The sequence below is a fragment of the Mauremys reevesii genome, unplaced genomic scaffold (assembly GCF_016161935.1).
Source record: "Mauremys reevesii isolate NIE-2019 unplaced genomic scaffold, ASM1616193v1 Contig32, whole genome shotgun sequence".
Lineage (NCBI taxonomy): Eukaryota > Metazoa > Chordata > Testudines > Geoemydidae > Mauremys > Mauremys reevesii.
The window spans coordinates 331,690-475,075 of record NW_024100843.1 but is presented as its reverse complement, the minus strand read 5'-3'; the positions used below and the strand labels follow the sequence as shown (position 1 = coordinate 475,075).

The 143,386-nt window shown below is 48.6% G+C and overlaps 2 protein-coding genes and 1 pseudogene across 5 annotated transcripts; 2 read left to right on the top strand and 1 right to left on the bottom strand.

The window, feature by feature from the left end:
- Positions 1 to 1,805: 1,805 nt before the first annotated feature.
- On the top strand, positions 1,806 to 3,988 carry LOC120393806 (olfactory receptor 1052-like). Its single transcript, XM_039518294.1, has 2 exons — positions 1,806 to 2,259; positions 3,762 to 3,988. Exons 1-2 carry the CDS (start codon positions 1,806 to 1,808, stop codon positions 3,986 to 3,988), a joined length of 681 nt encoding a protein of 226 aa, XP_039374228.1.
- Positions 3,989 to 52,835: 48,847 nt separating this feature from the next.
- On the bottom strand, positions 52,836 to 109,486 carry LOC120393814 (butyrophilin subfamily 1 member A1-like). 4 transcript variants are annotated; one of them, XM_039518307.1, is made up of 12 exons: positions 109,434 to 109,486; positions 108,907 to 109,073; positions 108,455 to 108,534; positions 88,050 to 88,288; positions 84,857 to 85,014; positions 81,731 to 82,078; positions 80,776 to 81,057; positions 79,042 to 79,158; positions 77,869 to 77,901; positions 54,774 to 54,794; positions 54,650 to 54,676; positions 52,836 to 53,666 (listed from the first exon to the last, which is right to left on the bottom strand). In XM_039518307.1, exons 5-12 carry the CDS (start codon positions 84,954 to 84,956, stop codon positions 53,164 to 53,166), a joined length of 1,431 nt encoding a protein of 476 aa, XP_039374241.1. In that variant the 5' UTR covers positions 84,957 to 85,014; positions 88,050 to 88,288; positions 108,455 to 108,534; positions 108,907 to 109,073; positions 109,434 to 109,486; the 3' UTR covers positions 52,836 to 53,163. The 4 variants fall into 4 exon arrangements, with proteins under 4 accessions (XP_039374241.1, XP_039374242.1, XP_039374243.1 ...); XM_039518308.1 differs by lacking the exon at positions 108,455 to 108,534; XM_039518309.1 differs by lacking the exons at positions 108,455 to 108,534; positions 108,907 to 109,073; positions 109,434 to 109,486 and adding an exon at positions 89,113 to 89,126.
- Positions 109,487 to 121,152: 11,666 nt separating this feature from the next.
- Positions 121,153 to 123,542, top strand: LOC120393805 (annotated as a pseudogene).
- Positions 123,543 to 143,386: the final 19,844 nt, after the last annotated feature.

Here is a 143,386-nt window from a genome sequence, read left to right as displayed (position 1 = left end):
AAGGCCGTGGTAGCATGGATGGAACAGCCGTGAGGACAATCCCTCCAGGAACTGCAGTGTCCCTAGGACAGAAGAGCTGATACCCTGAGGCTCCTCCTGTATCTCAAGATCTCTCTAAAAAGGAGCCAGTGACTTTTCTCAGAGGCCCATATCCTGCATCTCACAGGGGTTTCAGTCTCTCAGTCCCCAGCCAGGCCCAGGGAAGGTCACTTCCTTTCTCTTTACTGCTGTATCATGGGGATGGAGAAAATTCTCTCAGTCTTAGCAGGAGAGAGATTTGAGCACATCAGGTGTGTTAGAGCCCTTGTGCTCTAAAGGACAATGGGTGATTGTTGTTTGGGGCAAGAATCCTGATGGATTTGCTACTTGTCCCCCATCCAAAGCCAATAACACATCTATGTACGGCTCCAAGGATCAAATTTGTCCCACAGCGTCCCACTGGGAGGTCATGACCAGCTGAGTATCCCCCATCACCTCAAGTCTTTTTCAGGGTCGCTGCTTCCCAGGTTAGAGTCCCCCATCTTGCACAAATAGCCTGTATTTTTTCTTACCTTCTACACAGATGACAATTTCTTTCTACAAAACCCACAGAGAAATGAAAACACTCCCAAAGAATCGCCTCCACACTAATTCTCTTTTGGTCCTCACAGAGAGACAGCAAAGATGGAGGCTTGCTGCAGCAAGTCTACAGGGGTCTCTGAGGTTCCCCCTGCCCCGCATCCCTGTCCTGTCCGGCTGTTGGCAAGGGAGCTCTGTGAGGTCACAGACGCCTCATCATCTTTGCCCAATAGGCTGAGTTCCTGCCAAAGGCCTTTGTGAAGTCACTGCAACACTCACCTTTCCCTTGCAGGCCTGATGTCTGCCCCTGGCCAGCCCAGCTGGATGTTTGAGCTGCGCCCCGGATCACCCTACTTGCTCATTATTGATTCTGGCCACCCAGTAAAACAGCAGAGTCTGTTCCTCACCCCACACTGAGTTTTTCATAGAGGCATCATTTGTGAAACAATTCCATCTCCTAATCCGGTCTCTATTTCACGGGCCATGAAATTTCACACATTTAACTCCATATTAAGCCCAATTGCTTGTAATTCACTAAAAGGCACCTTCTAGATGACAGCCAGTCGTGATATGAGGACACCAAGAAACAGAGAATAAAACAATGGTTACAATACCATGAAATTTCAGATGGAAACATCTGAAATGGTGACATTGGTCAGTTTCAAGGCCAGAGAGTTTTTAAATTAGTCAAAGTGAGCCCTGAATTTGGTAGGGACCTGGCTGTTACGGAGGTCCTAGCAGGTTTGCACTCCCAGTTCTCCTGAAGGGCCATTGAGAATTCATGCTGCCTGAGAAACTTCCCAGAATAAGCTACCAGGATTGGGGGGAAATGAAGGAAACCAAACAAAGCCTGAGCTAGGATGGAGAGCACTGATCCAAGTGGTGTCTGTACCCCTCCGCCCCCACCTGCCTGCCTGCAGTGCAATGGGCAGAGGGGCACTGATTTCTATTGGCGAACTCACTAAAGACAGTGGGCTTCAGCACAAGCCGTACAGCGCATACTCTGAACTCTTGGATAAACAGCAGAGCTGGATTTTCAGAAACATTTCCCCTCAGTGCTCTGCATCCACTTTGGATTGTGCCCAGCAGAGGCTTTGGAATCTGACAACATTACACTTCCTTTTAGTCATCTCTTAAGAGAGAACACGAGTCTGCACAGGACATCAGATTTATTTTTGTGGTACCCACTGCTTCTATGCCCTACCCTCCACTGCCTCTTCTCTGGCACAGAGCACATGACAGGGGAAATGGCTCCAGGGAACTGCACCACAGTGACTGGCTTCATTTTCTGGGGAATAACTGACAGAATAACAAAGCTGCAAAACATCCTCTTTGTGGTGTTCTTTGCCATTCATTTCTGTGCCCTGGTGGGGACTGTTGGGATGATCGTGCTGATTAGGGTTGACTCCCAACTCCACAGCTCCATGTACTTTTTCCTCAGCAACTTGTCATTCTTAGATGTTGTCTACTTCTCGGTGATTGCCCCCAAGGTGATGGTCTTTTCCCTAGCGAAGAGTAAAGACATTTCGTTCCCTGGGTATGTGGTTCAGTTTTTCCTCTTCTCCTTCTGTGCCAACAATGAGCTTTGCCTCGTGGATGTGATGGCATATGATCGCTTCGTGGCCATCTGCAACCCATTGCTTTATAATGTCATCATGTCCAAGAGAGTCTGCTTCCAGCCAGTGGCTGGCTCTTACTGTGGTTAATTTAGGCAAGAGTGTTGTCAAGCTTAAGATGAACAACAGTATTGCCAGTGTCAGGCCTAAAACTTCCGGACGCTTTAAAAAGCAAGCTTTGCAAAATTAAGCTGCAACTTAATGGTCAAAAGATGCCTACAACCAGACAACATTTTATGTTGACTCCTATACGGTATAATACAGGGGTCGGCAACCTTTCAGAAGTGCTGTGCCGAGTCTTCATTTATTCACTCTAATTTAAGACTTTGCATGCCGGTAATACATTTTAACGTTTTTAGACGGTCTCTTTCTATAAGTCTATAATAGATAACTAAACTATTGTTGTATGTAAAGTAAATAAGGTTTTTAAAATGTTTAAGAAGTTTCATTTAAAATTAAATTAAAAGGCAGAGGTCCCCAGACCAGTGGCCAGGACCCGGGCAGTGTGAGTGCCACTGAAAATCAGCTTGCGTGCCGCCTTCCTGGTATAATAGGTCATGCCTCCGGGTTATTGAAACCACCTTTGGAACTTGTGGTTAAGAGACGTTGCAGCCAAAAAACTGATTCCTATGTGGGTTTGATAGGCTAGGCCTTTAGGCATAGGTCATCAAGATAACCTCACCCACAATCAAGCCAATAACCCATTTAGAGGTAAGTTACCTAGAAAACTAAGGAAAACCACAGTTGAGACAATGGACTACATAGAAATAAGCTATCTCCTTGAGCATAACTTATGAACTAAAACAATAATTGGCTACAAGAAAATAAGTAAGTATAAATTATACAGCCAAAGCGATAACACTAAATTTGGCCTAACCTGATTGGTTGACCTACTTCAAAGTGCGACGGGCAGATGAGATTAAATGTGCAGAACTTCAGGTGGGTGTGTGGGTGTGTCTTGGTCTAAGAAGTTATTCTCTTTGATCGGTCTGACCCTCACCCCCTGAACCGAGGAAACCTGAACTGCACCAACTATCTGACCAATTCAAAGAGCGGTCAACTAGAAGGTGATATATTCCCGGTAGGGTAAGGTTTTAAAGTAAAAAAGTCTGGTTGCATGCAAAATAAGGTAACGGAGTAAAGTCTGGGTTGCTCGAGCTGTTTTGATCTCAAGTTGTACTAACACTATAGTATTAAGAATGGTAGTGCTGGAATAATTTAATCTCAGATTATATTAGTACTGCAGTATTAAAAATAGTAGTAAAAAAGTTTACTTATACTTGCTTGTCTTCTGTGTTGCATTTATAGCTGTAAGTCATTAAAAGCCTTTCTTGAGGAATAATCAGTAGTTTTCATTTCTTTATACGGACACCACTTAGCCTCATTACATCTGTGTTAGATGGTGGAAAATAGTGATCACTCAGAGCCCCATTTGGACCCTGATGTGTGTCTCCTTCTTCCTATATCTCCGCACTTACCTATGCGCCTGTGTCAATGCCACTGTGCATACATGTACCGTATTCAGTCTCTCCTTCAGCCACTCCAATGTCCTCGATCATTCCTTCTGCGATATTCGCCCACTCCAAGAAATCTCCTACTCTTACTTTCGCATCGATAAGCTAGTGCATTTCATCTTTGCAGCCATAGAACCAATAGGGACCATTTTCACCATCCTCATCTCCTACATTTACATCATCTTTGCCATCCTGAGGATCCACTCCATGACAGGAAGGCACAAAGCCTTCTCCACTTGCGCCTCCCACCTGACTGTCATTTCCATCTTATATGGGACCCTGATCTTTACATATTTATGACCCTCGTCTGACAGCTCAGTGGCCTGGGACAAAACGGTTGCCGTGTTCGATACCCTTGTGATCCCCATACTGAACCCGCTGATCTACAGCCTGAGGAACAAGGAGGTGAAGGACACTCTGAGGAGGACAATACACCAGAAAATTATTCCTCCCTGTATGAGGACTGGTTTTTCTGATCAGTACTGGAGTCCAAATAGGAGCTAGTTCTCACTCATTAAGTCAATGTTTAGAAATTTCGATCATGTGATTTACAGGAGAAAACAATATGGAAATGGAACGTGAGCCAGATAATGAAGGAAGGCGCCATGTCCCTTCAGAAACAGTGTCCAGTAACGGTGTTACAGCTTCTCCTTTATCCACTGATATGTTATTTCTGCAATATAGGCATCTCCCCCTGCGTGTTCCACTACCTTTTGAACTATATTGGTTAATTTAGCAGATGATATAAAGAGGAGATACTCAGATTGTAAATTACTTCCATTTGCCACTGCTATTATCTCAGTTCCCAAAGCCCTCACCTAAAATCACTGTACAATTAAATAAAGGGAGGTGTACATGGAGAAGTGTTTTTATAGCTAGATAGTCAGACAGATGGTTCTGTTCAGGGACAGATAGGTAGACACTAGACAGACGGGTGTTTTTCTGTGGGGATAGATAGACAGAGACATGGTTATGTCTGGGGTTAGATAGACAGAAACATGTCACTATACATACGCATGAGAAAGGAAGGATGGTCCAGAGGTTATCGCACTAGCCTAAGACTTGAGGGGTCTGAGTTTAAATTCCTCCTCCACTGCAGACTTCCTTTGTGACCTTGAGCAAATCACTTAGGGCCTAATCCTCATTGAAATCAAAGGGATTTTTGTGGCCTAAATACCTTTAAAAACACCTGGGTTTAGTCTCCCTTTGCCTCTGTTTGTCACTTGTAATATGGGGGTAAGAGAAGGAGTGTTGTAAGCAAGACACAGAATTAATTCTTCTGCTCTACTCCGCGCTGACTAGGCCTCAACTGGAGTATTGTGTCCTGTTCTGGGCACCACTTTTCAGGAAAGATGTGGACCAATTGCAGAGAGTCCAGATAAGACCAACAAAAACGCGAGTGCCATGTCTCCATGTGGCTCCCAGAAGCAACAGCACATCCCCAATCCAGCTTCTATGCATAGGGAAAGCCAGGACACTCCGCACGCTGCCCATGCCCCAAGCACCGCCCCTGCAGCTCCCATTGGCTGGGAACCACAGCCAGTGGGAGCTGCAGGAGCGGTGGCTGCAGATGGGGCAGTTTGCCCACCCCTGGGCTAAGGGCACACAGTGTTCGCAGTTACATGGCCCGTGATGCTAACCACCATCACTCCCTTGTTAAATCTTCAAACAAGCCCCTTTGTGCTTTCTGCCCTTCTGCCCCCCACACTCGGGAGGAGCTCCCTGTAAACATCAGCAAAACAACCTCCTCACCCCAGGGACTGTTTGACTCTTTCATTATTCCCTGTCCAGCAGGCTTGTCATCTCCTTATGAACTTGCTGCTGCAATGGACCAGTTCTGTGGGATGCTTTGCTGGGTGCAGGTTGTGATCCCACACTGTTCATCTTAGGCAACTTTTGTGAGTCAGGCCCGGCATGCTTGATAATACCTGCCAGTGACTTTGCAGCACAGCCGTGACCACTGTCTTTTCAGTTATGGTGACCTCTTCACACACCTCAATGCTCTCGAGTGGGATATCCCTACGGCATTCAGGCCTCAGATCAGGAACAGGGGCTGTCTTACAGTCCTCTGCACAGAATAGCATCTTGACAATGGCTTCACTGTTGTGATGCACTTTTAACCTGTTTCTATGCACAGTCTGAGGTGCGTCCCTGCTGCGGGGCCTGTGTACATTGCAGGTAACAGCGTGACCCCTCCCTACCACCTCAGAAGGCCCCTCCCATCAGTTTTGCAATTTGTACTTTTCGACAAGGAATAACACCAGCAGAAGATCCCCTGCATCAAACGATCGCTCACAAGGAGAGCGGAACCCTCTTTATCCCATCGAATTGGGACCAGGGCCAGATTGGTTAACCAAAACGTCGGATCATCGCATGAATGGGAAAGTGCCAGGCTGCATCGCCATCTAGTAACCATAGGAGAGATTGCCCACTTCTGGACCTGTGCGCGCTGGTTGTTGGGTTAATACGGACAACCGGATAATAGAGGGTTAGATAAACAGGCTTCTTCTGTATTGGGATCATCCCATTCTTTCTGAGCTGCTTGGCTTCTAGTGAGGCTTTGCGTCGCTATTCCAATCATGGATTTAGGGAAACCTAATTTAGGCTCCTCCCTGTGAAAGGGGAAGGAAAAGTGAAGTGCTTCAGTAAGATCAACATTACCAGAATGAAATGGTTCCAGTTTTTGGGTTCAAAAGGACATTTGGCTTCATAAGTTCGTTTCATTTTGGATGAGATTGTGCCTTTCATGTTTTGTGGCACACAAGCAGACAAGTTAGAGAAAATATAAAATACTCTTACTGGAAGTTCGCAAAGTCTCGCTAATTTGTTTCTTAGGAGCCAGAACAACCACACGTAAGAACCCAAAAATCAGAGGGAGAGAACGTAGGCTACTGCTTACAACAGAGAGGCCCAACTCACTGGGTACCTGCTGACTGGCTGCTGCTACGCCCCGATTGTGTGCTGCCCTACTGAGCTCCCTAGCATGCAAGCACGCCCAGGAACCCTGCCCAACGTTTAAAGTCACAGTATTCAATTTTAACACAACCACAAATGCACCAGAGCATCAACATTTTCTGTTTTACAAGGTCTCTCCTTTTTTGGAACCCTTGTTTCTAAACATGCCATGCAGGATTTGAATCAAATTTCAGCGACTAATCATCATGTGGGTGGAATCACCATTAATGTGTATTCTGTGTAGTTATGTTGTTGGCTTCTTTAGGAAATTTGGGGAAACGGGAGCACTGGAAAAGCCTGCCCCCCACCCCCAAACACACATACACACCACACATTTGCTGCCCACTGGTGCTGCCTGAGCAGTAGCCTTGTGACATCAGAGATAACCCACCACTCAGCACTCCCTCCCTCCAGTTCATTTTCATACTTGGGGAGAATGACTAGCACCCTGGCTGCCATGGCAACAGCTACCTTTGACAGCTGATTGCCCCCTTGTTACCAGAACATCATCACTGAAAGGAAGTTTGTAATGAAACAGGGCCAGAGCTGGATAACCAGGACAGCCCCTGCTGTGCTCAGTGGGGTTTGTGCTGCGGTACGGTGCTGTGTTCTTTCGCAAAGGACAGGTGTTTGCTACTTTCCTCAGTAAGGCCTAGGTGACAACAAGATGAAAAATTCCAGCTCTTTTTCTTGGATATTGTTTCTCTTCTTCTTGCACATTCAGGGTTATAGCTGAGAACTTTCACTGACGCTGAAGCTGCATAAAATGAGTTTTGTCTTAATACAGTTTAATTTCATTACTTTCAATTCTCTGATCAGCACAGCCCTGAGTGGTAAAAGTGGGGTTTTCACAAAGATAACCATGGCAATAAAATAGAGACTGAACCAACGCATGAGGAAAAGCTTCACTATTTCACAGCTTGTAGAGGTGCGGACTCACCCCCATGGCACCTCCTGCTGGTGGCTTCTGGGAATCAGCTCATTCCAGCTCCTGAGCGCCCTTTGCAGGCCGGTGACCCGCCTGGCCCCTGACCCCGGGGCCCTCCCTGGACCTGGTGCCCCTTTAACAGAGGTGCTGCCCCCTGGCAGTAACCCCTTTCTCTCAGGGTCTACCCTGCCCAGGGAACCCCCCACCCACTATCCCCACCTCACCTCAGTATACAGCTACTGCCAGTCATCGTCTCACCCCCATACCCTGGGGCAGACAGCAGTATCAGCCATTCAGCACTGGCAAGGAGGGTTTGGACCTGCTGCCTTGGCCTACCCCTGGGCTGCCCTCTGCAACTCCCAGGACCTCTTGGCCTTCTGCTAGGCCCTGCTCCAGTCAGGTACCCTGTCTCTAGCTCCCTGCAGCCAGGCCCATCTCCCGCTACAAACAGAGAGAGACTGATCCTTCTGGCTTCCCTGGCCTTCTTATAAGCCCTGTTGCTCAGTTTGGGGCGTGGCCCCAGCTGCAGCCACTTCCTCCAATCTGCCAGGGTTTTACCTTGCACAGCCCCAGCCCTCTGCAGGGCTTTTCCAACCCCTTCCAGGCTGGAGCGGGGAGTCACCCCGTTACACAGCACAGAGATAAAAGATTTTCTTTCTATTCCAAAAAAGCCCAAAGGAAATTAACAAACAAAAACCCTTCATTTAACCTTACTTACGTTTGCTTTCATCAATAAAATCATTAGGAAATACAAAGGCAAGGTTTCTAAACAGGATGGAAAGGTTACAAAGTGAAGCATTCTCAGGTTAGCAAATGTCCAAAGAAGTGTTGCCCTGGCACCCTCAATTCAGTCCTCTTGTGCATTTGCAGGATGATGCAGACTTTGATGACATGATCCCATAGTCTTTTTTTCCCACGGGACCCCTTCCTCATTCAGTGCACAGGGTTTTCTGCTCTGGGGCTGTGTATTGAAGGAGTCTGTTGCCTGTAGGGTCCCTGCCTCATTTCTTGCAGAGTTAACGTTGCACAGGCAATGCTCATTCTGGTATTTCCTAACTTGAGAGTGCTTCACTTTGCAGCCTTTTAGTCCTCTGTGCATTTCCTAATGTTTATAGCTTGCTTTACTGAGGAGAACAGTCTTTATGACAAAGCGTTGGGGGTATTTTTTGGTAATGTCTCCATTATTTTTCTGGTCAGTGTCAATAGTGTGCGCTTTACAAGACAGAGAAAGTAAGGACACGCCCTGATACAAAGCCCCTCTGATCTAAGGAAGACTGACACATACAAAGAAAGCAGGAGATGGAAGAACTAGGACGTTCTTTCTTTCTTTTGATGAATAGTCATTTGTTTATTATGAATTATTATGATGATTAAAGAAAGGGTTGTGGATTGGGGAACTTGTGCGGTGAGGATGGTCTATGCAGAAGTTTCCATTGTTTGGCACATGCAGCTGATCTGAAGTGCCACGCAGTGCTAGGTTTTGGGTAGCAAACCCTCTCACAATGGCAAAGAGCCTTTTCATAACTCTGATGCAATCTTCTCTTCATGCTGATCATCTATGGTGGCCTTTAAACTTAGGCTCCTCTCAAGTTCTTTCCACCTATGGAATGCTCTCTGGTGATTTGCTGCCCTCTCATGGCATGCCACATTTCTAGCCAGATTTTTCCAGTCCTTTGTTCCTGTAGAACACAATGTGGCTGGTACATTAGAGTGGAGGAGTTTGCAACAAAACCAGTATGCAGCATTCTGGGGGTTTGAATACCTAAGCCATGGCCTCTCCACTTTGTCACCATTGGGGACTTCACACCAGGAATGTGTTGAATGGAAACTTCTATTTTCATTGTCTTTTGGGAACGTGAAGTTTTTCACTTGCTGTGGCCCATGCAGTACAAGTAAGTCCTTCAGGCTATTGCTCAAGTTGGTCCACAGTCCTGGATCATCTAGATTTAAGGAACTAAACTCAGCAGCGGCTGTTTCTTGTGCCTCCACCACACTCTTCTCTGAGCTACACTTTTCTTCAGGAATGTGCCTGGTTACATCCACTTGAGATGGAGATATGGATGCTGCAGTAGCTGCCAGGTCGCCTGCACTCTGACTAACTGGAAGATCAGGCATCTCCTCACCACTCACATCCTCATTGGGGCCGGAAGGCTCAGCGTGAACATTTGTGTCTCTGTATCTCAGGAGAGCTCCTTCCTGCTTAGATAGAAAAGCTTCCTTTGCTTTCTTTCTTTTTCTGTTGAATGTTGCCCCAGGGGGGCGTTTTCTTCTTTCACTCATGACTGCTGTTCTGTGCCAGCTATAGTGGCTCTCAACACTCACTTGAAGGGAACAAATAAGCAGGCTGGTAGCAGGGCCTGAGTGAGGGAAGATCTCAGCCTCTTAAGGGCCTAACCGGCTCCTACTACTTCAGTTGACTGTCTGTTCTCCTCAAGCGGGTTCAGGGAATCAGCGGGAAATAGGAAGCTCCCTGATAAGCTGGTGTCAATCAGTCCAGGCACCAGCGCCTGCTCGGGAGGTACAGAAGAGGCTCCTCCTCTCTCTCTTGGACCATTGAGTAGCCTCATGAAAACATCCCAGCTGTGGACATAGGCACCAGCAACCAATTCCCCAAGCTAAAGTCCCCTTTGCAATCCAGGGAAACAGCCTGGGTTGTTTGGAGCACAGGGTTTGGCCCATGGGGACTGCAGACCCTGCCCCTGCTGCACAGCGATTCCTGGGACCCCTCTAGCCCATCAGCACTCGGCTCTCCCGCATTCTGCTGCTCGGCTGAGATCTGGGGTAACAGAAACCCTTTGTTAGAGATGGAAAATCTCCTCCCAGGAACACTCTGTCAATGGCTGCCAGACGCCGTCCCTGTGAAACCCCAAATGTGCAGCCCCTCGCATTCCCACAGGGGAGATCTCAGCTCATTCACTTGTCACCCGTGGCCGCAGTCTCTGACAGGGGGAATGTAGAGGGGTTTTTTGCCAATGGTCCCTTCTACAGTGCCCAGAATGGGAGGAGGTTTGGCCTTGTGATGTGAGGCCTGGGTCTGAGAATCAGGGCTCCTGGGATCTCGGGCTCTGCAATGGGGTGTGGTCTAGTGAGTGGAGCTGGATTTGTTGACAGTGAGTGAGAGGGGCTTGTGCTGAAGGACCCTGGGTCAATCCCCACCAATTCCTGTGATGTCTACATGTGGCCACGATTTTACTTACATCTCAGTGTAGGTTATTTAGCCCATTCCTGGACACACGTGTTACATCTGCTGCTGGCCATCCCTGAGATGTAGGTCCTTCATCCACACAAGGACATGGCACATCAAGGTCAATCCAGCAACTCTCATCCGGTCTTCACCTCCGCAATGGACGGTGAGCTCTACCCTGACCAGAGAAAGACAGGGTGGTATTCTTCAGGGGAATCTGCTGGTGCTCCTGCATCCCCTGCTCCACCTCACACCCCGACTCGCTAAGGGTTTTCCAAAGATACCACTAATCTCGGATAAAGAAAGCAGCTGAGATGAGGTCAGTGTGGATGGATTTACTGAACAGACTGGTTCTAATGGAAGAACAGATTTCTCCCCTGCTCTAGGGAGATTCCCATAGGAAAAGTCTCTGATGGTTGGGGTGGGGGCAATGCAAACCCTCAGCCCTTTGAATGGCAGGAAATCAGGACTCGGGGAGTTAAGGGGTGTCTTTGTCCTGCTGGAGGGAGCAGACCTGGAGAGCAGGAAGGGCACTAGTGGCATTGTAGGAAAGCCAGTGACTTCTACCTGTGAAGGTGGCTGAAGCTTCTGACAGACATTAGAGCCCCAGATCCATACACCTCCTTTGGGGATCCTTTTCCTAGGAATAAAATAAGGACACCACACAGAAAATGACATTTGAATCCCAGGGAAAAGGGATGATCTCAGCCAGGCTACATACCAGGAACCCAATATTTGTCCCAAGAGCCACAATTACCCAGATGAGATTTTCTTCCCCATTTGCTTTCAGGTTATTTACTCAGAGGATTCATTTGTTTGCTTTGCCAGGTCTCCACTCTCTGCAGCTCTTCATTGGTTTTAGTAACAGTCTTTCAGTTTTTGATTCTGTTGCCTCTTCTTACAGTGTAGCATCTGCTTAGAAGTTTTTTTTTTTTAAAAATCAATTCAAACCAAAATCCTGATCCTACATTGAAGATCTAGCCCCGTCCTGTCCCGGCCCCAGCTGAGGGTCCCCAGCTTTGGCCATACGGCTCCAGCCTGGCCCCTGCAACGCTAGTGCTAGTCCCGGCCCCGGCCCCGCACCCCTGGCCCAGCCCCCGCGGTGCCGGTGCTGGTCCCGGCCTGGCCCCACGGCTCCGGATCCACCACGCCTGTGCTAGCCTGGGGCCACAGTTGTGGCTCCGCGGCACCGGCGCCATTCCCGGCCTGGGTCCGCGGTTGTAGCTGCGGCTCTGGCGCCGGTGCCGGCCAAGTCCCGCGGTTGCAGCTCCGGCGCCGGTCCTGCGGTTGCGGCTCCATCGCCGCGGCACCAGTGCCAGCCCAGGCCCGGCCCCGCGGTTGCGGCTCCTTCCCTGCGGTTGCAGCTCCGTCCCTTCGGCGTCAGTGCCAGTCCTAGTTCCGGGCCCGGTCCCGGCCCCGACCCCAGGGTTGTATCATTTCATTTCACTAACCACACATCAAATTGCCTTTGTTTAAGAAATCAGTTCGTTTGAAATGCAAAACATTTTGATACAACTTGTTTCTTATGCTTCTCTTTCTAGCTCTGGCATGACCTTGCTGTGTGACCAAAGAGAGGTCACTTCTTTTCTCTTTCCCTCGGTATCCTGGGGGATGGAGAAAATTCTCTCAGTCCTAGCAGGAGAGAGATTTGAGCAAGTCAGGCGTGTTAGGGCCCTCGTGCTCTAAAGGACAATGGGCGATTGTCGTTTGGGGTAAGAATCCCAAAAGATTTGTTATTTGTCCCCCAACCAAAAGCCAATAACACCTCTCTGTATTTTCAGTCATGAGTTAGACAGTCTCAGCACCCCTCTGTCTCCCGCAGCCTCAGGTGTTCCTTGGATTAGGGAGGCCTGGATCCTAAGAGAACTGGAATTAGTTTACTGGCTTCCTGGGTGTTACTAGCCCATGAGGGTCTCAATCTGGTCCCCGAGGCCCACACTCCCAGACATGAAAGATCAGGACAGATTGATTTCACTCCAGTTTTTTTGTATTTGTATTTTTGAATTATTTTCCTAATGAAAGATTGATTGTCATGAAATCTTAGAGCTGTAGATGACAGAACAAGGAGCAATGATCTCAAGTTGCAGTGTGGAAGGCTTTGATATTAGCAAAAACTTTTTCCCTAGGAGGGTGGTGATGCCTTTGAATCTGCTAGGATAGAGTCCCCTATCTTGTACTTAGAGCCTATATTTTTTCTTACCTTCTACACAGATGACAATATCTTTGAAACAAATCCACATCAAAATGAAAATCACATGCACAGAATCTCCTCTACAGCAACTGTCTCTTGGTGCTCAGCGAGAGACCGCGAGATGGAGGCTTGCTGCAGCAAGGCTACAGGGCTCTCCGAGGCTGCCCCTGCCCCGCATCCCTGTCCTGCCCCGCTGTTGGCAAGGGAGCTCTGTGAGGTCACAGACGCCTCATCATCTTTGCCCAATAGGCTGAGTTCCTGCCAAAGGCCTTTGTGAAGTCACTGCCACACCCACCTTTCCCTGGCAGGCCTGATGTCTGCCCCTGGCCAGCCCAGCTGGATGGTTAAGCTGCAGCCCGGATCACCCCACTTGCTCATTATTGATTCTGGGGAGCAAGCAGGCCACCCAGTAAAACAGCAGAGTCTGTTCCGCACCCCACGCTGAGCTTTTCATAGAGGTTAGGAAACAATTCCATCTCCTAATCTGGCCTCTATTTCACACGCTATGAAATTTCACAAACTTTGCACCATTTGAAGCCCAATTGCTTGTAAGTCACAAAAAGGCACCTTCCAGAATGACAGGCAGTTGTGACGTGAGGACACCAGGAAACAGAGACTCCACCTCTCCCCTGGGTAATTTGTTCCAGTGGCTCGTTTCCCTCACTGTAAAAATGTGTGCCTACGTCTCATTTGAATTTCTCTGGCTTCAGCTGGCAGCTCCTGGTTCTTGTTGTGCCTTTTTTGGCTAGATCGAATTAGCCCTGCCCCATGAAATCCGATCTCCCCGTCCTGCTGGACCCCCCAGCCAGGAGAACCCAGTAGGGGCCTCCTAGCTGTTTCTCTGCCCGGCTGGGGACAGGACTTCCTCATCGTGGGGATATCAGACGCACCTGCAGAGGCAATGCAGAAGTGAGTGTGCTGCATCAGCCCGGTGTTGGGCTCAGGGCTTTGGCCTTGGCGGCTTCTGCTCCAGTCTCGTCTCTGGGTGCCCGGACTCAGAGCTTCTGGCCCCCTGTGGCTGCAGCCAGTGCTGGGGCACTGGGCTCAGGACTTTCATGCCCTTCCCAACCCCTGCCGTCACTCTGGGTACCTGGGCTCAGGGCTTCTGCCTGGCATCTGAAGTGAGAGCTCTGGGCTTCCCTTGCAGTTCCTTCTGGGGCTCAGGGGTCCATTTCTCTGGATGCCCCGACAATGGTAGGAGCCGAGGTGTTCCCAAGTAATAGGTAGGAGCTGAGGTGCTCCCAACATCAGGGACCCACCTGCACATCTGGGAACCTCCTCTAGCTTCAGAAAGGTTGCTGGCTGCTGCCCTTGGAGCCCAGGTCTGAAGGCAGCACACAAGTGAGGGTGACAATGCTGTGACCCCCCACAACAACCTCTGAACTCCCCCATTCTCCCAGTTTGGTTGGGGCCCCCATGGTTACAATACAAGGAAATATCAGGTGGAAACATCTGAAATGGTGACCTTGGTCAATTTCAAGGCCAGAAGGTTTGTAAATTAGTCAAAGTGAGCCCTGAATTTGGTAGGGACCTGGCTATTATGGAGGCCCGAGCAGGTTTGCACTCCCAGTTCTCCTGAAAGACCATGGAGAATTCCTGCTGCCTGAGAAACTTCCCAGAAGAAGCTACCAGGACTGGGGGAGAAATGAAGGAAACCAACCAAAGCCTGAGCTAGGATGGAGAGCATTGATCCAAGCGGTGTTTGAACCCCTCCACCCCCACCTGCCTGCCTGCGGTGAAACGGACAGAGGGGCACTGATTTCTAGTTTTGAACTTGATAAAGACCATGGGCTTCAGCACAAGCCCTACAGCCCATACTCTGAACTCTTGGATAAACAGCAAAACTGGCTTTTCCCAAACCTTTCCCCTCCCTGGACTCGGTGCCCCTTTAGCTGAGGTGCTCCCCCCTGGCAGTAACCCCTTTCTCTCAGGGTCTACCCTGCCCAGGGAACTCCCCACCCACTATCCCCACCTCACCTCAGTATACGGCTACTGCCAGTCATCGTCTCACCCCCGTGCCCTGGGGCAGACTGCAGTAGCAGCCACTCAGCACTGGCAAGGAGGGTTTGGACCTGCTGCCTTGGCCTACCCCTGGGCTGCCCTCTGCAACTCCCAGGACCTCTTGGCCTTCTGCTAGGCCCTGCTCCAATCAGGTACCCTGTCTCTAGCTCCCTCACCCTAAACCCTAACCCTAACCCCTAACACCCTAACCCTCTAACCCTAACCCCTAGCCCCTAACCCCTAACCTTAGCCCTAGCCCTAACCCTAACCCCCACCCCCACCCTCACCATAACCCCTAACCCTACCCTACCCGTACCCTACCCCTACCCCCACCCTCACCCTACCCCTAACCCTAACCTACCCTACCCCCACCCCCACCCCCACCCTAACCCTGAACCCAACCCCAACCCCAACCCCTAAACCCAACCCCTAAACCCTGACCCTAACCCCTAAACCCTAAACCCTGACCATAACCCCTAACCCGACCCCTCACCATCACCCTAAACCCTCACCCTAAACCCTAACCCTAACCCTCAACCTCACCCTAAGGCCAACGCCAACCCTAACCCCTAACCCCCTAACCCTCACCCTAACTCTAACCCTAACGCCCTAACCCTCACACCCACCCCAACCCCAACCCCACCCCTAACACCCAACCCCTAACCCTAACCCAACCCTAACCCCTATCCCTAAACCCTAACCCTAACTCTAACCCTAACCCCCTGACCCTGACCCTAACCCTAACCCTTCCTCACCCTCACCCCCACCTTAACCCAACCCCAACCCTACCCCTAACCCTTAACCCCTAACCCCTGCCTCCCTGTCCCCTTCCCTAACCCTTATCCCCTATCCCTAACCCTAACCCCTAACCGTAACCCATTCCCACCCTCCCCCTTCCCCTCCCCCTCACCTAACCCGACCCTGACCCTCACCCTCACCCTTACCCAAGCCCTAGCCCTAGCCCTCGCCCTTGCCTTCACCCTAACCCTAACCCCTAAACCCTAAACCCAACCCCAACTCCAATCTTAAACCCTAAACCCTAAATGCTAACCCTAAGCCTAACCCTAACCTTAAAACCCCAACCCCAACCCCTAAACCATAATCCCTAACCCTCCCCCTCCCCCTAACCCCTAACTCCTATCCACTAAACCCTAAACCCTAATCTGACCCCCGACTCTAAAACCCTAAAACCCTAACCCCCTAACCCCTTCACCCCTTAACCCTTAACCCTAACCCCAACCCTAAACCCTAACCCTAATCCAACCCCAACTGCAACCCTAAATGCTAAACCCTAAACCCTAAACTTAACCCTAAACCCTGACCCTAACCCCTAACCCTAACCCAATACCTGTCTCTTCAGCTTAATTGTAAATTACTTACGGGCCTGATAATCTGGGTTTATCAGGCCCGAAGGGGGGACTGTGAAAGTTATTTGGTGCCCCCCCCCTTTTTAATAGTTTTACAAACGGCCAGTAGGTGGAGGCAAAAGCCTCCAAAAGCCTCACGGATACAGTACCCTAAACTTTTAAACTAGCCTTTCTCTTCTGCCTCAAAGCAGAGAAATCTTGCTCCAAGCCAGTTTTCACTAATGAAATAATGGTTTCACGCGGTCTGGCAACTACCAATCAAGTGTTAACACGGCATGTCTTTGTCTAAATGTGTATAAAAAATCTGTAAAACTTGTGTCAGGAAAAGCCTTCTGTATCTATTACAAAACTCTCCTTTCTTCTGCAAAATAAAGCATTTTTCCTTATCCCTGTCAGGCTGTTATTGGCTCTCAGCTAGGCAGACCCAATATTTCGGTAACACTAACCCCTAACCCCAACCCTAAACCCTAACCCTACCCCAACCCTAAACCCTAAACGCTGACCCTAACCCCTAACCCCTAACCCTAACCCTCACCCTAACCCCTCACCCCAACCCCTAACCTTTGGCCCCCTTACCGTGCTGCTCAGACCAGCGTGTCTGGCTCTGAGCAGAGCCAGACACGCTTCCGCGCTCCCCTGTGGAGCACGTAGCCCCGCCCCTCCAGAGCGCTGCTGATGCGGCACGCTGAGGCTGCAGGGGAGGGGGGAGCAGGGGTGGTGCTCTGGCTGCTGGTGGCTCCAATTTGAGCAGCTCAATCAAGCTGGACCGCCCTGTCAGCTGCACTGCGCTCTGCACTGGGAGGGAAATCCCAGACTTTGAGAGTTTTACAAATTCCTCCCGGACATCTCTTTAAAACCCCAAAAGCTGGACATATCTGGGATAATCCGGACATAGGGTAACCCTATTCCTGCTCCCTTCCCAGGATGCTGAGGATCACACACCACATACCCTAGCTGGTGAGGGGAGCACAGACCATGCCAGGGGGGAAGCACAGCAGCCTCTCCACTGTACTGCCTGCAATGGGAACCCCACCGAGAAAAGGCTGTGATGGCGGCAGGGAGCTAATGCCTCAGGCCTAGAGTCATGGAGCCACTCCAGTAAGTACCTGTGTGTGTGCTGACCATCAAAACACCTATCAGAGACCACTCTCAACACTTACGAATGGTTCCCCCTTACTCTACTGACTCATGCCAACCAATGGAATTACAGCATGCAAATAAGCTGCAGAAGGAAGATGATGATTGATTCAAATACCTCTGATGTCAAGCAGCACCTTATAGACTAACACCTGTGGCACCTAATAGACTAACAGGTGTTTTGCAGCATAAGCTTTCGTGGGTGAATGCCCACTTCGTCAGATGCAAGAGTGGAAATTTCCAGGGGCAGGTATATATAAGCAAGCAAGAAGCAAGCTAGAGATAACGAGGTTAGATCAATCAGGAGGATAAGGCCCTCTTCTAGCAGTTGAGGTGTGAAAACCAAGGGAGGAGAAACTGGTTCTGTAGTTGGCAAGCCATTCACAGTCTTTGTTTAATCCTAAACTGATGGTGTCAAATTTGCAAATGAACTGAAGCTCAGCAGTTTCTCTTAGAAGTCTGGTCCTAAAGTTTTTTTGCTGGAGGATGGCCACCTTAAGATCTGCTATTGTGTGGCCAGGGAGGTTGAAGTGTTCTCCTACCGGTTTTTGTATATTGCGAGTCCTAATATCTGATTTGTGTCCATTTATCCTTTTCCTTAGAGACTGTCCAGTTTGGCCGATGTACATAGCAGAAGGGCATTGCTGGCATATGATGGCATATATTACATTGGTGGATGTGCAGGTGAATGAACCGGTGATGGTGTGGCTGATCTGGTTAGGTTCTGTGATGGTGTTGCTGGTGTAGATATGTGGGCAGAGTTGGCATCGAGGTTTGTTGCATGGATTGGTTCCTGAGCTAGAGTTACTATGGTGCGGTGTGCAGTTACTGGTGAGAATATGCTTCAGGTTGGCAGGTTGTCTGTGGGCGAGGACTGGCCTGTCACCCAAGCCCTGTGAAAGTGTGGGATCATTGTCCAGGATGGGTTGTAGATCCCTGATGATGCGTTGGAGGGGCTTTAGCTGGGGACTGTATGTGATGGCCAGTGGAGTCCTGTTGGTTTCTTTCTTGGGTTTGTCTTGCAGTAGGAGGCTGCTACTTGTCTTGCCTTAAGTCAACTTAAGGCAGTTGAGTGTTAGAGGTTTAAGAGTGGAGGCAGCAAACATTCTGCAATGCCCAAGGCAGCACTGGGCAACTTTAACTCTGTTAACAAAACTTTTGGCAAGGAATTTCCCTTTTTTTTGAAGCAGTGGTGACAGTGAGATGGGCATAATTGCGGGGAGAGACACAGGACGTTCCTGAGCATACTTCTTCACCATGCAGCTACAAGCTCCCACTACCCCCTTACCACTCTGTGACTCTAGTAAGCTGGGAGGGGCCTTGGAGAGGTGGGGAGTTGATGGGCCTGTGAGCAATGCCCGTACCAGCTGGACAGAGGAAAGGATGGGAGAATGGAGATCAAGTGCCTACCCCAAATCTAAGCCTAGTGTATGAGGAAGGCGCTGTGCACATCCATCTGATTTAGTTGGGGATTGGTCCTGCTTTGAGCCAAGCCCTGATTCCTCCTGGCTGGTGCTCTTGCACTGGCCTCTCTGGTGTCATTTTCTGTGTGACAGCTGGTGCCTCCCATAGCATTCCAGCCCCACACCACCATCTGGGCTTCCTATCCCCGACACAGCACTGCTGACCAACCAGGGAGGGGCTTGAGGAGATGGTGGAAGGGGTGGTGGTACTGGTGGTGCATTTACGGGGCACTGAAATTCCTCAAAAGTGAAATAATTCACCAGGAGCCTGCAGGTTTCTGAAGGGGATTAAGTATGTAATGGCTGAAGCTGAGTGTAACACCAACAGTTTGTGGTTGTTGATGGGCAGGATTGAACCTGGGATCTCGGGAGCTTAGTGCATGAGCCTCTATCACATGAACTAAAAGCCAACTGGCTATTAGCTAAGGCTATAGAGCAAACTCATTAATCTCTCTCTCTCTTGCTCTCTCTCTCTCATCTCAGTGCCACTAGATGGGACAGAACACCACACCAGAAAGTGTTACATGAGCAGCTAACAAAACTATGTAATCTGTCATTAAGCACAGCCACTGTTCCAAAGGGTTGGAGGGAAATATTACACCTTACATCTGTGCCCAGCAAATTGGTTGAAATAACAATTAAAAGCAGAAAAAGAAAACATCCAGAAGACCATGATGTGATAGGGACTAATCAGCACAGATTCTGCAAAGAAAAATTGTGTCTCTCTGATCTCTCAGAATTGTTTCAATGTGTCAATAAGGTGCATGATAAAGATGAATGAGTTAACATAATTTATTGAGCCTTCCAAAAGACCTTTGACAAAAACATCCCACACAAGGGATAGCTCAGTGATTTGAGCATTGGCTTGCTAAACCCAGGGTTGTGGGCTCAATCATTGAGGGGGCCATTTAGGGCTCTGGGGCAAAAATCCATCAGTGATGGTACTTGGTCCTGCTAGTGAAGGTAGGGGGCTGGATGTGTTGACCTTTCAAGGTCCCTTACAGCTCAATGAGACAGGTTTATCTCCATTTTAAAGAGAAAAAAGAAGTTAAGTGGTCATGGGGTGAGAGACAGACTATTGTCATGAATCAAAAACTGTGTGTGACAGAAAACAAAGAGTAGATGAAATGGTTAGTTTTCATCATGGCCAAAGGTTAACAGCATAAACTCAAGGTTCCATATAAGGTCCCAAATTATTTAATATAAATAATGTAAAATGGGGTGAGCTGTGAGGGAGCAAAATGTGCAGAAGTCACATAGTTCTTTAGGCTATTCAGGAGCAGAAAGGACTATGGGGAACTTCAGAGTGATCTAAACAGACCTGGGCAATGGGCAACATGATGGTAAATAAAATCCATTCTCCACACATTGGAGAGAAATATTTAAGCTACTGTTCTATCTTAAAAAGGAGATAAATAAGAGGAAACATGATGAAATATATAAAATAATGAATAGCCTCGAGAAGGAAGATTGGAAGCTTCTGTTCCCACAGTCTCACAGCACAAGAACAAGGTCATATTCAGTGCAATTCAAACTGACAAAAGTTGGCTGCCCATTGGGTACCAGGCTGGCTGAAATCCCGAGAGATAAATGCTGGCTTTACCCAATGAATCAAGCACCCCAGCCAGGCACTAACAGTTGGCTCTTGGAGTAGAAATAATGATATTTCCAGTAGTGGAAACATTTACGCTAAATTGTTATTTTGTACCTTGTGCTCATCATCTTCTCTTGTGTTGCTGATAGTGTGAGCTCCTGGATCTAGGGATGCATGGTCCAGTCCATATTTGGGATCTGGAGCCTCTTCACAGATATGAATGACATGACTTGCCGTCTCCTGTTGTTTCACAGACACTTGCTCTCTGATGTTCTCTCTCTCTGCAGGTGAGGTAATTGTGGGTTATTTACACCATGTTCCCTGTTGTGAAGCATCCCAGCCCCTGTTGCCCATCCCCCTTCCCAGCTGAAAAGTAGCAGGAGTTTCTCTGACTAGATTCCATCACCTGCACCTCAGCTACAAACCTCCCCACCCCACAGAACCACTCACTCTCAGAGCCACTTTTATCTTGACTTCTTCATGTCTCCTGCAGAGCTGTTTTATTGGCAACTGAAAGTGAGTGAAATCTGCTCAAGACTTACTTTAAAGGACCTTCCAAAATTATTATTTTTGGGTAATGACACCCAACCCCCCTCTCCCCCATTTTGATGAGGTGCTCAGCAGGAGTGAAGGGACTCCCTTCAGGACCCAGTCACAGGGACAAAAGTAACATTTTCCTGGACAAATGGTGACCACCATGGGCCAGTATGAAGATGGCCTGAGCTGAATGGTCTGTGGTCTCAGGTTCCATTACACAGAGACTGATATGTTGCTCCCAGGTGCTGATCAATTCTGGTAACTCCATAAACCCCCAAATCCTTATGCACAGACACCAGACCCATTGTGATACCTTTGTGTCCCTGTAACTCTGGGTCCATGGCAATTTTCCTTCCAGAGGAGAAGCCTTTCCATTCAGATTCAGGTGGCTGTGTCTGAGAAGTGACATCTCCAAACCTAAACACAATAATTATTCTAATCATTAACCCCACTCTTTATCCATTAACTCAATTTACTGAAGGTAGGGGTAGGGGTGGAAGGAAGAAAGGGAAGAAAGACGTTTAAAATAGCCTACAAATGATTAATATAGCAACATAAGATTTAGCAGATATGGACTGGCCAAATCACTGAAAAATTCTAAAATCTCTTTAGAGAGACAAGGTGGCTGAGATAATATCTTTTATTAGACCAGCTTTTATTAGTGAGATGGACAAGCTTTCAAGTTTACACAGAGCTTTTCTTCAGGTCGGGAAAAGGTAATAATCGGAGTGTCACAGCTAAATACAAGGTGGAACAGATCGTTTAGCATGAGTAGTTAGGACAGATTGCAAGGGGGAAGTGGCCAGTTAAGATCTCTCCAGTCACATGGAGGAAAAGGAGAAGGGGGAAAAATTTCTTTTGTTATTTTCTTTCCTTTCTATAACTTAGGCTAAGTACATACTATGACAAAGTTCTTCCTCTACCTTGGTGGGTCCTGTGCTTACTGGCAGATTTGTTCACCTCAGTGATCTTCCCCACAGTCTGGGTCAACTTCTCCTGTGTCTGATCAGGAGTTGGGAGGTTTGGGGGGAACCCGGGCCCGCACTCTACTCCGGGGTCCACAAAACACCTGATGGATGGGGCTGCCAAACAGCTGGTCCATGGCCAGCCTGGGGGCTGCGGAACCAGTGGGTGTTGAGCACCCCTTATTTTTTTCCGTGGGTGCTTCAGCCCCAGAGTACCCACGGAGTCAGTGCCTATGGAACTGAGTGTTTAAGGTGGAGTCTCCCAAGAAAGGGCCTGTTCTGTCCCTTCATTGTTTCTTAAGTGCCTCTGTGTTCAGCCCATATAATGGCATCCTTTTCTGCAGCCATGTCATACTGCAAACTCGCATCTAATTTGCTCCAACCCTCCCCCTACATCTCTCTGAGCCTTTCTGGGTTCCAAGCCCTCTCCTTCCCATTGCACCTGGGGTTTTGAATTATTTTTCTTCAGTTACATTAGCTGCATTTTCTGAGGTTGACTCTCATGTTGTACTTTTTTGTCCATGTCTGTAATCTCTCTTGGCCTCTTTATTAATTTATTTATTTTCTGTTCTCACTAGTGTTTGCTGCTCCTCACAGGTGATACCAAGTTATCCCAGCTTTACAGATGGGAAAACTGAAGCACAAAGAGGGGAACTGAGTTGTCCAACGTAAGTTGAAGATACGGGACAAGAACAAAACTTTTCTGAGTTCCCGTCCAGTGTTCAGTCTGCTAGGCCATGCAACTTTCAATTTCCCTGTGCCCACTTTTCTCTCTCTTTCTCTCTTTTAACTTTATCTCACTTTTTCCAATTGGGAACTTTTAGAAATAGTCCCTGGAGGACACCTTTAGTGTGCCAACCCCCTTAGGGTTACACTCACTCTCTGAGGTAAGCCCCTTGGCTTCACTACCTCCTGGGACTGAACTCTGGGGCCTTCAGCTCCCCTGCTTCCGTCCTCCCTGCAGTGAGTCCACCTGAATTGGATACCTGGGGAAGACTTGCACGCCCAAAGGGAGCAATGCCCCCCCACCTCGACTTCCTTAATCTGCAATGACTGTCAGCCAGGGCTGTACAAACAGAAGGGTTTGTTAGATGTCTGGAACACAGTGTAGAAAGTCCTTGGTTAGTACAGAGAATGGAAAAGTTACAGCAAAGTTCATCTGGGCTCATCCAGAGCCCAGAACTCTCTCCCAGCCTCCAGTCTAGAAGTGTCTCTTCTTCCAGCAGCCCAGACTATACAATCCCATTTGCCCCTCCCCGGTCCTTTGTTCTTCTTCCCAGGCAAACCTCTCATCTTCTTGGCTGTTTGAATTCTGACAGGGCTACAGATAGCAAACTGAAGCCAGAAATCTCCTACATACTGGGTCTGCCCTGAAAGACACTTTGAATTGGTAACTCATTTGTGTGTATATGGTTGCTTGCTTTAACTTTTAAATAACTCTCATTTCTTTTTTCTAGTTAATAAACCTTTAGATAGTTTATTACAGGACTGGCTACAGGCAGTATCTTTGGTGTAAGATCTACTCTACTACCTGATTGGAGTAAATGACTGATTTCTTGGTACTGGAAACAACCTGAGTATTGTGTGTTTTTGGTGTAAGCGACCATTTATCACTAAGTCCAGTTTGTCTGGATGGCAAGATGTTCTGGAGAGTCTAAGGCAGAGGTATTCAAACAGCGGGGCGCACACAGCTCAGCAGGGTAAGCCATTGGTGGGCGGTGGGAGTCTGGTGACATTGAGCATCAGCAGGCATGGCTGCCCACAGCTCCCACTGGCCATGGTTCACCATTCTTTGCCAATGGGAGCTGCAGGAAGCGGTGGTTAGGCTGTGGAAAGTGAGTATTTTCTTATTACATATGTTGGTAGAGGGGTTACAAGCCCCTAGTGGTATTCCCTTTCCTCCATAAAGCTATATCTAACCCTGCCTTTTGGGGCTATGAGGAACAGCTACAGCCCTGGCTATCAGAGCATGCTCTTAGGGCTCCCATACAGTTTTATTACTATCCAAAGTACAATGTCTAACAATAAAACCATATTGAGTGCCTACTCATTCAAAACTCTGAACTGGGCAAATGATCCTACCTCCAGCAAAAACTGAAACTGGTCTGACCTCAAAGATCAAACCCCACAGGCTTCCTGGTAAACAGTGATCTGACACAGCACTAGAACACCTGTAGCCTAACTGACAGGCTGTGAAGTTTAACTATTTCTCGGGCACACGTTGTATTCATGTATCTGGATTTATATGAGTGTAACAGAACCGCTATTCTCGCCATCCATTAGATGATGCAATGGTGAAATCCTCACAAAACAACACAGCAGCATATTTTCTACTCCACACATATTAAAAATCAAAATTTCCCTATCCTTCCAATCTTCCCCCAGAACAGAGCCATAACCAGGCATTTTGGCACCTGGGGCGAGCAAGCATATCTTCACCCCTACCAGAGGCAACACATGGAGGGGGAGCGCACAGGGTCATATGCCCCCCAGATTTTTTGGTTGTGCCCCCCGCAACCCAGACAGACTGGAGAGGCCTGTTAGGTGAGTCAGGGGGGTGCTCCTTCCCTAAGGCCCATCACATGGGGCTAGCCCCATAGGTGGGGGCATAGGGTTTAATAAAAGTGTGTGGACCGAGAATACAAAAGTTAGACACACAAGTGTGTTTATTTTGTGAAATAGCTGCACATTCACCCAGGCACAGAACAGAATAGAGACAATGCGGTATGATATATGACCATTCATTATTAAATAACACATCCTGATTTTTGAATATTGGGCCATCCAGAATGCAAACATTATGACAAGATATCTGTTGAATAAATTTGAGGAAATTATGTCTATATATCACAAACCTACAAAAAATGTGACTCCACTTGCTGAATAAGGTGGCTTCATTTACTCTATTTACTCAACTCTATTTAAAATTAGAAGTTAGATGTGGAATAGACATGTCGAGTTATCATGTTTATCTTTTCATTGCCTTTTGAACACTATTTCTCCATTTACCCCATTTTTTTCTTTGCTCAGTTTCACCCCGTATCTCTTAGTTGTAGTCCACTAGCACTACCCTTAACTAGCTAATCTGAAATTTGATCCACTGACCTTTTCCTGGTGGCCCTCAGAATGATGCAGTTGAAGTCGCAAATACTGGGGGCAGGCCTGCTGACAGCAATTCTGGGCCCTGGGGCAGAATAGACAATGGGCCCCCTATGAAGCGGGTCCACCTGACATTTGGGCCGTGCTGTGACTGCATGGCTGGTATATTCCCTCATACTTTTTTCATCCATGTGAGCAATACATTGTGTTCTGTGCACCGAGGCATGTGCAGACAGGCACCCCAGTATAAACAAAACTCCCAATATCAGATCTATGTTTAACAAGTTACCATAGGGGCAATTATTCCAGCCAGGATAGGTTGGATGTTTTAGAACTCACTACTTGAAGTACATTTAAGTATAAGAGAAATAAAATTATGAAATGCATAGACCAGTCAAAACACACTTTGAAAGAATAAAATTGCAGAGAATAGATGTGCATTGCAGGAAGTACCAAGTAGTAACAACAAAAATAATACCAGTATGTGTTGGGAGGTGAATGTGACACAGAGGCAGGACAGTGTGTGTGTGTGAGAGACACAGAGACAGGACCATGAGTGTGAGTGACAGTGTGACACAGACAGCCAGGACAGTGTGTGTGTGAGAAAGAGAGTGTATGTGACAGAAACAGGATTGTGTGTATGTGTGTGTGTGTGTGTGTGTGAGAGAGAGAGAGAGAGAGAGAGAGAGAGAGGACAGTGTGTGTGCTGGCTTCTGGGGAAATTTGAGAGATGCCTGAGCTGTCTCTTTAAGACACTTACTGAAAGCTCTCCTCCTCTGTTCCTGAGCCCTGTCTCCCCTCCCCTGCTCTGCGGAGATGGGTACAGGGGCAGGGGGTCATCCTGACATCAGCACCTCTCACCACCCTGTGCTCTGCACACCTAGCAGGAGAGTCCCAGCCTGGAGCAGCAGGATGGGGCAATATTGAGGGGAGGGGCACCTCCCGCCTCTGCAGCTAGGAGGCATGTGCATCACTCCTGTGCGGCAGGGCCCCACGGGGCCCTTTGAAATTGCCCAGGCCCCTGACATCTGGTGGTGAAGTATGGGGAGTGTGGAAAGGAATTTCAGGTATTTGCATTGGCACACCCACCCCACCTAGTAAAGCCCACGGCAGCCTGGGATGGTTATTTTGACAGCTCTGGGATCCCCAATTTCTTTGTTATTGGGGCAGGAGGAATAAAGTGTTGTCACCCTGATTATGTGAATGAGGAACTATGAGACTGCTGTATGACAGAGATGTCTCACTATCCATTAAGTAGCACTTGCTAGGCAAGGGACATGGGTGCCAAAACCCAGTGAATGGAGAGAGGTTGGGGAATGGTGTGTGTACCTGATGGTATGGGCCCCTTTTGAGGGCCTGGGACACCAACTGCACATTCTTTTCTCTCCACTGTTGAAGAGCAGAGCTAATTTTGAATCCTTTAGGAGCCCATCTAGAGGCTGCTGACCAATGGTGCACCAGCACTAGGGCTTCCCCTACTACAAGCTGCAATCACTAAGAGCTGAAGTCACTAAAAGAGCTAAGCTTACTGAGCTGAGATCACTGGGTGCTGTTAACTAGTGGGGGAGCCTGAAGATCTATTGCTAAGCGGCTGACAGAGCGGCGCAGTTTGCAGCATGTTGGAGCAGCCCATGGAACAGTGAGCGGAGTGGAACAGTTTGTGGGGATGGCTGAAGCGGTTCACGGGTCGGCTGGAGGAGCGGCACAGCTGGTGGAGTGGAGCCAGTCATGGTGAAGGCTGCAGCAGAACTCCATGGACAGGCGGAGCATGTTGGACCCGGCCCATGTAAGGTGTCCCTTAACACCCTGTGTGTGCCCCTCCATTTCCACCCAGGATGGGGGGGGGGGTAAAACTCTGCAGATAAACTTTTGAACTCTGGGGTGGCACTGACCAGAGACAGAGACTTTTGGGTTGTTGGACTTTGAGGTAATTGGACCTAAGACCCTAAGGGGGAAAGACATTGCCAGAGGTACTTGGAGGTGGATTGGTTTTTTGCTTATGGTTTGTGTTATAATCTGGTTTGTGGTGTCTCTCCAACGTGATGCCGCATTGGTTCCCTCCTTTATTAAAAGGATTTTGCTACACTCGGACTCTGTGTTTGCGAGTGGGGAAGTATTGCCTCCTAGAGGCGCCTGGGGGTTGATATGTAATTGTCCCAGGTTACTGGATGGGGGCTCGAGCCGGTTTTGCATTGTGTTATTGAAACAGAACCCCTGGATACTGAACCCGGCCCTTGTTGCTGCCAACTCAGAGGGGCAGAAGGGCTACGATAATATACAAGGGCTTGACCAAAGGTGTCCAACCTTTACACAGACCCTTTGCACAACATTCAGCATGGGGAGAGATATAAGAATCAGAATTACACACACACACACACACACACACACACACACCCCTCCAGAGTTTGTCCAGCTGTACTTGAGATAGGTTGGAGTGGCTGCACTGGTGCCCAGGGGAGGCTGCACCAGGCCTGGTGGTAACAGCTGCTTGGGGCCAGGCGGTGGTAGAGCACATGGCCATGATAAAGGGGCAGATCTGAGGGGAACCTGTCATGGTTATGGGGTTACCTGCACCTCTGGCCCCTCTCTGGGCTCTCTGAATGAACCCTTCCAGTGTCAGGGCTTGAAATGGCATGGTTAACTGTATTACACTGTCCAGCCACTAGGTGGTGCTGTGTGTAACAGACCTTATATAAGCTAACCTCCCTCATGCTGGGCAGAGCCTTAAAGGATCTTGTGGCAGCCACATCTGTGGTGTCTCTCTGAGCTGGAGGCTCTGTAGCCAGACCAGCTCTAGTACTGGAACCTGACCTGCTGGTACCAGCCCTGGAACCTGCCATCTCCAAGGGGTACATGAAAGGCCTTGTGCGGGTTACCATGTGTCAGACTCCCCGGAAGAAGACACTGCTGGAGGAGGGGGTACAGTTTGGAGTTGTAGAAGGGGTGTGTGAGTACTTGGAGGTGCTGGAGTGTCTGTGTGTGTGTACTGGAGGGGGAATTTAGGGGTGCTGAAGGGGATACCTAGGGCCTAATTCCTGAGGAGGGGGCAGTGTCACTCCTTGTCACAGTGGCATGGCAGCTGGCACAGACCCAGACACAGCATCAGCTGTCAGTGCCTCCCGGCGGGCCTCCCCCCTCCCCAGGGCTGAGAGCTGTAGCCTGGGTGGGGGTGGGGATCCAGCAGCTCTGAGGAACCAATCAGATGCGAATGCAGGGTGGGGGGGGAGGGGAAGAGGACCAATTGGGGATCTTTCTGAGCTGCACTGTCTGGGACAGAGGGTGGAGGAGCAAAAAGAGGCAACGTCTGGAAAACCTGGACGTAGGGTAACCCTCCCTTTACCTGGACAGACTCCTGCAAGTGTCCCAGTCTCCACCCAGGCCTTGGATTACAGCAGCCTGTGTATGCACTGTGCTTACTGCACATCTGACTGGGTTTAGCACCTGCCGTTCTTCCATTTTGCAGCTGTGACCAGCAATGAATACAGAGCAACAACACAGACTCTTCTGAAAAGTATTGTTAAACAGTAGGAACAAAGACGAACAAGAGAGACAAGGTTTTATATAAACACTGTGAAGGGAAAAAGGCTCTAAGTTAAGGAGAGGGCCAAGTGGCGCTCAGGTAACTCAGCTAGTTTGCTGGATTCCTCCTGATTCTGGATCCATGTTGCAATTTGAAAGAACAAACCAGTTCTGTGCAAGTTTTATGGGTTTTATTAAAAGGAATTATCAAGCAGTTCTTAGGCATACATTTTTAGTTCTTAGTTTAAAATTACTTTAACTTCATTAAACTAATTAAGACAAAAGCAATACAAATAAGGCATACATGCTTAACAGTGAAGGTAATTAACTATTGGGAACCATATACCCAGGGTCATGGTGGATTTTCCATCACTGACAATTTTTAAATCAAGAGTAGATGATTTAAAAAAAATCTGCTCTAGTTCAAACAGGAATTATTGTGGGGCAGGTCTCTGGCCTGTGTTACACAGGAGATCAGAGTAGATCAGTGGTTCCCAAACTTAACCTGTGAACCCCTTTCACTAAAATGTCAAGTCTCGCGAACCCCCTCCTAAAAATGAATATATCCAGGGATTTTCTCCTTCACTGGAGTATAAATAATAAAAGTAGTGATCTTGGAAATATAAAATTTGTTTTTATGACATGCTTATTACACACTATTTATTAGTATTATTTATCATTACAGTATTTGTATTACATTATGAAATGGCAACACACTTCCGAGACCTCACTTTTGTAGCTTGTATCACTTTGAATAAGCCTATTATAAGACAAGGCTCCTATGTTTCATCAAGAAATATCAGATGTGAACCAGCAGGAAGATGTTTAAGAAGCCAACTCAGTTCCTCCTACACAAGCATTCAGGTCTTGAGCAGTCCAGGCAAACACCGCACTTTACAACAAAGTTTAAACTTTTCTTGATAATTTAAAAAACAGTACTAGCTGCCTATTTAATTTTAAAAACAGCAAAAAATATGCACCTCCCTTTCCATTTCATATAAGGAGTCTTGAAGTTTAAATCTCCTCAGTGTGATAGAGATGCTTGCTTTGATCTGCTTAGCTCTTGGAAGTCCAGGGGCTCCAGCCTGCTGGCCCAGTGCTGCCTGGGATCCCTAGGGACAGCTCCATCCGCCATTATGGAATTTTCTCCTGAGAACCCCCTGTAACATTTCGCAAACCCCCAGGGGTTCATGAACCCCAGTTTGGGAACCACTGGACTAGATAATCACAGTGGGCCCTTCTGGCCTTGGAATCTGTGAATCTGTGAAAACAATGATCAAATCCGTGTCACACCTGAGACTGATTCTGTAGGTCAGTGGATTAACAAACGATGTTGGTTTTGGTCATCGACTCATTAAATCATCCAATTAAAACAGGAGATCATAGACTCATAGGATTGTAAGGGACCTCGAGAGGTCATCTAATTCAGTCCCCTGCACTCATGGCAGGACCAAACACCATCTAGACCATCCCTGACAGGTGTTTGTCTAACCAAAAATTCCACAACCTCCCTAGGCAATTTATTTCAGTGCCTAACCACCCTCACAGTTAGGAAGTTTTTCCTAATGTTGAACATAGACCTTGCTCTCTGCAATTTAAGCCCATTACTTCATGTGCTAGCTTCAGAGGTTAAGATAATTTTTAATCCCTCCTCTTTGTAACAATCTTTTATGTACTTGAAAATTATCATGTTCCCTCCTTCCCAAGTCCTCTCTTTTCCAAATTAAATAAACCCAGTTCTTTTCATCTTCTCTCATAGGTCATATTTTCTAGGCCTTTAATCATTGTTGTCGCTCTTCTCTGGACTCTCTCCAATTTGTCCACATCTTTCTTGAAATGTGGTGCCCAGAACTGGACACAATACCCCAGTTGAGGTCTAATCAGCGCAGTGTAGAGGAAGAATTACTTCTTGTGTCTTGTTTGCAACACTTCTGCTAATATATCTCAGAATGATTGTTGCTTTTTTTGGCAACATCATTACACTGTTGATTCATATTTAGCTTGTGGTCCACTATGGCTCCCAGATCCTTTTCTGCAGTTCTCCTTCCTAGACAGTCATTTCTTATTTTGTATGCATGATACAACTGATTGTTCCTTCCTAAGTGGAGTACTTTGAATTTGTCCTTATTGAATATCATCCTATTTACTTAAGACCATTTCTCCAGTTTGTTCAAATCATTTTAAATTTTCATCCTATCCTCCAAAGCACTTGCAACCCCTCCTAGCTTAGTATCAGCCGCAAACTTGATAAGTGCACTCTCTATGCCATGATCCAAATCACTGATGAAGATATTGAACAGAACCAGACCCAAAAATGATTCCTGCAGGACCCCACTTGTTATGTCCTTCCAGCCTCAGTGTGACCCACTGATAATTATTCTCTGGGAACGGTTTTCCTACTAGTTTTGCACCTACTTTATAGTTGCTCCATCTAGGTTGCATTTTCCTAGCTTGTTTATGAGAAGGTCATGCGAGACTGCATCAAAACCACATCTACTGCTTCACTCCTATCCACCAGGCTTCTTACCCTGTCAAAGAAAGCTATCTGGTTGGTTTGGCACAATTTGTTCTTGACAAATCCATGCTGGTGGTTACTTATCACCTTATTATCTTCTAGATGTTTGCAAATTGATTGTCTCATTATTTGCTCCATTATATTTCTGGGTACAGAAGTTAAGCTGACTGGTTTGTAATTCCCTGGGATGTCCTTATTTCCCTTTTTCCAGTCTTCTGGAATCTCCTCTGTCTTCCATGACTTTTCAAAGATAATCGCTAATGGCTCAGAAATCTCCTCAGTCAGCTCCTTGAGTATTCTAGGATGCATTTCATAAGCCCTGGTGACTTGAAGACATCTAATTTGTTTAAATAATTTTTAACTCTCCCCTCTCATTTTAGCCTCTTCTGATCCTACCTCATTTTCACTGGTATTTACCTTCTTGGTGAAAACTGAAACAAAGAAGTCATTAAGCACCTCTGCCTTTTCAACATTTTTGGTTATTATTTCTCCCACCCCACCCACTGAGTAACAGACCTACCCTGTCCTTGGTCTTCCTCTTGCTTCTAATATATTTGTAGAATGTTTTCTTGTTACCCTTCATGTCTCTACTTAGTTTGATCTCATTTTGTGCCTTTGCCTTTCTAATTTTGCCCCTACATACTTGTGTTGTTTGTTTATATTCATCCTTTGTCATTTGACCTAGTTTCCACTTTTTGTAGGACTCTTTTTAGATAATTGAAGATCTCCTGGTTAAGCCAGAGTGGTCTGTTGCCAGACTTCCTATACTTCCTATGCAGTGGGATAGTTTGTTCTTGTGCCCTTAATAATGTCTTTTTGAAAAGCATCTAACTGTCTTCAGTTGTTCCCCCCTTAGACTTGCTTCCCATGAGATCTTACCTACCAACTCCCTGAGTTTGCTAGAGTCTGTCTTCTTGAAATCCATTGTCTTTATTTTACTATTTCCCTCCTACCATTCCTTAGAATCATGAACTCTCTCATTTCATGATCACTTTCACCCAAGCTGCCTTCCACTTTCAAATTCTCAACCAGTTTCTCCCTATTTGTCAAAATCAGATCTAGAACAGCCTCCCTGCAGTAGCTTTCTCCACCTTCTGAAATAAAAAATTGTCTCCAATACATTCTAGATCCTGTGGCTAACACAGGAAAGAATTGCTTTCCATTAATCCAGCAGCAGGAAATGGGAGAACATGGCTGTTGTGATTTAAAGAGATCATTTTTAGACGCCAGACCACAGAAGTGTTTCGTGATGGCAGAGGCTAGCACCCCCTCAGGGGAAGCATGATGAGTCTGATCTAGTTTTTTCCCCCTATGCTTTGTTCCACTCAGGCTGAGTGGGTCTCCGTGGCTGTGGCATGTAAGAGTCTAGTCTCCTGTGGGCTGCAATAGTTTGGTCTAATTTTAGGTGTTGGCCTTGGTGTGCAGGTGCTGGATGTGTTGGTGGCCTGTGATACAGAGGAGGTCTGACTGGATGATCTCATGGTCACTTCTGGCCTAAAACTCTAAATTTAGCTGGTGTAGGACATGCCTGTCATTTTGAGTTTAGGATAAGCCTTCCTGGATGCTGTGAACCCCATGATCATAGAATCATAGAATTATAGAATATCAGGGTTGGAAGGGAGGTCATCTAGTCCAACCCCCTGCTCAAAGCCGGACCAATCCCCAACTAAATCATCCCAGCCAGGGCTTTCTCAAGCCTGACCTTAAAAACCTCCAAGGAAGGTCATTCCACCAACTCCCTAGGGAACCCATTCCAGTGCTTCACCACCCTCCTAGTGAAATAGTTTTTCCAAATATCCAACCTAAACCTTACCTACTGGGTTCCGGGAAGTGGGCAGGCAGAAGGACCCCTGCAGAGACCCGGTGTAGTCCTGGCCAAAAGAACTCCAGAATCACTGTCGGCCAGGAAGCCCAGGGCCGGGACCAGGGTGTTAAGCCAGTACTAGAGCATGGACAGGACTGGTTGATTTAGTACCAGTGCCCTCCCTCGAAGGGAGAGGCACTCGAGTAGTCCTGTCCATTTCCAGAGCCGCTCTGTCACCCTGCCCTGTAAACTATGCCAGTTCTCCATCGGAAACAGATGTGTGGCAGAAAGGTAAATGCCGAGATAGAGCAGCGGACCCATGCTCCAACAGATGGCCTCGCACGCCACCCATCCCTGACCACCAGGCCAGAACTCTTGACCCAGTTGACCCGGGCGGAGGAGGCTGCCAAGTACACGGTCTGGCAAGCCTCCACCCGCGCCATGTCACCTGGGCCCTGGACCACAAGGAGCACATCGTCAGTGTACGCCGACAGGACCAGCCGCAGCTCTGGCTCCCGGAGCACCAACCCCGTCAACCTCCTGTGGAGGAGACAGAGGAAGGGCTCAATCGCCAGAGCGTACAGCTGACCCGAGAGGGGACACCCCTGCTGCACTCCCTGCCCGAAGCTGACTGGCTCGGTCAGGGTCCAGTTGAGCCTGACCAGACACTCCGCGGAAGCGTACAGCACCTGGAGAAAACCCACAAACTGGGATCCGAAGCCTAACGCTCGCAGAGTGCCCAGGAGATACCCGTGGTCCACCCTGTCGAATGCCTTCTCCTGATCCAGGGACAGGAGGGTGAATGACCATCCCTACACCCCAGCTCCAAGAGATCCCGGACCAGTTACAGGTTATCGAAGCTGCTACGGCCCGGGACGGTGTAGGTGTGGTCTGGGTGGATCACGTCCTCCAGCATGGCCCCCAGCCGCAGCGAGATGGCCTTTGCTACTACCTTGTAGTCCACGCTGAGGAGTGAGACGGGACGCCACTTCGGTCCCCCTTCTTCGGCAGTAAGGCGAGCACAACTCACCTGCACAAGAGAGGGAGGACCCCGCTCTGCAAGGACTTGGCCCAGACAGTGATGAGGTCCGGGCCGAGGACATCCCAGAACACGTGGTAGAACTCCACCGTGAGCCCGTCCCTGCCTGGAGATTTATTAGTGGGCATGCAGCAGAGGGCTTCCAAGAACTCGGCCAGAGAGAGAGGCAGCTCCAGCCGGTCCTGGGCACCCGCGCTGACCGTCGGGAGCCCGTCCCAGAGCACTCTGCAAGTGGCAGGATCAGTTGGATCCGGGGAGAAAAGGCGTGCGTAGAAGGTCCGGGCCCTCTCGCACATCTCCGCTGGATCCGAGAGGGGGGTGCCGTCTGTAATAAGAGGAGGCCCTAAGATATAAACCTTGGTATCAGAGGCCTGGTATGAGGCCTGAGGCCTAAACTAAAGTAATGGTCAAGACTTTGCTAACATAAAGCAAAGTTAAGCTGTAAGCCAGAGGCAGGCCCTGCTCACAGAAGCTGGCAAGGAAAGGGCTGATGCTGCAAGAAGATACATACCTAAAAGGTACTGAACACTAGATATCAGAACATTCACATACGTGTACATTCCACACAGATAACAAAGAACAGGCTGGCCCATCCCAATGACAGGGGCAAAAGGGTAAAATGATGAATAGAGTTGTTTTGATCGAACCAACATGTACAAGGTAAAAGACGGCACCTAAATACGTAGAAAGGTTGAACCTTGCTACGTAGAGGGGTGGCCCCTCAATACGTCAGGTGTGATGTGTAACTTGTTTGTATCTGTGTATAAGAATGCATCCCTGGGGCGGTGTCTTTGTCCAGCCGAGGGGGCAGTGGAAAGTCCCGCCACTGACTGAGCCGGGTCCATTGCCAAGAGGCACTCTCTCGCAGTACGCCCGGTAGACTAAGTAATCTACGGGGACCCTACACGGGTGTCCGAGCTCGCAATAAACCTAGCTGTCATGAATAGTTAGTAAAGGGTTAAAGCATAGTACCTGGTGGGCACCTGACCTGAGGACCAATCAGGGAAGAGAATTTGAAACTCCTAGGAGGGAACTTTTCCCTCTGTTTGGGGGGGTCTTGGTCTTTGGCCGTTTGGAGTTACAAGAGTCCAGATGTTTTAATCAAGTCTACCAGCTTCCACCTTTCTGAACTAATTTCTTCTAGTCAAGATAGTGAGTATTAGGAAGATACTTTGTGTCCTTATCTAATAATCCTATGTTTGCAATTCTGTGTGTTTGTTATTGATTATTCTTAATTCTGCTTGTACTGGTTGTACTGAGAAGGAGAGGGGATTCTCTCCAGAACGTAGCAAGGTTATACCCTATGAGTGTCCAGCTTGGACTCATAGAGATTCTGTATTTTCTTGTTTTTCTTTTAATAAATTCTTTCTATAAAGATTTGATTAAATCCCTTCTACTGTGGATCAGGGAAGGGGCCGAGACACTCTCTCTCAGTGATTCACAGAGTTGAATCAGTGTATATCTCTCCAGAGTGGCTGGGAGAGAGAGGGAGGGGTGGGGAAGTGGGCTGCTTCCCTGTGTGTGTGAGATTCAAGGACTTTGAATCAAGGTATCTCTGTCTCCGGAGCAGGCTGGAGAGAGGGAAGAGGGGGGAGGGGGAAGGTTCCTCCTCTGTGAATTGATCTGTGTTCCCAGGGAGTGTCTTTGAAGGGAGACAGGGGGGAAACAGGGGTGTCCCGGCCCACGAAATTGACCGGGCGGTGGCAGCAAAAGGGGAGACCTACCCTAGGATTTTGGGGTGGGGGAAGACATGCTGGTCCTCACTTTGAAACCGCCCAGTTTCAAGTGAGGGTGCAGACCAGGACATGGTGGCAGCGGAGTTTCGAACCCATTGTTACAAGGAGTTTTTTTCAGCTGGGCTACGCTGAAGGGAGCTATTCTCTTTTTCTTTCTTGTTGCTTGGACAGGCAGCTTGAGAAAAAGGCAGTTTTGAAGCAGTTTTCAGGGTTAGAAGATTTTCAGTTTCTTCCAGGGCTTTCTGTTACAAAGCCCTCCTGCGGAGCGGGGCTATCGTCCATTGTGAGACGAGATACCACTCAGGATTCCTAAGGTGGGGGGAAGTGCTCGCCAAAGTACATTCCCATCCAGCAGGAAAAACAGGTTTGGGGGGGGGGGAGATAACCCTCCAGCCAGGTTTTTTTTTTCTCCTGGGTCTTTTGAAATGCTCAAAAGGCAGGAGAACACAGATCCCTGAGGGAAATAGACCAGGCTTTTCTCACAGGTATTGAGTCATCAACTCAGGGCAGAGGGAGACAGAGACATTTCTTTTCTTTCTTTCCCTCTTTCTCAGTACAAAACAGTAACATTACACAAACCACAATTTGCTATAGAAAGGATTGTTTCTCTTTCTTTACTCAAGTTATCATAGCCAGGGTTAGGGACTGTCAAACACCACAGACAGTTCACTGACTGCATAGGGGTGTGGCCAGCACCAGAAGGCACACAATCATGAGTACTGGTGAAACAATTAGCAAACTTGACCTGGCCAGGCTGCAGGCTGAAGAAAAACAAAAAGAACATCAAAGACAGATGGAACTAATTATTGCAGAAAGGGCCAGGGAAGAAGCTAACCACAAGAGGGAGCTGGAGAAACAAGAGGCTGAGCACAAGAGACAAATGGAAATCCTGAGGGAGACCCACCAGCAGGCTCTGGAATTAGCAAAGACTAAGCAGCAGGAGCCAACCAATCCAACCCCTTTTCAACCTACTGATCAACCTTCTCGGAGAAAATTTCCCGCCTACAGGGCAGGGGATGATGTTGAGGCCTTTTTAGAAAACTTTGAGAGGGCCTGTATTGGATACCATCTTCCTAAAGAACAATACATGCTGGAGCTGAGGTCACAGCTCAGCGGACAATTATCCCTGGTGGCAGCTGAAATGCTTAGAGACCTGATGGACGACTTTCCACTGTTCCTAACCAAGGCCAGACTCAGAATGGGCATCACCCCTGATCACGCCCGTCAGCGTTTCAGAGCCCAGAAATGGAAACCAGAGATGTCATTTCCAGAGCACGCTGCTTACCTGGAAAAACACTATTTCTCCTGGATATCAGGATCCAAGGTTAAGGAGCTAGATGACCTACACCTCCTGATATTGATGGAACAGTTCCTAGATGGTGTTCCTGAGAACATTAGACGCTACATCCAAGATGGTAAACCAAAAACTCTCACTGAGGCAGGAGAGATTGGAGCCAGATGGATGGCATCGGTAGACAACACGAAAGCTACTGCCAAGGGGAGCGAATCCAACAGGGTACACACCGACACTAAACCCTACCGTCGCGGACCAATCAAACCCACACCTACAACCCACGGACAGTCACACTCTACCTCTTCTTCTACCTCACCAGTCTCCAGTAGACCAACACAAACCGGTGACCCATCAACTGGGCGATGTTTTCAATGCAATGAATTGGGGCATATCAAAGCCAAATGCCCAAAGAACCTAAACCGAGTGCAACTCCTTGCACCTTCACACCAAGGAAAGCCGGACATAGATGTATCTCAAATACCCTTAGAACATAGGGAAACTTTGAGAGTGGACGAAAAGGAGATCATCGCATGGAGAGACACTGCAGCACATGTGTCAGCTATCCACCGAACCTTCGTGGACCCCAAATTAATCAACCAGAAAGCCAAAGTGACAATTCGACCCTTCATGTCAAAATCGGTAACATTACCTACAGTGCATTTACCTGTCCAGTACAAGGACTGGTCAGGGAAGTGGACTTTTGCTGTCTATGACAACCATGCGATTCCCATGCTACTGGGGAACGACTTGGCCCGACACATTGAACAGCAAAAAAACAGAGGGAGTGGTTACACGCAGCCAAGCCAGACGAGCTGCCGGACCCATCCCTGTTCCTGAGCCATCCACGGGACCCGTCTGTGTTACCAAAGACCCAGACAGAGGTGGTGGAACCGGATCCCAGGCCAACACCTACAGCAGCCATAGTACATCCAGTCCCAGAACCGGAACTGGAAGAGCAACCAGCGCCAGCACCGGCGCCAGCTATTACAACTCCACCGCCAGAGGGCGACAACGGGCCTGAACTGGAAAAACCAGCAGACAACCCTACCCAAGAGGCTCAGCCGGAGCCTGAAATGACACTTTGTGCACCAGCGGGGAGCGGTCCACAGTCAACGGAAACAACCTCATCACCTACATCGCTTCCAGAGGAACTGGTGTCTCCCGCCTCAAGGGAACAGTTCCAGAGAGAGCAGGAAGCTGATGACAGCCTCAAGAAAGCATGGGCGGCACGCAGCAACCCACCGCCTCTCAGCTCTACTACCCGATCCCGGTTCGTTGTGGAGAAAGGACTGTTATACAAGGAATTTCTTTCTGGTGGACACCAGGAGGGCTGGCATCCTCAAAAACGGTTGCTCGTTCCGACCAAGTACCGGGAAAAGCTCTTAAGCTTAGCCCATGATCACCCTAGTGGCCATTCTGGGGTGAAACGAAGCAAAGACAGGTTGGGAAGGTCCTTTGACTGGGAGGGGATGGGCAAGGCGGTAGCCACTTACGTCCGGTCTTGTAAGGTATGCCAAACGGTAGGAAAACCCCAAGACCAGGTCAAGGCCCCTCTCCAACCACTTCCCATAATGGAGGTCCCATTTCAGCGAGTAGCTGTGGATATTATGGGTCCTTTCCCAAAGAAGACCCCCAGAGGAAAGCAGTACATACTGACTTTTGTGGACTTTGCTACCAGATGGCCGGAAGCAGTAGCTCTAGGCAACACCAGGGCTAACACTGTGTGCCAGGCCTTAACTGACATTTTTACCAGGGTGGGTTGGCCCTCTGAAATTCTTACAGATTCAGGAACAAATTTCCTATCAGGGACCATGAAAGACCTGTGGGAAACTCATGGGGTGCATCACTTGGTTGCCACCCCGTACCATCACCAAACTAATGGCCTAGTGGAAAGGTTCAATGGAACTTTGGGGGCCATGATCCGCAAATTCGTCAATGAACACTCCAATAATTGGGATCTAGTGTTACAGCAGTTGCTGTTTGCCTACAGGGCTGTTCCACATCCCAGTTTAGGATTCTCACCATTCGAGCTGGTGTATGGCCATGAGGTTAAGGGGCCATTACAGCTGGTAAAGCAGCAATGGGAGGGGTTTACACCTCCTCCAGGGACTAACATTCTGGACTTTGTAAACAACCTTCAAAACACCCTCCGAGACTCTTGGGCCCTTGCTCGAGAGAGCTTAAAGGATGCTCAAGTGGAGCAAAAGGTCTGGTATGATAGACACACCAGAGAGCGTTCCTTCAAGGTTGGAGACCAGGTCATGGTCTTGAAGGCACAACAGGCCCATAAGATGGAAGCGTCCTGGGAAGGACCATACGTGGTCCAGGAGCGCCTGGGAGCTGTTAACTACCTCATAGCATTCCCTGATTCCTCTTTAAAGCCTAAAGTGTTTCATGTTAACTCTCTAAAGCCCTTTTATCCCAGAGAATTACAGGTCTGTCAGTTTACAGTCCAGGAAGGAGATGACGCCGAGTGGCCTGAAGGTGTCTACTACGAAGGTAAAAGAAATGGTGGTGTGGAAGAGGTGACCCTCTCCACAACCCTGCAACGTCTGCAGCGGCAACAGATCAAGGAGCTGTGCACTCACTTCGCCCTTGTTCTCAGCCAACCCAGGATGGACTGAGCAAACCTGCCACTACATTGACACAGGTAATGCTCACCCGATTAGAACACCACCCTACCGGGTGTCACCTCATGCCAAAGTTGCTATTAAACAGGAGATTGACAACATGTTGGAGATGGGTATCATCCGCCCTTCTACCAGTGCATGGGCATCTCCAGTGGTTCTGGTTCCCAAACCAGATGGGGAAATACGCTTTTGCGTGGACTACCGTAAGCTAAATGCTGTAACTCGTCCAGACAACTATCCAATGCCACGCACTGATGAGCTATTGGAAAAGTTGGGACGTGCCCAGTTCATCTCTACCATTGACTTAACCAAGGGTACTGGCAAGTACCACTGGATGAACCCGCCAGGAAAAATCTGCCTTCATCACCCATGCAGGGTGTATGAATTTAATGTGCTTCCATTCGGACTGCGGAATGCACCTGCCACCTTCCAAAGGCTGGTGGATGGTCTACTAGCGGGATTGGGAGACTGTGCAGTTGCATACCTCGATGATGTGGCCATTTTTTCTGATTCATGGCCCGAACACCTAGAACATTTGAAAATGGTTTTTGAGTGCATCAGGCAGGCAGGACTAACTGTTAAGGCCAAAAAGTGTCAAATAGGCCAAAACAGAGTGACTTACCTAGGACACCAGGTGGGTCAAGGAACCATCAACCCCCTACAGGCCAAGGTGCAGGCTATCCAACAGTGGCCTGTTCCAAGGTCGAAGAAGCAGGTCCAATCCTTCTTAGGTTTGGCCGGATATTACAGGCGATTTGTACCACACTACAGCCAAATCGCTGCCCCACTAACTGATCTGACCAGGAAAACCCAGCCAAATGCAGTTAAGTGGACTGATGAGTGTCAGAAAGCCTTTACCCAGTTTAAGGCGATGCTCATGTCGGACCCTGTATTACGGGCCCCAGACTTTGACAAACCCTTCCTAGTTACCACCGATGCATCTGAACGTGGGGTAGGAGCGGTACTAATGCAGGAAGGACCGGATCACAACTTCCATCCTGTCGTATTTCTCAGCAAGAAACTGTCTGAGAGGGAAAGCCACTGGTCCATCAGTGAAAAAGAATGTTACGCCATTGTATATGCCCTGGAAAAGCTACGCCCATACGTTTGGGGCCGGCAGTTCCAGCTACAAACTGACCATGCTGCGCTAAAGTGGCTTCACACCAACAAGGGAAACAACAAGAAACTTCTCCGCTGGAGCTTAGCTCTCCAAGACTTTGACTTTGACATTCAACACATTTCAGGAGCTTCCAACAAAGTTGCTGATGCACGCTCTCGTGAAAGTTTCCCAGAATCAAGTGGCTAAAAACTGTTCTTAATATGTTTTCATGCTTAGTAGTCGATGTAATAGTGCATGTGTTGTATTATTCTGGTTGTTTTACAGTTCTAGGAGGAAATCGCCGCCAGTGGATCCCACTGTGACGATTTGGAGGGCGTGTCATGAATAGTTAGTAAAGGGTTAAAGCATAGTACCTGGTGGGCACCTGACCTGAGGACCAATCAGGGAAGAGAATTTGAAACTCCTAGGAGGGAACTTTTCCCTCTGTTTGGGGGGGTCTTGATCTTTGGCCGTTTGGAGTTACAAGAGTCCAGATGTTTTAATCAAGTCTACCAGCTTCCACCTTTCTGAACTAATTTCTTCTAGTCAAGATAGCGAGTATTAGGAAGATACTTTGTGTCCTTATCTAATAATCCTATGTTTGCAATTCTGTGTGTTTGTTAATGATTATTCTTAATTCTGCTTGTACTGGTTGTACTGAGAAAGAGAGAGGATTCTCTCCAGAACGTAGCAAGGTTATACCCTATGAGTGTCCAGCTTGGACTCATAGAGATTCTGTATTTTCTTGTTTTTCTTTTAATAAATTCTTTCTATAAAGATTTGATTAAATCCCTTCTACTGTGGACCAGGGAAGGGGCCGAGACACTCTCTCTCAGTGATTCACAGAGTTGAATCAGTGTATATCTCTCCAGAGTGGCTGGGAGAGGGGGGGTGGGGAAGTGGGCTGCTTCCCTGTGTGTGTGAGATTCAAGGAGTTTGAATCAAGGTATCTCTGTCTCCGGAGCAGGCTGGAGAGAGGGAAGAGGGGGGAGGGGGAAGGTTCCTCCTCTGTGAATTGATCTGTGTTCCCAGGGAGTGTCTTTGAAGGGAGACAGGGGGGAAACAGGGGTGTCCCGGCCCATGAAATTGACCGGGTGGTGGCAGCAAAAGGGGAGACCTACCCTAGGATTTTGGGGTGGGGGAAGACATGCTGGTCCTCACTTTGAAACCGCCCAGTTTCAAGTGAGGGTGCAGACCAGGACACTAGCCGACGTGGCTTTTCATCTTACTGGACTCTGTGGTTATTGGGGGTTCTCTTCGGGTCTGCTGTGTCAGCTATCTTCGAAGAGCTGGGGCAGCACACAGAGGGAACTCATGCACGCAGCCGAGCAATATCAACATTGGAGAAAGCAGAGCACCACACCGGTACTACTTTGACAACACTGGTGACCCCGACCGCTGATCTGGTGAGTAAGCGAACCTGCCGTGGTAAGAATCGCAATCCAACATGGCAGCAAACCTCGTGCTAGGGAACCCCTTGATCCCCTCCCTTATGATCCCCACAGAGATTGATAACTCTTGGACCCACTGGATTGCCAGTAAGGGGGGTCCATATGAATTTAAAAAAGATAGTGGGGAAACATGGACTGGCATATGTAGAGCAATGGTAGAAGCACTAACTAATATTTGAAAGATTGGCTTTTCTTATTTCCATATAGCAGAGTTTTAAAATAATGTTAAATGTAAAGTAATGCAAAATTACTTGTTACCAAATTAATACAATACATTTGGCAAATATAAATATATTTTTTATCAAATTTACAATTAAAAACAAATGGCACCAAAATTCTATTCATAACTATACAAAATAACACAACCAAAAATAAAAAGTAAAAAGGGTTAAACATTTGAATAAACAAGTTATTACCTTATTTAAAACTTGTAGCATAAATTTGATAAAAAGGCACATCACCAGAAGGCAGGTGATGTGCTTCTTGGCCCCCCTCTTTTTCTCCACGACGTAGAAGAAGCGGGAGCCGCGATCCATCTCCCGAAGGAGGCGGGTGCGAGATCGAGCAAAAGCACTCTAGGCCCGATGATCTTGGAGGGCCTGGAGCTCCTCTCACTTCTCCTGGCATACTCCGCAAAGGGATGGATCCTCAGGGCTGGTGGCCAGATGCCTCTCCAGTTCTAAGACCTCCCATTTCAACTGCTCTATTGCTGCATCCCTCCGTCGGCTGGCACCCCGGGTGTAGTCACGGCAGAAGAGCCGGGCGCACACCTTTCCCACATCCTTCCACCGCCATGCCGCTGCCCTCGCCAAGCCAGCCAGAACTCCTGGAAGGATGCCACGAAGCCCACATCCTCCAGTAATCTGTTGTTAAAATGCCAATAGGCCGGCCCCGGCCTCTCCACACAGACAGAGGCCGTCACAGTGACGAGATGGTGATCTGAAAAAGGGGCCGGCCCGACGCTGGAGGACTGGGCCCATGACAAATAGATGTGGTCCAACCGGGAGTGGCATGACCGATGGGATTCCACCTGGACATAGGTAAATGTGGAGATATCGTCCGGGTGGTGGTTGCGCCAGACGTCCACCAGGGACTGATGGTCGACAATCTCCCGAAGGACATCCGCGGCAGCCGGGCTCTGCTCGGTCCCCGAGTGGTCCCACTCGTCAAAGGTGATGTTAAAGTCCCCGCCCAGGACCAGGCATTCACGAGGATCCGAAGAGCCAAGGAAGGCAGCCACCTGCTGATAGAATCGGAGCTGCTCCGGTCCTGATGTTGGGGCATAGACGTTCACGAGGTTGACCACAAGCCCCTCCATGTGGACCCGGAGGTGCAGCAGGCAGCCAGGCACAGCCTTGGCGACCCCCAGCACCTCGGGCCGTAGGTCGGGGGAGAACAGGGTCGCCACTCCAGCCGTACAAGCTGTGAGATGGCTAAAGTAGACCCTGCCCCCCACTTCAGCCACCAGCTGTCTTCGGCAGCCAGATCCGTATGGGTCTCCTGCAGGAAAACCACAGAGTACCCCCCCTTCCGAAGGAAGGAGAGCACCTGGCTGCTGTGGAGACCCACCCTACAGCCCCAGGTGTTCAACGTTGCAAAGGTGATGAGTGACATGAGGAGGGCTGGGGATGCTCATTGCCCTCATTGGGCCGCGCAGCAAACCGTGACCCACTCCGAAGGTGAGCAAGGAGTCACAGAAGCTGCAGACCTGCTAGTAAGCTGTCGTGCCCTGCTTCTCGGTCCTTTTTCCCTCCCCCATGAAAGCCCTCGTGGCCTGGAGGATTTGATGAAAATCCCTCCATCGCTGGAGAGCGAGCGATACCTTATTTTGTAAACCACAGATGTCTTCTAAAACTCCCGCAGCTCTTCTCGCAGTGTATGGGGGGGGGTCATTGGGCTCCAGTAATCCACTGGTGGGGCCTCTGGCACATCCCTGTGTCCCACTGAGACGGGCAGGCAAGGGGTGGACCCTCTACTTGGCGCCCAATGGGCCAGCGCCACATGGCCTACCTCAGACCCTGGCTCAATAGAGGGTAGCAGAGGGAAGATAGCAGCCCCTAGTAGTTCAGGACAGGGAAACACAAAGGCCACTCCCTGGGGGTCATCCTCTGGGAAAGGGAAAGAGATGGCCCCAGGGGCGGCAATGGAATCGTGGGAGATGGAGGGGATAGGGACAGGATCACAAGGAAGGGCAAGGCCGGGGTCAGGAGTAGGGTCGGGGGGAGGGACAGAGATGAGATCCTGGGCCCCAGGAGCTGGACTGCCGGGAGATGGCTCCTCTTGGTCAGGCTCAGGGGTCTGAGGGATAGGGAGGGGGTCTCCAGTGATGCTGGGCTCAGGCTTAATGTCAGGTGTGACAGCCATGGCATCAGGAGATGGATAACCTTCAGCAGGAAGGAACTCAGTTGCCCCATGCCACCGAGGGATACCTCTGTTAACTCTGGTCCCAGCCGCGAGGCACGGCCGTCGCCTCAACAGGCTCGGCGGCCATCAACGGGGTGTCACCCGTGGCTGGGCAGGTCAAAGAGTCCAGGAGACCCTCGGAGGCAGGAGCAGAAGCAGTGGTTATGAGGAGGAAGAACGGGGAAGGGGGAGCTGGGGTGAGGTCGGCCAGGTCGAGGCCCGCTGGCAGAGGGTCATCCTCCCCCTGGGTGACTGGGGTCAGACCCAGGGCCTCGATCTCCTCATAGATGGAAGGGAGCTCACCTCCCACCACCCCGGGGTCCTCCCCACTAGCACCCGAGGCGACGCTTGCCTCGGACAATGCAGGGAATGTAGGTGGCAAGGGGGTGGGAGGGGCTTCATCGGGGGCCTCCGTGAGGAGGGACTGCGGAGGAGGGATGTTAGTACCCTCTGTTGCTTCCACGTCTTCCCCAGCCAGCACTGGCTGATGGAACACACCCATGAGCAAGGCGGAAGGCTCAGTGTCCGTGGCCCCCTTCCTGGTCTTCCAGGGGGCTTCCACATCGGATGGTAGGAGCGGAGCTCAAGCCTTCCCCCGCTTTCCCTGTACTAGGGTCCAGCCCTCCATGGCATCATGCGGGCCAGTTTACAGGGGTTGGCTCGGGGGCAGGGATGACACCTCGAGGACTTGAGGAGGTAAAGGTGGGACATGCCGCACCCTCCACGGTGGTTGGGGGAGATGACATAGTGGCAGGCGGGGGGGCTGCCGCCACCTTGGTGTACGCCCTGAGGGCCGGGGGAGGGGCACCCACAGAGCTGATGGAGGGAACAGCGGGGAGGGGCACTACGGCCAGTGGAGGAGCCACGGCAGTGGTGGCAGTCCCTGCCATAGAGGGCCTACAGGGATCTTTCCTTTCTTTTTGCCCTGGCCCTTTCTGCTGGCTGGGGGGGCTCCCACAGAATCAGAGGGGGCGAGGGACGTGACAGAAGCGGAGGTCACCCCATCACTCGCCGCTGCCGGCGCTTCAGCGGGAGCAGTGGCAGGTGGTTCGGCAGCGGTGGTTGAGGTAGAGACTAGGCGGGTTGTCGTGGGGGGCAGGTGGGGGGACGGGGTCTGCCCCTGGGATCCCACCCGCCGTGTCTCCTGCCATGATGAGCAGGGAGGGAGGGGAAACACCAGAGAAAGGGATGGGGAAAGGGAAGCAGGTCAACCACTGCTCCCCGCTAGGCTGTAGGCAGGGGAGGAGGGTGCCGAAATGGGGCGGGGGGCAGATAAGGGGGCTGTCAAGAACTTGGGGGGGTCAATCACTGACACAGGATTGGAATCCGGCTCCTCTAGCTGCACTGGGGAGGGGACGGGCACAATAGCAATGGGGGGTGCAGTGTAACAGGGGCAAACTCAAACAGGGGAGGGGCACAAGCGCACAGAAAGGGGCATGGGCGCACGAGTGGAGGGGCCAATCAGGACAAGCGGGGCCACAAAGGAAGGGGAGCAACCAGGCTGGGAGTGGGGCAGAGAAACCAAGGGACCAACCGTAGGGCTGGGGTGGGACAAACAAACAAAGCAGCACAGGGAGCTGGGCGGGGCAGGCAAACAGATGGAATCTGGGCAGGGGCTAAAGGAAGCAAGGGGCAAATGGGGCAGGCAGCAAGGGGCAAAGCTGAGGGGCCTGTTGCAAGGGGTCAGTACAGGGCGGGTGCGTGCGCCCATGAGCACTTGTACAAAGTCAATATGTGGCTGGCTGCAGCTGCAGGCCCAAGTGGTGGAAATAGGGTGTGGCAGACCAGGCAAGCAGCTGAGTCTCATAGACTCATAGACTTTAAGGTCAGAAGGGACCATTATGATCATCTAGTCTGACCTCCTGCACAATGCAGGCCACAGAATCTCACCCATCCACTTCTATAACAAACCCCTAACCTATGTCTGAGTTACTGAAGTCCTCAAATTGTGGTTTGAAGACCTCAAGCTGCAGAGAATCCTCCAGCAAGTGACCCGTGCCCCATGCTGCAGAGGAAGGCGAAAAACCTCCAGGGCCTCTGCCAATCTGCCCTGGAGGAAAATTCCTTCCGACCCCAAATATGGCAATCAGCTAAACCCTGAGCATGTGGGTAAGACTCATCAGCCAGCTCCCAGGAAAGAATTCTCTGTAGTAACTCAGATCCCAACCCATTTAACATCCCATTACAGACCACTGGGCATACTTACCTGCTGATAATCAAAGATCAGTTGCAAAATTAAATGCCAAAATTAGGCTATCCCATCATACCATCCCCTCCATAAACTTATCAAGCTTAGTCTTAATGCCAGATATGTCTTTTGCCCCCACTACTCCCCTTGGAAGGCTGTTCCAGAACTTCACTCCTCTAATGGTTAGAAACCTTCATCTAATTTTAAGTCTAAACTTCCTAGTGTCCAGTTTATATCCATTTGTTCTTTTGTCCACATTGGTATTAAGTTTAAATAATTCCTCTCCCTCCCTAATATTAATCCCTCTGATATATTTATAAAGAGCAATCATATCCCCCCTCAACCTTCTTTTGGATAGGCTAAATAAGCCGAGCTCTTTGAGTCTCCTTTCATAAGACAGGTTTTCCAGTCCTCGGATCATCCTAGTAGCCCGTCTCTGAACCTGTTCCAGTTTGAATTCATCCTTCTTAAACATGGGAGACAAGAACTGCACACAGTATTCCAGATGAGGTCTCACCAGTGCCTTATATAACGGTACTAACACCTCCTTATCTTTGCTGGAAATACCTCACCTGATGCATCCTAAAACTGTATTGACTTTTTTAACGGCCATATCACATTGGCGGCTCATAGTCATCCTGTGATCAACCAATACTCCGAGGTCCTTCTCCTCCTCTGTTACTTCCAACTGATGTGTCCCCAGTTTATAACTAAAATTCTTGTTATTAACCCCTAAATGCAGGACCTTGCACTTTTCACTATTAAATTTCATCCTATTCCTATTACTCCAGTTTACAAGGTCATCCAGATCTTCCTGTATGATATCCCGGTCCTTCTCTGTGTTAGCAATACCTCCCAGCTTTGTGTCATCCGCAAACTTTATTAGCATATTCCCGCTTTTTGTGCCAAGGTCAGTAATAAAAAGGTTAAATAAGATTGGTCCCAAAACTGATTCCTGAGGAACTCCACTAGTAACCTCCTTCCACCCTGACAGTTCACCTTTCAGTATGACCCGTTGTAGTCTCCCCTTTAACCAGTTCCTTATCCACCTTTCAATTTTCATATTGATCCCCATCTTTTCCAATTTAACTAATAATTCCCCATGTGGAACTGTGTGAAATGCCTTACTGAAATCGAGGTAAATTAGATCCACTGCATTTCCTTTGTCTACAAAATCTGTTACCTTCTCAAAGAAGGAGATCAGGTTGGTTTGGCACGATCTACCTTTTGTAAAACCATGTTGTATTTTGTCCCAATTACCATTGACCTCAATGTCCTTAACTACTTTCTCCTTCAAATTTTTTTCCAAGACCTTACATACTACAGATGTCAAACTAACAGGCCTATAGTTACTCGGATCACTTTTTTTCCCTTTCTTAAAAATAGGAACTACGTTAGCAATTCTCCAGTCGTACGGTACAACCCCTGAGTTGACTGATTCATTAAAAATTCTTGCTAATGGGCTTGCAATTTCATGTGCCAGTTCCTTTAATATTCTTCGATGAAGATTATCTGGGCCCTCCGATTTTGTTCCATTAAGCTGTTCGAGTTTGGCTTCTACCTTGGATGTGGTAATATCTACCTTCATATCCTCATTCCCATTTGTCATCCTTCCATTATCCGTAAACTCCTCATTAGCCTCATTAAAGACTGAGGCAAAGTATTTATTTAGATATTGGACCATGCCTAGATGATCTTTAACCTCCATTCCATCCTCAGTGTTTAGCGGTCCCACTTCTTCTCTCTTTGTTTTCTTCTTATTTATATGGCTATAGAACCTTTTACTATTGATTTTTATTCCCTTTGCAAGGTCCAACTCTACATGGCTTTTAGCCTTTCTCACTTCATCCCTACATGTTCTGACCTCAATAAGGTACCTTTCATTGCTAATCCCACCCATATTCCACTCCTTGTAGGCTTTCTGCTTTTTCTTAATCACCTCTCTGAGATGCTTGCTCATCCAGCTTGGTCTACAACTCCTGCCTATGATTTTTTCCCCTTTCTTGGGATGCAGGCTTCTGATAGTTTCTGCAACTTTGACTTGAAGTAATTCCAGACCTCCTCTGCCTTTAGATCCACAAGTTCTTCAGTCCAATCCACTTCCCTAACTAATTTCCTTAATTCTTTAAAGTTAGCCCTTTTGAAATAAAAAGGCAAAGATCTATTTTTGTTTATCCTTCCATCTAGTTTGAACTGAATTAGCTCATGATCACTTGAACCAAGGTTGTCCCCTTCAACCATTTCTTCTATGAGGTCCTCACTGTTCACCAAACCCAAATCTAAAATGGCATCCCCTCTTGTTGGTTCTTCAACTACTTGGTGAAGGAATCCATCAGCTATCACATCCAGAAAAATCTGAGCCCTATTATTGTTACTAGCACTTGTCCTCCAGTCTATATCTGGGAAGTTAAAGTTTCCCATGATCACACAATTCCCATTAGTGTTCACTTCATTAAAAACATTAAAGAGGTCTCTATCCATATCCAAATCAGATTCCAGCGGTCTGTAGCACACCCCAAGCACTATCTCAGGGGGAGGCTCTAGTAGCTTTCTTTCCCAATGTGATTTTTGCCCAGACAGACTCTGTCTTATCCATTCCATCCCTTCTTATTTCTTTACAGTCTACCTCATCATTGATATACAATGCTGCTCCACCACCTTTGCCTTTATTTCTGTCTTTCCTAAACAGCACATAGCCTTCAATACCTGTACTCCAGTCATGACTACTATTCCACCATGTTTCTGTTATCCCTATAATATCCGGTTTCACTTCCTGCACCAGTAGCTCTAGTTCCTCCATTTTGTTTCCTAGGCTCCTCGCATTAGTGTACAGACATCTTAATTTTTGCCGTTTGGCTTCACTGACATTCTTTACCCGGTTAGGCACAGTCAGACATTCTACCACCAGTATCACCTATTAGACTGGTATCTACACTACCCTTCCTCCTTATGTCCATTCTCCTGCCCACGGCTGTATCTTCTCTTACTTTGTTTTCTTCCCTCTCAATGTTAAATTCCGGTGTGGAGATTACCTGGACATCTCCCAACCATCTCCCCCAAATTCCTAGTTTAAAGCTCTCTTAATCAGTTGGGTGAGCCTCCATCCTAGAAGCCTATTTCCCTCCTTACTCAGGTGAAATCCATCCCGAGAGAACAGTCCTCTGTCCATGAATGCTTCCCAGTGGCCGTACATCCCAAAGCCCTCCTTATAGCACCACTGCCTGAGCCATCTGTTGATCACCATAATCTTGTCACATCTTTGTTGCCCTTCTCTAGGAACAGGGAGAATCCCACTGAAGATCACTTGAGCTTCAATTTCCTTAAGCGTCTTCCCCAGTCTGGCATAGTCTCCCTTGATACGTTCCAGCGAGAATCTAGCCGTATCATTCGTTCCCACATAAAGGACAATCAGCGGATTCTTTCCCGCTCCTGTTAGGATCCTTTTCAACCTCAGGTCCACATCCCGTATCTTAGCGCCCGGCAGACAGCCCACCCTTCTGTTCTCCGGATCTGCTCTAGTTACAGGCCTGTCTATTCTTCTCAGTAAGGAGTCTCCAATCACGTAGACCTGCCTTTTCCTGGTGACAGTGTGATTCTCCGGTCTATCCCCTGCTCCCACTGGCTGCAAGTCCTCTCGATTGCTATTGTCCCTTGCAATCCTCCACAACCCTTCCCGTATCCTCCTGGGGCTCATGTTTGGTGTTGTCTCCATTGACTCTTCTCCGCTTCCTGTAGGACTAGCTGCTCTTCTCTTTTTCCTTGCCCTCTCACCTTCAGCAACCACCTGCTGTGCCCCTTCTTCATTTTCCAACTCTGCAGACCTGTTCCTGAGCTCTATTTCTCCTTCACTGGCCTGTCTTTTCCTCTGCCTGGTTCTCTTAGTCACATGCTTCCACCGTCCACTTTCCTCACCCAGCAGTCTCCCCTCAGAATTCTTTGGTCCTGCTTCCATCTGCAAGTCTGAAATTATCCCTTCAGCCTCCTCATGTCTTTGCTCCATCATCCACTCCAACTCCCTTCTAAACTTGACCAGAGTTTCCACCAGCAACTCCAGTCCTCGGATCTTTTCTTCCATCAGCTCTATCAGGCGACACTTCATGCAGACGAAACTCTTTTCAGGTACTCCCTCTAAGATCATGTACATGCCGCAGATTCCACATCCAGTCATCCTCATCGTGTCTTTCACTGCTGCCTCTGTATCAGTCATAGCCTTCCCACCTAACACCTGTTAGTCCAGGAAAAACAAACCAAAACAAACCCCCAACAGGCACCAGAACACTGGCAGAACACCACCCACTCCCTTCACTAGCCTGTCAGTTCCTCTGCCTAGGTCTCTAAGTCTCCCCTGAAAACTCCCCCTGTCAACTCCCACTGAAACTCCCCTGTTTACAGCTCTGTTTGCTGGCTGCTGTGCCGCTGCAGCTGTCTATGCCGCTGCCTGACTGGCTGGCTACCTTTATAGGACCCCTAAGCAGAGAAGCCCCGCCCCCTAAGCAGGGCTCAGCTTCTCTCCCAGCACAGAGGTAGGAGCTGAGGCTGATGGTAAGCAGCCTGCGGGGGTAGTGGAGGGGGCAGTGGTGGTGGTGGGGGTTGGGGTAGCCAGAGGCAGCAGGTCCAACCCCCCATTTCCTGTAATGAGTGGCTCACACTGCAGTCAACCCCAGTGAACGAGCCTAGATGGAGACTGGGCAGTAGCCAAGACGGAGGCAAAGTGGGGATAGTGGGTGGGAGTTCTCCTGGGAGGGGGAGGCCCAGACTGTGGGGATACTGCCAGGAGGCAGCACCCAGTTAAAGGGGCACCGGGGGCCCTGGGAGGGACACGGGTCAGCAGCGGTAAGGAGGATCACCAGCCTGCAGAGGGTGTTCCTGGCTGGAAAATGAGGTAATTCCTGAGGATGACCAGCAGGAGGCGCCGCAGGGGTGAGTCCACACCCTTACACTCCCCCACTGCAACTTGAGACCATTACTCCTTTTTCTGTCATCTGGTACCACTGAGAACAGCCTAGATCCATCCTCTCTGGAACCCCCTTTCAGGTAGTTGAAAGCAGCTATCAAATCCCCCCTCATTCTTCTCTTCTTCAGACTAAACAATCCCAGTTCCCTCAGCCTCTCCTCATAAGTCATGTGCTCCAGCCCCCATATCATTTTCCTTGCCCTCCGCTGGACTCTCTCCAATTTTTCCACATCCTTCTTGTAGTGTGGGGCCCAAAACTGGACACAGTACTCCAGATGAGGCCTCACCAATGTCGAATAGAGGGGAATGATCACATCCCTCGATCTGCTGGCAATGCCCCTACTTATACAGCCCAAAATGCTGTTAGCCTTCTTGGCAACAAAGGAACAAGACTCATCTAGAGAACTGGAGCTCCCTCCATTCCTCTGACTCCATTTTGTTCACCAATATTGTCACAGAACATGGTTACTGGTTAGGAATCAGCTTTCTTGGAGCCTTTTATCCATTGTGGACAATGTGATATTTCAGGACATAGTTTGACACATGTTCTTACTCCTTGTGACCTGACTTCCACTTATCTATGATGGTCAGTTCAGAAATTACAGAACTAAGAACTAGGAAGCATTCATTGATATATGCAATTACAGGTGTTAATTAGAGCTGAACAAATATTTTAATTAAAAAAGTATTTTGAGGAAATTTGGCCAGTTTTGAAAAACAGATTTTTTGTGTGAAAATGTTTGGATTTTCTTGAGATTTTTGCATTACTACAAAATTTGCAACTAAACCTTTTATTTGGGGAGGGGAGGATCTTATTATGTATTGTTTTTGGGTTCTATTCTACGTTGCTTCTTACTCATCACCATAATATCACGATTCCTTCTGCTTTGCCAATTTTGAGCCCTCAGCTTAATCACATGGTAGCATTTTCAAAAGTGAAAATATTAATTTTGTAAAATCCCAAATGTTGAGAATAAAAAATAGGTAATGTGAAATTTTGAAAAATGAAAAATTTGCCCATTTCAGAAAAACAACAAAACAAACACCTCTTTGATATTTTTATTTAATGTTAAAATGTATTTTCCAGACAGTTCTAGTGTTCATGTACTGATTAGCATAAATACTCATCCAATGAGCAATCCTTACTGCCAGACCAATTGCATTAGAGCTGTGCATATACAAAGAAAAGAAGGAATGATGCATTTGGTATCCATACACTGCACATCTTTACTGTGCTGCTGGCATGTTGCACATGCCTTCAGCCGGAAGCAGCCACATCCTCAGGAGTTACTAGCCACTTTAACACTGAAAAGCAAAGTGGCTTCAAGCCACCTCTGTGTGAGCTCAGTGCAATGAACAGCCAGACTCACATGGGCAGGGCTGGGCCCCAATGAGAGGTGCTATCCCCCTCCATGCCATATCTCAGGGACACAGCATGATTGGGGTGTACACCCAGAAGAAAGGGTGGAGCTTCCCAGTGAAAGAGGTTGTGAAAATGTAGACTGGGGCCTCCATACCAGGTTGATAAAATGACACCCGGCCCTGCTCATAGTCTAGATACACCCCGATCCTCCCGGGGCTCACAGTCAGGGGCAGGAGGATATCCGGGGAAGTGCAAGCCCGGAAATGGCCCCCATACTGATCCATGGCCCAGATCATCTCCTCAGGAGAAAAGTTGATCCAGCCTTTCCTCCTGACAGACTCTCTGGCCACCCCCACAGCCCAGATCCTTCCACCTCCAAAGGCTACCTCCCAGTAGTGTTGCCCCGAGGTGAACCCTTCCAATCCCAGCACGCAGGTTTCACAGTCAAATCTCTCAGGGTTGTCAAGCACATCCTGCTGCAGGCCCCTCAATTTCACAGATCGCCGATTCTCAGAGACCAGGAGGCTGGGGTGAGCCGTGTCCGGATCCAGAATCACCATCGCTGCAGAGATGGGGCAGAGCATCAGGGGCAGAGCCCAACCCATAGGGGCTGTTTCCCATCCTACCACCCAGCTCTACTTAGCTAGGACACTGATTTCCAGCCTCTACCTCCTGGGGACCTGCTTCTCTGCATTTCACTGCAGCTCTCCTCCCAGGCACTAGGAGCAAATGATTCCCCTGAAAGAGCTGGAAATGCCTCTAGCTTCCATTGGGCCAGTCTGTAACCTCTACTGAGGCCACTGTGAGGAGTGAGCACAGGTGTTACACACACGGTCATCATTTCATCCATTACATTAACTCAGTAGTCACCTACCACAAAATCTGTGCTGTGGGGCCGCTCCCACATCTCCACAGCTAACACCACAACTGAGTCTCCAATCTACACCTGAGTTGGGAGCCCTCTATTCTAACACCCACAGAGTCGTATCAGGCTCAAATTTGGTATATTTGGTCTGGGTCTGACGTAGAATTTTTCTACCAAATTTGAAGTGAATTGGCCAAAGAGCTACTGATTGACAGCTCTGTAAAAACAGAGATTTCACCACAGTCCAAAAAGCATTAAGACAATTACCCACAGCCAGTTAAGGTAATTTACAGTTTCCTAGAACTCTTCTAATTCATGAAGTCAATTAACAACACAATACATGAGAATTCACCATGTGTGTCCAGTAAAACCCCAACTCTGAACCATAATTACCAACTTCTGTCAGCACCTACCCCCCTGAACTGACAGCGGGTAATTTCCCGGCCTCAGGAGCACTCTAAGGTATTGCAATTACACTGGAGCACTCGTGACTCCATAGTTAAGTGTGAGCATTTGTTTCATGCAAGGAAACTGAGGACGAAACTGGCATTTTTGCTGATCATACTGCTCTTTCCCTGTGACTTCTGGCATGTGTGCATCTGTGGGCAGCAGAGTGGTGTGTGTGTGTGTGTGTGTGTGCATGTGTGTGTATCTGTCATTAAAATACCAGCTTCACTTACCTGAATTTTTGCTGACTTTACTCCAGCCTGAAATCAAACACACAAGAGGTGAGCAGTCCCCGGAGCATGCCTGCTGGCATAGGACACAATGTCATATGTGGGAAAGGAGGCACATGGCACTTACCAAGTTCAGGCAGGGATTTCTCTGCAAACAAAGAGACATGAATATGCAGTGAGTTCTACAACAGCTCCTGGGTTAGGGAATGTGCCTTTAAAGGCCAACTTTGCCCTCTCCACTGTGCTCTTTGCTGGCCTCTTTCTGCCCAGGTCTCCTGGCCTTAGTTCCATCCTCATAGATCTCTCCATGGATCACACACCCCTTCTTGGCATCTGACCCTCGCTGGGCTCCCATGGCACTGCCCTAGCCAGGCTCACCTGTGGTGTAGTTTTTACAGAAACTCATAGATTCACAGAGTTTAAGGCCAGAAGGATTGTAGTCTGACCTCCAGTATATCACAGACCTTAAACATTCACTCAGTCACCCCTGTACCATGCATGAGGCTATGATTTAGTCACAATTATTTTTAGATAAAGTTGTGGACAGGTCACGGGCAATAAACAAAAAATTCACCGTGACCAGTTCATAATTTATACTATAAGTCTTCTTCTTCTTCTTCCTCTTATTCACTCCCAGTGGAGCATAAGGCGTCAACCATTCTCCTCCATTCATTTCGTTTTTGAGCGAGGCAGCAAATTTCATCCCACTTCATTCCCATGCCTTTCATTTCCTCTTCAATGGTCCTTCGCCACGTCCCCAATGGTCTACCTCTCCTCCTTCTTCCTTGTGGTGTCCATCGTAGGGCAATATGAGGGTGTCTATTAGCACCCATTCTCAACACATGCCCCAACCATCTCCATCTTCGTTGTTTGGCTTCATCCACTATGTTGTTAATGCTCGTTAATCGGCTCACTTCAACATTGGTGATACGCTGCGGCCAGTGTATGTTAAGAATTCGCCTAAGACACCTTCCTTCAAAACCCCGAAGCCGACTTTCTATCTTCTTGTTGGTCCTCCATGTTTCCGCTGCATAAAGCAACACGGAGCGGACTTTCGACCTGTAGATCTCTACCTTGGTTTTCATTTGCAAGATGGCCGACCTCCAAATGTTCTGAAGTCTATAGAATGCAGTTGCTGCAAGACCAATTCTCGTAGATATCTCCTTCTGAATATTACCATCAGCTGATATGTAACTACCAAGATATTTAAAATTGTTCACCTCCTCCAATTCTACGTCACATACTACTGTCTTCGTCGAGCTGGCTGTTTTTACTTTCATTGTTTTGCTCTTACCGGTGTGGATATTAAGTCCCACACACCTTGCTGCTCTACCTACTCTATCAGTCTTCTCTTGGAGGTCCATCTGAGAGCTTGAAATCAGGGCGATGTCATCCGCAAAGTCACAATCTTCAATATGACCAGAGGGTCCCCATGCGATCCCTCTTGGCCTATCTTCGGTGGCTTTCCGCATCACCCAGTCTATAACCACAAGAAATAGGATGGGCGAAATAACACATCCTTGTCTAACTCCCGTTCTCACATGGAACCACTCGCTCCGCTGTCCTTCATGGCGAACACAACACTTATTATCGGCATACATATCTTTGAGGATGTTAATAACTTTCGGAGGGAATCCATATGTTTTTAGGATATTCCAGAGAGATGGATGGTGGACGCTATCAAATGCCTTCTCGAAATCAAGGTAGTTAATGAACAGTGTCGAGTTCCATTCAAGGGATTGTTCCATTATCATACGTAATACAAATATCTGATCAACGCATCCTCTCCCACTCCTAAATCCTGTTTGTTCTTCCCTCAGGATCTCTTCTACTGCTTGTCTTATTCTCTGTAACAGGACTCTGCAGAAAACCTTCCCGAGCACTGATAACAGGTTTATACTTCTCCAGTTATCACACAAAGACAAATCACCCTTCTTTGGTAATTTCACAATGATACCTTTCTTCCAGGCTTCAGGTACTTTCTCTTCTTCCCATGTCTTGTTGAATAGCTCCTCTAGAATCCCGGCACTCATATTCAGGTCGGCTTTTAGCATTTCTGTGGTTATTCTATCTTCGCCTGGTGCCCTATTTTCTTTTGTCTGTCTAATGGCCTCTTCAAACGTCAATCAAATCTCCAGAAATTCACAAAATTGTGGGTAGCCAGCCAGAGATGCCAAATATGACAAACAGGGATCAAAGCCGAAAGGAAGTCCCTGTTTCGATGGAGTCTCTGGTTAAACCCAAAAAACAAATAAAGATAGCGGTATGGAATGTTCGAACAATGTATGAAACAGGGAGAACAGCATTAGTAACAAAGGAAATGAGAAAATATGGTATTAACATCCTTGGGATCAGTGAGATGAGGTGGACGGACACTGGTATGTTAACACTGGACTCTGGTGAGACAATTTTTTATTCAGGACGCACAGATGGATATCACCATGAAGGGGTGGGCATCCTTGTCGACAAACAGATGAGAAAGAGTTTGTTAGGATGGAGTCCTGTTACCTCCAGAATAATAAGAGCGAGATTCTTCTCCAGATATGCGAAGACCACCATCATCCAATGTTATGCACCTACTGAACAAGCCGAGGAAGAGGAAAAAGACTTGTTCTATATCAGACTTCAGGAAGAGATACTTAAGACCCCATGCCACGACATCCCTGATTTTGATGGGCGACTTCAACGCTAAAGTCGGTTCCAATAACGACGGGTATGAAGCATGTATGGGGCGGGAAGGAGTTGGAGAGAGAAATGATAATGGTCATTTGTAGATTTATGTCTTGAGAATGGACTGGCGATAGGTCAACCGTGGTTAGAGGAAAGGATGGGAGAATATTGATAGAAGAGAAAGAACAAATTAATCGATGGGCAGAGCATTTTAGAGAGACTCTAAATAGACCAAATCCTGAAGAGGTAGTTGAAATAGAGGAAACAAGTTTTCAGATGGAGGTAGAACAAGGGCCTATCACAGAGCGAGAGATAGAAGAGGCCATTAGACATACTATAAGTACCCCTAAATAAATCTTAGGGGGGCCGCTACTGGAGGGGGGGCATGGCCAGTGGCACCAGCTGCCAGGGGCCACTGAGCAGCAGCTGCTCTGGCCGCCCAAGGGACCATTGCTTAGGTGGTCCCTGGGACCAGCTGCCCTGAGCCACTCCAGCAGTGGCTGGCAGCCAGTGCACCTGGCTGTGGGGTTGCCTGAACAACTGGCTGACCTCATTTGAAAAAAAGACGTTGAAAAACTGGAAGGGATGCAGAAAAGAGCCACAAAAATTAATTGAGGGCTGGAAAAAATGCCTGACAGTGAGAGACTGACTTATAATAATGGGACTATTCACACACTTAAAGTTAAGCCTGATTCTAGCTGAATTGGGGCCCTGATCTCCGGGCCTCAGTTCCCTGAGTGTAAAATGGGAAAAGAAAGGGTTACTCACCTTGTGCAGTAATTGCAGATCCTCGAGATGTGTCCCTCTGTGTACTCCACTCTGTGTATTCATACCCCTGGGCCTCACATCAGAGATTTTAGGTAGCAGTTTCTGTTTGGCCCACACATACACTCTCCCCATCTTGTGCTCTGCATTAGGTCAATATAGTGCTGTGCAAACAAACTGCCCCCGGTTCCTTCTCTACCACAGAGCTCATAGGTAAGAGTGCCAAAACAGAGGGGAAGGAGGCAAGTAGTGGAGCACCCACAGGGACACACCTCTCAAAGAACCACAGTTACGGCACAAGGTGAGTAACCCTTTCGTCTTCTTTCAGTGGTGTCTCTATGGTTGCTCTGCTCTCAGCAACGCTGCAGCAGTACCCTTAATGGAGGGGTGGAGTTTCAGAGTCGAGTCTAGTACTGAGCATCAGACACTGGAATAAAATATAGCACCGGATGCAGGAGTGCCGGAACAGGGGGGATCAAGGGGTTAGGCCCGCCCCCAACTTTTTGGCAGCTGTAAGGTCAAGTGTGGGGGGATAGGAGTGAGCCGCAAGCAAGGTCTTGTGGGGAAGGAGGGGTCAAATTGGGGTTTTGGGGGAAGGGTTGGTGCAAGATGAAGGGCTTGGGGAGATGAGGTAGTGTGAGGACAGGGCCTTGGGGGGAATGGGTGGTGTGAGCACATGAAGAAGGGGCAGGGGCGGTGCCTCGGGGGGGCATGGCATGTGGGGTGGAACCACAGTTCAGGGACCTGTGCCCCCCCCACACACACTTTTAAGGTGCTTTTGCTGAGTTGTGGGTGACTACATGATGTTCAGCAAATGGGTGAGCAGATGTCCAAGTTTCTGCTCTGCACATGTCTGTGACTGGAACATTCTTGAGTAAGGTGGTGTAAGTAGAGAGAGATCTCCTGGAGTGAGTTTGACCTGTACAGGAAGGTTGAATGCCATAAGTGTGATAGCAATGGGTAATGGAGTCTGAAATCCATCTAGAGAGTCTTTGTTCAGAGTTTGAGGGTGGTTGAGTGAAGGGAACTCCTGAGCAGACATTCTGAGGATCTTTCCACTAGTCAAGGGAGTTTTTGACTGTTGAGGGCATCAATAGAAGTTTGTTTATACTGTGTGTGCCTGGTATGTATACTGTGCTGAACCATCACTGAAGGCAGTACTTGTGGAGTCTCACGTGATTTATTACAAAGGTGGCTGCTACCATGTGTCCCAGTAGTTGAAGACCAATTCTGACCAAGGTCTGAGGGTGGTCAAGATTAAGTTGTCTATAGTGTTGAACCTGCATAAGGGGAGGAAGGCTTTGGCGTCTGCTGCATCTAGGTAGGCCCTTATGAATTCCAGATGTTATACTTGAGTTAATATGGTCTTTTGAATGTCTACTTTTAGAGACAGTTGGAGAAATAGGTCCACAGTCTTTTGTGAGGGTGTCAAAGCATCATCAAAGGAGCATGCCTTGAGCAGGCAATCATCCAGATACAGGAATATTATCACTCTTTGTTTGCAAAGGAGCACTGCAACCACAGGAAGGACCTTTGAGAACACTCTGAGTGCAGACAATGAAAGTGGTCTTCTCCCAGAGTGAATACTAGAAACCTTCTGTGGATCGCGATATGGAAATAAGCATCTTGTAGATCAAGGGTCGAGAACGAGTTCCTATGGTCCAGAGATGGGATTACTGCTGCCAAAGTAACCTTCTTGAAGCACTGTATCTTTACAAATTTGTTGAGTGATCTTAGATCCAGAATGTGTCTCCAATCACCATTCTTTTTCAGTATCTGGAAGTACTTGGAGTTGAAGCCCTTCCCTCTGTGTTGAGTAGGAACTGGTTCTATAGAACCTTATGTTCAGAAGATAGCTTGTTTCCTGATGTAAAAGCTGCTCATGAGACGGGTTCCTGAGGAGGGCTGGGGTGGGGGGTAGGCAGGAGTGAGGGAGGTAAAATGGATCGAATATCCTGTGGAGATAATCTCCAAAATCCACTTGGTCCCAGTTTTGATGAAAAAGAGCAAGGCAGTTGCCAAACTAATGGTGATTTTGGAGTTTTTGCAGCAAATTAAAATGGGGGTGGTAACTCGGGGCCTCAGACAACACATCAGAATTCATTCATAGATGTAGATGGCTGTAATGTTGATGATTGTGGGGCAGTTGATCTTCTATTTATTCATTGTGTTTTCTGTTGGGGTTCATAATGCCTCTGGGGAGGAGAAAATTTATGAGGCTGGGATGTCTGTCATCTGTGATTTATTATATCTCCTTTTTTGTGCAGTTGCATAAATTCTCAGTGAATGCAAAGTGGCTTGTCATAAAGAGGTAGTTAAGGGTTAATGCCTCTTTTACCTGTAAAGGGTTAAAAAGTTCACCTAGCCTAGCTGACACCTGACCAGAGGAACCAATGGGGGAACAAGACGTTTCAAACGGAAAGAGGGAAGTTTCCTTCGTTTAGTCAGTTTCAGTTTTGGCCGGAGTGAAAAAGATCAAGGAACCAGCCTCTGGGAATTCTTTAGTGTACTAAGTTTTTGCCCAGGGGAACATCCTCTGTGTTTTGAATCTGTTGTCTGTGAGAGTAGCTGGTATGCTAATCGCTCCCAGAGGTTTTTTTTCTTTTACTTTTTTTTTCTTTAATTAAAAGTCTTATTTTTAAGAACCTGATTGATTTTTCCTTGTGTTAAGATGTAAGGGGATTGGATCTGGACTCACCAGGAATTGGTGGGGGAAAGGAAGGAGGATGGTTAAATTCTCCTTGTATTAAGTTCCAAGAGGTTGGATCGGTGTCCACCAGGAAATTTTTGAAGAAGTCTCTTAAGACTACCCAGGGAAGGGAGTTAGTACTTGGGAGTGGTGGCAACAAAACCAGATCTAAGATGGTAATTCAGCTTAGGGGTTCACATGCAGGTCCTCATATCTATACTCTAAAGTCCGGAGTGGGGGTGAAACCTACGACATGGCTCTAGAGTCTTTTAGTTTGTTGAGGGATTCATCCATTTTTTCTGCAAATGATTTGGATCCTTCAAATGGAAGGACCTCCACAGTAGACTAGACTTCCCTTGGAAAGTCAAAAAGGTGAAGCCAAGAAGCCCTCCACATGCCCACTGCTGTTGAGATGAAGCAGGCAGCTGTGCCAGCGGTGTTTAGAGAGGGGCCTGCAACAATGTCCTTGCAAGAAGCTGCCCCTCAGCAATGATCACCTGAAGCTGCTGGGAGATGGTCAGTGAAGGTGTTTAATGTAAAATAATTGATATGGTTGTATTTCACCATAAGAGCTTGGTAATTAGCAATCCTAAATTGCAGGGACACCTAAAAATATGATTTTCAAGTTGTTTTAAGTTTTTGCCATAGGATGTTGTTTTAACACGGTGCTGTCTGCCATAGTTTTACAAAAGGTAGATATGGTTTTACAAAAGGTAGATCTTGCCAAACCAACCTGATCTCCTTCTTTGAGAAGGAAACAGGTTTTTTAGACAAAGGAAATGCAGTGGATCTAATTTACCTCGATTTCAGTAAGGTATTTGATACGGTTCCACATGGGGAATTATTAGTTAAATTGGAAAAGATGGGGATCAATATGAAAATTGAAAGGTGGATAAGGAACTGGTTAAAGGGGAAACTACAACGGGTCATACTGAAAGGTGAACTGTCAGGCTGGAAGGAGGTTACTAGTGGAGTTCCTCAGGGATCGGTTTTGGGGCCAATCTTATTTAATCTTTTTATTACTGACCTTGGCACAAAAAGTGGGTATGTGCTAGTAAAGTTTGCGGATGACACAAGGCTGGGAGGTATTGCTAACACAGAGAAGGACCGGGATGTCATACAGGAAGATCTGGATGTCCTTGTAAACTGGAGTAATAGGAATAGGATGAAATTTAATAGTGAAAAGTGCAAGGTCCTGCATTTAGGGATTAATAACAAGAATTTTAGTTATAAATTGGGGACACATTAGTTGGAAGTAACAGAGGTGGAGAAGGACCTCAGAGTATTGGTTGATCACAGGATGACTATGAGCCGTCAATGTGATATGGCCGTTAAAATCTAATGTGGTTTTAGGATGCATCAGGCACGGTATTTCCAGCAAAGATAAGGAGGTGCTAGTACCATTATACAAGGCATTGGTGAGACCTCATCTGGAATACTGTGTGCAGTTCTCGTCTCTCATGTTTAAGAAGGATGAATTCAAATTGGAACAGGTACAGAGAAGAGCTACTAAGATGATTCGAGGAATTGAAAACCTATCTTATGAAAGGAGACTCAAAGAGCTCGGCTTGTTTAGCCTAACCAAAAGAAGGCTGAGGGGGGATATGATTGCTCTTTATAAATATATCAGAGGGATAAATATTAGGGAGGGAGAGGAATTATTTAAGCTTAGTACCAATGTGGACAAAAGAACAAATGGATATAAACTGGACACTAGGAAGGTTAGACTTGAAATTAGATGAATGTTTCTAACCATTAGAGGAGTGAAGTTCTGGAACAGCCTTCCAAGGGGAGTAGTGGGGGCAAAAGACATATCTGGCTTTAAGACTAAGCTTGATAAGTTTATGGAGGGGAAGGTATGATGGGATAGCCTAATTTTGGCAATTCATTTGGCAATTAATCTTTGATTATCAGCAGGTAAGTATGCCCAGTGGTCTGTGATGGGATGTTAGATGGGGTGGGATCTGAGTTACTACAGCAAATTCTTTCCTGGGTGCTGGCTGGTGAGTCTTGCCCACATGCTCAGGGTTTAACTGATTGCCATATTTGGGGTCGGGAAGGAATTTTCCTCCAGGGCAGATTGGCAGAAGCCCTGGAGGTTTTTCACCTTCCTCTGCAGCATGGGGCACGGGTCACTTGCTGGAGAATTCTCTGCAGCTTGAGGTCTTCTGTCATAGGTTTATTCCCCACTTGGAACTTTAGCATCCACAAGATGGGGACCTGCATGGACTCCTCTAAACTAAAATCCTAGTTTAGATCTGCTTCTTGCTGCCACCAGTCAAGTTTTAAGTGTCTGACACACTCCCTGTTCCCCCAAAACTTTCCCTGGGGAACACAGATTCAAACTTGAATCTCAACACAAAGGGAAACAACCCATTTCCCCCCTCCCCTCTCCTAGTGCTTAGGAGAGATACCTGGATTCAAATTCCTTGAATCAAAACAAAGAGGGATTCACTTTCCCCCCCTCCCCTTCCCCTGAAAATCCACACAAGGGAAGAAATCAATCAAGTTCTAAAAGAAAATATTTTATTAAAAGAAAGAAAGAAAGTACACTATCTCTGTAATACCAGGATGGAAAAATTTACAGGGTCTAACTTATAAGAACTGGAGAGGCTTTCCTCCCCTCCTTTCTCAGAATAATCAAAGTAACAGCAAACAGAAATAAAGAATTCTTCAGCAAACACACAATTGCAAATGTAGAAATTAAATTATAAGACTAGTCCGCTTTTCTAATACTCACTAGACTGAATAGAAGAAAATACTTCAGGAAAACTTGGAGATATGTCTGGCCTCTCTTAAAGCCAAAGAGAGAACACAGAGCCAACAAGGAACACAGACGAAGACTTCCCTCCACAGAGATTTGAAATTATCCTGTCCCTTGATTGGTCCTCTGGTCAGGTGTTCGTCAGGTTACTGAGCTTGTTAACCCTTTACAGGTAAAAGAGACTTTAACCCTGCAGCTTGAGGTCTTCAAACTACAATTTGAGGACTTCAGTAACTCAGACATAGGTTAGGGGTTTGTTATAGAAGTGGATGGGTGAGATTCTGTGGCCTGAATTATACAGGAGGTCAGACTAGATGATCATAATGGTTCCTTCTGACCTTAAAATCTATGAGTCTATGAGTCTATGTTGATTTACAGCCTTGTCCTATCCTGATGAGCAACACTAGGGGCCCTCAAGAACTGGAGTCTGTAGGCTGCCCACGGGTCCCCGTATGGTCACTGAGGGAGTGAAAAGGGCATTGATGGGTGCACCCAAGGGTGTCCGTACCAACTGCAGGGATCATGTCTCTCATGGTGGTAAGATGGTTCTGCAGAGATTTCTGGGTGGGACAGAGAGCCTTCCAAGGAGACTGAGGAGAATTTGTCATCTTCATCTTCATCCTCCTCATCGTCACTCGGAAGAAGTGGAGCTGTCATGGATGCTGTGGGAGACTCCACTGGTACTGCATATATGTCTGGGCACCGAGATGTGGTCAGGACCAAGAACGTGTCTGTGCCGAATCAGGGCGACTCAGGCATCTCTGAAACCAGCAAGTCTTTAGGAAAATGAAATTCCTGTGATACCAGAATAGCAGGTGGTACCACTGAGGTAAGCTGAGTGGAATGGCTGATGTAGAAGAAGCTGACAGTAGTGGGAGACTTTTGCACTCTGATAAATGGCCAGTAGTGCTGTTCTGGTCTTCGGCAGAGTCAAAGTAGTGGTATCAAGGCCCTAGAGCACTATATCAGAGATGAGCTAGAGGAGCTGGTTCTCTCTTTACCACCCCTTTCCCCTGCCCCAATGGTACCGAACTCCCATAGCCTGTGCCCATTGGGTTTTAGGCTTACTGATGGTACCAGTACCCAAGGAGCCAGTTGTCTCGTGGGTACCCAGTTGTAGATCAGTCAGTACCAAGGTGGTTGATCTTGTTGAGGCTCATGTCTTTGTGGTAGATTCTCTACCCAATGACTTGTAGCCTGCTTTTTTGTGGCTTTTTGAGAGGAATCCAAAAATTTCCTCTTCAAAGCTGCCATAGAGTGTTGAGCCGAGAAATTAGGTGGATTCGGCCACTTTGGAGACTGTTGTATGGGGGTGGGTGGGGTGTGTGTCCCAGGGGCCAGGGTCACAGGCTGAGCCGAGTGAACTTTCCATCATTAGTAGTCATAGTTTTAGTTCAAGGTTATTCCTAGCCCTTGATATTAATTTCAGGCAGAAAGTTCACTTTTTAGGCACGTGTGACTCTCCAAGACAGCGAATGCAGTGGGAATGTACATCACCGACTGGAATTGCTTCACGGTAGGAGAAGCAACATTTAAACCTGGAAGAGCCAGGCATACTTTGTCCAGGTTTCACTTCCTCAGAGGGAGGAGACAAGAAAGAACTGCGGACAGGGAGTTCGCTAGTCTTATAACAAAATAAAGAGGGGGGGATTGTTTTATTGTCCTTTTTTTTGGAGAAAAGGGAACAGAAGGGGAGTATTAACACTAACTGACTGAAATGCAATGAATGAACTCTGATAACTCAAAACAGAAAGTAAAATACACATGAGGTATTCTCAAATCGGAGGCTGCTGAGGCTCCATCTCAGGTCAAGGCGGTTGAGATGGAGCTGAGGGCAGTTTGCCTGTGCAACGCTATAGAGCCCTAATGCAGGACACGAGACAGGGACAGTGACTGTGGGGGCTGAATGGACACTGCTACCTAAAATCTCTGACCTGAGGCATAGGGGGCACAAAGCGGATAGGGAGCTGCAGACAGGGTACGTTGAGAGGGAGAGCAAGAGATACCGCTGCTGAACAGGTTTCCAGGTCAGAGTACTAGCCATTGGTGTGAGTGAGTGTGCTCGACTGTTTGAATTTTAATTGTGATTCTGATTTCAGGTGACTTCAGTTTCAGTTACAGCAGCTGTGGCAGTTGGGACTGAGTGCCTGATCTTGTTCCCTTGATTGCCTTTGATTGGCCTTCCCCAGTGTGACTCACGAGGGGGTGGGACTGACCTGGGCAAGCAGGCTTTAAAAGCCGGAGGCAGAGCGACCAGGGGAGCAGAGTGGACAGGGAGCTTCAGACAGGGGAGTTTGAGAGGGAGGCTTACGATGGTTAGGAAGACCCACAACACCTGTTCCAGCACTGCTTCTGTCTCCTCCACCTGCGCCTGTAGCCACAGAGAGCACCTGAGCATGGATGCTTCTACCCAGATCCTGGTGTGGTTTTGCAGGGACTATAACTTGCAATTTCCACTTACTGATATCCAGGCTGGGGGGGCATACAATGTGAAAGGTGCCTACTGGTGGAATCTCTCAGGCAGCAGGTGGGGGAGCTACAGGAGGAGGTGGCTAGGCTGAGGAGCATCCGAATCCACGAGCAATTTCTGGACAGTGTCCATGTGGAGACAGCTGAGGTAGCTGTCCCAGTACGCAGGACTGCTGACACACCACTGGTGGAGGAGGAGATGGCTCAGGGTGGACACTGGCAGCTGGTTACTTCTGGCAGCGGGCAGTGCTCCACCCCTGCTCCGAACCCTCCCGCCGTGGTAATAGGTAACCGTTATGCTCTTCTTGGTACAGGAGGAGAAGCCTCGTACCCCTAAGGCTGGGAGGTCTGCTGCCACCACTGTGAATAGTAAACGTAGGGTAGTGGTGGTCGGAGACTCTCTGTTGAGGGGGACGGAGGTGCCCATCTGTTACCCTGACAGTTCATCTCGGGAGGTATGCTGCCTGCCGGGGGCCCGTATCCGAGATGTTACGGAGGCATTGTCGAGGATTATCCAGCTCTCTGACTACTACCCCATGCTACTCATCCATGTGGGCACAAATGATACTGCGAGGTGTGACACTGAGCAGATCAAGAGTGACTACAGGGCTCTGGGAGTACGGGTGAAGGAGTTTGGAGCGCAGGTGGTATTCTCTTCAATTCTTTCTGTCAAAGGTAGGGGCCCGGGCAGAGAAGGATGCATCATGGAGGTGAATGCCTGGCTGCAAAGATGGTGTCATCAGGAGGGCTTTGGCTTCCTTGCCCACGGGATGCTTTGACGAAGGACTGCTAGGCAGAGATGGCGTTCACCTTTTGAGGAGGAAAGACCCTATTTGGACACAGACTGGCTAACCTAGTGAGGAGGGCTTTAAACTAGGTTCGATGGGGACAGGTGAGCAAAGCCCACAGGTAAGTGGGGAACATGGAGACCTGGGAGATGGGTCGGAAACAAGAGGGAGCGTGGGCTATAATGGCAGAGAGAAAGGAGGGTCAGGGCAAAACTGTGAGGCAAGATCAAACCAGTATCTTAGATGCCTATATACAAATGCAGGAAGTACTGGTAATAAGCAAGAAGAACTGGAAGTGCTAATAAATAAATACAACTGTGACATTGTTGGCATCACTGAAACTTGGTGGGATAATACACATGATTGGAATGTTGGTGTGGATGGGTACAGCTTGCTCAGGAAGGATAGACAGGGGAAAAAGGGAGGAGATGTTGCCTTATATATTAAAAATGTACACACTTGGACTGAGGTGAAGATGGACATAGGAGACGGAAGTGTTGAGAGTCTCTGTGTTAGGCTAAAAGGGGTAAAAAACAAGGGTGATGTCGTGCTAGGAGTCTACTACAGGCCACCTAACCAGGTGGATGAGGTGGATGAGGCTTTTTTTAAACAACTAACAAAATCATCCGAAGCCCAAGTTTTGGTGGTGTTGGGGGACTCCAACTATCCAGATATATGTTGGGGAAATAACACCGTGGGACACAGACTATCCAATAAGTTCTTGGACTGCATTGCAGACAACTTTTTATTTCAGAAGGTTGAAAAAGCTACTGGGGGGAAGCTGTTCTAGACTTGATTTTAACAAATAGGGAGGAACTCATAGAGAATTTGAAAGTAGAAGGCAGCTTGGGTGAAAGTGATCATGAAATCATAGAGTTTGCAATTCTAAGGAAGGGTAGAAGGGAGTACAGCAAAATAGAGACAATGGATTTCAGGAAGGCGGATTTTGGTAAGCTCAGAGAGCTGATAGGTAAGGTCCCATGGGAATCAAAACTGAGGGGAAAAACAACTGAGGAGAGTTGGCAATTTTTCAAAGGGATACTATTAAGTGCCCAAAAGCAAGCTATTTCGCTGGGTAGGAAAGATAGAAAATGTGGCAAAAGACCAGCTTGGCTTAACCACCAGATCTTGCATGATCTAAAAAATAAAAAGGAGTCATATAAAAATGGAAACTAGGACAGATTACAAAGGATGAATATAGGCAAACAACACAGGAATGCAGGGGCAAGATTAGAAAGGCAAAGACATAAAATGTGTTTAAACTAGCTATGGGAATAAAGGGAAACAAGAAGACTTTTTATCAATACATTAGAAGCAAAAGGAAGACCAAGGACAGGGTAGGCCCACTGCTCAGTGAGGAAGGAGAAACAGTAACAGGAAACTTGGAAGTGGCAGAGATGCTTAATAACTGATTTGTTTCGGTCTTCACCGAGAAGTCTGAAGGAATGCCTAACATAGTGAATGCTAATGGGAAGGGGGTAGGTTTAGAAGATAAAATCAAAAAAGAACAAGTTAAAAATCACTTAGAAAAGTTAGATGCCTGCAAGTCACCAGGGCCTGATGAAATGCATCCTAGAATACTCAAGGAGCTAACAGAGGAGGTATGTGAGCCTCTAGCTATTATCTTTGGAAAATCATGGGAGACGGGAGAGATTCCAGAAGACTGGAAAAGGGCAAATATAGTGCCCATCTATAAAAAGGGAAATAAAAACAACCCAGGAAACTACAAGGGCAAGTCATGCCTGACTAACCTAATTGCCTTCTATGATGAGATAACCGGCTCTGTGGATGAGGGGAAAGCAGTGGATGTGCTATTACTGGACTTTAGCAAAGCTTTTGATATAGTCTCCCACAGTATTCTTGTCAGAAAGTTAAAGAAGTATGGGCTGGATGAATGGACGGTAAGGTGGATAGAAAACTGGCTAGATGATCGGGCTCAACGGGTAGTGATTAATGGTTCCATGTCTAGTTGGCAGCCGGTATCAAGTGGAGTGCCCCAAGGGTCCGTGCTGGGGCCGGTTTTGTTCAATATCTTCATTAACGATCTGGAGGATGGTGAGGACTGCACCCTTAGCAAGTTTGCAGATGACACTAAACTGGGAGGAGTGGTTGATATGCTGGAGGGTAGAGATAGGATACAGAGGGACCTACACAAATTAGAGGATTGGGCCAAAAGAAATATGATGAGGTTCAACAAGGACAAGTGCAGAGTCCTGCACTTAGGGTGGAAGAATCCCATGCACTGCTACAGACTAGGGACCGAATGGCTGGGCAGCAGTTCTGCAGAAAAGGACCTAGGGGTTACGGTGAACGAAAAGCTGAATATGAGTCAACAGTGTGCCCTTGTTGCCAAGAAGGCTAATGGCATTTTGGGTTGTATAATTAGGGGCATTTCCAGCAGATCAAGGGATGTGATCATTCCCCTCTATTCAGCACTGGTGAGACCTCATTTGGAGTACTGTGTCCAGTTTTGGGCCCCACACTACAAGAAGGATGTGGATAAATTGGAGAGAGTCCAGCAGAGGGCAACAAAAATGATTAGGGGGCTGGAGCACATGACTTATGAGGAGAGGCTGAGGGAACTGGGATTGTTTAGCCTGCAGAAGAGAAGAATGAGGGGGGATTTGATAGCTGCTTTCAACTACCTGAAAGGGGGTTACAAGGAGGATGGATCTAGACTGTTCTCAGTGGTAGCAGATGACAGAACAAGGAGTAATGGTCTCATGTTGCAGAGGGGGAGGTTTAGGTTGGACATTAGGAAAAACTTTTTCACTAGTAGGGTGGTGAGGAACTGGAATGTGTTACCTAGGGAGGTGGTGGAATCTCCTTCCTTAGAGGTTTTTAAGGTCAGGCTTGACAAAGCCCTGGCTGGGATGATTTAGTTGGGTTTGGTCCTGCTTTGAGCAGAGGGTAGGACTAGATGACCTCCTGAGGTCCTTTCCAACCCTAAAATTCTATGATTCTATAGACCAGTTAGTTTAACTTCTGTGCCAGGGAAGATAATGGAGCAAGTAATTAAGGAAATCATCTGCAAACACTTGGAGGGTGGTAAGGTGATAGGGAATAGCCAGCATGGATTTGTAAAGAACAAATCGTGTCAAACCAATCTGATAGCTTTCTTTGCTAGGATAATGAGTCTTGTGGATAACGGAGAAGCGGTGGATGTGGCATACCTAGACTTTAGTAAGCCATTTGATATGGTCTCACATGATATTCTTATTGATAAACTAGGCAAATACAATTTAGATGGGGCTACTATAAGGTGGGTGCATAACTGGCTGGATAACCGTACTCAAGGAGTAGTTATTAATGGCTCCCAATTCTGCTGGAAAGGTATAACAAGTGGGGTTCCGCAGGGGTCTGTTTTGGGACTGGCTCTGTTCAATATCTTTATCAACGACTTAGATGTTGGCATAGAAAATACGCTTATTAAGTTTGCAGATTATACCAAACTGGAAGGGATTGCAACTGCTTTGGAGGATAGGTTCATAATTCAAAATGATCTAGACAAATTGGAGAAATGCTCTGAGGTAAACAGGATGAAGTTTAATAAAGAGAAATGCAAAGTGCTCCACTTAGGAAGGAACAATCAGTTTCACACACACAGAATGGGAAGAGACTGTCTAAGAAGGAGTACGGCAGAAAGGGATCTCGGGGTTATAGTGGACCACAAACTAAATATGAATCAACAGTGTGATGCTGTTGCAAAAAAAAGCAAACGTGATTCTGGGATGCATTAACAGGTGTGTTGTGAGCAAGAGACGAGAAGTCATTCTTCCGCTCTACTCTGCGCTGGTTAGGCCTCAGCTGGAGTATTGTGTCCAGTTCTGGGCACCGCATTTCAAGAAAGATGTGGAGAAATTGGAGAGGGTCCAGAGAAGAGCAACAAGAATGATTAAAGGTCTTGAGAACATGACCTACGAAGGAAGGCTGAAAGAATTGGGTTTGTTTAGTTTGGAAAAGAGAAGACTGAGAGGGGACATGATAGCAGTTTTCAGGTATCTAAAAGGGTGTCATCAGGAGGAGGGAGAAAACTTGTTCACCTTAGCCTCTAAGGATAGAACAAGAAGCAATGGGCTTAAACTGCAGCAAGGGAGGTTTAGGTTGGACATTAGGGAAAAGTTCCTAACTGTCAGGGTAGTTAAACACTGGAATAAATTGCCTAGGGAGGTTGTGGAATCTCCATCTCTGAGATATTTAAGAGTAAGTTAGATAAATGTCTATCAGGGATGGTCTAGACAGTATTTGGTCGTGCCATGAGGGCAGGGACTGGACTCGATGACCTCTCGAGGTCCCTTCCAGTCCTAGAGTCTATGAATCTATGAATCTATGAAATACACCTGCAGTGGAGCACCCACAGGGACACTACTCAAAGAAGAATGATACTTCCTTCCTCCCACCCTTTGTCTTACAGTATCTCCTCACTTAAAGTCATACCGGTTAACGTTGTTTTGTTGTTACATTGCTGATCAATTAGGGAACATGCTCGTTTAAAGTTGTGCAATGCTCCCTTATAACTCGTTTGGCAGGCATCTGCTTTGTCCACTGCTTGCAGGAAGAACAGCCCATTGCAGCTAGCTGGTGGGGGCTTGGAATCAGGGTGGACCAGCAGCCCCCTATCAGCTCCCCGCTCCCCTAAGTTCCCTGTGCAGCAGCTGCCCAGCAGGCTAGCAATTGCCGGCAGTTCAGCTGTCCCTCCCCCCACTGCAGCAGGGCTGCCCAGAGGATTCAGGGGGCCTGGGGCAAAGCAATTTCAGGGGCCCCTTCCATAAAAAAATTGCAATACTATATTCTCGTGGGGGCCCCTGTGGGGCCCGGCGCAAATTGCCCCACTTACTCCGCACCCACGGGCGGCCTTGGGAAAAATAAACCTGCATCTCGGCACAAACCCAGTTTTGAGAAAACTTCTTTACAAGGTATCACTGGTTCTCAGCATCAGCTAGTGCTAAAAGGCACTAAAGCTCATTAAAAGGGTTGGACAAATATTTTCAGTCAAAACTTTTTCTGGATCAAAAACTAGGGGTTTTTAAAAAGCAGAAAAAAATCACGGACAATGTCTGCTTTCTTTCAAAATTTGTTTTTTTTTTAATTGAAAAGCTGAAATTAGTCTGCCAAAACCTGAATATGATTTGGGGTTTCAGAAGTGCGTAGCCAAATATTTGCTGCTTCCAGTGTTTGATTGTTTAAAGAAACAATAAAAAAAAATGCTTAAAAAAATCCAGAACCACCTCAGCTTGTGACCAAATGCCTGAGCCCATCCAGTCAGAGATTTTTCCAGGTTTCTGATACTCTGCTGGCTTCCTTGACTCATATCTATCTCCATAACTTTGGGTTAATTTAGATTAGAACATAAGAACAGCCATACCGGGTCAGACCAAAGGTCCATCCAGCCCAGTATCTGTCTACCGACAATGGCCAATGCCCGGTGCCCCAGAGGGAGTGAACCTAACAGGCAATGATCAAATGATCTCTCTCCTGCCGTCCGTCTCCTCCCTCTGACAAACAAAGGCTAGGGACACCATTCCTTACCCATCCTGGCTAATAGCCATTAATGGACTTAACCTCCATGCACTTATCTGTTTCCTAGAGACTGGCTCCATGGGGTCCCTCACAAACTGGAGACGGTTACTGTGGGTTTGTCTTTAGTTATAGCTTATCTACATACACCACGAACTGAGCATTTGGGCTTGTTCCAGAATCTGGGATGAGCCTATGTTGTGAAAACTGAAATGCTCAAAATAGCACATGCATGTGAATGGACACAGGGTGCTAAAATTAAATTAACACAGGGGTTCTCAAACTGGGGGTCAGGACCCCTCAGGGTTCACGAGGTTATTACTGGGGGTCGCGAGCTGTCAGCCTCCACCTCAAATCCCGCTTTGTCTCCAGCATTTATAATAGTGTTAAATATATTAAAAAGTGTTTTTAATTTATAAGGGGAGGGTCACACTCAGAAGTTTGCTATGTGAAAGGGGTCACCAGTATAAAAGTTTGAGAACCCCACTGAATTAACCCCTCTGAAGCCTCAGGCAATGCAGGGGAGGGGGATCTCCCTTGGTAGGGTTGGGAAGGATATTGGTCTTCTCATGTGATCCCTCCCCCAGTGGCTAATTTTAATGAAGCTGCCCTCCCCTGACATGAATCTCCCTATGGCACTGAAATTAAATACAGACTATAACTCAGCATTTGAGAAGTGAAAGGGATGGGAGCCCTAATGGAAAAGCTAACAGCTCGGCTCTTCTGCAAGCCTCAAACTGCTGAATGAGCTTTAGGGTAGGGAAGGCTGTGCCTCCTAAACAGCCTGGCCTTGCCCCCTATCCGACCCCCACCCACTTCCTGCCCCCCAACTGCCCACCCCTCTCAGAATCCCCGACCCATCCTGCTCCTTGTCCCCTCACCATCCCCCAGAGACCCCACCCCAACCACCACCCCGGGACCCCACCCCTGCTCCCTGTCCCCTGACTGCCTGGACCACTATCCACCCCCCCACTGAGTCCTGACAGACCCGAAAACGCCCACAATCCACCCCATTCCCTGTCCCCTGAGCAACCCCCAACCTCTGCCCCTTCCCTATCCCCTGACTGTCCCCAGGACTTCCTGCCCCTTATCCTACCCCAGCCCCAGCCACTTACCCCAGGCTCCCCCCTCACCTGGAGCCTCAGCTCATCCAGGACCGTCCCTGAACAGCGGCAGGGCAGCTCCAGCAGGGCCCCTGAGCTCCGCCCCGCTCAGAGCCGCGTGGTGAGGGGGCGGGGCGGCGAGCTCCGGGCCGAAGGAGGGAGCTGAGCTCAGCCTGGAGCTCGCAGCCCCGCCCCCTCACCACGCGGCTCTGAGCGGGGAGGGGCTCAGGATCCCTGCCGGAGCCACGCTCCCCCGCTGTCCAGGGACGCTGCTGGATGCGCTGAGGCTCCGGGGGAGGGGCAGAGGCGGGGTCAGGCCGGGGCCGGGGAGGGAGCCTCGGCCGTTATCTTGGGGGCCCCTGTGGAGCCCGGGGCCTGGGGCAAATTGCCCCACTTGCCCCCCCTCTCTGGGGGGCCCTGCACTGCAGTGTGCTGCTCCTGCCCTCTGCCTTGGAGCTGCTCCCCAAGCCTCCTGCTTGCTGGCGGGGTGAGGGGGGAAGGGGCTAATGTAAGGGAATCCCCTCCCCCCCGCTCCTGCACTCGCTTACCCAATCTCCATATACAGCAGGGGGAACACACAACAGTCCTGGAGGGAGCTTCCTGGCAGCAGCTGAGGTGGATCTCAGCTTGCTGATCTAATTAACAAGGCAGTGTCCTTCAGACAGGGATCAGCTACTTAAAGGGGAAATGCACATCTCTCTCTCTCTCTCCCTCACTCACACACACACACAGAGTGTGTCTCTGCCATGCTGTCTCTCTTCCCTTCATTCCTTCTGCCTTGTAGATTGTGAGGCTACATTAACAACAATGAGTTAACCCTTGAGGGCTCAGCCAATTGCTAGTTCATCAAGAGAATACAAGATGTTACTGCCCCTAGCAGTGGTGGACTGCACCTTTCAGAGGATCTGGCCTGAGCCAGTTGGAACTACTTGTTGTCATGCATAGGCTCATGTCAGGCAGTGCTGACTGTGGGGTACTGGAGACTGTGTTAAAATGACAAGTTTGCATTGTAAGTGTGAGGGGACTCCTGGTCCTGCTTGAAGGCTCTGTCAGTGTGTGATCTGGGGCCTGAGCACATAGAAACACAGATTATTAGGGTTGGAAGGGACCTCAGAAGATCATCTAGTCCAACCCTCTGCTCAAAGCAGGACTGATCCCCAAATGACCTCCTCAAGGATTGAACCCTGGGTTTAGCATGCCAATGCTCAGACCACTGAGCTATCTCTCCCCCTACCCTTATGAATGGCCAGACCAGTGGTCCAGCTAGTCCAGTGTCGTGTCTTCCAACAGTGGTCAGTGCCAGAGGCTTTAGAGGGAACGAACAGAACAGGTCAATTACCAAGTGATTCATCCCCTGCCCAGTCCCAGTTTCTGGCAGCCAGAGGTTTAGGGACACCCAGAGCATGGGGTTGAATCCCTGACCATCTTGGCCATTGATGAACCTGTCCTCCAGGAACTTATCTAATTCTTTTTTGAACCCACTTATATTTTTGGCCTTCACAACATCCCATGGCAACAAGTTCCACAGGTTGACTCTGTATTGTTTGAAGAAGAACTTCCTTTTGTTTGGGTTAAACCTGCTGCCTAATAATTTTACCTGGTAACTCCTGGTTCTTATGTTGTCTGAAAAGGTAAATAACACTTCCCTAATCACTCATGATTTTACTGATTTATATCATATCCCCCCTTACTTGTCTTTTTTCTAAATTGAACAGTCTTTTAAATCTCTTCTTACATGAAAGCTGTTCCATACCCTTAATCATTTTTGTTATCCTTTTCCCTATCTATTTTTTGAGATGTGATGACCAGACCTGCACACAGTATTCAATAAGTGGGCGTACCATGGATTTATATAGAGACAATATGATATTTTCTATCTTCTTACCTAGCCCTTTCCTAATGATTCCCAGCATTCTGTTTGCTTTTTTGACTGCCGCTGCACATTGAGTGGATATTTTCAGAGAATTATCCACAGTGACTCCAAGATCTTTCTTGAGTGGTAACAGCTAATTTAGACCCCATCATTTTATATGTATAGTTGGGATTATGTTTTCCAATGTGCATTACTTTGCATTAATCAACATTGAATTTCATCTGACATTTTGTTGCCAAGTCAGCCCGTTTTGTGACATCTCTTTGTAATTCTTTGTAGGGAGCTTTGGACTTAACTCTCTTGAGTAATTTTGTATCACCTGCAAATTTTGTCACTTCACTGTTTACCACATCTCCAGCAGCCGGTGTGCAAAGAGCCAGCCTAGACAAGGAGGCGAAGAGTTGTGCTGCTCTGCCATAAACTCACAGACTTTTAAGGCCAGAAGGGACCATCATGATCATCTAGTTTGACCTGCACATCGCAGGCCACAAAACCTCACCCACCCACCCACTCCTGTAATAGACCCATAACCTCTGGCTGAGTTCCTGAAGTCCTCAAATTGTGCCATGATGTGTTTGTTTGATTTAATATTCTCCTAAGTGAGTATTTGATGTTACTTTCTATTCTATCATTATTCCATACTTTCTATTATGGCTCCATATCTAGCTGGCAGCCGGTATCAAGTGGAATGCTCCAAGGGTCAGTGCTGGGGCTGGTTTTGTTCAATATCTTCATTAACAATCTGGAGGATGGTGTGGACTGCACCCTTAGCAAGTTTGCAGATGACACTAAATTGAGAGGAGTGGTAGATATGCTGCAGGGTAGGGATAGGATACAGAAGGACCTAGACAAATTAGAGGATTGGGCCAAAAGAAATCTGAGGAGGTTCAACAAGGACAAATGCAGAGTCCTGCACTTTGGACAGAAGAATCTCATGCACTGCTACAGACTAGGGGCTGAATGGCTAAGCAGCAGTTCTGCAGAAAAGGACCTAGGGGTTACAGTGGACGAGAAGCTGGATATGAGTCAACAGTGTGCCCTTGTTGCCAAGAAGGCTAACAGCATTTTGGGCTGTATAAGTAGGGGCATTGCCCACAGATCGAGGGACATGATCATTCTCCTCTATTTGGCATTGGTGAGACCTCATCTGGAGTACTGTGTCCGGTTTTGGTCCCCACACTACAAGAAGGATGTGGTAAAATTGGAAAGAGTTCACCAGAGGGCAACAAAAATGATTAAGGGGCTGGAGTACATGACTTATGAGGAGAGGCTGAGGGAACTGGGATTGTTTAGTCTGCAGAAGAGAAGAATGAGGGGAGATTTCAACTACCTGAAAGGGGGTTCCAAAGAGGATGGAGCTAGGCTGTTGTCAGTGGTGGAAGATGACAGAACAAGAAGCAATGGTCTCAAGTTGCAGTGGGGGAGATTTAGGTTGGATATTAGGAAAAACTTTTTCACTAGGAGGGTGGTGAAGCACTGGAATGGGTTACCTAGGGAGGTGGTGGAATCTCCTTCCTTAGAGGAGACAAAGCCCTGGCTGGGATGATTTAGTAGGGGATTGGTCCTGCTTTGAGCAGGGGGTTGGACTAGATGAACTCCTGAGGTCCCTTCCAACCCTGATATTCTATGATTCTGTTGTTCCTGCCAAATTTCTGGGGGGTTTTCCTTTATTAAGTTTAAAATGTAAGGTTAACTCCACAGTGCTGGTTTGCCTCCGCCTCTCCTCAGGGTAGGCATAGCCTAGCCAAGACATGGATCATTGCACAGTTCAAGCCTGTCTCTACTAACTTCTCTTTTCTCCAAAAAGGACACTTATTCCCATCTTTAATACCATCTAAGAGACTGTCAGCCACAGGTGCGGGTGGGAGTTCCTTCTAAAGTCTTTCATTAAAGACAAAGGGAATAGGGGATGTCATAAAAACAAAAATCTCATGTAATACTTTACATTTCAAATGCTTTACCTGTTTTCCTTCTTTTCTGTATTTTTAATGAAAGGTTACAAGATTTTTAATGGTGTGTTTGCCATGGTACAAAGCAGGCTGAGGTCTCTGGATACCAAACCCCAAAGGGGTTTAACTCTGTTTAATGTTGAACAGTGCCATGGTTGTGCTGTCATCTTTAAATGTTTATTCCATCTAAATTACTACAGCAGTGCTGGGGTTCTGGAGGCCATGCTATGTCGTCGTGTTACGTTAAAACCATACGTGCACTTGCTGGAAGCATGCATCTAACTTCTCTGTTTATGTGCTAGGAGCGTAACACTCATCAGCAGGAACTCAGACACAGAAATTCTCACTTCAGTCCCTAGTGTGTTGGACAAAAGGGCAGTTATCACAATCATGGGGGCTTATCCAGTGTTTGTATTGATTGGGATAGAGAAAGTACATAATCTACTGGTGCTCGGGTCACAGGTTCCCTGTCCCATTCCACAGAGGAGAGGAGCTGTTACAGCCCCAGCTAAAGAACCTGGCTCTGTAAACTGGCTCACAGGGGGCCTGTAACACACTCACAGTGGGTCACATCCACAAGCCTGTTTTTTAATTTATCGTTATTAACAACAACAGTAGCAGTAATGGACACTCACGTATCTTTTTCTTCAGTTCAGCTTGCTGAGCATCTAGGGGGGAGAAGGTGACATGTAAGATTGCAGTGTCACATTTACAGTGATATCACTCCTGTTAATGAATGTCACTGGGCTGTAATTACTAAGGCCCGGTGCACAGATAGCATATCTAGCTATGGTGGTTAGGGGTGTGATGTTTTACCCAAATAGTTATAGTGATACAACCCCTAGTGTGGATGCAATTACACTGGGACAAAGGTGCCTCATAGCGTTATAGCTTCTCCCCTTCCCCAGTGGCAATAGCTCTACTGGGGTAAGCGCCTTCATCCCTATCTAACAGCATCCACACCAGCCACCTGTGCTGCTTTCCATATCCTGGTAGGGTTACAGTGACACAGTGGTTGGATGTAGACAAGGACTATGTTTAAAGGGGGTGGATGGTGCCATCCCCCATCGCCCTACATGCTGTCAATGCCCTTTGGGTCTAACTAGCCTCACCAGCCCCATAAGTCTTGCTGGATGTGGGAGGGACCTTGATGAATAGCTCCTGCTCCTGGTTGCCTGCAAGCAGGTCTGTTCAGTACAGGGACATTAGCAGGTAGCTTGGGCAGTGGATGGGATGATGAGCTGGGTCTCAGGAGACTTGGGCTCTATTCCCAGCTCTGCCACTGACTTGCAGGGTATCCTTGGGCAAGTCCTTTTCCTGCTTTGTGCCTCAGTTTCCCCCCTGCCCTTCACGTGCCTGCCCTAATTAGATTATAAACTCATTGGGGCCAGGACTGTCTCCCAATAGGTGTGTTTGGTGCTCACAGATGCTAGTGTGATACAAGTGACAATACAGATCCATGGCCAGTTTTCTAGGTCTCATTCCTGCTTCAGACTGGGCGACTCCAACGCCCACTGAGCACCTAGGGATAGGTACATTCTATTCTACAATGAGACCCAAAGGGGTGACTCTACATCTGGTGCTTCTCAGTTCACACACAGAGTCGTGGCTCATCCAGGACATCCCCCCACCCCAGGGTGAGTTCAGCTCCTCTCTTCCATTGCTCATTCCCTCTCCCTCCTGCCCTCTCAGTGACTTCACTCAAATCTCTCTTCATGGCACAGGACTGAAGCCCCCTGGCAGCCTTCTCTGAATTCAGGAGACCCTCTCTCCGGTCCCACAGCATTCCTTCCCCTCTGTCACCCTACCTTTTCCTCTGTGCTGCTTCCAGAAGCAGTAACTGGCCAAGAGAATGAGAAGAAACACACCAGCCAGGGTCACAGACAGAGCCATCTGGTAGGGATTGGTCCTTGGGAGGAACACATCTGCAAGGCAAAGTTGCATTGATTTGAACCCAGACAGAATTGATGTGGCAGCAGCAGGAGTTAAGGGGAGTCTGCAGCATCCTGCGGTGGTCTGGGAGGATCTCACAGGCATGTTTGGTCTGGCTTTTGAGAGCGGAGAAGTGGCTTCTCCCAAGAGGAAGAGGGAAGCCCAAGCTTTAGCCTGATCACTGAACTTGGCTAGGCCCTGGCTACATTGCTGATAGGCCGTCTGCTGTGAGAGACTTTGTTCTGCTGGTGCCGAGCACTCTGGCTGTGCTGGGCTCTGACCTGCTCATGTCTGGCCTTAGGGATGGGCACCTGGGAGACTGCCCAGGGCACTGTCAGAGGAGCTCGCTGCCAGCCAGCACAGGAGTGCAGCAAATTCCCAGAAGCACCATGTGAGGGGACACCCAGATTTCTCCTGCTTCCTCCTGGTGGAGGAACATGGTGTGGGAGCCGCAATGCACAGATACAGCTTGTCCCTCCAATGTTCTTCCATGCCCCCTAGGGAGGGGGCAGAACAAGGAACAATGCCAGGGCTCCCTGCATCCAGGTCACTTGCCCCATCTGGGCTGTGCTGTGAGGCATCAGGAGCTGCTGCTCTCTGCCCCACCCCCCTTACCCAGCACAGGGGAGCAGTGACCTGGATTCACAGAGCCATGATGCTGCTCCTCGCGCCCCCTCACAGCCCCCTAGGGGGCACAGAGGAAGGGGGGAACGAGGAGCAATGCGAGAGAGGAGTTGGAGGGGAGAGGGAGCAGCAATGCCAGCTGCCCCTTGCATCCAGGTCACTTTCCCCACCTGGGTGCAGGAAGGAAGTGAAGGGGCTAAGAAAGAAGGGGTGCAAAGGGGGCTGGGGAGAAGGAGATGGAGGGGGTGCTGAGATTAGGGGTGAAGGTGGTACAGTGCAGGGGATTGGGCACAGGATGGGAGTGAAGGGCTTTGCTGCAAAGGGGGTGCAGAAAGGTTTAGAGGGGACGGGGAATAGGAGAGGAGAAGGGAGTGTAGAAGGTGGTTGGGGACGAGGGGCGCAAGAGAGTTAGGGAAGAAGGTGGCGCAGTGCAGGGGTTGGGGTGCAGGAGGGGAGTACGAGGCTAGGAAAGAAGGAATGTAGGAGGGAGTTGGGCAGAAGGGCTGCAGGGGTTGAGGCACAGGATGGGAGTGCAGCGTTTAGAAGAGAAGGGGGTGCAGAAGGGTTTAGGGGAGCTGGAGCTGGGGAGAACAGGGAGCAGGAGGGGTTGGGGGAGAAGGGTTTTTTTCATTATTATTGTTATTGTGTATTTTACAAATAGTTTCACACATACATCTCAGATTAGAAGCGTGAAATCCCACTCAGTTTTATCAGTGAGCGCCACCTCTCAGCTTCCCTGCACTAGCACAAGATAGGTCCATCTCTCCCCACCCTCCACACACACCTGCCTGATTCCCTCCTTCCCTTACTCTATTCTTGGGAAGAGGCAATGGGACCCTGGGGCTGTGGGGAGCCGGTGGTAGCCTGGGGCAATGGGAGGGCACCCACAGGGGTCGGGGCAATAGGGGGCACTGCATCCATAGGTGCCAAGGTGGCAAAATACAAGGTCACCCAGGGTGCCATTTTCCCTAAGGCCGGTCCTGGACCTGCTATGTGCATCTTCACTGTTTTCTCTTGACCGAGACGGGGGTTGAGGACAGAGCAGGACAGGTTCTGGTTCGAAGCGTCTGTTATAACAGCAGCAATGTGAGTATCAAACAGCCTGTCAGCCCGCTGGGATATTTTCTCCATCGTTGGGGCTAGTCGCTGCCCCCTGAGGTCTCTCCACAGCACTTGGGGCTCCGGATACCATCCAGCCGATTCACACACCACGTGGATCCCTCCATGGTGATAGCCATCGACAGAAAGGTGAGGGGTGGAGCCCAGACCTGGAAGGGAATGGAGTGAACCTGTGTCACTGCTACACCCTGGACCCACTAGAGAACTGCACTGGTGCAGACTGGAGTGGCGGGACTGTGGCAGTGTGAGCCCAGCGGTGTAGCAGTGTCCTCACTCGCCATGACGTTACATACAGATCTACCACGTGATGGGTAGATCACACACAAAGCTCCAGTCACCACCTGTGGCTGCACAGACCTCAGGGTATCTCACAAGTCATAGACACACCATGCTACCTAGAGGTCTTCTATCAGCTCCTGGAAGCAGAGGCTTCTGGGAGATTTCCACAAACTTTCTCAGTGCCCAAGAAAATTGTGGGAGAAGGGGTCACGCTCCCTGGGATGAGCAGCCACGTCTGAGGCATGTCCCCAGAACAGAGGTCAGGGAAATAGGCAGGGACTGATCCTTGCTCAGACAGATGCCCCAGCAGCTGGGGGGTGGAGGAACTGGACATGGAATTGGTTACTCCAGGGGGTCTGAGGAGTTGGCAGCCGAGTGCATCAAACCCATTAGCAGTCGGCCTCGTTCCCTAGGTCTCTGGTGCCTTTCCTGTGAGAGGTGACTAGTCGGAGCAGACCAGAACCGTGGGGGTGGGGGTGAGACACACCATTGACCAGTGCTCACTGGTGCTGGGAAGGGCAAACAACACCCCGTGCTACTGACCAGCCACCTCCAGTTCCAAGACAGCTTTTTCATGAAAGGTGGGTGATTGGAAGAGGCAGCTATAAGTCCCTTCATCAGAGACGGTGATGTTGTGTATCCTCAAGGAGACAGTCCCATTAGCAATACTGTCCTTCAGTAGCTTCGTCCTGCTTCGATACGGTGCGATCTGCTGGCCAACCTGATCTCTCCCATCCCGATAGAGATGTACAATTGCAGAGAACGTGGATCGGAACCAGCGCACCTCCATGCTCTCAGCGCTCATCCTGGGAGAGAGGTGACAGGCTAACAGAGCATCCTCTCCCACAAGGGCCCTGATGGGGCGATCGGGTCCAATCACCTTGAAACTCACTGTAGAAGGAACCAGGACAAATCAAACTGTAGCTAACATGGAACTAGGAATATGTCATGGCAATGGAAATGGGAATTTACTGTAATATTTTTATCAGCAATGTGTGTCTCCCTGTCAGACTCTGTATTGTTACCCCCAGAATGCACAAGGGTTAAAATGTCTCTCCAGACAGATGGACGACATGAGATATGGGAAATATGTTACCACCTGGTTCCATACCAGAATAATTAAAGTGAACTAAATACAACCTGCATCTGTGAACGCAGGATCCAGTCTGGAAGAGGAAAAAGAAAGAGCCAGGGCTGGGGCATTATCACTTAATGGCTGGGGAGCCAATGCAGGTTGGACATTGGAACTCAGCATGGTTTGGCAGCAGGAGAACAGGGGATGAGGAGTGTCAGGGAGCCTGTGTTAAGAACACTGTTCACAGACACACAGGACCTTTCGTTCAGCACTCAGAGGCAAAGGGACAGAGAGAAAGTGTCCAGATGGATGCACAGCAGCATGGCTCAGTGGAGCCCTGGCTTCAGCCACTCTGAGCCGTGTTTTAACCCCTGCCCCTCTGTGCTAACCCAAGGATTTCCCAGCACTGTGTTCCCGCTGAGTAATACACCCTATCCTGTAGTCACTGGGCAGAGCTCACCATGAGAAACAGGAGAGCTAGAGCCCAGAGGCTGGTCACAGAGGCACTGAGGCCAGGTGGCTACCCTCTTGGAAAATGTGACCCCTTGGGGGTCTGGCATGCTGAAGGGTTACTCCCAAGAGACTTTTAAAGGCAGGGCAGAGCACAGACATAGCGACAGCCATATAAATGGAAGCAATGTGATGCTGTGAGCCCCGAGAGGCTGGGGGACTGAGTGTGGGACTAGAAGCCACGAACACCTGCATCCTGTTCCCAGCTCTGCCACTGACTCTGAGTGGCCTTGGCCCATCATATACAGATGGATTCTGGCCTTTTCACCTTCCTCTGGCAGAGTAAAGGGGGTTGGGCAATCCCCTCTGCAGAAGTGGCTCAGGGCTGGAATACTTGACTATATCCACAGAGCACCAAAGTGTGTCACATGGTGTGGCTGGAGCACTTGGCGTTCTGCCAATACCAGGGCTGCAGAGCAGCTGTGGAGGCTGCTGCAAGCTAGAGCAACCCTAGGGGTGCTCTAATTGACACTGGGGGCTGTTGCAGTCCCTGGAACAGCCCAGGATCCTGGAGATGCAAAGGTGGCTAAAAGCCAGGCTCTGTCCTGGGCTGCACCTCTTGAGAGGCAGAATTTCATCTTTAGATTTGGCACAATATCTCCTTAAGGCCTAATTACATCTCCTAGGTGATCTTCTCACTGAGACCTTTACTACACTGTTAGGAAAACATTTTAAAATCCCCCTTCTCCTAGAAATCAGCTCCTCTTTTCTTGTCATTTTTTTCTGGCTTCCTATAACATATCAAATATGTATCATTATTGTGCTTTACATTCCACCTGCTTTCAGCCATGTCTCAGAGTTAGGCAGAACGCTCAGAGGGACTGTAACTGATCACTTTATCAAAATTACTGGTGGTTGAAATTTTTTTATCAAAACTTTTTTTGACAAAATGTGGCTTTTTGAGCAAAATGAAAATTTTCAATTTCAGTCAAAAATTTCCCTTCATGTTGAAAAAACATAAATAAAACTTGTCTGAAAACTGAAAATTTGTCAGTAAAAAAATACATTCTCAGTCAGGTTACTTCTCAGGTTTTGGACAAAACAAACAAAGAAAAAACAATTGGTAGGAAATTTTGAAAAATAGTTGAAATAAATTATTATTATTTTTTTTTAATAATTGGAGACATACCAATCTCCTAGAACTGGAAGGGACCTTGAAAGGTCATTGAGTCCAGCCCCCTGCCTTCACTAGCAGGACCAATTTTTGCCCCAAATACCTAAGTGGCTCCCTCAAGGTTTGAACTCACAACCCTGGGTTTAGTAGGCCAATGCTCAAACCACTGAGCTATCCTCCCCCCTGTAAATAAAACTTCCCACCAACAATAATTGGCCTTTTCAAACCACTTCTAATCAAACCTGATTCAGCCAGGTTTCTGCTTTTTTAATTTTTGCCATTTGAAAATCATCTTTGTAACTTTATGTAAATTCTCCCAGAGTTTGACCAAAGCCCTGCTGTGCCTGGGAGCTACTCCTTGTTTTCCCACCCTCCCTCCAAGCCAGTCAGCCCTTTTCTTCAGAGCACCAGAGGGGAAATCCTGGCCCCACTGGTGCCAGTGGGAAGATTATTACCAGGTGTCTCCTAGTATCTCCACTACCCAGCTCTCCCCCGAGTTGTGAACACTCAGACGCATTCCTGGCCCCCAAAACTCTCCATTGCATTTCTGGACAAAGGTTTCTAGTTGCTGAGGACAGGACCAGGCTATGGGCAGTTTCTAGTTGTTGAGGCCATTCTATGGAACAGATTGTCCCTGCAAGCAGGACCCAGCTATACATCCCCACTGCCCCTAGGGGCAGGACACATCCCACTGAACCAGAAATCAATCAGCCTCATGGGGACATTTTTGGGCACAGCCGCCACCTGCTGCCAACTGGAGACTTGCTGTGAGGACCTCTTGTAGGCCACAAGACACAGTTATTGCCCAACACTCCCTTGGACCTCTGCCCACCAGCTGCCACCTTTGCTGCTCTGCTCATAACCCCTGAGTTTCCTCAGACAGAGCTCAAACTGAGGGCCCAGCCTTCCCCAGCACAGCTGCTGACTTCTGTGGGAGCCAGACTAGGCCCTAAAGCCCCAGGAATCCTACCTGAGTCCAGCCGGGGAAGGTGAAGAGAAATGAGGAAAATGGTGAAGCCAAGCAGCGGCAGTGACTTCACGGAGCCGGGGCACATCGAGGAATCCTCCATCTCCCTGCTGTCCAGACGATCACACAAGCCCTCGGTGAGTGAGTCAGTGAGCGTGACCCTGCAATCCAGAACATGAGCGCGGTAAATAGGCAGAGCTGGTGCGACTACGCTGACTCCACTGGGCACTGGAGTGTGACAACCCCACATTCAGGCCAGACCTTTCAGAGGTGCCCAGCACCTGCAGCTGACACCAGATTTTCCAAAGGACTCAGCGCATTGGGTACCCAGAAAGTGCTGAATTCTGCTGACAGTCTGGCCCAAACTCAGGCCAGCTCCAGCTCTGGCACAGGAATAAACCCACTCTGAAAGGAACGATTTCTAGACAAGTTCCAGAACTACTGGCTGAAAGCTCCCCGGCCTACACGTGCCCTCAGCTCAGGGAACTCTGTGCTGGTTCAAAACTGCAGCCCTGTGCTACAAAGAGGGCTTGGGGGGTCTTTTTTAAACCACACACAAGGCAGCCCCCTGTGCCACTCCTCATGGCAGAGGGTCCTGCTGCCACCCAGCTGCAGCTCATAGGGGGAGGAGGTGGTCTCCCAGCCTCCGTCCCTGTCCATCTGGGAAAGAGACTCCAGCCTGCCCAAAGGGAAGTCTTCACAGCCCTTGCCAGTCTAGCACACAGTTCTTGTGTGGGTTGTCTCTGATGCAGCCACTGAAAATGGGGGAGAAGGGCAGGGCCCAGGGAATGCTGTATAACTGGGGCCCTGGATTGTCACAATCCAGCCCATAAGGGTGGACTGGCATCCCAGGGTGGGCCCAGCTGGAGTCAGTGCATGCTGGCTGTACAGCTGGCTGAGGGCCTCAGGCAGCACCCTGAAGCAGGACTGGTCCCACAGGGCTCAGCAAAAGCCTCAGGCAGAGAAAGTCCCCTCCGGGGAATCAGGTTCCTGGCACCAACAAGATCAAACAACCTAGCAGAGCCCTGGGGAATTATCTTTGTGTGCAGCTCAGTAATAGAACAGGGGCATCAGCAACATCAATCAGCTGGGGAAACTGTCATGGCTTCTAAAAAGAAAATTCATTGCTCAGTAATTGGTTAGAATTCTTTGAATGTGCCAAAAGGGATAGTAGATGTAATTTACTTGGACTTTCTAAAGGCCTTTGGCGCAGTCCCTCTCAAGAGGCTACTAAAGAAATCAGGTCATGGGGGAGAGGCAAAATATTGTCATGGATCAGAAACCTGCTTGGCGACAGTGGGAATAAATGGTCAGTTTTCATCATGGCCAAAGATTAACAGCAGGGCCTCAAAGTTCTGTACTAGGTCCTGTGTTCTTTCATAAACTTATTCATGAGCTGGAATGGGGTGGTGAGGGGTGGTGAGGTAGTGATAGATGATGGTGACACGAAGATATTGAGGTTAGTCAGGCCGTAAGAGGGCTGTGAGGAATAGGTGACCAGATGTCCCATTTTATAGGGACAGTTCTGATTTGTGGGTCTTTTTCTTATATAGGCTCCTATTACCCTCCACCCTCTGTCCTGATTTTTCACACTTGCTGTCTGGTCACCCTAGTTAGGAACTTCAGAGAGACCTGAACAACGCAGGAAATGGGCAACAGGAGAGTAAATGAAATCCAGTGTCAATAAATGCAAAGTATCATACACCAAAGGGGAAAGTCTGAACTCCTCATCCAAATGGACTGTACCAACTCAGGAGAGGACCTGGCCATCGCAGAAGTCTGCTCAATGGAGACCTCTCCTAAGTGAACAGTGGCAGGCCAAGAAAGCTAATAAAACATTGCTCTGTGGGGTGTGGGGGGGGGGCTTTTTACCAGCAACACTGCAGGAAGCCTGGGGTTCCTCCTGTATTGGGTGGGCTTGAGAAGAGGAGAGGCTGGAAGGACCCTTAGCCCTGGACTTCCAGCTGTTGCTTAGTAAAGCTAATGTTAAAAAAGTTACATAATATTTACACTGGTTAAGAAAACAATGTACATCTAGGTATAATGCTTAGATTATCCATAAAGACAAAGTTTGTTTTAAAAGTCAAAAGCACAAGAAATACATAATCATCAATAACCCAAATTTAGGGGATTAAATTTAACAATTCAGTTTAGATATTAGAATCCAAATACTTGGGTACATCACTCATGAAAAGTTGTACAGAGAGTTGGTTGGGAAAGCAAATACATCAAGCAATGAGTGAAAATTGTCCCTCAGTAACTGAGAATTTGGGGCAGGTTGTCCGCTGGTATTTCACTGGGAACTGAGCCAAACAGGCTCTTTCTATGCCATCCCTGAGTACTTGGTACTGGCCACATTTTGCTTTATGCAGCATTGTTTATTTGTGGAGTCACATGCCAAAGAAGGTGGGTGGGGGCAGTCGGAGGCCGCATGGAACTTGGAGCTCATCACCCTGCAGCTACCAATTCTCCCTGCTCGTTCCAGCCTTCAGCAGCAGTTTGCATGGGGTGTTTGTAGATCAAAGGCAGACAGCACCAGGTGAGCATGAGCAGGGACCCTCCGTAGGGAAGCCCCATCTCCTGGGTGGACTGGCTGAGTTGTGGGACACTGGTGGGGGGGCGAAATGAGGCAGGAGTTAAAATAACTGGTGTCCCCAGGCAACTCTGACACCTCCTTTAGAGGACAACATGCATGACTAGCTCTCATATTTATTATTAGCCTGTCTGTAGAGTGAAATACCAGTCAAAATACCCCTGCAAAGAGCTCTGGATGCCCGAACAATTTATTAGAGTCACAATAGCTGGCGCCCACCCAGCAGGAAAACATTATCCCACACACACAATGAATGAACTCAGCCAGCCAATAAATCAAAGCTGCAAAACTGCCCCGTTAGCCGCCCAGGAACAACCCTCAACCCTCTCCCGTAACTCTATCCAGTAAAGAAGAGCCCGTCAGGCTCTGGTGAAGGGGCTGGTCCCTTGTGATGTATCCTGGAGCCTGACAGGTTCTTTCTGACTGGAAGCCAGAGCAGGGAGCTCTGGAGGTACGAGGATATTGGTTGGGTAAAGCACATGCAGTGGGAGCATGTCAGCTGCCGCACCCCTTGATAGGGCTGCCCTGCACTACCCTTCCCCTGCTGACCCAGGACAAGGGATTTAAAAACAAGATAAAGAATGAAAAATTCCTGCCACCTACCTTATGAAACCAGGAGAAACTTCTCAGCCGTTACAGAATTGCTGTCCTCCGGCTACAGTCAGTTACACGGGCCCCTAGTCCAGGAGGTGCCTCACAATTAATGAATTAAAGTGAGGCTACGAAGCAAAATCATTTTGGAAAAGAGAATCAGTTGGGTATCAGTCTGGTCTCATGCAATTTTCTGTTAATGCTTGTTCAATGGCTGAAGAATTTATTCTTTATTCCTGCACGTAGCAAGGCTGAAGAAGAAAGTGAAAGAGTAAAGCAGAGCAAGGGGGTTCGCCAGAGGTCAAAAATCATTTTTACTGCTTTTTAGCAAAACTGACAATCACAACCACCACTCTTCCCACAGCTGCTGGCCCACAGCTCCTCACAGCCTGGACAGTAGGGTCAGGGCCTCCCTCACTTATCCAGCTCTGACTCAGATCCAGCCCTCCTACCAATACCCCCTACTCCAAATATCCCGGGTTAAGTGACTTGTCCAACATCCTGGCTCTTCCTGCAGCCTCCTCCTCATTCCCTACGCAGATGTTCTATCACATTATAGGATGTGCTAGGTAAATTGGTCTGTGTGTCTCACTGGACTTAGCAGAAGTGGCTCGGCAGAACCAAGCACACAGATTTGGCTCAATCAGTCTGAGACACACTGTGTCCATGTGGGAGAGACCTGTCCTGATCCTAAAGCTACTAGAACTGAGCTTGTGCAACATCTCATGTTCAGGTTAGAAGGGGGACAAGGATCCTTGATGGTCTCCTCAGGTAGGGACATGACACCTTGATCAATAATAATACTGTGAAGCGCAGAGAATTGTTAACACGAGTGAGTGGAAGAAGTGAGACTAGACCTCATGGTCTCCTGGCTCCCAGGCCAGTGCACCTCCCTCTAGCCTAGGGGTGTTAATCTCATTCTGTGCAGGGGGCCAAATTCCATTGTATTATGATCTCTGGGCCAGAGCATCCATTTAGGGCTTACCACTCTCCTCATTCCAAAGTGATGCCCTCACCAGCCTCCATGGGAGATTAAGAGCAGTAATAGAATAAATTCCCTGTTCATTATCATCACCGTGTTACTTCTCCAGGGCCTTGTTATCGTGCTCAGCATCACTCAGTGGGGAAAACGCTCACCACTGTGACCACCATTCTCTGTCCTTTGTTCCTCTTCCTTCCCCATCCTCTTGTTTCCCCTGCTTTCCTTTTTCTCCCCTGCGTCTTCCCGTCTTCCCTTGGTATTTCCTTCCCCTCAGCTACTCCCACTTCACTCGCAAGGTTGCCCTCCCACCGTCTACCCTAGCCCAGCTACTAAAATGGACAGCAGTGAAATAGTTAATGCTCAGGTTTAAACATAATTGTTAGGACGGGGGAGCTGAAGTTCTGCAGAATTTAGTGTTAGCACTGGGCCTTCTCATCTGTGGTTCAAGAAATGAGGTCTAATAGCTTCATATTATCAATTCTGGCCCTTGGTTCAGGTCCCACACAGAAGATGTCAGCAGTGGAAGTCCACTGCTCTGAGTTTGTGGGTCTCCTGTTCTTCACTGTGTCACTCATTTGCCAGACTAATCCAATGGGGAAGCCCTAGGAAACAGGAGACAGTATTGGACAACATGCCTCCAGACACCAGATGGAGACACACGTGCAAAGAGCTCAGGGCCCATTGGTCCTCGGTTGAGTCACCGAGTTCCTGAGGCAGGAGAAATAAAGGGCTCTCTCTCCTTTGGGGATCAGAGGAGTCCCACTAGAGCAGAGGTGGGCAAACTATGGCCCATGGGATTGTCCTGCCGGCCCTTGAGCTCCCGGCCGAGGAGGCTGCCCCCAGTCCCTCCCCTGTGGTCCCCTCTCCCCCGCAGCCTCAGCTCACCATGCCACCAGCACGGCTTGTACCCACCCACTTCCCAGGGTTTCCAATAAGCCAGTCCTGCCACTCTGAACGGCATGGTAATAGGGTGGGGCATGGGGGGATTGGATAAGGGGCAGGAGGTCCCGAGGGGCAGTCAGAGAACGGGGAGTAGTTGGATGGGGCGGAGTTTCGGGGGGGGGCATCAGGTGACAGGGAGCAGGGGGCGGTTGGATAGGTGTGGGAGTCCCAGGGGGCCTATCAGGAAGCAGGGGTGTGGATCAGGGACAGGGAGCGGGGGGGGGTGGATCCTGAGTGAGGTCCCAGGGGGCTGTTAGGGGCAGGGGGTCCTGGAAGGGGGCAGTCAGGGGACAAGGAGCAGGAGGGTTGGATGGGTCAGGGGCTCTGGGGGTGGTCAGGGGATGGGGAACAGGGGTGGGTTGATAGGCATGGGGGGCCTGTCAGGGGTCGGGGCTGTGGATAGGGGTCAAGGCAGTCAGGGGATGGGGAGGTTGATGAGAGTGGGGTCCCCAGGGGGCGGTCAGGGATGGGAGGTCCCGAGGGCGGGGCCAGGCTGTTTGGGGAAGCACAGCCTTCCCTACCCGGCCCTCCATATAGTTTCGCACCTCGATGTGGCCCTCGGGCTAAAACGTTTGCCCACCCCTGCACTAGAGGACAACTGTTTTTCATTCAGTGTAGGTTAAAAAAAATCAGCTCACAATCAAGGTGTCCTAGCTCAGCAATGCCTTGTTCAAATAACTCGTTTTCCCCAATAACTTGATCTCACCCCCGACAATCAGGCTGAGCTGACTTATCTTTTGGAATTTAGAGAGGATGAAAAAAGTAGGTTTTAAACAAAAACTTAATTGCAAACTGAACTCTGCAGAGGCTACTGCCTATGTCTCCAGCTCTTCTCCAGAGCTCATACTGATTTATGCCAGCCGATATCCTGGCAAAGTTTTCCGATGGTGGAAGGTTTACCAGGAATCCAGGTTACGGTGGCACTTCTTGTGTTCAGAGCAGACACAGAGAGAAGTTAAATAAAAACATAACTTTTTTTCTTAGAATTCAGAACACACACACAAGAACCCAACACTAAGAAGAGAGACAAAGCAGGCTGCTCCCTAAAGCACAACTCTCCCCAACTTACTTTAAGCTGTCTGTCTGCAAACTGACTGCTGGCACAATCACAAGCTTATCTACAGAGCCCTCTAGCCTGCAAGGATGACCAGGGAATTCCTCACTCCCCACCACACACCCTTACAGTGATATTTGGCAGTTCCAACACAGTCAGACCTCAGTACACCTCAGCACTGAGGCCCTCTAATCTCCCCTACACTCAGGCAGCCATTAAGGGTTGGTGCAGCCCACGGAAGTGGGTACAACCACGGCTGCCAAGGAACAGACACTATTTCAGTCTGTGAATAAACAGACACTATTTCAGTCTGTGTTACAGGATAATGGAAAAGGGACTGCAAAGATCTCTGAGCATTTTAGTCATTTCTGCAGCAATTTTTAAAGTATCATTGAATCATAGAATCTCAGGGTTGGAAGGGACCTCAGCAGTTCATCTAGTCCAACCCCCTGCTCAAAGCAGGACCAAACCCAACTAAATCATCACAGCCAGGGCTTTGTCAAGCCTGACCTTAAAGACCTCTAAGGAAGGAGATTCCACCACCTCCTTAGGTAACGCATTCCAGTGCTTCACCACCCAACTAGTGAAAAAGTTTTTCCTAATGTCCAACCTAAACCTCCCCCTCTGCAACTTGAGACCATTACTCATTGTTCTGTCATCTGCTACCACTGAGAACAGTCTAGATCCATCCTCTTTGGAACCCCCTTTCAGGTAGTTGAAAGCAGCTATCAAATCCCCCCTCATTCTTCTCTTCTGCAGGCTAAACAATCCCAGTTCCCTCAGCCTCTCCTCATAAGTCATGTGCTCCAGCCCCCTAATCATTTTTGTTGCCCTCCGCTGGACTCTCTCCAATTTATCCACATCCTTCTTGTAGTGTGGGGCCCAAAACTGGACACAGTACTCCAAATGAGGCCTCACCAGTGCTGAATAGAGGGGAATGATCAGATCCCTCGATCTGCTGGAAATGCCCCTACTTCTACAACTCAAAATGCCATTAGCCTTCTTGGCAACAAGGGCACACTGTTGACTCATATTCAGCTTTTCATCCACCGTAACCCCTAGGTCCTTTTCTGCAGAACTGCTGCCCAGCCATTCGGTCCCTAGTCTGTAACAGTGCATGGGATTCTTCCGTCCTAAGTGCAGGACTCTGCACTTGTCCTTGTTGAACCTCATCATATTTCTTTTGGCCCAATCCTCTTATTTGTCTAGGTCCCTCTGTATCCTATCCATATCCTCCAGCGTAGGAAAGTGAGAGCCCCAGACAGACTCCCATCCATAGGAACAGCTCCCATGAAGAACAACAGAGCCTCACCCAGAGCAATCAGGGGCTGACACTTACCTGCCTGCTGGATAATATAGGGAAGGGCAGAGGCTGGTGGTGGAGGAAGGGGTCCTACCTTCAGAACTACCAGGACTGCGTTGCAAGTGAACGTCTCAGTATTTACGGTAGCATTGCACGTCTGACTCCAGTCTGTTCAGACAGATATTGCTGGTTAACTTACAGCAATTTTATCTGAACAGAAACATTTTCCATGCATCTAGAACCTTCCAATTGAAAGTGAAACCATCGCTGGTAAATTACAGGAATCTCATTTATGGTACACAGAGATAAAAGATTTTAAGAAACACGCACACAGTCCAAGGGTGGTGACAGCTTTAGTTTTTAAGGCATTTTCCTGGTCGCTCAGTCACTGTCACAACAATCAATTGTATTTCTGTCATACACATATGCCAAGGCTTTCTGCCCCCACAAGCACTATATTTTTCAGACTGAAGCAGTGTGCCAGAGGGGTGCAGAACTAATCAGACCTCAGCAGTAGTCCTTGTCCAAGGCAGAAGAGGCCTTGCTGCAGTTCCAGGTAATTCACAAGTTTTCTGGTTCAAAATAAAACAAACTCACTGAGAGGCCACATTCTCCTTCCACAGTGGAGAATAAACAACAAGAGCCATACTCTACCCAGCCTTCACACAGGTGGGCAGTGTGAGCACAGAGAGGTTTTTCCCTCCCTCCTTGCATAGCCTACATAAAGTCCCCCCCATCCTGTGCCAACAGGACTAGAGCAGGGCAGACAGGGCAGGGCAGCCCTATGAAATGGTGCACATGCTCCCCCTCCATGTGCTCTAACCTAACCAATATCCACCTACCTCCAGAGCTTCCTGCCCTGGCTTCCAATCAGAAAGGCCCTGTCTGGCTCCTGGGTTCAGGAGAAGGGACCAGCCCCTTCACCAGAGCCTAACAGGCCCTTCTTTATTTGATAGAGGGTTGAGGGCTGTTCCTGGGCAGCTAATCATAGAATCACAGAATCACAGAATCTCAGGGTTGGAAGGGACCTCAGGAGGTATCTAGTCCAACCCCATGCTCAAAGCAGGACCAACTCCTCACTAAAACATCCCAGCCAGGGCTTTGTCAAGCCTAACCTTAAAAATGTCTAAGGAAGGAGATTCCACCACCTCCCTAGGTAACCCATTCCAGTGCTTCACCACCCACCTAGTGAAAAAGTTTTTCCTAATATCCAACCTAAACCTCCCCCACTGCAACTTGAGGCCATTACTCCCTGTTCTGTCATCTGCTACCACTGAGAACAGTCTAGATCCATCCTCTTTGGAACCCCCTTTCAGGTAGTTGAAAGCAGCTATCAAATCCCCCCTCATTCTTCTCTTCTGCAGACTAAACAATCCCAGTTCCCTCAGCCTCTCCTCATAAGTCATGTGCTCCAGCTCCCTAATCATTTTTGTTGCCCTCTGCTGCACTCTTTCCAATTTTTCCACATCCTTCTTGTAGTGTGGGGCCCAAAACTGGACACAGTACTCCAGATGAGACCTTACCAATGTTGAATAGAGGGGAATGATCACGTCCCTCAATCTGCTGGCAATGCCCCTACTTATACAACCCAAAATGCCATTAGCATTCTTGGCAACAAGGGCCCACTGTTGACTCATATCCAGCTTCTCGTCCACTGTAACCCCTAGGTCCTTTTCTGCAGAACTGCTGCCTAGCCATTCGGTCCCTAGTCTCTAACAGTGAATGGGATTCTTCTGTCCTAAGTGTAGGACTCTGCACTTGTCCTTGTTGAACCTCATCTGGTTTCTTTTGGCCCAGTCCTCTAATTTATCTAGGTCCCTCTGTATCCTATCCCTACCCTCCAGCGTATCTACCACTCCTCCCAGTTTAGTGTCATCTGCAAATTTGCTGAGGGTGCAATCCAGGCCATCCTCCAGATCATTAATGAAGATATTGAACAAAACCGGCCCCAGGACCGAACCTTGGGGCACTCCACTTGAAACTGGCTGCCAACTAGACATGGAGCCGTTGATCACTACCCTCTGAGCCTGACAATCTAGCCAGTTTTCTATCCATCTTGTAGTCCCATCATTCAGCCCATACTTCTTTAACTTGCTGGCAAGAATACTGTGGGAGACGGTATCAAAATCTTTGGTAAAGTCAAGGAATAACACATTCACTGCTTTCCCCTCATCCAGAGACCCTCATAGAAGGCAATTAGGTTAGTCAGGCAGGACTTGCCCTTGGTGAATCCATGCTGACTGTTCCTGATCACTTTCCTCTCCTCTAAGTGCTTCAAAATTGATTCCTTGAGGACCTGCTCCATGATTTTTCTAGGGACTGAAGTGAGGCTGACTGGCCTGTAGTTCCCCAGAACCTCCTTCTTCCCTGTTTTAAAGATGGGCACTATAGTAGCCTTTTTCCAGTCATCCAGGACCTCCCCTGTTCGCCATGAGTTTTCAAAGATAATGGCCAATGGCTCTGCAATCTCATCGGCCAACTCCTTTAGCACCCTCGGATGCAGCGCATCTGACCCCATAGACTTGTGCTCGTCCGGCTTTTCTAAATATTCCCGAACCACTTCTTTCTCCACAGAGGGCTGGTCACCTTCTCCCCATACTGTGCTGCCCAGTGCAGCTGTCTGGGAGCTGACCTTGTTTGTGAAGACAGAGGCAAAAAAAGCATTGAGTACATTAGCTTTTTCCACATCCTCTGTCACTAGGTTGCCTCCCTCATTCAGTAAGGGGCCCACACTTTCCTTGACTTTCTTGGTACTAACATACCTGAAGAAACCCTTCTTGTTACTCTTAACATCTCTTGCTAGCTGCAACTCCAAGTGTGATTTGACCTTCCTGATTTGACTCCTTCATGTCTGAGCAATATTTTGATACTCCTCCCTGGTCTTTTGTCTAATCTTCCACTTCTTGTCAGCTTCTTTTTTGCCTTTAAGATCAGCAAGGATTTCACTGTTAAGCCAAGCTGGTCGCCTGCCATATTTACTGTTTTTCCTATACATCGCGATGTTTTTTTTCTTGCAACCTCAATAAGGATTCTTTAAAATACAGCCAGCTCTCCTGGACTCCTTTCCCCCTCATGTTATTTTCCCAGGGGATCCTGCTCATCAGCTCCCTGAGGGAGTCAAAGTCTGCTTTTCTGAAGTCCAGGGTCCGTATTCTGCTGTTCTCTTTTTTTCCCTGTGTCAGGATCCTGAACTCGACCATCTCATGGTCACTGCCTCCCACGTTCCCATCCACTTTTGCTTGCCCTACTAACTCTTCTCTGTTTGTGAGCAGCAGGTCAAGAAGAGCTCTGCCCCTAGTTGGTTCCTCCAGCACTTGGACCAGGAAATTGTCCCCTAAACTTTCCAAAAATTTCCTGGATTGTCTGTGCACCACTGTATTGCTCTCCCAGCAGATATCAGGGTGATTAAAGTCTCCCATGAGAACCAGGGCCTGTAATCTAGTAACTTCTGCTAGTTGCCGGAAGAAAGCCTCGTCCACCTCATCCCCCTGGTCTGGTGGTCTATAGCAGACTCCCACCATGACATCACCCTTATTGCTCACACTTCTAAACTTAATCCAGAGACTCTCCGGTTTTTCTGCAGTTTCATACTGGAGCTCTGAGCAGTCATACTGCTCTCTTACATACAATGCAACTCCCCCACCTTTTCTGCCCTGCCTATCCTTCCTGAACAGTTTATATCCATCCATGACAGTACTCCAGTCATGTGAGTTATCCCACCAAGTCTCTGTTATTCCAATCATATCATAGTTCCTTGACTGTGCCAGGACTTACAGTTCTCCCTGCTTGTTTCCCAGGCTTCTTGCATTTGTGTATAGGCACTTAAGATAACTCACTGATTGTCCCGATTTCTAAGTCTGAGACAGGAGTCCTCCCCTCTTGCACTCTCCTGCTCGTGCTTCCTCACGGTATCCCATTTCCCCACTTACCTCAGGGCTTTGGTCTCCTCCCTCCAGTGAACCTAGTTTAAAGCCCTCCTCACTAGGTTAGCCAGCCTGCTTGCGAAGATGCTCTTCCCTCTCTTCGTTAGGTGGAGCCCGTCTCTGCCTAGCACTCCTCCTTCTTGGAACTCCATCCCATGATCGAAGAATCCAAAGCCATCTGTCCAACACCACTAACACTAATGGGGCTGTTTTGCAGTTTTGATTTGTTGGCTGGATGCGTTCATTCATTCTGTGTGTGGGATAATGTTTAACTGCTGGTGAAAAGCAAATTTCATTAGCTCTTGTGAGCCTAATGAATTGTTCAGGTACCCTGAGCTCTTTGCAGGGGTATTTTGGTTGATATTTCACTCTAAGGGTATGTCTACACTACGGGATTACTCCAAATTTACAGAATTCAATTTTGGGCAACCGATTGTATAAAGTTGAGTGCATGCGGCCACACTAAGCACATTAATTCGGCGGTGTGCATCCACATACCGAGGCTAGCATCGACTTCCGGAGCGTAGCAGTGTGGGTAGCTATCCCATAGCTATCCCATAGTTCCTGCTTCTCCCCTGCCCACTGAAATTCTGGGTTTAAATCCCAATGCCTGATGGGGCAAAAAAAATTGTCGCTGGTGGTTCTGGGTTCAGCCTCACCCCTCCCTCCACGAAAGCAATGGTAGACAACCAATTTGCGCCTTTTTTCCTGGGTGAACAGTGCAGACGCCATACCACGGCAAGCATGGGCCCCCTCAGCTCAGACAGCAGTCATGAACATTGTAAACACCTCGCGCAGTATCGTGCAGTTTATGCTGAACCAGGACCTGCAAAACCAGGCAAGGAGGAGGCAGCTACGGCAGCGCTGTGACGAGAGTGATGAGGACATGGACACAGAATTCTCTCAAACCGCAGGTCCCAGCGCTTTGGAGATCATGCTGTTAATGGGGCAGGTCCTAGCCATGGAACGCCGATTCTGGGCCCGGGAAAGAAGCACAGACTGTTGGGACTGCATAGTGTTGCAGATGTGGGACGAGTCTGAGTGGATGTGAAACTTTCGCATGCGTAAGGGCACTTTCATGGAATTTGTGGCTTGCTTTCCCCTGCCCTGAAGTGCCAGAATACCAAGATGAGAGCATCCCTCACAGTTGAGAAGCGGGTGGTGATAGCCTTGTGGAAGCTTGCAATACCAGACAGCTACCAGTCAGTCGGGAATCAATTTGGCGTGGGCAAATCTACTGTGGGGGCTGCTGTGATGCAAGTAGCCAAAGCAATCATTAAGCTGCTGCTACCAAGGTATTGACTCTGGGAAATGTGCAGGTCATAGTGGATGGCTTTGTTGCAATGGGATTTCCTAACTGTGGTGGGGCGATAGATGGAACCCATATCCCTATCTTGGCACCGGAGCACCAGGGCAGCCAGTATATAAACCGTAATGGGTACTTTTCAATGGTGCTGGAAGCACTGGTGGATCACAAGGGACGTTTCACCAACATCAACATGAGATGGCCGGGAAGGATTCCTGACACTCGCGTCCTCAGGAACACTACTCTGTTTAAACGGCTGCAGCAAGGGATTTAGTTCCCAGACAGAAAATAACTGTTGGGGATGTTGAAATGCCTATAGTTATCCTTGGGGACCCAGCCTACCCCTTAATGCCATGGCTCATGAAGCCATACACAGGCAGCCTGGACAGTAGTCAGGAGCTGTTCAACTACATGCTGAGCAAGTGCAGAATGGTGGTAGAATGTGCATTTGGACGTTTAAAGGGACGCTGGCACACGTTACTGACTCACTCAGACCTCAGCCAAACAAATATACCCATTGTTATTGCTGCTTGTTGTGTGCTTCACAATCTCTGTGAGAGTAAGGGAGAGACGTTTATGGTGGGGTGGGAGGCATTGCCAGCAGATCGAAGGATGTGATCATTCCCCTATAGTCGACATTGGTAAGGCCTCATCTGGAGTACTGTGTCCAGTTTTGGGCCCCACACTACAAGAAGGATGTGGAAAAATTGGAAGGAGTCCAGCGGAGGGCAACAAAAATGATTAGGGGGCTGGAGCACATGACTTATGAGGAGAGGCTGAGGGAACTGGGATTGTTTAGTCTGCAGAAGAGAAGAATGAGGGGGGATTTGATAGCTGCTTTCAACTACCTGAAGGGGGGTTCCAAAGAGGATGGATCTAGACTGTTCTCAGTGGTAGCAGATGACAGAACAAGGAGTAATGGTCTCAAGTTGCAGTGGGGGAGGTTTAGGTTGGATATTAGGAAAAACTTTTTCACTCAGAGAGTGGTGAAGCACTGGAATGGGTTACCTAGGGAGGTGGTGGAATCTCCTTCCTTAGAGGTTTTTAAGATCAGGCTTGACAAAGCCCTGGCTGGGATGATTTAGTTGGGAACTGGTCCTGCTCTGAGCAGGCGGTTGGACTAGATGACCTTCTGAGGTCCCTTCCAACCCTGATATTCTATGATTCTATGGCTCAAAGAGTAAGGTGCAGCTCGCCCTCCAGAGCTGGAGGGACTTCCATTGTGTCCTCCGGTCCGTGAGGGCCCTTTTGGGGGAGGGGAGAGGGACCGGGAGGCAGGACATCGTGGCCTACCGGCGGGCTTGCAAGTTCCGCGACTCCCTCGTGACCTTTGGGGTCAAACATGGGTTGTTGCAGGGCCCGCTGGAGGCTGTCGATCACCCAGGCCTCTCTATAAAAGCCGTCATCTTTGCCACCTTAAATGCCCAGGCTGTAGGGTGGGTCTCCACAGGAGACAGGTGCTCTCCTTCCTTCGGGAGGGGGGGTACTCTGTGATCTTCCTGCAGGAGACCCAAATGGCTCCAGTTGCTGAAGCTAGCTGGCAGCTGGAGTGGAGGGATAGGGTATAATTTAGCCACCTCGGCACCCATTCGGCTGGGGTGGCCATCCTGTTCTCCCCTGAGCTACGGCCCAAAGTCCTGGGGGTCGCCGAGGTCATGCCAGGTTGCCTGCTGCACGTCCAGGCATCTGTGGAGGGGCTGACATTAAACCTGGTCAACATTTACGCCCCAAACACAAACCCAGAACGAGTGTGTTTTTACTGGCAGGCATCGGCCTTTCTCAGCACCCTGGATCCTCATGAGTGCCTGGTCCTGGCCAGGGACTTAAACACCACCTTTAAGGACTGGGACCACTCAGGAGTCCGAAATCCTAGGTGGCCACAGGTATCCTCAGGGAGATCATGGACCATCAATCCCTGGTGGACGTCTGGCGCAAACACCACCCGGACGATGACATCACCTTCACCTATTTCAGGGTGGAGGACGATCGGTCATGCCACTCCCGGTTGGACCGCATTTATTTCTCATGTTTCTATCTGGCACGGGCCCATGCCTCCCGCATCCGGTCGGCCCTGTTCTCGGATCACCATCTGGTGACCGTGATGGCCTCTCTCAGTTCGGAGAGGCAGGGACCGGCCTATTGGCATTTTAACAACAGCTTGCTGGAGGAGGTGGGCTTTGTGGCATCTTTCCAGGAGTTCTGGATGGCCTAGCAGGGGCAGCAGTGCGACTTTCCCTCGGTGAGATGGTGGTGGGATGTGGGGAAGGTGTGCGCGCGGCTTTTCTGCCGCAACTACTCCCGGGGCGCCAGCCAGCGGAGGGATGCGTTGATAGGGCAGTTAGAGTGGGAGGTCTTAGAGCTAGAAAGGCATCTGGCCTCTGGCCCCGAGGATCCACCCCTCTGCGCAGCATACCGAGAGAAGCGGGAGGAGCTCCAGGCCCTGGAGGACCATCGGGCCCGGGGTGCCTTCGTTCGATCCCGCATCCATCTCCTTCGGGAGATGGATCGCAGCTCCCGCTTCTTCTACGCCCTGGAGAAAAAGAGGGGGGCTAAAAAGCACGTCACCTGCCTCCTGGCGGAGGACAGCACCCCCCTCACGGATCCAGAGGAGATGCATGGAAGGGCCAGGGCCTTCTACACCAGTCTTTTCTCCCCATATCCGATCAATGCCAAAGCCTGTAGGGTGCACTGGACTGAACTCCCAATGGTCAGTGTGAGTGACCAAGACTGGCTGGAGCTGCCTCTCTCTCTCTGGCCGAGTTCTCAGAAACCCTCTGTCTCATGCCCACCAACAAATCTCTGGGCATGGACGGGCTCACCGTGGAGTTCTACCGCGTGTTCTGGGATATTCTCAGCCCAGACCTCATCACCATCTGTGCCGAGTCCTTGCAGACCGGGGTCCTCCCTCTCTTGGGCAGGTGAGCTGTGCTCACCTTATTGCCGAAGAAGGGGGACCTCCGTGACCTACGGAACTGGCGTCCCGTCTCACTCCTCAGCACGGACTATAATGTTGTAGTGAAGGCCATCTTGCTGCGGCTGGGGTCTGTGCCAGCGGACGTGGTTCATCCCGACCGGACCTACACTGGCCAGGGCCGGACCATATTCGATAACTTGTACTTGGTCTGGGACCTCTTGGAGCTTGGGTGTAGGGATGGTCTGTTGTTCACCCTCCTGTCCCTGGACCAGGAGAAGGTGTTCAACAGGATGGACCACGGGTATCACATTGTGAGCATTCGGCTTTGGGCCCCAGTTTGTGGGCTTTCTCCAGGTGCTGTAAAAGCAGCAAAGAATCCTGTGGCACCTTATAGACTAACAGATGTTTTGGAGCATGAGCTTTCGTGGGTGAATGCCCACTTCGTCAGATGCAAGTAGTGGAAATTTCCAGGGGCAGGTATATATATATATATACACCACTACTTGCATCCGACAAAGTGGGTATTCACCCACGAAAGCTCATGCTCCTATACGTCTGTTAGTCTATAAGGTGTCACAGGATTCTTTGCTGCTTTTACAGATCCAGACTAACATGGCTGCCCCTCTGATACTTGACTCCAGGTGCTGTACACTCAGGCAGAGTGTCTGGTCAGGCTCAACTGGACTCTGACCGAGCCAATCAGCTTCGGGCAGGGAGTATGGCAGGGGTGCCCCCTCTCGGGCCAGCTGCATGCTCTGGCGATCGAGCCCTTCCTCTGTCTCTTCCACTGGAGGTTGACGGGGTTGGTGCTTCGGGAGCCAGAGCTGCGACTGGTCCTGTCGGCGTACGCCGACGATGTGCTCCTCGTGGTCCAGGACCCAGGTGACTTGGTGCGGGTGGAGGCTTGCCAGACTGTGTACTCGGGGGCCTCCTCCGCCCGGGTCAACTGGGTTAAGAGCTCTGGCCTGGTGGTCAGGGATGGGTGGCAGATGAGCTCCTTCCCACCCGTGCTTCAAGCCATCCGGTGGAGCACAGGTCCACTGCTCTATCTTGGTGTTTACCTTTCCGCCACGCATCCTTCACCACCAGAGAACTGGCAGGATTTGGAGGCCAGGGTGGGCAAGTGGCTGTGGCGATGGAGAGGAGAGCACCAGTGTCTCTCCCTGCAATCAGCTAGTCCTGTCCATGCTCTGCCACCAGTTCAACACCCTGATCCTGGCCCCGGGGATCCTGGCCAGGCTCCAGAGGACGGCCCTGGAGTTTTTCTGGCCGGGGCTGCACTGTGTCTCTGCAGAGGTCCTGAGTCTTCCCCTGGAGGAGGGAGGACAGGGCCTGGTCTGCCTTTGTAGCCAGGTCCATGTCTTCTGCCTCCAGGCCCTGCAGAGACTCCTTTGTGGTGCAGGCAGTCTGGCATGGAGCATGTTGGCACACGCCTTCTTCCGCTGCCTCCAAGGGCTCCGATACGACCGGCAACTCTTTTTTCTTCACCCAAGGGGTCTTCCACAAGACCTCTCTGAGCTGCCGGTCTTCTACCAGGACCTCCTCCGGACCTGGAAGCTTTTTTCGGCGACCAGGTGCTTTGTGGCCACCGAGGGGGTGGACCGCCTCATGGAGCCCCTGCTACACAACCCCTATCTGCGTGTGCAGGTGGCGGAGTCTCCCTCGGTGTGCCAGAGGTTGGTCCTGGTGGAAACCATTAGGGTTGGACTACGACAGGAGGGACTGGGTGGATCCCCATGAGATCGGTCGGCACATGGGCCTCGCCACCCTTCCAACCCCCCTGCGCGTACTTCAGGAGGTGAAAGCCGCCTTGTCACCTGTTTCTCTCATCTTCCTGCAGCAGACCCTGCGAGAGGGTGTTCCCCGCCGACCCCTCACCCCGGGCCCCCCAGACATTTTTATTCAGCCCCTGTTCCGCGAGCCCCCCCGGCCTTCCCGTTCCCATACTCCAAGCCGGCTGCACACCCTGCAGCCAGTCTGGTTCCAAACCGTGTCTAGAGACCAATTGTACATGCTCGTGCTCCACACACTGCATTTCCTCACCCTTGCATCCCACCCTGACACCAAATGGCGGGATTATCTTCCACCTAAAGAGGGTCAGAAGCCCCGGTGGGCTAGTCTTTATTCCACCTTGGTCCCACGGCTGCCGGGGACATCGGTTGGCTGTTCCTTCACGGAGCCATGAGCATAGGTGTGTACCTGGCGCAGTTCACACCCGTGCCTGAGGCCTGCCCCTTTTGCAGCGTGAGGGAGAACCTGGCACAGGCCTATTCCGGCTCCTCCAGAACCTCTTAGTTGAGGTTCTGGCTGCACTTTTCCCCGCACCTGTTCCTTTCTGCACACACCATCCGTGGCCCCACGAAGTTGCGTGACCCCCTGGTCAACCTCCTCCTGGCCCTGGCCAAACTCTCCATCTACACTAGCAGGAGGAGTATGCTGGATGAGGGGGGGCTCTGTGATTGTGGGGCCTATTTCCGTTCCTCCCTAGTTTCACGCATCCGGGCAGAGTTCCACTGGGCAGCGCCCGCTGGCTCCCATGACACTTTTGAGGAGCAGTGGGCACTGTCTGGGGTTCTCTGCTCGGTGTCCCCATCCAGTATCCTTGTTTTGAACCTATGACCTTCACCTCAATCCTTGTTTTTTCTCAATTGTTTTCCCCATGTCATTTTTCTCATTTGGTCCCTGGGTCCAGTGGTCCCTCCCGCTAGGCTGGGGGAGGGGCCTTTAGAAGTGGGTGGCCTTGTGCCAGCCACCCCCCCCCTCGGGTTTTCAATAAGGCTCCTGCCCTTTGGGGTAGAAAACAGCCCAGGAGAAGGCTGTGGCTGAGGCAAGAAGCCTGGGCTGATTGAGGAAAGTAGGCTCAGCTGTGGCCATGCCCCAGTCAGGCCCAGCTGGCCCCTATAAGAGGCAGTGAGCCAGAGGCCCAGTAGTCTCCCTCTGCCTATAGAGGGAGAAGGGCCTGGCTGCAGGGAGCTGGACACAGGGTACCTGAGTGGAGCAGGGCTGGGGAAAGGCAGAGGAGCTGGGGAGCTCCAGCCTGGAAAGCCCCAGGCTGTGGCCTAGCACAGGGCCAACAGGTACTGGGGTTGCAGATGGCAGCCCAGGGGTAGGCCAAGGCAGCAGGTCCAAACCCTCCTTGCCAGTGATGAGTAGCATGATATTGCAGTCTGTCCCAGAGTGTGGGGGCTAGATGATGACTGGCAGTAGCCTCATATTGCGGCGAGGTGGGGATAGAGGGTGGGGGTTCCCCAGGGAGAGGAGACCCTGAGAGAAAGGGGTTACTGCCAGGGGGCAGCACCCCAGCTAACAGGGCACTGAATCCTGGGAGGGATATGGGGGCCAAGAGGCAGCGGATCACTGGCCTGCAGTGGGCGCTCCGGAGGCTGGAAATTGAGCTAATTCCCTGAGAGATCAGCAGGAGGTGCCCCAGGAGTGAGTCTGCTTGTCTACAGCGACCAACAAAAATAATTAAAGGTCTAGAAAACATGACCTTTAACATGAGTTTGTTTAGTCTGGAGAAGAGAAGATGGAGGGGGGATATGATAACAGTTTTCAAATGCATAAAAGGTTGTTATAAAGAAGAGGGTAAAAAAAATTTCTTCTTAGCCACTGAGGACAGGACATGAAGTAATGGGCTTATATTACAACAATGGTGGTTTAGGTTGGACCTCACATTAGGAAAACCATCTTAACAGTAAGGGTAGTTAAGCACTGGAACGAATTATCAAGGGAGATTGTGGAATCTCCATAATTGAAGCTTTTTAAGAACAGGTTTTTTTTAATAATAATAATAATTATTATTGGAGACATACCAATCTCCTAGAACTGGAAGGGATCTTGAAAGGTCATTGAGTCCAGCCTCCTGCCTTCACTAGCAGGACCAATTTTTGCTCCAGATCTCTAAGTGGCCTCCTCAAAGATTGAACTTACAACCCTGGGTTTAACAGACCAATGCTCAAACCACTGAGCTATCCCTCCCTCCAACAGCCAGATTAGACAAAAACCTGTCAGATCTAGATAATAATTAGTCCTGCGAAGAGTGCAGGAGACTGGAGTCTGAAGTCTCTTCTAGTCCAACATTTCTGTGATTTTTCTGATGACCCTCCTTTATTTCTTTAATAATTGAATCCTTTATCAGCTGCTGTATTATCTTGCCAAGGATGAGTGTCAAACTGATAGGTCTGTAAGCACGTTGGTCATCCTATTTAATCTTATTAAAAATTGGCACAACAGTAGCTTTCTTCCAGTCTTCTGGAAGTTCTCCAGTGCTCCAAGTCTTGCACAAAATTAGCAATAATGATCAAGCGAGCGCCTCAACCAGCTCTGTTAGCCCTGGTCTACACTATGAGTTTAGGTCAAATTTAGCAGTGTTAGATGGATTTAACCCTGCACCCGTCCACACGACGAAGCCATTTTTGTCAACTTAAAGGGCTTTTAAAATTGATTGCTATATTTTTCCCCGACAAGGGGATTAGCGCTGAAATCGACGTTGCCGGGTCGAATTTGGGGTAGTGTGGACATAATTCGATGGTATTGGCCTCCAGAAGCTATCCCAGAGTGCTCCATTGTGACCGCTCTGGACAGCACTCTCAACTCAGATACACTGGAGAGGTAGACAGGAAAAGCCCTGCAAACTTTTGAATTTCATTTCCTGTTTGGCCAGTGTGGTGAGCTCAGAGGTGACTGTGCAGATCTCATCAGCACGGGTGACCACGGAGTCCCAGAATCGCAAAAGAGCTCCAGCATGCACCAAACGGGAGGTACTGGATCTGATCGCTGTATGGGGAGAGGAATCCATGCTATCAGAACTCCGTTCCAAAAAGAAATGCCAAAACATTTGAAAAAATCTCCAAGGGCATGCAGGACAGAGACTATAACAGGGACCCACAGCCACAGCAGTGCCGTGTGAAACTTAAGGAGCTCAGACAAGCCTACCAAAGAACCAGAGAGGCAAATGGTCGCTCCGGGTCACAGCCCCAGACATGCCGCTTCTATGACCAGCTGCATGCCATTCTAGGGGGTGCCCCTACAACTACCCCACTCCTGTGCTTCCCTCCTCTCCCACCCCTCCCGAGCTACCTTGGCAGTTATCCCCCCATTTGTGTGATGAATTAATAAAGAATGCATGATTTTGAAACAACAATGACTTGCCTCTGCAAGCGGTGATCAAAGGGGGCAGGGGAGGGCGGTTGGTTTACAGGGAAGTAGAGTGAACCAAAAGGGCAGGTTTTCATCAAGGAGAAACAAACAGAACTTTCACACCGTAGCCTGGCCAGTCATGAAACTGGTTTTCAAAGCTTCTCTGATGCGCAGCTCACCCTGCTGTGCTCTTCTAACCTGGTGTTAATACTCTGAGGGATACTAGAGCCTGAAGCAAATGTAAGCATACTACCCACTTCAGTGTGAAATATGCTCTCTCTGCCAGTAGACTATTTTTCAGACTGGCTGCATGTAATCAGCCTGGTGTCTGGCTGCATGTAATCAGCGGCCAAGCGAGTTGCCTCAACCTCCCACCCCACCATAAACGTCTCCCCCTTACTCTCACAGATATTGTGGAGCACACAGCAAGTGGTAATAACGATGGGAATATTGGTTTAGCTGAGGTCTAACCAAGTCACTAAACTGCACCAGCGAGCTTTTAAACGTCCAAAGGCACATTCTACCACCATTCTGCACTTGCTCGTTCTCTAGTTGAACTGCTCCTTACTACTGTCTAGGCTTCATGAGCTATGGGAGCAAGGGGTAGGCTGGGGTAGGTGCGACCGCGTGGTGCTGCCGACTGGGTGAGCAGCCTGAGGCAGAAGCCTACAGCTGACGTGATATTCCAGGCAAGACTGAATCTCCATTAGACGAAACTTAAAGAAGAGAATGACCTGGAGTCATCCTATTTTTGTCCAGGCGCCCCTGACTGACCTCACCAAGACCAGCCAAGAGCACCCATGTCTGCCCAGGCGCCACTGATCGACCTCACCGAGGCCGACCAGGAGCACCCACAGAACGACAACAACGGTTAGCAGTCCTACTTCACTGTCTGTCATCTGCAAGGCAAGGCAAGGGGATGCTGCTGCGTAGCACTGCAGTACCACGTCTGCCAGCAGCACTCAGGAGACATTCGGTGACAGTGAGCTGAGCGGGCTCCATGCTTGCCATGGTATGTCATCTGCACAAGTAACCCAGGGAAAAAGGTGAAAAACGATTTTTTGCTTTCACGGAGGAAGAGAGGGGCCTGACAACAATTACCCAGAACCATCCACGACAATGTTTTTGCCCCACCAGTCATTGGGAGTTCAACCCAGAATTCCAATGGGCGGCGGAGACTGCAGGAACTGTGAGATAGCTACCACAGTGCACTGCTCTGAGAGTCGATGCTAGCCTCGGTACTGTGGATGCACTCTGCCAAGTTAATGGTCTTAAGTAGGGACACATACAATCGACTGTATCAAATCGATTTCTCATAAATTGACATATTAAATCAACCTAATTTCATAGTGTAGACCAGGCCTGCACAACATGCAGCCCGCGGAGCCTCACTGTGTGGCCCGCCGGGGGATTCTAAATCCCCCCCACACGGCGCTCTGCGGGCAGTCCAGAGCCTTTTAAATCCCAGCCGCGGCCGGGGATCAGAGGGCTCTGGGCTGCCCGCAGGGGCAGGGAGACCAGAGCCCTTTAAATCTCAGCCGGGGCCGGGATTCAAAGGGCTCTGGGCTGCACGCAGGGGCAGGGAGCCCAGAGCCCTTTAAATCCCAGCCGCGGCTGGGATTTAAAAGGCTCTGGGCTCCCCGCGGCTGCTGGCAGCCCAGATCCCTCTGACTCCCGGCCACGGCTGGGATTTAAAGAGCTCTGGTCTCCCCACCGCAGCGGGCAGCCCAGAGCCCTCTGATCTTAGCCCCTGGCCGCTGATTGCCCCCTCCCGAGACCCCTGCCCCTAACTGCCCCTTGGGACCCTAGCCCCTATCTAAGCCTCCCTTCTCCTTGTCCCCAACTGCCCCCTCCTGAGACTCCACCCAACTTCCCCCCAGGACCCCACCCCCTACCTGTCGCCTGATAAACCTCCTGGACTCCTGTGCCTATCCAATTGCTGCCTGTCCCCTGACTGCCCCCCGGAACCCCCTGCCCCTTCTCCAACCCACAAACCGCTTACTGTGCCACTCAGACCAGCGTGTCTGGCTCCCTGCAGCTCCAGACAGTTGCTGCCATGCTCCCCCATGGAGCCCCAGCCCTCTCCCACCCCTAGCACCTGCCTTCCAGATTTGAACACCTCAAAATTCAGGAGTGCTCAAGCTCAGTTTGGGCAGCTTTTACTTCGTTTCTCCCAAATCAAATATACTGATCCACTGTAACTTGCTGTAGAAAAAGTAGGATAAAATTGAGCAAGAAATGCTTATTAGGACTGGAATTGCTATTTTCAACAGCCATTGCCTTTTTGTTTGTTTGAAAGGAAGACAGTGATATTGCATGGGCAAATTCCCCATAGAAAGAAAGAGTGGAACAAAAGAATAATAAAGGCACCTCAACTTTTCCTCATTTATGGAGGACAGTCTTATAATATGCATCCAGACGTCCTCCAATCACACAAGCTGAAAATTGTTCCACTTTACTGCAGTTCTGTAACCATATGGGAACCAATCCTGTCTGTGTTTTATGCACATCCAAAATTCCTGCCGAATGACCCACCCTGGGAGCGAGTTACCAGTGACCCTGAGACAGCAGGAGGGTGCAGGTTGGGGGGAGAGCCCAGGGCTGGGATGGCAGGGAGATGGGGGAGGGCACTGGTGGGAGGGAAAGGGGGGAGCCCAGTGCTGGGGTGGCTGGGGTATGTGAGTGAGGGGAGAACCCAGGGCTGGGGCAGCAGGGAAGTGCCGGGCAGGGGAAGCCCAGCACTGGGTGGGGGGCAGCCAAAAATGTTTTTTGCTTGGGGCAGCAAAAAACCTAGAGCCGGCCCTGGCCCGGTCAGCACCAGCGTTAGGGCAGCTGGACGGGAGGGTCCTGGTACCTGAGATTGTAACCCACGGTCATGGAGCTGGACACGATGGAGCTTGGCTCAGACACCGTGGGGAGATTTTCAATCAGCTCCTGGGAGACCCCAAGGAAACGAAACTGCGTGTGAGACTCAGGCCCCATAGACCCACAGGCACTTCCCAGGGAGGAGGCCAAAGTGCTCTGCAGAAACAGCCAGTGTCACACCCACCCCGACAAGCTGGGCCCCCCATTCCTCCCGTCCATCAAACTTCCTTCCCCCTCCCACCCAAGTCCTCCCTCCCCGCCCTCTGGGTTTACAATTCCCCCACTGCCGGCTCCCGATCAGTGTCACAATGATCCCCTTCCCTGCACCCCAGCCCTCCACCCCAGGAACCCCTGTCCTCTGCTTCCCCATCCGGCCCCACTAACGCTTCCTCCCATGTCTGGCTCCCTCGCCCCAGGGGCTGGGCATGGGGTCCCACTCACCGCAATGCTCTCCACTAATTGTCTCGCTAATTTGTTTCGTAGGAGCCAGAACAATGCTCTCCACGAGGGCCGCTTTTGAAAGAATGTACCACTCCTGATTCTGTGCCAAGAAACAGACTCGGGACAGCGTGGAGGAAGCGGAGCTGTTTGGCCCTGTCCTCCACCAACTAGGAGTGGGGTGGGGGGAGAGAGAGAGAGAGCCTGTTACATAGGGACCTCCCTGCCCAACCCAACCCAGCTCCAGGGCTCAGGACCTCCATGGGGCTGGACAGGGAAAGCCGCCCCCTTCCCGAAACCAGTGTCGCCCTGCACGGACATGGGGTTGTAACTTGGACAGTGTCTGCAGGGAGCGGAAACCTTGGCCTGTGTTGGACAAACGCTCCCACTTTGGGGTGCCAGATAACAGATGAGATGTGTCCCCCCATTGCAGGTGAGGGATTCTCTGGGACAAGGCCCCCCTGCCTGGGTGGGGATGGAACAAGAGGCAGGACAGACTCGGGGGCAGCACAGCTGGGGGATTTTTGTACCTCAGCTCTGCCCTGGAGCTGCTGCTGGATGACTCTGATGGTGGCTTGTTCAGGGGACACATCCTCCTCCTCCTCTTCCTCCTCCACCCACTCCAGCTGGGCACTGGGGGTCTCTGCACCAGGGAGGGAAGGAGAAAGGATAATCCCTTCTGCTGCTGGGGGGATGCAGTGGACAGAGAAGGCTCCATGTTTTCCCCTTCTCTGTAAGGAGCCCCATGGCGGCGAGGGTCCCACCCTGCCCCTCCCAGAGATGCCCTCAGCCCCATCAGCCTCAGGGCCTCATGGCAGTCACCCCTCCCAGGAGAGGCTGGAGCTCCCCCAACTCCGCCCAGCATCCCCTGCCGCAGGGCATAGCTGTGCCACCCCCACTGGTGTCAGTGGGGCTCACGTGGGTCAGTCCTGGAGCCTTGGCGAGTCAATGGGCACAGGATGTGACTAGTCCCCCACCGCCCCAGTCCTCCTCCCTTTCCCCTGGGTCTCGCCTCACCTGCACAGAGGGAGCCTTCAGCCTCAGGGCTGTCAGACCCCATGGAGGGGCTGCTGGCCCCTTGGGAGAATGCGGAGCTGCTGGTGCTGGTCCCAGAGTCGCCTGTCTCCTGCTCTGGGCTGGTGGGGGGCTCCTCAGCATCCGGGGTGGTGGGTGGCTCCTGATTGGCCCTGGGGTGCAGCTCCTGGCTCCTCTGCTTCCTGTAAAGGAAGCCCCACAGCTGCCTTGCCCGGCTCCTGCCCTCTCCTGGGTCCCTCCTCCATAGCTGCACCCTGGCCACCTCCATTTGGGCCCAGAAGGTGCCTCAGGGCCTGCAATGGGAGCTGGTGTCTACATCCTCCTCCAGAATGCCAGGGAGCTCCTCCGCTTTGCCTGGCCACAAGCCTCTTCCCTGCCCGCAGGGACAGAGGGGCCTCTCTCCTCCTGGGCAAGCTGCCTGCTGCTTCCCTCTGGCTCTGGAGCCACCTGCTCGGCCTTCCTCCTCAGCATCCACTTCATCCGCTCCATCCTGGAACTGAGTGGGGAGCAGCCATGAGTCTGGGTTCAAAGCAGCCTCTCATTAACGGGCCTGCCTGCTCCCCTGCCTACCTCCCCTCTGCTGAGGCAATTCCTCCCTCAAGTTAAATAGGGTGCCAAATTTGAGGGGAAAAATCAAATTTAATAAACCATAGAAATAAAATGATGAAGATGTCATTATTTCAATTCCTGCACATGGTCTGTCCCATAGTTGGACAGACGGATGGACAGACAAACCGAATAATTAAGCCTTTGTTTAAAAAAATGCTTTAAAAACATTAAAAGGAAAAAAATGGGCAAAATATTTCCCAGTTCACCAAAAACCTCTGCCTAGATCTGCCCTTGGGGTTCAGGGGTGGGGTCGTCGAGAGCAGCACCTGGATAGTCCCCAGCGAAGGTTCACAAGGTGCCAGTCCTAGGAGGCAGGAGTCGCCCTCAGTTCCCACTGTTTTCACTACTTGGGGGTGTGGGTGTTCAGCACCTGGCAGGTTCTGCCCTCCCCAAAGACCCTCGACATGGGGAACAAACTCCTACAAGGGAAGGGCTGGGTGCTCTATAGCTGGGCCATTCCCACCACACTGGGGATGGCTCTGGTGACCTCCACTCACTTGTTCTAGATGGGATGGAGCTGGATGGCAGATGTTTGGTGTTGGTCCTTCCTTTACCTCCTCCTCGATCTCCCACACCCAGGTGGGCTGGAAAGGGTGCTGCCCAATGCCCTGCCAGCAGGGCAGGGGGTAGAAGCCAGGAGACCGAAAGTGGCTGTGAAAACAAGAAGATGTTTTATTGCCAGGGGATGGATATACTCAGGCTAGCAGCCAGGGGGTCACAACACTGACCGACGCAGGACACCTCCCATCTCAAGGTCTCCTAGTACCTCACGCACATTCCTGAAGTGTGGTGGCCCAAGGGCTGTAAGGGCGTGTCCCCAGCCCCACTGATGGAAACAGAGGCCTGGGCAGGAGAAGCTGCTGCCTCAGGGTTGCACTGAGAGTCTGGGATAGAGCCAGGGATGGAGCCCAGGAGTCCTTTGTCCGGGCTCCTGCACTAACCACTAGAGGAACACTCCCTTCCAGAGCTGGGAAGTTCCAGTGTAACTCTATTCCCAGTCTCTCTGGCTCCAAGTGTGACCTGTCGTAGTGACTGAGGCAGGAGGTTGGGAGTCAGGACTCCTGGCTTTCATTGCTGGTTTTCCTCTATTCCCAGTCTCCCTGCCACTGTGTGTGTGACCTATGGAGGTGGTGGAATCATCATCAGTAGTAAATAACTCGATAGCATTCATCACCATACAAATTTTGACAGGTTTCCACACCCCTTTTAGAGCTTATGTCCCGCCTTTCCACCCCCCGTTTCTGTTGGCGCCAAAGTGTGGCGCCATTGGACATTTTGAAAAAATGTGTGTGTGTATGTGTTTGACTAGGGGAAGTGTTGTGTATGTTGGTGCTTGGGTACATGGAGAGAAAAAGGTTGAAAGAAGAGTGTGAGAGAGTGTAAAGAGGAAAAAAGAGAGTTTGAGTAAGGTTTAGAGGGAAAAAAGGAAATTTGAAAGAAGAGAGGTAAGTTATTGAAGAAAAGAGGCTGGTTATGAAAGAATAGAAAGATAGAACTTGAAAAAAGGAAATATTTGTTTTTAAAGGGCTAGTTTAAGAAAAAAGTTAAATAATATTAAAAACTAGGTTTAAAAAGGCAAAACCTGTTTAGTAAGCACATGGCCAAAAACGATAAAGGGGTACTAAGAAAAAACCATTTAAACTGATTAAAAACTAGATTTAAAAAGGGAATTGACTAAGGCAAAGCCTGTTTGGTAAGCACAGGGTAAAAAAGTGAATAAAAATTCATTGAAACTATTCAATACCAATGTAGGTTAAGAAAAAACATTAATAAAACCTTAAAAACTAGGTTTAAAAAGAGAATTGACTAAGGCAGAACCTGTTTCGTAAGCCCTGGTAAAAACTATTAAAAAAAAGTGGCTAAGAAAAATACAAATACAAATACAGCTAACTTTTTTTACATAAGCTATTTTTTCTTGTGTTTTTTATATAAATCCAAACCTTAAAAAGCAATCTTGGGTTGTTGTTTTTTTTTTATTAAAACACATATGTAAACTCCCCTCAATTGCCAGTTTTCATATTCTTACCCAGTTGTTGTTTTGATACTTTAAAAACACTATTTTAAAAAGAACAGGCTAGTATCTTAAGCCTTTTTAGTTCACTAAACTTCTACAAAATATCCCTAAGAGGGGCCTTGTTTTGTTACAGCTCAGGCAGCACTGCTTTTTCATAATAAACTTTACAAAAACATAATGCTTCAAATATATGGGAAGGAAAATAAACTTCTCTCTAATCCACTGGATTACAAAATAAGGGGGATATTAAACTAGCTGTTACTAAGGTTCTGTGGTTTTCACTCTGGCGTGTTTTCTGCATGCCCTCTTTTTAACTAAAACACGCATGTAAAAATGTTAAATAAAGGGCTCTGTCTTTATATAAGTTTGTCTTTTAAAGTGTTTATTCCTCTACAAAACTTAATATAACTTTCACTTGTATGTGTTAAAAAGCAGGCAAAGAAGCAGCCTGCTTATCTCTGATCTACTGGTTTACAGAGGCTGTTTTTGCTGACTGCTGCTCTGCTGCAAAAGCCTGCTGTCCTTACTAAAAAATGACCAGTGCTAACCTAAACCTAGGGAAAAACTTTCATAAACAGGCTTTCTGTGTTTTTAAGCCTGGGTTGTTTCTGCGGACTTGCATGTTATTGAAACCCCTATGCCTAAGGGGCTAAATGAAGGTTATGGGTCTTCAGGTGGGCTTGTCTTTTCAACTGTTTATTCCTTTCCAAGCCTTTCACCTCTCTTTGTTAAAAAGCAGGTAAAGAAGCAGTCTTCTTCTCTCTAATCCAATGGTTAACAAAATAAGGGGATATAAACCGTCTGTTACTAAAAACCTGGGGGTTTTAAACCTGGGGTGCTTCTGCCTGCTCTTTTACATTTTAATGAAACACTTATGCCAAGGGGGCGAAATAAAAAAAAATGTCTTCAGGCAGCCTGTTTTTCAAAGGGGTCGTCTTCTTTTCTAATCCACGACCTTCAAAAGGCTGTTTCAAGTGGTTCACACTAAAAACCTTGGTGGGGGGGGGACTTTTTCTTAGTAAGGGTTTTGTGGGTTTAGGTCTGGGGTGTTTCTGCATGCTTGTTTTTTTATTGAAACACCCCTACAAATAAAGGAATGTGTCTTCAGGTAAATTTGTTATTTCATGTGTTTATTTAATACGTTAAAAAGAGGGGGGGTTAGACATTACTTCAAAAAACACATTTTAAAATGGTTAATAGTATGTGTTGTTTAGCTTTTGTTACAGGGTCCTGGTTGTTTAGATAAGAGCAGAGCAGGGCTTTGCTGCAGCTTCACAGTTTTTACTAAAAAATAAGCTGTGCTAGTCTAAAACCTAGGGGCAAAAACTTTTTTTTGTCACTATACATTACTTTTATAACCCTAGACTGTTTGTGCATGCTCTTTTTTTATTTATTAAAACACCTATACCAAAGGACTGTGTCTTCATTTCGGCATGTCTTTTACCTCTCTTTGTTAAAAAGTGGGGGAAGAAGCAGTCTTCTTCTCTCTAATCCAGTGGTTTACAAAATAAGGGGAATATAAACCGTCTGTTACTAAAAACCTGGGGTTTTAAGCCTAGGATGCTTCCGCCTGCTCTTTCTTTATTACAACACAAATATAAAAGGGACGTGTTTTAGGTTTGTCTTTTCAAGTCATTATCCCTTTGCAAAACTTAATGTAACTTTAACCTGTGTTTGTTAAAAAGCAGGTAAAGAAGCAAACTCCTTCTCTGTGATCCACTAACTCACAGACACCGTTTTGGCTGACAGCTGCTTTGCTGCAAAAGCCTGCTGTCCTTACTAAAAAAAATGACCAGTGCAAGCCTAAAACCTAGGGGAAAACTTTCATAAACAGGCTTTCTGTGTTTTTAAGCCTGGGTTGTTTCTGCAGACTTACATGTTATTGAAACACCTATGCCTAAGGGACTAAATGAAGGTTATGGGTCTTCAGGTGGGCTCGTCTTTTCAAGTGTTTTATTCCTTTACAAGCCTTTCACCTCTATTTGTTAAAAAGCGGGGAAAGAAACAAACTTCTTCTCTCTGATCCACTGGTTTACAAAATAAGGGGACTATAAACCGTCTGTTACTAAAAACCTGGGGTTTTAAACCTAGGGTGCTTCTGCATAATTTTTTATTACAACACATACAAAAGGCTTGTGTCATAGGTTTGTCTTTTCGAGTCATTATCCCTTTGCAAAACTTAATGTAATTTTAACTTGTGTTTGTTAAAAAGTTTGGGAAAGAAGCAGCCTTCTTATCTCTGATCCACTGACTCACAGAGGCTGCTTTGCTAACAGGCGCTTTGCTGCAGCTTCACATTGTTTTTACTAAAAAAATAACCCCTGTTAGTTTAAAACCTAGGGGAAAACTTTTAAAAATTGTTTGTTACTAAAAGCTTATGGTTTTAACTTTTATAAAAATCCCTCTGCCTGCTCTTTTTCATTGAAACACTTATGCCAATGGGGTTAAATTAAAAAATGTGTCTTCATTTAGGCTTGTCTTTTCAAGTGTTTATCCCTTTACAAGACTTTCACTTCTATTTGTTAAAAAGTGGGGAAAGAAGCAATCTTCTTCTTCTCTCTGATCCACTGGTTTACAAAATAAGGGGTTTATAAACTGTCTGTTACTAAAAACCTGGGGTGCTTCTGCCTGCTCTTTTTTATTACAACACAAATATAAAAGGGACGTGTTTTAGGTTTGTCTTTTCGAGTCATTCTCCCTTTGCAAAACTTAATGTAACTTTAGCCTGTGTTTGTTAAAAAGAAGGTAAAGAAGCAAACTCCTTCTCTGTGATCCGCTGACTCACAGAGGCTGCTTTGCTAACAGGAGCTTTGCTGCAGCTTCACATTGTTTTTACTAAAAAAATAACCCCCGTTAGTTTAAAACCTAGGGGAAAAACTTTAAAAAATGGCATGTTACTAAAAGCTTATGGATTTAACTTTTATAAAAACCCCTCTGTAAAAGGGCTACATGGCAGGAAAATGCTGGGGGGTCTGTTTCTTTAGATAAGAATAAAACAGGAAAGAATCCTGTGGCACCTTATAGACTAACAGACGTTTTGCAGCATGAGCTTTCGTGGGTGAATACCCACTTCTTCAGATGCAAGTGGTGGAAATTTCCAGGGGCAGGTTTATATATGCAAGCAAGAAGCAAGCTAGAGATAACGAGGTTAGTTCAATCAGGGAGGATGAGGCCCTGTTCTAGCAGTTGAGTGAAAACCAAGAGAGGAGAAACTGGTAGTTGGCAAGCCATTCACAGTCTTTGTTTAATCCTGAGCTGATGGTGTCAAATTTGCAGATGAACTGGAGCTCAGCAGTTTCTCTTTGAAGCCTGGTCCTGAAGTTTTTTTGCTGCAGGACGGCCACCTTAAGATCTGCTATTGTGTGGCTAGGGAGGTTGAAGTGTTCTCCTACAGGTTTTTGTATATTGCCATTCCTAATATCTGATTTGTGTCCATTTATCCTTTTCCTTAGAGACTGTCCAGTTTGGCCGATGTACATAGCAGAGGGGCATTGCTGGCATATGATGGCATATATTACATTGGTGGACGTGCAGGTGAATGAACCGGTGATGGTGTGGCTGATCTGGTTAGGTCCTGTGATGGTGTCGCTGGTGTAGATATGTGGGCAGAGTTGGCATCGAGGTTTGTTGCATGGATTGGTTCCTGAGCTAGAGTTACTATGGTGCAGGGTGCAGTTACTGGTGAGAATATGCTTCAGGTTGGCAGGTTGTCTGTGGCCGAGGACTGGCCTGCCACCCAAGGCCTGTGAAAGTGTGGGATCATTCTCCAGGATGGGTTGTAGATCCCTGATGATGCGCTGGAGGGGTTTTAGCTGGGGACTGTATGTGATGGCCAGTGGAGTCCTGTTGGTTTCTTTCTTGGGTTTGTCTTGCAGTAGGAGGCTTCTGGGTACACGTCTGGCTCTGTTGATCTGTCTCCTTATTTCCTCGTGCGGGTACTGTAGTTTTGAGAATGCTTGGTGGAGATTTTGTAGGTGTTGGTCTCTGTCTGTGGGGTTAGAGCAGATGCGGTTGTACCTCAGTGCTTGGCTGTAGACAATGGATCTTGTGGTGCGCCCGGGATGGAAGCTGGAGGCATGAAGGTAGGCATAGCGGTCGGTAGGTTTTCGGTATAGGGTGGTGTTAATGTGACCATCAATAATTTGCACCGTAGTGTCTAGGAAGTGGACCTCCCGTGTAGATTGGTCCAGGCTGAGGTTGATGGTGGGGTGGAAGCTGTTGAAATCGTGGTGGAATTTTTCCAGATTTTCCTTTCCATGGGTCCAGATGATGAAGATGTCATCAATGTAGCGTAGGTAGAGAAGGGGCGTGAGTGGACGGGAGCTGAGGAAGTGTTGTTCCAGGTCAGCCATAAAAATATTGGCATATTGTGGGGCCATGCGGGTGCCCATAGCGGTGCCACTGATCTGGAGATATATATTGTCATCAAATTTGAAATAGTTGTGTCTGAGGATAAAGGCACAGAGCTCAGCAACCAGTTGTGCTGTGGGGCATCATCAGGGATACTGTTCCTGACAGCTTGTATTCCATCAGCGTGTGGGATGTTGGTGTAGAGAGCCTCTACATCCATGGTGGCCAGGATGGTGTTTTCTGGAAGGTCACCAATGCATTGTAGTTTCCTCAGAAAATCAATGGTGTCACGGAGATAGCTGGGAGTGCTGGTGGCATAGGGTCTGAGTAGAGAGTCCACATATCCAGACAGTCCTTCAGTGAGAGTTCCAATGCCCGAGATGATGGGGCGTCCAGGATTTCCAGGTTTGTGGATTTTGGGCAGTAGATAGAATAGCCCTGGTCGGGGCTCTAAGGGTATGGTGATTTGTTCCGGTGTTAGCATAGGGAGTGTCCTGAGTAGATGGTTCAGTTTCTTAGTGTATTCCTCAGTGGGATCTGAGGGAAGTGGCCTGTAGAATTTGGTGTTAGAGAGTTGTCTGGCGGCCTCCTTTTGGTAGTCAGACCTGTTCATGATGACAACAGCACCTCCTTTATCAGCCTCTTTGATTAAGAGGCTGATAAAGGAGATTAAGAATAAAACAGTTAAAGGGGAGGGGGGAAAGGAGGGAGTTGGCTCTTGTTTAAAATCTTGGGACTCTAGGATTGGTTCAGGAAAATAAATTCTATGACGCTGCTGTAAAACCACCTCTGATTGGGCTGATCCAAAGGCAGTGATAACAAGTCTGAGAGGATCTGAACCAGAAAAGTTGCCTCATTCTACAGAAAGAGGTAAAAGGTGAGAATTCTCTCTCTCTCTCTTTTTGATTCCACTATGTGCTGTCTATCTTTGCCCTTTGCAAAGGGGGCTCTCTTTTTTTTTTTGACCTACACTGGTATTGAATGGTTTCAATGCTTTTTTATTCACTTTTTCACCCTGTGTCTCCCAAGCAGGCTTTGCCTTTGTAAATTCCCTTTTTTAAACCTAGTTTTTAATGGTTTAAAATGTTTTTTTTCTTAACCTACACTGGTATTCAATAGTTTTATTGTATTTTTCTTAGCCACTTTTTTTTAATGGTTTTTACCAGGGCTTACCAAACAGGCTTTGCCTTAGTCAATTCCCTTTTTAAACCTAGTTTTTAATCATTTTAAATGCCTTTTTCTTAGTACCCCTTTATCGTTTTGGGCCATGTGCTTACTAAACAGGTTTTGCCTTAGTAAATTCCCTTTTTAAACCTAGTTTTTAATATTATTTAACTTTTTTCTTAAACTAGCCCTTTAAAAACAAATATTTCCTTTTTTCAAGTTCTATCTTTCTATTCTTTCATAACCAGCCTCTTTTCTTCAATAACTTACCTCTCTTCTTTCAAATTTCCTTTTTTCCCTCTAAACCTTACTCAAACTCTCTTTTTTCCTCTTTACACTCTCTCACACTCTTCTTTCAACCTTTTTCTCTCCATGTACCCAAGCACCAACATACACAACACTTCCCCTAGTCAAACACGTACACGCACACATTTTTTCAAAATGGCCGACAGCGCCACACTTTGGCGCCAACGGAAACGGGGGGGTGGGAAGGCGGGACATAAGCCCTAAAAGGGGTGTGGAAACCTGTCAAAATTTGTATGGTGATGAATGCTATCGAGTTATTTACTACTGTCATCCTTAGAGATTTGTAAGGTCCAGCTTGACCAAAAAAAAAAATCTTCTATTTAAAATTAAATTTGAAGTTGACAACCTTTGTTTGGGCGAAATTTATGACAATCTCTTAAGTAATTTAAATAGAAGAGAAAAAATAACATTAAGCGGAACATGTTCACTGCCAACTTTTTAAGGCAGTCACACCACTGATGTGATAGCTAATGTCCTGGAAGCAAAGTTCGCTGAAATGCTAACCCAGGTTTGGACAGCAGTAGCTTCCTTGAGAGGTGCAGAAAATATTTTCTTCATTTCAGTTTATTCAAATAGTTCATTTCAATTGACTAGTTTGTTGAAATTCAAAGAAGCCATTGGGGGTTCAAAAACGGGCACACTTGTTTTCCTCCCTCACTCTATGGATTAAAAACCAGGTGTGAGGGGATGGATCTATTAGTTCATAAGTCTAGAAACACATGTTGACCAGACGGTATCATTTCGGTTCACTAATCACATCAAATTTCCTTTGTTTAAAAAATTAGTTAGTCTTAAATGTAAAACATTTTTGATACAACTTTTTGCTTATGCTTCTCTTTCTAGCTCTGGCATGACCTTGCTGTGTGACCAAAGAGAGGTCACTTCCTTTCTCTTTACTGCTGTATCATGGGGATGGAGAAAATTCTCTAAGCCCTGGTCTACACACAGCCCCGGGGTCGAACTAGGGTACGCGAATTCAGCTACGTGAATAACGTAGCTGAATTCGAACTACCCTAGTTCGAATGACTTACCCGTCCAGACGCCGCGGAAGCAAACTCCGCGGCTTCAAGGTCGACTCCGCCAACTCCTCCTGCCGCGGTGGAGTACCGGATTCGACCGCGGCGCTTCCGGAGTTCGAACTATCGCATCTAGATCAGACGCGATAGTTCGAACTCCGAGAAGTCGAACTCGCCGCGTCGACCCGCGCGGTAAGTATAAACGTACCCTAAGTCTTAGCAGGAGAGAGATTTGAGCACATCAGGTGTGTTAGAGCCCTTGTGCTCTAAAGGACAATGGGTGATTGTTGTTTGGGGCAAGAATCCTGATGGATTTGCTACTTGTCCCCCATCCAAAGCCAATAACACATCTATGTATGGCTCCAAGGATCAAATTTGTCCCACAGCGTCCCACTGGGAGGTCATGACCAGCTGAGTATCCCCCATCACCTCAAGTCTTTTTCAGGATCGCTGCTTCCCAGGTTAGAGTCCCCCATCTTGCACAAATAGCCTGTATTTTTTCTTACCTTCTACACAGATAACAATTTCTTTCTACAAAACCCACAGAGAAATGAAAACACTCCCAAAGAATCTCCTCCACACTAATCCTCTTTTGGTCTTCACAGAGAGACAGCAAAGATGGAGGCTTGCTGCAGCAAGTCTACAGGGGTCTCTGAGGTTCCCCCTGCCCCGCATCCCTGTCCTGTCCGGCTGTTGGCAAGGGAGCTCTGTGAGGTCACAGCCGCCTCATCATCTTTGCCCAATAGGCTGAGTTCCTGCCAAAGGCCTTTGTGAAGTCACTGCAACACTCACCTTTCCCTGGCAGGCCTGATGTCTGCCCCAGCCAGCCCAGCTGGATGTTTGAGCTGCGCCCCAGATCACCCTACTTGCTCATTATTGATTCTGGCCACCCAGTAAAACAGCAGAGTCTGTTCCTCACCCCACACTGAGTTTTTCATAGAGGCATCATTTGTGAAACAATTCAATCTCCTAATCCGGTCTCTATTTCACGGGCCATGAAATTTCACACATTTAACTCCATATTAAGCCCAATTGCTTGTAATTCACTAAAAGGCACCTTCTAGATGACAGCCAGTCGTGATATGAAGACACCAAGAAACAGAGAATAAAACAATGGTTACAATACCATGAAATTTCAGATGGAAACATCTGAAATGGTGACATTGGTCAGTTTCAAGGCCAGAGAGTTTGTAAATTAGTCAAAGTGAGCCCTGAATTTGGTAGGGACCTGGCTGTTACGGAGGTCCTAGCAGGTTTGCACTCCCAGTTCTCCTGAAGGGCCATTGAGAATTCATGCTGCCTGAGAAACTTCCCAGAATAAGCTACCAGAATTGGGGGGAAATGAAGGAAACCAAACGAAGCCTGAGCTAGGATGGAGAGCACTGATCCAAGTGGTGTCTGTACCCCTCCGCCCCCACCTGCCTGCAGTGCAATGGACAGAGGGGCACTGATTTCTATTGGCGAACTCGCTAAAGACAGTGGGCTTCAGCACAAGCCGTACAGCGCATACTCTGAACTCTTGGATAAACAGCAAAGCTGGATTTTCAGAAACATTTCCCCTCAGTGCTCTGCTGCCACTTTGGATTGTGCCCAGCAGAGGCTTTGGAATCTGACTACATTACACTTCCTTTTAGTCATCTCTTAAGAGAGAACACGAGTCTGCACAGGACATCAGATTTATTTTTGTGGTACCCATTGCTTCTATGCCCTACCCTCCACTGCCTCTTCTCTGGCACAGAGCACATGACAGGGGAAATGGCTCCAGGGAACTGCACCACAGTGACTGGCTTCATTTTCTGGGGAATAACTGACAGTGCAAAGCTGCAAAACTTCCTCTTTGTGGTGTTCTTTGCCATTCATTTCTGTGCCCTGGTGGGGACTGTTGGGATGATCGTGCTGATTAGGGTTGACTCCCAACTCCACAGCTCCATGTACTTTTTCCTCAGCAACTTGTCATTCTTAGATGTTGTCTACTCCTCGGTGATTGCCCCCAAGGCGATGGTCATTTCCCTAGCAAAGAGTAAACACATTTCGTTCCCTGGGTGTGTGGTTCAGTTTTTCCTCTTCTCCTTCTGTGCCAACAATGAGCTTTGCCTCCTGGCTGTGATGGCATACGATCGCTTCGTGGCCATCTGCAACCCATTGCTTTATAATGTCATCATGTCCAAGAGAGTCTGCTTCCAGCCAGTGGCTGGCTCTTACTGTGGTTAATTTAGGCAAGAGTGTTGTCAAGCTTAAGATGAACAACAGTATTGCCAGTGTCAGGCCTAAAACTTCCGGACGCTTTAAAAAGCAAGCTTTGCAAAATTAAGCTGCAACTTAATGGTCAAAAGATGCCTACAACCAGACAACATTTTATGTTGACTCCTATACGGTATAATACAGGGGTCGGCAACCTTTCAGAAGTGCTGTGCCGAGTCTTCATTTATTCACTCTAATTTAAGACTTTGCATGCCGGTAATACATTTTAACGTTTTTAGACGGTCTCTTTCTATAAGTCTATAATAGATAACTAAACTATTGTTGTATGTAAAGTAAATAAGGTTTTTAAAATGTTTAAGAAGTTTCATTTAAAATTAAATTAAAAGGCAGAGGTCCCCAGACCAGTGGCCAGGACCCGGGCAGTGTGAGTGCCACTGAAAATCAGCTTGCGTGCCGCCTTCCTGGTATAATAGGTCATGCCTCCGGGTTATTGAAACCACCTTTGGAACTTGTGGTTAAGAGACGTTGCAGCCAAAAAACTGATTCCTATGTGGGTTTGATAGGCTAGGCCTTCCTTTAGGCATAGGTCACCAAGATAACCTCACCCACAATCAAGCCAATAACCCATTTAGAGGTAAATTACCTAGAAAACTAAGGAAAACCACAGTTGAGACAATGGACTACATAGAAATAAGCTATCTCCTTGAGCATAACTTATGAACTAAAACAATAATTGGCTACAAGAAAATAAGTAAGTATAAATTATACAGCCAAAGCGATAACACTAAATTTGGCCTAACCTGATTGGTTGACCTACTTCAAAGTGCAACGGGCAGATGAGATTAAATGTGTAGAACTTCAGGTTGGTGTGTGGGTGTGTCTTGGTCTAAGAAGTTATTCTCTTTGATCGGTCTGACCCGCACCCCCTGAACTGAGGAAACCTGAACTGCACCAACTATCTGACCAATTCAAAGAGCGGTCAACTAGAAGGTGATATATTCCCGGTAGGGTAAGGTTTTAAAGTAAAAAAGTCTGGTTGCATGCAAAATAAGGTAACGGAGTAAAGTCTGGGTTGCTCGAGCTGTTTTGATCTCAAGTTGTACTAACACTATAGTATTAAGAATGGTAGTGTTGGGATAATTTAATCTCAGATTATATTAGTACTGCAGTATTAAAAATAGTAGTAAAAAAGTTTACTTATACTTGTGCTTGTCTTCTGTGTTGCATTTATAGCTGTAAGTCATTAAAAGCCTTTCTTGAGGAATAATCAGTAGTTTTCATTTCTTTATACGGACACCACTTAGCCTCATTACATCTGTGTTAGATGGTGGGAAGTGGTGATCACTCAGAGCCCCATTTGGACCCTGATGTGTGTCTCCTTCTTCCTATATCTCCGCACTTACCTATGCGCCTGTGTCAATGCCACTGTGCATACATGTACCGTATTCAGTCTCTCCTTCGGCCACTCCAATGTCCTCAATCATTCCTTCTGTGATATTCGCCCACTCCAAGAAATCTCCTACTCTTACTTTCGCATTGATAAGCTAGTGCATTTCATCTTTGCAGCCATAGAACCAATAGGGACCATTTTCACCATCCTCGTCTCCTACATTTACATCATCTTTGCCATCCTGAGGATCCACTCCATGACAGGAAGGCACAAAGCCTTCTCCACTTGTGCCTCCCACCTGACTGTCATTTCCATCTTATATGGGACCCTGATCTTTACATATTTATGACCCTCGTCTGACAGCTCAGTGGCCTGGGACAAAACGGTTGCCGTGTTCGATACCCTTGTGATCCCCATACTGAACCCGCTGATCTACAGCCTGAGGAACAAGGAGGTGAAGGACACTCTGAGGAGGACAATACACCAGAAAATTATTCCTCCCTGTATGAGGACTGGTTTTTCTGATCAGTACTGGAGTACAAACATGAGCTAGTTCTCACTCATTAAGTCAATGTGTAGAAATTTCGATCATGTGATTTACAGGAGAAAACAATATGGAAATGGAACGTGAGCCAGATAATGAAGGAAGGCGCCATGTCCCTTCAGAAACAGTGTTCAGTAACGGTGTTACAGCTTCTCCTTTATGCACCGATATGTTATTTCTGCAATATAGGCATCTCCCCCTGCGTGTTCCACTACCTTTTGAACTATATTGGTTAATTTAGCAGATGATATAAAGAGGAGATACTCAGATTGTAAATTACTTCCATTTGCCACTGCTATTATCTCAGTTCCCAAAGCCCTCACCTAAAATCACTGTACAATTACATAAAGGGAGGTGTACATGGAGAAGTGTTTTTATAGCTAGATAGTCAGACAGATGGTTTTGTTCAGGGACAGACAGGTAGACACTAGACAGACGGATGTTTTTCTATGGGGATAGATAGACAGAGACATGGTTATGTCTGGGGTTAGATAGACAGAAACACGTCACTATACATACGCATGAGAAAGGAAGGATGGTCCAGAGGTTATCGCACTAGCCTAAGACTTGAGGGGTCTGAGTTTAAATTCCTCCTCCACTGCAGACTTCCTTTGTGACCTTGAGCAAATCACTTAGGGCCAGATTTTTTAAAGGGATTTCAGTTCCTAATCCTCATTGAAATCAAAGGGATTTTTGTGGCCTAAATACCTTTAAAAAAACCTGGGTTTAGTCTCCCTTTGCCTCTGTTTGTCACTTGTAATATGGAGGTAAGAGAAGGAGTGATGTAAGCAAGACACAGGATTAATTCTTCTGCTCTACTCCGCGCTGACTAGGCCTCAATTGGAGTATTGTGTCCTGTTCTGGGCACCACTTTTCAGGAAAGATGTGGACCAATTGCAGAGAGTCCAGATAAGACCAACAAAAACACGAGTGCCATGTCTCCATGTGACTCCCAGAAGCAACAGCACATCCCCAATCCAGCTTCTATGCATAGGGAAAGCCAGGACACTCCACACGATGCCCATGCCCCAAGTACCGCCCCTGCAGCTCCCATTGGCTGGGAACCACAGCCAATGGGAGCTGCAGGAGCGGTGCCTGCAGATGGGGCAGTTTGCCCACCCCTGGGCTAAGGGGCACACAGTGTTCGCAGTTACATGGCCCGTGATGCTAGCCTCCATCACTCACTTGTTAAATCTTCAAACAAGCCCCTTTGTGCTTTCTGCCATTCTGCCCCCCACACTCGGGAGGAGCTCCCTATAAACATCAGCAAAACAACCTCCTCATCCCAGGGACTGTTTAACTCTTTAATTATTCCCTGTCCAGCAGGCTTGCCATCTCCTTAAGAACTTGCTGCCGCAATGGACCAGTTCTGTGGGATGCTTTGCTGGGTGCAGGTTGTGATACCTCCAGTGTTCATCTTAGGCAACTTTTCTGAGTCAGGCCTGGCTTGCTTGATAATACCTGCCAGTGACTTTGCAGCACAGCCATGACCACTGTCTTTTCAGTTACGGTAACCTCTTCACACACCTCAATGCTCTCGAGTGGGATATCCCTATGGCATTCAGGCCTCAGATCAGGAACAGGGGCTGTCTTACAGTCCTCTGCACAGTATAGCATCTTGACAACGGCTTGACTGTTGTGATGCACTTTTAACCTTTTTCTATGCACATTCCGAGGTGCGTCCCTGCTGCGGGGCCTGTGTACATTGCAGGTAACAGCGTGACCCCTCCCTACCACCTCAGAAGGCCCCTCCCATCAGTTTTGCAATTTGTAATTTTCCACAAGGAATAACACCAGAAGCAGATCCCCTGCATCAAACGATCGCTCACAAGGAGAGCGGAACCCCCTTTATCCCATCGAATTGGGACCAGGGCCAGATTGGTTAACCAAAACATCGGATCATCGCATGAATGGGAAAGTGCCAGGCTGCATCGCCATCTAGTGACCATAGGCGAGATTGCCCACGTCTGGACCTGTGTGCGCTGGTTGTTGGGTTAATACGGAGAACCGGATAATAAAGGGTTAGATAAACAGGGTTCTACTGTATTGGGATCATCCCATTCTTTCCGAGCTGCTTGGCTTCTAGTGAGGCTTTGTGTCGCTATTCCAATCATGGATTTAGGGAAACCTAATTTAGGCTCCTCCCTGTGAAAGGGGAAGGAAAAGTGAAGTGCTTCAGTAAGATCAACGTTACCAGAATGAAATGGTTCCATTTTTTGGGTTCAAAAGGACATTTGGCTTCATAAGTTCATTTCATTTTGGATGAGATTGTGCCTTTCATGTTTTGTGGCACACAAGCAGACAAGTTAGAGAAAATATAAAATACTCTTGCTGGAAGTTCGCAAAGTCTCTCTAATTTGTTTCTTAGAAGCCAGAACAACCACACGTAAGAACCCAAAAATCAGAGGGAGAGAACGTAGGCTACTGCCTATAACAGAGAGGCACAACTCACTGGGTACCTGCTGACTGGCTGCTGCTACGCCCCGATGGTGTGCTGCCCTACTGAGCTCCCTAGCATGCAAGCACGCCCAGGAACCCTGCCCAACGTTTAAAGTCACAGTATTCAATTTTAACACAACCACAAATGCACCAGAGCATCAACATTTTCTGTTTTACAAGGTCTCTCCTTTTTTGGAACCCTTGTTTCTAAACATGCCATGCAGGATTTGAATCAAATTTCAGCGACTAATCTTCATGTGGGTGGAATCACCATTAATGTGTATTCTGGGTAGTTATGTTGTTGGCTTCTTTAGGAAATCTGGGGAAACGGGAGCACTGGAAAAGCCTGCCCCCCACCCCCAAACACACATACACACCACACATTTGCTGCCCACTGGTGCTGCCTGAGCAGTAGCCTTGTGACATCAGAGATAACCCACCACTCAGCTCTCCCTCCCTCCGGTTCATTTTCATACTTGGGGAGAATGACTAGCACCCTGGCTGCCATGGCAACAGCTACCTTTGACAGCTGATTGCCCCCTTGTTACCAGAACATCATCACTGAAAGGAAGTTTGTAATGAAACAGGGCCAGAGCTGGATAACCAGGACAGCCCCTGCTGTGCTCAGTGGGGTTTGTGCTGCGGTACGGTGCTGTGTTCCTTCGCAAAGGGCAGGTGTTTGCTACTTTCCTCAGTAAGGCCTCGGTGAAAACAAGATGAAAAATTCCAGCTCTTTTTCTTGGATATTGTTTCTCTGCTTCTTGCACATTCAGGGTTATAGCTGAGAACTTTCACTGACCCTGAAGTTGCATAAAATGAGTTTTGTCTTAATACAGTTGAATTTCATTACTTTCAATTCTCTGATCAGCACAGCCCTGAGTGGTAAGAGTGGGGTTTTCACAAAGATAACCATGGCAATAAAATAGAGACTGAACCAACGCATGAGTAAGAGCTTCACTATTTCACAGCTTGTAGAGGTGCAGACTCACCCCCACGGCACCTCCTGCTGGTGACTTCTGGGAATCAGCTCGTTCCAGCTCCGGAGCGCCCTTTGCAGGCCGGTGATCCGCCTGGCCCCTGGACCCGGTGCCCCTTTAGCTGAGGTGCTGCCCCCTGGCAGTAACCCCTTTCTCTCAGGGTCTACCCTGCCCAGGGAACCCCCCACCCACTATCCCCACCTCACCTCAGTATACGGCTACTGCCAGTCATCGTCTCACCCCCATGCCCTGGGGCAGACTGCAGTATCAGCCATTCAGCATTGGCAAGGAGGGTTTGGACCTGCTGCCTTGGCCTACCCCTGGGCTGCCCTCTGCAACTCCCAGGACCTCTTGGCCTTCTGCTAGGCCCTGCTCCAGTCAGGTACCCTGTCTCTAGCTCCCTGCAGCCAGGTCCATCTCTCACTACAAACAGAGAGAGACTGATCCTTCTGGCTTCCCTGGCCTTCTTAGAAGGCCCTGTTGCTCAGTTTGGGGCGTGGCCCCAGCTGCAGCCACTTCCTCCAATCAGCCAGGGTTTTACCTTGCCCAGCCCAAGCCCTCTGCAGGGCTTTTCCAACCCCTTCCAGGCTGGAGCGGGGGGGTCACCCCATTACACAGCACAGAGATAAAAGATTTTCTTTTTATTACCAAAAAACCAAAGGAAATTAACAAACAAAAACCCTTTATTTAACCTTACTTACGTTTGCTTTCATCAATAAAATCATTAGGAAATACAAAGGCAAGGTTTCTAAACAGGATGGAAAGGTGACAAAGTGAAGCATTCTCAGATTAGCAAATGTCCAAAGAAGTGTTGCCCTGGCACCCTCAGTTCAGTCCTCTTGTGCATTTGCAGGATGATGCAGACTTTGATGACATGATCCCATAGTCTTTTTTTCCCACGGGACCCCTTCCTCATTCAGTGCACAGGGTTTTCTGCTCTGGGGCTGTGTATTGAAAGAGTCTGTTGCCCGTAGGGTCCCTGCCTCATTTCTTGCAGAGTTAACGTTGCACAGGCAATGCTCATTCTGGTATTTCCTAACTTGAGAGTGCTTCACTTTGCAGCCTTTTAGTCCTCTGTGCATTTCCTAATGTTTATAGCTTGCTTTACTGAGGAGAACAGTCTTTATGACAAAGTGTTGGGGGTATTTTTTGGTAATGTCTCCATTATTTTTCCGGTCAGTGTCAATAGTGTGCGCTTTACAAGACAGAGAAAGTAAGGACATGCCCTGATACAAAGCCCCTCTGATCTAAGGAAGACTGACACATACAAAGAAAGCAGGAGATGGAAGAACTAGGACATTCTTTCTTTCTTTTGATGAATAGTCATTTGTTTATTATGAATTATTATGATGATTAAAGAAAGGGTTGTGGATTGGGAAACTTGTGCGGTGAGGATGGTCTATGCAGAAGTTTCCATTGTTTGGCACATGCAGCTGATCTGAAGTGCCACGCAGTGCTAGGTTTTGGGTAGCAAGCCCTCTCACAATGGCAAAGAGCCTTTTCAGAACTCTGATGCAATCTTCTCTTCATGCTGATCATCTATGGTGGCCTTTAATCTTAGGCTCCTCTCAAGTTCTTTCCACCTATGGAATGCTCTCTGGTGATTTGCTGCCCTCTCATGGCATGCCACATTTCTAGCCAGATTTTTCCAGTCCTTTGTTCCTGTAGAACACAATGTGGCTGGAACATTAGACTGGAGGAGTTTGCAACAAAACCAGTATGCAGCATTCTGGGTTTTTGAGTACCTAAGCCATGGCCTCTCCACTTTGTCACCATTGGGGATTTCACACCAGGAATGTGTTGGATGGAAACTTCTATTTTCATTGTCTTTGGGGAACGTGAAGTTTTTCACCTGCTGTGGCCCATGCAGTACAAGGAAGTCCTTCAGGCTATTGCTCAAGTGGGTCCACGGTCCTGGATCATCTAGATTTAAGGAACTAAACTCAGCAGCAGCTGTTTCTTGTGCCTCCACCACACTCTTCTCTGAGCTACACTTTTCTTCAGGAATGTGCATGGTTACATCCATTTGAGATGGAGATATGGATGCTGCAGTAGCTGCCAGTTCACCTGCACTCTGACTAACTGGAAGATCAGGCATCTCCTCACCACTCACATCCTCATTGGGGCCGGAAGGCTCAGCGTGAACATTTGTGTCTCTGTATCTCAGGAGAGCTCCTTCCTGCTTAGATAGAAAAGCTTCCTTTGCTTTCTTTCTTTTTCTGAATGTTGCCCCAGGGGGGCGTTTTCTTCTTTCACTCATGACTGCTGTTCTGTGCCAGCTAGAGTGGCTCTCAACACTCACTTGAAGGGGACAAATAAGCAGGCTTGTAGCAGGGCCTGAGTGAGGGAAGATATCAGCCTCTTAAGGGCCTAACCGGCTCCTAGTACTTCAGTTGACTGTCTGTTCTCCTCAAGCGGGTTCAGGGGAGCAGCAGGAAATAGGAAGCTCCCTGATAAGCTGGTGTCAATCAGTACAGGCACCAGCGGGTGCTCGGGAGGTACATAAGAGGCTCCTCCTCTCTCTCGTGGACCATTGAGTAGCCTCATGAAAACATCCCAGCTGTGGACATAGGCATTAGCAACCGATTCCCCAAGCTAAAGTCCCCTTTGCAATCCAGGGAAACAGCCTGGGTTGTCTGGAGCGCAGGGTTTGGCCCATGGGGACTGCAGACCCTGCCCCTGCTGCACAGCGACTCCTGGGACCCCTCTATCCCATCAGCACTCGGCTCTCTCGCATTCTGCTGCTCGGCTGAGATCTGGGGGAACAGAAACCCTTGGTTAGAGATGGAAAATCTCCTCCCAGGAACACTCTGTCAATGGCTGCCAGACGCCGTCCCTGTGAAACCCCAAATGTGCAGCCCCTCGGATTCCCACAGGGGAGATCTCAGCTCATTCACTTGTCACCCGTGGCCGCAGTCTCTGACAGGGGGAATGTAGAGGGTTTTTTTGCCAATGGTCCCTTCTACAGCGCCCAGAATGGGAGGAGGTTTGGCCTTGTGATGTGAGGCCTGGGTCTGAGAATCAGGGCTCCTGGGATCTCGGGCTCTGCAATGGGGTGTGGTCTAGTGCGTGGAGCTGGATTTGTTGACAGTGAGTGAGAGGGGCTTGTGCTGAAGGACCCTGGGTCAATCCCCACCAATTCCTGTGATGTCTACATGTGGCCACGATTTTACTTACCTCTCAATGTAGGTTATTTAGCCCATTCCTGGACACACGTGTTACATCTGCTGCTGGCCATCCCTGAGATGTAGGTCCTTCATCCACACAAGGACATGGCACATCAAGGTCAATCCAGCAGCTCTCATCCGGTCTTCACCTCCGCAATGGACGGTGAGCTCTAACCTGACCAGAGAAAGACAGGGTGGTATTCTTCAGGGGAATCTGCTGGTGCTCCTGCATCCCCTGCTCCACCTCACACCCCGACACGCTAAGGGTTTTCCAAAGATACCACTAATCTCGGATAAACAAAGCAGCTGAGATGAGGTCAGTGTGGATGGATTTACTGAACAGACTGGTTCTAATGGAAGAACAGATGTCTCCCCTGCTCTAGGGAGATTCCCATAGGAAAAGTCTCTGATGGTTGGTGTGGGGGCAATGCAAACCCTCAGCCCTTTGAATGGCAGGAAATCAGGACTCGGGGAGTTAAGGGGTGTCTTTGTCCTGCTGGAGGGAGCAGACCTGGAGAGCAGGAAGGGCACTAGTGGCATTGTAGGAAAGCCAGTGACTTCTACCTGTGAAGGTGGCTGAAGCTTCTGACAGACATTAGAGCCCCAGATCCTTACACCTCCTTTGGGGATCCTTTTCCTAGGAATAAAATAAGGACACCACACAGAAAATGACATTTGAATCCCAGGGAAAAGGGATGATCTCAGCCAGGCTACATACCAGGAACCCAATATTTGTCCCAAGAGCCACAATTACCCAGATGAGATTTTCTTCCCCATTTGCTTTCAGGTTATTTACTCAGAGGATTCATTTGTTTGCTTTGCCAGGTCTCCACTCTCTGCAGCTCTTCATTGGTTTTAGTAACAGTCTTTCAGTTTTTGATTCTGTTGCCTCTTCTTACAGTGTAGCATCTGCTTAGAAGTTTTTTTTAAAAAAAATCAATTCAAACCAAAATCCTGATCCTACATTGAAGATCTAGCCCCGTCCTGTCCCGGCCCCAGCTGAGGGTCCCCAGCTTTGGCCATACGGCTCCAGCCTGGCCCCTGCAACGCTAGTGCTGGTCCCGGCCCCGGCCCCACACCCCTGGCCCAGCCCCCGCGGCGCCAGTGCTGGTCCCGGCCTGGCCCCACGGCTCCGGATCCACCACGCCTGTGCTAGCCCGGGGCCACAGTTGTGGCTCCGCGGCACCGGCGCCATTCCCGGCCTGGGTCCGCGGTTGTAGCTGCGGCTCTGGCGCCGGGGCCGGCCAAGTCCCGCGGTTGCAGCTCCGGCGCCGGTCCTGCGGTTGCGGCTCCATCGCCGCGGCACCAGTGCCAGCCCAGGCCCGGCCCCGCGGTTGCGGCTCCTTCCCTGCGGTTGCAGCTCCGTCCCTTCGGCGTCAGTGCCAGTCCCAGTTCCGGGCCCGGTCCCGGCCCCGACCCCAGGGTTGTATCATTTCATTTCACTAACCACACATCAAATTGCCTTTGTTTAAGAAATCAGTTCGTCTGAAATGCAAAACATTTTGATACAACTTGTTTCTTATGCTTCTCTTTCTAGCTCTGGCATCACCTTGCTGTGTGACCAAAGAGAGGTCACTTCTTTTCTCTTTCCCTCGGTATCCTGGGGGATGGAGGAAATTCTCTCAGTCCTAGCAGGAGAGAGATTTGAGCAAGTCAGGCGTCTTAGGGACCCCGTGCTCTAAAGGACAATGGGCGATTGTCGTTTGGGGTAAGAATCCCAACAGATTTGTTACTTGTCCCCCAACCAAAGCCAATAACACCTCTCTGTATTTTCAGTCATGAGTTAGACAGTCTCAGCCCCCCTCTGTCTCCCGCAGCCCTCAGGTGTTCCTTGGATTAGGGAGGCTTGGATGCTAAGAGAACTGGAATTAGTTTACTGGCTTCCTGGGTGTTACTAGCCCATGAGGGGCTCAGTCTGGTCCCTGAGACCCACACTCCCAGACACTAAAGATCAGGACGGATTGATTTCACTCCAGTTTTTTTGTATTTGTATTTTTGAATTATTTTCCTAATGAAAGATTGATTGTCATGAAATCCTAGAGCTGGTAGATGACAGAACAAGGAGCAATGATCTCAAGTTGCAGTATGGAAGGCTTTGATATTAGCAAAAACTTTTTCCCTAGGAGGGTGGTGATGCCTTTGAATCTGCTAGGATAGAGTCCCCTATCTTGTACTTAGAGCCTATATTTTTTCTTACCTTCTACACAGATGACTATATCTTTGAAACAAATCCACATCAAAATGAAAAACACACGCACAGAATCTCCTCTACAGCAACTGTCTCTTGGTGCTCAGCGAGAGACTGCGAGATGGAGGCTTGCTGCAGCAAGGCTACAGGGCTCTCCGAGGTTCCCCCTGCCCCACATCCCTGTCCTGCCCGGCTGTTGGCAAGGGAGCTCTGTGAGGTCACAGACGCCTCATCATCTTTGCCCAATAGGCTGAGTTCCTGCCAAAGGCCTTTGTGAAGTCACTGCCACACTCACCTTTCCCTTGCAGGCCTGATGTCTGCCCCAGCCAGCCCAGCTGGATGTTTAAGCTGCAGCCCAGATCACCAGACTTGCTCATTATTGATTCTTGGGAGCAAGCAGGCTACCCAGTAAAACAGCAGAGTCTGTTCCACACCCCACATTGAGCTTTTCATAGAGGTTAGGAAACAATTCCATCTCCTAATCTGGCCTCTATTTCACACGCTATGAAATTTCACACACTTTGCACCATTTGAAGCCCAATTGCTTGTAAGTCACAAAAAGGCACCTTCCAGAATGACAGGCAGTTGTGACGTGAGGACACCAGGAAACAGAGACTCCACCTCTCCCCTGGGTAATTTGTTCCAGAGGCTCGTTTCCCTCACTGTAAAAATGTGTGCCTACGTCTCATTTGAATTTCTCCGGCTTCAGCTGGCAGCTCCTGGTTCTTGTTGTGCCTTTTTTGGCTAGATCGAATTCGCCCTGCCCTGTGAAATCCAATCTCCCCATCCTGCTGGACCCCCCAGCCAGGAGAACCCAGTTGGGGCCTCCTAGCTGTTTCTCTGCCCAGCTGGGGACAGGACTTCCTCTCCGTGGGGATATCAGACGCACCTGCAGAGGCAATGCAGAAGTGAGTGCGCTGCATCAGCCCGGTGTTGGGCTCAGGGCTTTGGCCTTGACAGTTTGTGCTCCAGTCACGTCTCTGGGTGCCCGGACTCAGAGCTTCTGGCCTCCTGTGGCTGCAGCCAGTGCTGGGGCACTGGGCTCAGGACTTTCATGCCCCTCCCAACTCCTGCCGTCACTCTGGGTGCCTGGGCTCGGGGCTTCTGCCTGGCATCTGAAGTGAGAGCTCTGGGCTTCCCTTGCACTTCCTTCTGGGGCTCAGGGGTCCATTTCTCTGGATGCCCCGACAATGGTAGGAGCTGAGGTGTTCCCAAGTAATAGGTAGGAGCTGAGGTGCTCCCAACAGCAGGGCCCCACCTGCACATCTGGGAACCTCCTCTAGCTTCAGAACGGTTGCTGGCTGCTGCCCTTGGAGCCCAGGTCTGAAGGCAGCACACAAGTGAGGGTGACAATGCTGTGACCCCCCCCCCAACAACCTCTGAACTCCCCCATTCTCCCAGTTTGGTCGGGACCCCCATGGTTACAATACCAGGAAATACCAGGTGGAAACATCTGAAATGGTGACGTTGGTCAATTTCAAGGCCAGAGGGTTTGTAAATTAGTCAAAGTGAGCCCTGAATTTGGTAGGGACCTGGCTATTATGGAGGCCCGAGCAGGTTTGCACTCCCAGTTCTCCTGAAAGACCATGGAGAATTCCTGCTGCCTGAGAAACTTCCCAGAAGAAGCTACCAGGACTGGGGGAGAAATGAAAGAAACCAACCAAAGCCTGAGCTAGGATGGAGAGCATTGATCCAAGCGGTGTTTGAATCCCTCCACTCCCACCTGCCTGCCTGCGGTGAAACGGACAGAGGGGCACTGATTTCTAGTTTTGAACTTGATAAAGACTGTGGGCTTCAGCACAAGCCCTAAAGCCCATACTCTGAACTCTTGGATAAACAGCAAAACTGGCTTTTCCCAAACCTTTCCCCTCCCTGGACTCGGTGCCCCTTTAGCTGAGGTGCTGCCCCCTGGCAGTAACCCCTTTCTCTCAGGGTCTACCCTGCCCAGGGAACTCCCCACCCACTATCCCCACCTCACCTCAGTAGACGGCTACTGCCAGTCATCGTCTCACCCCCGTGCCCTGGGGCAGACTGCAGTAGCAGCCACTCAGCACTGGCAAGGAGGGTTTGGACCTGCTGCCTTGGCCTACCCCTGGGCTGCCCTCTGCAACTCCCAGGACCTCTTGGCCATCTGCTAGGCCCTGCTCCAATCAGGTACCCTGTCTCTAGCTCCCTCACCCTAACCCCTAGCCCCTAACCCCTAACCTTAGCCCTAGCCCTAGCCCTAACCCTAACCCCCACCCCCACCCTCACCATAACCCCTACCCCTAACCCTACCCTTACCCCTACCCCCACCCTCACCCTACCCCTAACCCTAAACCGGACCCTCACCCTCACCCTAACCCTACCCATACACCCTACCCCTACCCCCACCCCCACCCTAACCCTGAACCCTAACCCCAACCCCAACCCCAACCTCCTAAACCCAACCCCTAAACCCTGACCCTAACCACTAAACCCTAAACCCTGACCATAACCCCTAACCCGACCCCTCACCATCACCCTAAACCCTCACCCAAAATCCTAACCCAAACCCTCAACCTCACCCAAAGGCCAATGCCAACCCAAACCCCTAACCCCTAACCCCTAACCTCACCCTAACTCTAACCCTAACGCCCTAACCTCACACCCACCCCACCCCCACCCCACCCCTAACACCCAACCCCTAACCCTAACCCAACCCTAACCCCTATCCCTAAACCCTAACCCTATCTCTAACCCTAACCCCCTGACCCTGACCCTGACCCTAACCCTTCCCCTCACCCTCACCCCCCACCCTAACCCAACCCCAACCCTACCCCTAACCCTTAATCCCTAACCCCTCCCCTCCCTGTCCCCTTCCCTAACCCTTATCCCCTATCCCTAACCCTAACCCCTAACCGTAACCCATTCCCACCCTCCCTTCCCTCCCCTCACCTAACCCGACCCTGACCCTCACCCTCACCCTTACCCAAGCCCTAGCCCTAGCCCTCGCCCTTGCCTTCACCCTAACCCTAAACCCAAACCCCTAAACCCAACCCCAACTCCAATCTTAAACCCTAAACCCTAAATGCTAACCCTAAGCATAACCCTAACCCTAAAACCCCAACCCCAACCCCTAAACCATAATCCCTAACCCTCCCCCTCCCCCGAACTCCGATCCACTAAACCCTAAACCCTAATCTGACCCCCGACTCTAAAACCCTAAAACCCTAACCCCCTAACCCCTTCACCCCTTAACCCTTAACCCTAACCCCAACCCTAAACCCTAACCCTAATCCAACCCCAACTGCAACCCTAAATGCTAAACCCTAAACCCTAAACTTAACCCTAAACCCTGACCCTAACCCCTAACCCTAACCCAATACCTGTCTCTTCAGCTTAATTGTAAATTACTTACGGGCCTGATAATCTGGGCTTATCAGGCCCGAAGGGGGGACTGTGAAAGTTATTTGGTGCCCCCCCCCTTTTTAATAGTTTTACAAACGGCCAGTAGGTGGAGGCAAAAGCCTCCAAAAGCCTCACGGATACAGTACCCTAAACTTTTAAACTAGCCTTTCTCTTCTGCCTCAAAGCAGAGAAATCTTGCTCCAAGCCAGTTTTCACTAACCAAATAATGGTTTCACGCGGTCTGGCAACTACCAATCAAGTGTTAACACGGCATGTCTTTGTCTAAATGTGTATAAAAAATCTGTAAAACTTGTGTCAGGAAAAGCCTTCTGTATCTATTACAAAACTCTCCTTTCTTCTGCAAAATAAAGCATTTTTCCTTATCCCTGTCAGGCTGTTATTGGCTCTCAGCTAGGCAGACCCAATATTTCGGTCTAACCCCTAACCTCTAACCCCAACCCTAAACCCTAACCCTACCCCAACCCTAAACCCTAAACGCTGACCCTAACCCTAACCCTCACCCTAACCCCTCACCCCAACCCCTAACCTTTGGCCCCCTTACCGTGCTGCTCAGACCAGCATGTCTGGCTCTGCGCAGAGCCAGACACGCTTCCGCGCTCCCCTGTGGAGCACGTAGCCCCGCCCCCCCAGAGCGCTGCTGATGCGGCACGCTGAGGCTGCAGGGGAGGGGGGAGCAGGGGTGGTGCTCTGGCTGCTGGTGGCTCCAATTTGAGCAGCTCAATCAAGCTGGGCCGCCCTGTCAGCTGCACTGCGCTCTGCATTGGGAGGGAAATCCCAGACTTTGAGAGTTTTACAAATTCCTCCCGGACATCTCTTTAAAACCCAAAAAGCTGGACATATCTGGGATAATCTGGACATAGGGTAACCCTATTCCTGCTCCCTTCCCAGGATGCTGAGGATCACACACCACATACCCTAGCTGGTGAGGGGAGCACAGACCATGCCAGGGGGGAAGCACAGCAGCCTCTCCACTGTACTGCCTGCAATGGGAACCCCACCGAGAAAAGGCTGTGATGGCGGCAGGGAGCTAATGCCTCAGGCCTAGAGTCATGGAGCCACTCCAGTAAGTACCTGTGTGTGTGCTGACCATCAAAACACCTATCAGAGACCACTCTCAACACTTACGAATGGTTCCCCCTTACTCTACTGACTCATGCCAACCAATGGAATTACAGCATGCAAATAAGCTGCAGAAGGAAGATGATGATTGATTCAAATACCTCTGATGTCAAGCAGCACCTTATAGACTAATACCTGTGGCACCTTATAGACTATAAGCTTTCGTGGGTGAATGCCCACTTCGTCAGATGCAAGAGTGGAAATTTCCAGGGGCAGGTATATATAAGCAAGCAAGAAGCAAGCTAGAGATAACGAGGTTAGATCAATCAGGGAGGATAAGGCCCTCTTCTAGCAGTTGAGGTGTGAAAACCAAGGGAGGAGAAACTGGTTCTGTAGTTGGCAAGCCATTCACAGTCTTTGTTTAATCCTAAACTGATGGTGTCAAATTTGCAAATGAACTGAAGCTCAGCAGTTTCTCTTAGAAGTCTGGTCCTAAAGTTTTTTGCTGGAGGATGGCCACCTTAAGATCTGCTATTGTGTGGCCAGGGAGGTTGAAGTGTTCTCCTACCGGTTTTTGTATATTGCCAGTCCTAATATCTGATTTGTGTCCATTTATCCTTTTCCTTAGAGACTGTCCAGTTTGGCCGATGTACATAGCAGAAGGGCATTGCTGGCATATGATGGCATATATTACATTGGTGGATGTGCAGGTGAATGAACCGGTGATGGTGTGGCTGATCTGGTTAGGTCCTGTGATGGTGTCGCTGGTGTAGATATGTGGGCAGAGTTGGCATCGAGGTTTGTTGCATGGATTGGTTCCTGAGCTAGAGTTACTATGGTGCGGTGTGCAGTTACTGGTGAGAATATGCTTCAGGTTGGCAGGTTGTCTGTGGGCGAGGACTGGCCTGCCACCCAAGGCCTGTGAAAGTGTGGGATCATTGTCCAGGATGGGTTGTAGATCCCTGATGATGCGTTGGAGGGGCTTTAGCTGGGGACTGTATGTGATGGCCAGTGGAGTCCTGTTGGTTTCTTTCTTGGGTTTGTCTTGCAGTAGGAGGCTGCTACTTGTCTTGCCTTAAGTCAACTTAAGGCAGTTGAGTGTTAGAGGTTTAAGAGTGGAGGCAGTAGACATTCTGCAATGCCCAAGGCAGCACTGGGCAACTTTAACTCTGTTAACAAAACTTTTGGCAAGGAATTTCCCTTTTTTTTGAAGCAGTGGTGACAGTGAGATGGGCATAATTGGGGGGAGAGACACAGGACGTTCCTGAGCATACTTCTTCACCATGCAGCTACAAGCTCCCACTACCCCCTTACCACTCTGTGACTCTAATAAGCTGGGAGGGGCCTTGGAGAGGTGGGGAGTTGATGGGCCTGTGAGCAATGCCCGTACCAGCTGGACAGAGGAAAGGATGGGAGAATGGAGATCAAGTGCCTACCCCAAATCTAAGTATACGAGGAAGGCGCTGTGCACATCCATCTGATTTAGTTGGGGATTGGTCCTGCTTTGAGCCAAGCCCTGATTCCTCCTGGCTGGTGCTCTTGCACTGGCCTCTCTGGTGTCATTTTCTGTGTGACAGCTGGTGCCTCCCATAGCATTCAAGCCCCACACCACCATCTGGGCTTCCTATCCCCGACACAGCACTGCTGACCAAACAGGGAGGGGCTTGAGGAGATGGTGGAAGGGGTGGTGGTACTGGTGGTGCATTTACGGGGCACTGAAATTCCTCAAAAGTGAAAGAATTCACCAGGAGCCTGCAGGTTTCTGAAGGGGATTAAGTATGTAATGGCTGAAGCTGAGTGTAACACCAACAGTTTGTGGTTGTTGATGGGCAGGATTGAACCTGGGATCTCGGGAGCTTAGTGCATGAGCCTCTATCACATGAACTAAAAGCCAACTGGCTATTAGCTAAGGCTATAGAGCAAACTCATTAATCTCTCTCTCTCTTGCTCTCTCTCTCTCATCTCAGTGCCACTAGATGGGACAGAACACCACACCAGAAAGTGTTACATGAACAGCTAACAAAACTATGTAATCTGTCATTAAGCACAGCCACTGTTCCAAAGGGTTGGAGGGAAATATTACACCTTACATCTGTGCCCAGCAAATTGGTTGAAATAACAATTAAAAGCAGAAAAACAAAACATCCAGAAGACCATGATGTGATAGGGACTAATCAGCACAGATTCTGCAAAGAAAAATTGTGTCTCTCTGATCTCTCAGAATTGTTTCAATGTGTCAATAAGGTGCATGATAAAGATGAATGAGTTAACATAATTTATTGAGCCTTCCAAAAGACCTTTGACAAAAACATCCCACACAAGGGATAGCTCAGTGATTTGAGCATTGGCTTGCTAAACCCAGGGTTGTGGGCTCAATCATTGAGGGGGCCATTTAGGGTTCTGGGGCAAAAATCCATCAGTGATGGTACTTGGTCCTGCTAGTGAAGGTAGGGGGCTGGATGTGTTGACCTTTCAAGGTCCCTTACAGCTCAATGAGACAGGTTTATCTCCATTTTAAAGAGAAAAAAGAAGTTAAGTGGTCATGGGGTGAGAGACAGACTATTGTCATGAATCAAAAACTGTGTGTGACAGAAAACAAAGAGTAGATGAAATGGTTAGTTTTCATCATGGCCAAAGGTTAACAGCATAAACTCAAGGTTCCATATAAGGTCCCAAATTATTTAATATAAATAATGTAAAATGGGGTGAGCTGTGAGGGAGCAAAATGTGCAGAAGTCACATAGTTCTTTAGGCTATTCAGGACCAGAAAGGACTATGGGGAACTTCAGAGAGATCTAAACAGACTTGGGCAATGGGCAACATGATGGTAAATAAAATCCATTCTCCACACATTGGAGAGAAATATTTAAGCTACTGTTCTATCTTAAAAAGGAGATAAATAAGAGGAAACATGATGAAATATATAAAATAATGAATAGCCTCGAGAAGGAAGATTGGAAGCTTCTGTTCCCACAGTCTCACAGCACAAGAACAAGGTCATATTCAGTGCAATTCAAACTGACAAAAGTTGGCTGCCCATTGGGTACCAGGCTGGCTGAAATCCCGAGAGATAAATGCTGGCTTTACCCAATGAATCAAGCACCCCAGCCAGGCACTAACAGTTGGCTCTTGGAGTAGAAATAATGATATTTCCAGTAGTGGAAACATTTACGCTAAATTGTTATTTTGTACCTTGTGCTCATCATCTTCTCTTGTGTTGCTGATAGTGTGAGCTCCTGGATCTAGGGATGCATGGTCCAGTCCATATTTGGGATCTGGAGCCTCTTCACAGATATGAATGACGTGACTTGCCGTCTCCTGTTGTTTCACAGACACTTGCTCTCTGATGTTCTCTCTCTCTGCAGGTGAGGTAATTGTGGGTTATTTACACCATGTTCCCTGCTGTGAAGCATCCCAGCCCCTGTTGCCCATCCCCCTTCCCAGCTGAAAATTAGTAGGAGTTTCTCTGACTAGATTCCATCACCTGCACCTCAGCTACAAACCTCCCCACCCCGCAGAACCACTCACCCTCAGAGCCACTTTTATCTTGACTTCTTCGTGTCTCCTGCAGAGCTGTTTTATTGGCAACTGAAAGTGAGTGAAATCTGCTCAAGACTTACTTTAAAGGACCTTCCAAAATTATTATTTTTGGGTAATGACACCCAGCCACCCTCTCCCCCATTTTGATGAGGTGCTCAGCACTCACAGCCTCTTTTGACTTAAATGGGAAGTGTTGTTCTTCGACAGCACTGAAAAATCAGGTCTCTGGAATCTCAGTTGGGCACCCAGAATCAGGGGCACTTTTGAAATTTAAGATATAATGTCCTTAAGGCGGAAAGGGAAGGAGCTAAAGGCCACTTATTAGCTGTGGGAGGAATTGTGTGATGCATATACATTTGGAAGGACAAAAAAAAATGACCTGATTACCTGGATTTCACATTTGTGTTTGGCCAGAGTGATGCAAATTCAAAGTGCTAACTGGGAATGAGAAAATGAAAAACAGTCTATAAAGGAAAAGACTGGCCAAGACCCCAATTCCAGCAGGTCACAGGGAACAGGCCATCTGCCTGCTGGAGAGAACCAAGAGGCTGAGGCCTTGTCACCACTATGGGGTAAGTTGCCCTAAGATACTCAACTCCTGTTGACTTACCTCACGCTTCTTGTTCTGGTGGAGTACCAGAGTCAACAGGAGAACGCTTTGCCATTGATTTGGCGGTTCTCCACTAGACCTGCTAAATTGACCCCCAGTGCATCGATCACATCAGTGTCGATCCCCGGTTAGTGTAGACATGCCCAGAGTCAGGAGTGAAGGGACTCCCTTCAGGACCCAGTCACAGGGACAAGAGTAACGTTTTCCTGGACAAATGGTGACCACCATGGGCCAGTATGAAGATGGCCTGAGCTGAATGGTCTATGGTCTCAGGTTCCATTACACAGAGGCTGATATGTTCCTCCCAGGTGCTGATCAATTCTGGTAACTCCATAAACCCCCAAATCCTTATGCACAGACACCAGACCCATTGTGATATCTTTGTGTCCCTGTAACTCTGGGTCCATGGCAATTTTCCTTCCAGAGGAGAAGCCTTTCCATTCAGATTCAGGTGGCTGTGTCTGAGAAGTGACATCTCCAAACCTAAACACAATAATTATTCTAATCATTAACCCCACTCTTTATCCATTAACTCAATTTACTGAAGGTAGGGGTAGGGGTGGAAGGAAGGAAGGGAAGAAAGAAGTTTAAAATAGCCTACAAATGATTAACATAGCAACATAAGATTTAACAGATATGGACTGGCCAAATCACTGAAAAATTCTAAAATCTCTTTAGAGAGACAAGGTGGCTGAGATAATATCTTTTATTAGACCAGCTTTTATTAGTGAGATGGACAAGCTTTCAAGTTTACACAGAGCTTTTCTTCAGGTCGGGAAAAGGTAATAATCAGAGTGTCACAGCTAAATACAAGGTGGAACAGATCATTTAGCATGAGTAGTTAGGACAGATTGCAAGGGGGAAGTGGCCAGTTAAGATCTTTCCAGTCACATGGAGGAAAAGGAGAAGGGGGAAAAATTTATTTTGTTATTTTCTTTCCTTTCTATAACTTAGGCTAAGTACATACTATGACAAAGTTCTTCCTCTACCTTGGTGGGTCCTGCGCTTACTGGCAGATTTGCTCACCTCAGTGATCTTCCCCACAGTCTGGGTCAACTTCTCCTGTGTCTGATCAGGAGTTGGGAGGTTTGGGGGGAACCCGGGCCCGCCCTCTACTCCGGGGTCCACAAAACACCTGATGGATGGGGCTGCCAAACAGCTGGTCCATGGCCAGCCTGGGGGCTGCGGAACCAGTGGGTGTTGAGCACCCCTTATTTTTTTCCGTGGGTGCTTGAGCCCCAGAGTACCCACGGAGTCAGTGCCTATGGAACTGAGTGTTTAAGGTGGAGTCTCCCAAGAAAGGGCCTGTTCTGTCCCTTCATTGTTTCTTAAGTGCCTCTGTGTTCAGCCCATATAATGGCATCCTTTTCTGCAGCCATGTCATACTGCAAACTCGCATCTAATTTGCTCCAACCCTCCCCCTACATCTCTCTGAGCCTTTCTGGGTTCCAAGCCCTCTCCTTCCCATTGCACCTGGGGTTTTGAATTATTTTTCTTCAGTTACATTAGCTGCATTTTCTGAGGTTGACTCTCATGTTGTACTTTTTTGTCCATGTCTGTAATCTCTCTTGTCCTCTTTATTAATTTATTTATTTTCTGTTCTCACTAGTGTTTGCTGCTCCTCACAGGTGTTACCAAGTTATCCCAGCTTTACAGATGGGAAAACTGAAGCACAAAGAGGGGAACTGAGTTGTCCAACGTAAGTTGAAGATAAGGGACAAGAACAAAACTTTTCTGAGTTCCCGTACAGTGTTCAGTCTGCTAGGCCATGCAACTTTCAATTTCCCTGTGCCCACTTTTCTCTCTCTTTCTCTCTTTTTAACTTTATCTCACTTTTTTCCAATTGGGAACTTTTAGAAATAGTCCCTGGAGGACGCCTTTAGTGTGCCAACCCCCTTAGGGTTACACTCACTCTCTGAGGTAAGCCCCTTGGCTTCACTACCTCCTGGGACTGAACTCTGGGGCCTTCAGCTCCCCTGCTTCCGTCCTCCCTGCAGTGAGTCCACCTGAATTGGATACTGGGGAAGACTTGCACACCCAAAGGGAGCAATGCCCCCCCACCTCGACTTCCTTAATCTGCAATGACTGTCAGCCAGGGCTGTACAAACAGAAGGGTTTGTTAGATGTCTGGAACACAGTGTAGAAAGTCCTTGGTTATTACAGAGAATGGAAAAGTTACAGCAAAGTTCATCTGGGCTCATCCAGAGCCCAGAACTCTCTCCCAGCCTCCAGTCTAGAAGTGTCTCTTCTTCCAGCAGCCCAGACTATACAATCCCATTTGCCCCTCCCCGGTCCTTTGTTCTTCTTCCCAGGCAAACCTCTCATCTTCTTGGCTGTTTGAATTCTGACAGGGCTACAGATAGCAAACTGAAGCCAGAAATCTCCTACATACTGGGTCTGCCCTGAAAGACACTTTGAATTGGTAACTCATTTGTGTGTATATGGTTGCTTGCTTTAACTTTTAAATAACTCTCATTTCTTTT

Coding starts and splice junctions, on each gene's coding strand:
- LOC120393806 (XM_039518294.1), top strand. CDS start 1,806: ATGGCTCCAGGGAACTGCACCACAGTGACTGGCTTCATTTTCTGGGGA. Junction 2,260..3,761: donor AGTGGCTGGCTCTTACTGTG/GTTAATTTAGGC, acceptor GCCCACTCCAAG/AAATCTCCTACTCTTACTTT.
- LOC120393814 (XM_039518307.1), bottom strand. CDS start 84,956: ATGGAGGATTCCTCGATGTGCCCCGGCTCCGTGAAGTCACTGCCGCTG. Junction 77,902..79,041: donor GAAGCAGCACAGAGGAAAAG/GTAGGGTGACAG, acceptor TCTCCCCCCTAG/ATGCTCAGCAAGCTGAACTG. Junction 54,795..77,868: donor TGAACTGAAGAAAAAGATAC/GTGAGTGTCCAT, acceptor CTTTGTTTGCAG/AGAAATCCCTGCCTGAACTT.